The following is a 119,486-nucleotide window of genomic DNA, read 5'->3' on the forward strand; positions in this document are numbered from 1 at the left end:
CATATTCGCGATCCCAACCATATTCTCAAAGCTATCGTTTTCACCGTCTTCAAAATCAATATTTTGATCGCCTCTTCACCAGATCCACCAGTAACACTAAAATTTGATTGCGTTCAGTACTTACTCTGAAGTAAATCGCTGAGCCATTTCAAGAGTTGCTGATGATACTTTCTATTCTTTTGTTTTCTGCCTGCATTACTATGAGTGAAACCATCATTGTGTATCAGACATTACCACCTTGTGGAATAAAGGTTTATTGCACTTAATTCAGTCATCAAAGATTCAATTATTGTTGTGCAGAAAAATATATTTTCACTGTTACACTCCTCGGGTCATTAGCAACCCTATACAATTTTTCTTTACAAAAAATGAATTGGAAAACAGGCATTCTTTTGTAATTTTTATTTTATTGTATTTTTATTCTTGTTATATTGTGTATAATGAATTGATTAAGGAATACTATGAAGGTTGATGTCTAACTTTAAAAAATGAATGATGAGGAGGGTAGTGAATGACGTCCCGGGTCACTAACGACCCAAGGTATGCGTTTAAGGGAGGTACAAAGTCTTAAGTTATAGGACACTGTTTAAACATTTCAGTTGGTTGCAGACAGAAAAACGTGACAGTACACAAGTTTTCTGAAGGATTTTAAAGTCTTTTATTAACATATATAAGCACATAGCATGTCACAAAAGATCTTGTGCTTGTTTCAAAAACAGCATGTGAGAAGCGGACGGGAAAAAAAAGGAAGAGATAGAAAAAAATAATTAAAAAAAGAACTTTCAGGAGTCGCTAAGCCTTGCTTCAGGGGCAAAGAAGAAATTACTGTAGTAGAACAGCAGTAGTAATAGTAATAATAGTAGTGGTGGTAGTAGTAGTAGTAGTCTCCTAGTAGTTTGAGGGAGAAAGAGAATAATAATCACTACTAAGGAGGTTGGAGGGTGAACAGGAATACACGGAAGTCGTTTTAAAAGGGGCTAAGTTACTGTTAAAGATGCGGGTTACTTCCTATTAGGTTTCCTACTGAGAAACCATGTTATCTCTCTCACCAAAGAAATGCAAGAAACCCAATCCAAACGTACGCCACCCCACGTTTTTCATGAGTGGTGAATCAATACATGTTAGTTATTGTAGTACACATGAGAACAAAATTAAAGCTATTTACAGAACAATACTATTGGTTTAGTCTTATTGCTCACCTTACCACTCAAAAAAAAAAAAAAAAAGATTTGTAATGTAAAGCCAAGATGTTGTGATATGGCTTTTCAAAATGACTAAAAGTATGAGGAAGACAGTGGGTGGTGATAACTTGGCAGTTAAGGATGTGGGCTGGTACAACAAAGATTACAGTTTGAGTCAGTGTTGAGTTAGTGAGATAACCTCTCACCATTCTGCCCTTGAGCAAGGCCATGTGTCCCTGCACTAGTCCTTGTGTAAAAGTCAGTTACAAAATCCAAATTTGATTGGGTTGTAATAATTTTAGGTTAAAAAAAATGTCTAGACGTCCATAAGGGTAACATCCCTCTGAACGAAGTCCTGGATAAAGCATTTTTAACAAGCAAAAAAAAAAATTAATAGTATATTTCAATAATGGGGGTTACCAGGGTTTGAAGTGTGTAATTATTAGGAGTTTCCTTCCCTTGGAGCGTAGAGCTAAAAGGTTCCAAATCACATCCACGATAAATTAAGGTCAAGGCCATACTCTACGCAAGTACACAAACACAAATGCTTCGGTTTCATTCGCTAAAATGTGTTAGAAGAATGCAATTCAGCCTTAAGGGGCGCTATAGCCAAGATCAGGATAAATCATCCTCTGTAAGACACTGAATCCTGGTAAGCATGTTTACTTGGATAATAGCAATGTGAAGGGATCCCCTTCTTAAAGGGATAGTTCCCCCAAAAATTCGATCATTTACGACATCTGCATGTCGTAGTTGCATGTATGACTTTATTTCCTCTGTAAAACAAACGCAAAAGATAATATTATTTACGGACACCCTGAAAGGACATGGTGAAGAAAAAAACATATGAGATGGGAGAAAAAATTATTTGGCAATGCTTTTGCGTTCTCTCTCTAATGTTTCCGTTCCCCCGAGAAACTTTGCGTTTTGCGAGCGAACGCAAACATTTTGCAAAGGTTTTGCGAGTGCACGCAAAACCATTGACTTGTTATTTTTCCTCCCATATCATATATTTTGTTTTCACCACCATGTCCCCTAAGCTTAGGGGCTCTGTATATTTTGAAGAATGTTGATGACCAAACAGCTTGTTCCACTGTTTGGACATAAAACACTGAGATTTCTCAAAATATCTTCTTTTATGCTCCACAGAAGAAAAAGTCACACAGATCTGAAGCGACACAAGGTCGAGTTTTTGTCTGAACTATCCTTTTAAGTACTGAGGTCTGTTAACGCCACAGTAAGGCCGCATGCTAACATCTGGGACTGCGAGCTTGCATTGGCGTCGACGCTTGCGTACTTACGTAGAATATCTTTCAGGCCTGAACCTCCCCAATAAAAAGGGACTCTCTTCTCACTTAAACTAGATGTACACGCATACAGTATATGTGCACACACTACCGCATATTTAACTAAAACAATTCCCAAAGGAGTTCACTACAATTGTTATTGCCTAAGTTTCTCAACAAATCAAAGCTCTATTGCAGTTGTTCATAAAAAAAACAAATGTCAGTTTCAGCCATTGTTTATACACATTGTCTCATATGTAGTCAAAATATACATATGCCACCTGGCGCTAAAGTCCTAAAAGGCCGTTACACCGACACGTCATACTCAAAATAATTGGCACAACACAAAATTGTTTCATAATCACATATAAACCCCCTTCATTTTCCGTTTGCTAAATACGACTGACTCAACTGAAGCTAAAATCGAGTTCTGACATGCCTTTGCTTGGACGAGGGGTGAGGGTTCGAGCGTCCCTGACCGATTGAGTCATCAAAGCAAAGACCCCTGTGGGCATAACACTTAAACACATGTGATTCAACTAAGCAACTAGGATTGTGGGGAATTTGATTGAAGCGCTGAGCAGACCTAAGCTCGGCGTTGATTAAGGAGATAGAGACTAAAACGGAATCTAATCTGCTACTACACACACCTGTTAGGCACAGGGATCCATACAACACAGGTGAGCGCTAGAGACGCACTGTGCTATACTCTGCATAGCAAAAAGAAAAAAAAAGAGATCGAAATAAATAATAAACACACTCTCACACACATACACGAACCGAAAGCGCTCATACCCACTGGCATCTTTAACAATAACCCGAGTCCTTTTCTTCTGTGGCTAACATTGTTGTTGTTTTTTTCTCTAAAACATTTTGATGCAAGACTTCAGTAACTGTTGTAAAATCAGTTTTCGTCGAGGCGTCGCCTCGGTCGCTCCTAATCATCATCTTCCATCACGGGGTCTGTATCCCAGCACGTAATGTCGATTTCTGCAGAAGACAATAAGACAAACACCTTACATTAGGATCTTTTTTTTTTTATGGTGGGATGTACCGTAATGACAGATAATTAAGAAATTAGTGTTGCTGTAACACTGTGAACAGCCCCGCACACATGAAAAATTGACAGTTTTTCTCTTTTGGAAAAACGGACCAAAAATATTAATGTCCCCTCATGTACTAAGGGGTGTAGACTAAGGGTGTGTGTGTGTGTATGTATATATATATATATATTTATATATATATGAAGAGTTCAGATGCAAAAGCCTTCTATACAGACACATACACACACACACACACATATATATACACACCGTTATGATGCCATGTCAATGTAATTTTTACATTGTAATTTTTAAACAGTAACTGAAATAAAATATTTTAAAAAACTTGTTTCAGCTACTTTCTCATTTTCATTTACAGTAGTTTAATACTACAATAAATAAAACAAAGTGAAATAAAAAATTTTTTTTATTTTTTTTTAAAAAATAATGAAAAGATATAAAACTTAAAACAATAATAGGGACTCAAGGGATACTAAAATAACACTGATACAAACATTTGTCCAAGAAATATCTTTAAAATGATAACTGTCCTCCCCATTAACTGTAAATACCATTTACATTTGATTATCAATAGAATGTAAATGTGAACTAAAGGTCATTGGCAACTTAAAAAAAAAAAGAACGAGCCCTTCATTATGTCCCACCCAAACTTCCTGTTTCCCATCAAAACAGAAACAAGAATTGCGTTCATCAAACCATTTGATGTGCTTCAATCTGCGGCGATCTCACCTGGTGGTTTGTTATAAAAAACTGGTGTTGGGTTGACTTTTGCAGTGCAGTCTTCTGACTGGGCGAAATCCTCCTCCTGTGATTGGCTGAAGTAGCCTTCACTCGCCTGCATAAATGCAAACATATGATGGCTATATGTAAACATATAAAGCTCCATGCAAGCATAGTGTCCTGAATATGTGTCTTTGGCATTACGATAATGTCAAATATAGAAAGTATATGCTGCCACCTAGTGGTAGTAAAAATAAATATCATGCATAGGTAAATAAAACATTTAGGAGATTGATAGGCTGTTTTAACAGACCTGGGTCCCTTCTTTAAGCAGCGAGTCTCCATTGGTCAGCAGCAGCTGTCCGTCATCCAGGTCCTGGCTGTCGGAGCCGGACGCGTGCTGGAGGGCCTGCTGGTAACTCAGGGTCATCTGGTGGGGTCCCGACACGTCCACCAGGCTGGAGGGCTCGTCTTCGGGGCCGGTGCAGTAGGGGGTGTCGGGCACCTCATCGAAGCTCATGAGCGGCTGCGGGAGAGCAGGGGAGGAGCCGGGGCGATGGGGCTCCGGGGTGTCCTCCATCAGGTCCATGATGTGGGCGGGGGTCTGGGAGGGGGCCGAGGCTGGCGCTGGGCTGCTGTCCCACAGGTCTAGCAGGGTGTCATCTGTGCTGCGGGGCTGGGGGGAAACACTCGGAGAGGTCTTGCTGAAGCCGGATTCCTGCACTGGAGTTTGCTTGGGAGAGTCAAAGGCTTGAGGGAGGGAAAAGGACATTTAGGAAACACTCATGAACATATCGAACTATATTACCACTGTCGCCTCTGGCTTGCTTAGTTGGGGACACTTAATATCTGACTGGACTGACGCTGTAGTATGAGAACCGAATTGAGCTGGACGATGACAATTTTTTACTGCTTTATATAAGAAAAGAACTAATTTAGTAATTGATGATCTTTACAACAGGACTGAATCAACACTGAACTGACTTCAGCTGAACAACAGCCGAAATGCATCGTAACAATCTGTACTGTATTAAGTGCTATATAAATAAAGGTAACTTGACTTTTATGTTCATGTTAAAAACTATTTATTTGGAAAGAACTGCAATAACACTTTCTATGAAACCTACCATGCATTACACCAGGGGGCAAACATTTCAGAGGAAAAAAAAAGAGTGTAAAACATTTACAGAGTTTCAATTTTTACTGTTGCAGTTTGCCTTCTAAAGAAAATGTATTATTTTAATCTACTTTACAGATAATATTGTAATAACGTCTTTTGAAAATCTATTTATGACATTTTAATAATGTCAAATCTGGTTAAAATTCACCGAAAGTTGGTCCTTATATGTATAAATATTTGAGGTATATTTGGGGTTTCTTGGCATCAGAGAGTCGGGTAATCTAATCTAAAAAAAATGTGATAAAGTATTTGAAATCAATCTGTCAATATTGGGTTAAGCCAACAAAAGTCATTTTTAAGGGTCAAATCAGATATTCAGGTAACAACTGCCCATTTGCACCCTTTTACAATATATAAAGGTTTTCATAACCCCACATAATATTTAATTAATCATGCAGTTCTAATATACAATTGCCTATTTACACTTATTTATGGTTATGGTACCTAAAAAAGTAGGTAACGCTTTATTTTAGTGTCCATGTTACATGCAGTTACTATAAATTGTGAACATGCAACTAACCCTAAACTAAACCAAACCAAACCCTAATCCTAACCCTATAGTAAGTACATGTAGTTACTTAATATTACTCAGTACTTAAATGTATAATTACACTGTAACAAAGACACCTTAAAATAAAGTTTTATTTTAGTTTCCTGTTCTTATTATGAGCAGTAAATTGCGCCCCAGTGAAGTGCTTTTCTTGAGCATACTCAGTGCAGTCAGCGTAGACACGCAAGAGCTGAGAAAGTCAGTCAGCTGTGAAGGCAAACACAACCTGGACAAACAAAAGAGCCCCAGGCTGCATCACAGGGGCCGGTCTGAATACGCTAGATAATTTTGTGGGAGCAATAACAGCCTCCCATCTGTCTAACTTCTTCAGCTGATGAGATTCAACATTTTACATCCCAAACAGTCTTTGCTGACTTATTAACTAGTTTTCTAGAGGACATGGTGGGAGATTAGCTTTTGGGATCTAAACTTGTATTATTGAAAATAGAACTGCTGCTTTACTTAGTAAAGGTTGATCATTTTATTTCTGTCTCCAAAAGGCTCAACTTCTGTGGTGTACTGACGCGCCATAAACCCACATGTAAAATACAAGAAAAGGATAAAAAAAGATGATACTAAGGGCCAGATTTACTAAACAGGGTAAATAAGCATTAGTGCAATTCCAAAAAAAAAAGGGAGATGGGAGTGGAAAGTTCTGCATGTGATCTACTGACGAAGTGCACATAAAAAAACACAGAGGCAGCCGGATCATTTTCAAAATGTCAATCTACCAAGAGAAGCGCAAATTAGCGTCTGGTTTAAGACATACTTTTTTGGGGGTGGTAAATAATGGTGCAAATACCAGTAAATTGACTAGCCAAAACTTTAGTAAATCACCTTGCATGATTCATTTAAATACCCATAAATGTTGCGTCTGAAAGGGAAACTCCTGCAAATGCATATGCAATAAGGTCAGCCGCAAAAAAAAAAAAAAAAAAACTGTCCACGGCAAAATTTTAACTGTGTGTCGTTAGTAAATCCTGACAGTAATTTTTTTAAGGCCAAAAGAGGGTTTGCACTGGAGCAACCTGTTAGTAAATCTGGCCCTATATGAATATCAAAAAGAGATCCCTTGTTTTTAAGGCCTTACCAAACTCCTTTCGAAAGAAGTCATCTTTTTCCTCCTGAATGGCGATTTTAGGGATGGGAGTGCATCCAGTGGTCAGGCTGCGCTCGAGGATTCCTTCGGTAGAGTCATCTGAGACATCAAAAAGAAGGTAAATGTTTGATGATCTCAAGCAACGCATGCCAGACAAAATATCAATCACAACACAGATGACACAATTTACAAACAGTCTGAAAGGATTGCTATCAATGCCAAACAACAGCAAGCAGTGTTTTGTCTGTCAAAAAGTGAATCGTCCACAGCGTTCTCATCAAAGACTGCGACATTAAAACACAGACATGCCGCTGTGACCATGAAGACACAACACAGTGTGCAGCACAGAAAATGAGTTCACGAATTTACAAATGCATGTCGTTTTCTGAACATGCACTCAAGAATGATGTTTTATTAAAAAAATGTCTTATACTCAAAACAGCTAAAGCAAGCCGTCAGGTTAAAAAATATTTTTTTTATAAATGACAGGCGGTCAATATAAGACAAGATTTTAAAATTACAATGTAATAATGCAGAACAGATCTAGAATCTATTTGACTTGTTCATGCAGTTTTTAGGAAATATCTAAATAATGATAACAACCCACTGGAAAGAACAATCACAGATGAGTTCTCTTTAAAATCTCAATTCTTTCTCCTGGACAGTAATGATATTTAATCGACAACAAATTATTATTTTTTTTTACAATCTCCCCAGAGAGCAACACAGTGTCGGCCCAGATCCGGCCCACATTTGGTACACTTTGAATCCACATGTACCAGATGTGGCCCAGATCTGGGCCGACACTGTGTTGCTCTCTGGGTCAAATATAGTCTAAGATCTACAGTAAAATATCACAAATTGTGCTCAGGGTTGCAGAGATTTCAAACAGTAATCAAATTTATTCAAGATCAAATGATCAACAATCATCTCATTTATTTCTGTTTTATAAATTTGAGACAAAATTACTTTTGAAAAAACATTCTGAAAAGTCATGTCTCCTGAGCTCTGAAAGAGCAACCTCTGAACTATGAACCCAGCTAACAAAAATATGTTCAAAGAACATAAAAACATAAATAATAATAATCTGTTATGAAAAGTTTAGGAAATCTTCCATTTGCTCATTTTGCAAACATTATGTTACTTTTGAAATGTTCTTTGAACAATCTAAACAAGTATTGGCATTAAAAAATGTTCGATGAACATCCAACTAAATTGTTTCAGGAAAAAAAAAATCCATGAACAACATATAAACAATGGTTTTGTGCAAACGTTTTGAGAACAGTCTTAAAGACCAGATAACTTTGAATGAACATTATATTAATGTTACTAGAAAGAATGCTTGTTCATAACTTAGTCAGAACGTTCTGAGAACATTCCCTGATAGCTGGGAAATGTTTCATGTGGAAGTCACCAATTTGAAATGCAACAAAAACACTGAGAAGCAAATTATGGTGATTAATACGATACAGCTTAGTGAAGATCTCACACGACATATAACAAACACAACTCGTGAAACCACAATGACCATTGTAAAAACTGCTTGCACATGCCAAGTGACACAATTCAAATTCACCCATTTCTGTAAGAGAAATCCACAGTATCACTCTACATAAACTCTAGATATTGGGTCTTAGTACAGACCCAGTGTTTAGTCCTCACGGGCGCCATTTGTCCTCGTGTTGCTATTTAACTTTATACGTGAACACACCACAAGGTCGGCTCCACAACAGTACAGTCACACAAGGTCCACGGAGCGCAAGCCCAAGGGCTCGGAGACCACAATCACATGCGGTGCAGCGTGGCGTACACTCACAGGTCAACAGGACGAAAGGGAGCGCAGGCAGGGCCACCGGTTATCCGTCAGAAAGAGCATGGGAGGAGAGGAAGGGGGACATGAGGGGAGTAACATTGGTGAGATTCAACCAGATCTCCCTAACCAAAAGAATCAGTTTGTCTCAGTCCTCCAAACGTCCATGGCATAGCTTCAAAATAACACATGCTAAATGTTTCCTGTGCAAAATACAAAGTCAAAGGACAACAAGTATAGAACACATATACTGACTATGGATCCAGAGAAGATGGCAATATGGATCAAATAGACGTCTTGAGAAAGAAATGGATCGTGACACTGAGAAGGCCGTAGTGCCGTTAGCTAGTACAGCAGGTTACTTGAGATGGGACATACAGGACGGGAGATGGTTACTTTACAGACTTGAGGACCTGACTGTTGTGGTTCTGTCATCATCAGGACGCAATTATGTTTGTCGCATTTATTAAGCGCAGTTTACCCATCTACTTAATATGAAATGATAACATTTCGCTCTGTTCTGTGTGACTTTGCAAACTTGTTTCGATGAATTACATAATATTAAACAAGACTACATTTAAGGACCTTAAAATTAATCAAATTTATGTAATCGTTTAACCATTATTTATCATGTAATATTTGTTTTGTTAGTCGTTGGATACATAGTATACAAAGCATAGTATAGCCCTATGCTTTGACTGACAATAGAACCATAAAATACACCAAAAATGCGATTGCGAGGGACAGATCCTAATTCAAGCCTTGATTCAGCGATCTTAATCTCCATTCTCAGCAGCGATCATAAAAGTCAAATCCAAGCAGCTCGTTATAAATGATAAATTCCTAAATTGTTGCCTCAAGAAGCTTTCTGACGTTTTATGGCAGTGATATCAAACGCTCACTGGCTCTTGCTGCTTCGTCACAGATCGCGACATGCCCTGTTTCAGGTGATGTGTGTTTGACGGAGTGGATTGGGATAAGATTTTCAGATATAAGCAACTTAAATTCTGCACTGTGCCTCACACAAAACTATTGTATCTCGCCAGAGAGGACTTCGACTGCAACACATCATCATTTGGACTACTTTTGCAGCATCTATCCAAACGTACAAAAATTCACAAAAATACCAACATATTAACGCATTAAGCCTCGATTGGCTCGCTTTGGACCAAAGTGTTCAGCAGGCCAAAAAAACCCTGGCTGTTGGCCCCAAGGAGGCCCAGATGAGGCCCGATCAAGCCTTGGGAGTCCAAATCCGACAAGTGAACCACTAATATTTGATGTAACGGGTAGAGTAATATTTACGTTGTCATCTGCAGTGCAAGTGCGGATCGGGAATCAATAGGCATGGGCGGATTGCGGTTCCGATAGCAAAGACTATTTCAACTCAATTCGGTACCCACTGATTGGCAGCTGATTTCAAATGGTCCCGAGCTTATTTCACGAGTTCACACTTACAAATAAGTCAGATAGAATAAATGGTATGTGTATTTGGCGTGCTATCCGAGGAGAGCGCTCCGAGCTCGGTATTCGGCCCAAACCCAGAGTACTCCCCCCGTATTCCTGACTGTGGAAGGAACAAGCCAAGAGTGTGGAGTTGGGGTGGTGGAGGGATGCTGAAAACTGTCGAGGAATGTAGATGAATCAACTGTGTATATATATAAGCTTTCCTCTCATGCTGATAGGATAGACGTGGTAATTGCGATTGACGAGTTGATTGGATAGATTATTTGAACGTGCTCCTCCCGAACTTTGTTAATAAAACATTAAAATCATGATAAAATAATTTCTGTTCATGCTCGGTAGTTTGAAGACCACCAAAGGTTTCTAATTACAATGCGATTTGCACTATATGGCTCATATTTGGCTATTTGTTCTTTTAATATTAAACCTCTAAGCGTCTGTATAACCTATTGTGTGATGTATGCACATTTGTTCAAAATAGCCTGAATGGGCAGATTTTTCACATGATGTAGGCAAAAAAAAAGTATTGTTGCACGACGGATGCACGTTCTCATCTTTTTTTCTTTTAATTATTACCATGTTGGGCTGCGTGTCAATTTTTCTTAAATGCATCAACTCAAAATGCCTAATGTTGGTTTGACTGCTTGTGTTACATGAGAAAATAAATATTTGTTGTCATTGTATGGAAAAGAGCAGCTTGGACATTCTGCATAATATCTCCATTCGTGTTCCACAGAAGAAACCAAGTCATAAGGGTTTGGAGCATCATGAGGGTGAGTAAATAGTGACAGTATTTAATTTTGGGGCGAACTATTCCTTTAATACTAGCACATACTAACCCTGGAAGACCTAGTGCGTCCCAGTGCAGTGCAGCTACAGTGAATGTGCTTAGTGTTGCTGAGGAAGCCAAAAGAAAAACGGTAATTCAGTAAGAAGAGTGACTACAGGCTAGACTGGTGACTTGGTGATCCTACGCTGATGCAGTGGCCCTCAGCAAGATCTGTCCAGTACCTACCAGGTGGACCTGGCTGCCGCCGCTTATGGGGCGGAGTGCGAGAAGGGGGCGGGCTGCAATCGGATGGACTGTGCTGCTGCCTCAAGAATGGACTGTCCAAGCGGCCTGGTAAACGGGAGACGGGACCATCGTGTGGGACACATGGACACCCACACACACACAAAGACCGACGTACACAGGTGTGACAGAAGAAGACCAAACCGGATAGACATGAGGAAATAAATCCAGGGATAGATTAGAGAGGGGAGGAAATTTGTGTAAAAGTGAAAGATCAGAGAGACAGAGAAGCACGAGTTCAAAACAGAAGTGATGACGGATGTGCACCAGTTGGGTAGAGGGTAAATAAGATCCAGGATCGTCAGAAGGACAGATGGAATGGACGGATGGTTAAAAAGGAAATGTCAACAACCAAAAGGATGGAGTGAGCAGAAAAAAAAAAATTACCAAGAAATAGAGAGAAAAAAAGTAAGGTAGAAGGAGAGAGGTAAGAAAACAGCTGTTAGTGTGATGGTCTCACATCCTTCAACATCAGATGGTAGTGAGGAGTTTGACATTCACTCCAACACTGAAAAGTCTATGATCTTAAATAAACAATGAAATGAGACAATCACCCAGTAAATAATATTGCATTGTTCAGCAGGATCATACAGTCTGTTGGAAAATGGCACTAATAAAGCATTTTGACAGTAAATTAATCTTTGCTTTAGCATCCCTTTTGAAAAAAAAAAAGCCTTAAACAAGGTTAAGGTGGTTTGCTGGTTTAAGATGGTTTCTCTAAAATAGCATTGATTCACTCAGCCTCCAAAAGGCACAATTGAAGCTGATGAAGTTGAAAATAAGTTGTAGTACGAAGCAAAACAACAATTTGGACCAAAAAAGTATTTTCTCAACTAAAAACAACATCAACCAGCAAACTCCATGACTTAGCAAAGCACAATCAACCAATTCATTCCAAACGTGATTGCATAGTGTTAGCATGTGGATTAAGGATAAAAATACATACAACACCGAAATGTTGAGTATTTGTATTGATCAAAATAACCAGCATCTATAATCATGTTCTATAATCATGTTCTATAATCCAAAGACATTCTCACATTTATAACTATGGTTTACAATAACTTGTAGCCAGCCAGCATATATGAAGTTTAGATCCTTCTCTCTTTAACCACTGTTCTCTAAACATATCAATATCTATCTGTCTATATAATTTAACTATATGAATAATCTGTCTATGACCCTCAGAAATCGGTCATGGTGATTCAGAGCAGAGATTTCAGACAGATGGTCTCTCCTGAGTTGTGTTGTTCAATTCTTGTTAAATGACAGATTGAGAGACAAGTGAAGAGCAAGTAGCAGGACAAACAGAGGATCAGTAGCATCTCCTCCTCCTCTTCTCCACCTTTCACTCTGATCTTACCGGTCCTGTGCGTGGTGACTGGTGAGATGTCCACACTGTTGGCTACGGCTCTCTCTCTCTGCTTGAAGTATTCCCGTGGGTTATCAGGCCTCTGGGCAATGATGGCTGCTGCCTCCTGTAAACATATTTAATATTTAATACAAAATGCTATCGGTCAAATGTTTGGAATAATTATGATATTTGTTTTAAATGAAATGTATTCCTGTAATGCAAAGCTGAATTTTCAGCATCATTACTCCAGTCTTTAGTGTCACATGATCCTAATAACATGATTAATAACTGAGCACCAATAATAGGCCTAATTGAGCACCATAAAAGCATATTAGAATGATTTCTGAAGGATCATGTGACACTGAAGACTGGAGTAATGATGCTGAAAAATCAAGAAATCAAAATTCCCTTGAGCTTTTAACATATCATCATACTCATCATTCTATAAGAATATCCTGTAAGTTTCAGAACTGAAAACTTCCTTGTTACTCCAAAAACAGCTTTTATTGTAACCAAGACCAGATAACAACTCGTTGTGGAATGAGCCCATCTATGACAGGTAAAAGACAGACTCTGCAGAAGAAGATCAATGCCTATAATAACATTACCTTCCAAAGGATCCTAATGCTAGGAATGTGGTTATTTATTTTCAACAATGTGAATGTCTCAGTTGAGCATTATTTATTTGTATTTGGTATATTTCACTGTGGATTCTTTGGTAAATCAGTCGTAATTTCGGCGCAGGCTTTGCAAACAGACTTTTACGATATGGACTCGACAGTATTGCCACAACATGTAAGTAACTGTTAATTCTAATGCCTGATCTGTGACCAGTGATTTCTGATATGAAATGATTCATGTAGGTACTTGTCAGATGTTCTTTGTGTCATGATTCCTGTCTTGTGTTCCCCTTGTCTTGTGTGGACTTTTGTTATTTCCTGTTTTGTGCCATGTTTTGTAGTCCTTTGTAGTTTTTCTTGTTTATTAGTCTCCCAGGTGTTTATGATTAACCACACCCCCTTGTTATCTTGTTTAGCTTGTTTGCCTGTGTATTTAAACCTCTGTGCTTCAGTTGTTGGGTGTCGGTCGTTGTTTGCTGTAGCTGTTGTCATGTTTCTGTCCTGAGTTTTGTGTTCCATTGTTTGCCCTGGTTTTCCTTGTTGTTTTATTAAATTTAGTGCTTGCGTATGGATTCTCTCTCCGCTTCATTCCTGCATCATAACAGAACGACCGACCAAATGATGAATCCAGCAGCATTTTTGCCAGTGTCTCTTCCAGCCACCAGAGAGAGGACAATCTTATGAGGGGACCCGGTTGGTCATATTTCGTGGGATCCGTGGAGGCCGCAGTAGAGGAGGTGGTCGAGAGGAGTCCCGACAGCACTCTCCACTCTGGCCCCTCTTCGACCCTGGGTTGGGGATGTCCAGCCCAGGGCCCTATTCGCCGCTGGTCCTGCCCAGCTCAGAGCCCTCTTCGCCGCTGGTCCTGCCCAGCTCAGAGCCCTCTTCGCCGCTGGTCCTGCCCAGCTCAGAGCCCTCTTCGCCGCTGGTCCTGCCCAGCTCAGAGCCCTCTTCGCCGCTGGTCCTGCCCAGCTCAGAGCCCTCTTCGCCGCTGGTCCTGCCCAGCTCAGAGCCCTCTTCGCCGCTGGTCCTGCCCAGCTCAGAGCCCTCTTCGCCGCTGGTCCTGCCCAGCTCAGAGCCCTCTTCGCCGCTGGTCCTGCCCAGCTCAGAGCCCTCTTTGCCGCTGGTCCTGCCCAGCTCAGAGCCCTCTTCGCAGCTGGTCCTGCCCAGCCCAGAGCCCTCTTCGCCGCTGGTCCTGCCCAGCTCAGAGCCCTCTTCGCCACTGGTCCTGCCCAGCTCAGAGCCCTCTTCGCCGCTGGTCCTACCCAGCTCAGAGCCCTCTTCGCCGCTGGTCCTGCCCAGCTCAGAGCCCTCTTCGCCGCTGGTCCTGCCCAGCTCAAAGCCCTCTTCATCGCGGGTCCTGTCCAGTCCTGACCTGCCCTCATCGCAGACCTCGTCCAGCCCTGACCTGCCTTCACCGCCTGTCTCATCCAGCCCTGACACGCCTTCGCCACTGGACTCCTCCTACCCGGCGCCTAAGTCCGTTAACCTCCCCAAGAAAATTTTGGGGGGGGGCAATAAGCCCTCTCCGCCGTGGCCACCCGAAGGGTCCTCTCCGCCGTGGCCACCCGAAGGGTTCTCTCCGCCATGGCCACCCGAAGGGTCCTCACCACCCTGGCCGCCCGAGGGGTCGTCTCCGCCATGGCCACCCGAAGGGTCCTCACCACCCTGGCCGCCCGAGGGGTCGTCTCCGCCCTGGCCGCCCGAGGGGTCGTCTCCGCCCTGGCCGCCCGAGGGTTCGTCTCCGCCTTGGCCGCCCGAAGGGTCTTCTCCGCCGTGGCCGCCCGAGGGGTCTTCTCCGCCGTGGCCGCCCGAGGGGTCTTCTCCGCCGTGGCCGCCCGAGGGGTCTTCTCCGCCGTGGCCGCCCGAAGGGTCTTCTCCGCCGTGGCCGCCCGAAGGGTCTTCTCCGCCGTGGCCGCCCGAAGGGTCTTCTCCGCCGTGGCCGCCCGAAGGGTCTTCTCCGCCGTGGCCGCCCGAAGGGTCTTCTCCGCCGTGGCCGCCCGAAGGGTCTTCTCCGCCGTGGCCGCCCGAAGGGTCTTCTCCGCCGTGGCCGCCCGAAGGGTCGTCTCCGCCGTGGCCGCCCGAAGGGTCGTCTCCGCCCTGGCCGCCCGAAGGGTCGTCTCCGCCCTGGCCGCCCGAAGGGTCGTCTCCGCCCTGGCCGCCCGAAGGGTCGTCTCCGCCCTGGCCGCCCGAAGGGTCGTCTCCGCCCTGGCCGCCCGAAGGGTCGTCTCCGCCCTGGCCGCCCGAAGGGTCGTCTCCGCCCTGGCCGCCCGAAGGGTCGTCTCCTCCCTGGCCACATGAAGGGTCGTCTCCGCCTCGGACGCCTGCACTGCCTGCTCCGCCTTGGCCTCCTGTCCTGCTGCAGTATCCGGGCCCTCTTCCGCTCCACGGGCCTGGCCCTCCATCCCGCCCCCGGGTCCGCCTCCGCTTCACCACCCTCCTGGACTTTTGCTGAGGAGCGTCTGGAATCCGCTCATTAAGTGGGGGGCTATGTCATGATTCCTGTCTTGTGTTCCCCTTGTCTTGTGTGGACTTTTGTTATTTCCTGTTTTGTGCCATGTTTTGTAGTCCTTTGTAGTTTTTCTTGTTTATTAGTCTCCCAGGTGTTTATGATTAACCACACCCCCTTGTTATCTTGTTTAGCTTGTTTGCCTGTGTATTTAAACCTCTGTGCTTCAGTTGTTGGGTGTCGGTCGTTGTTTGCTGTAGCTGTTGTCATGTTTCTGTCCTGAGTTTTGTGTTCCATTGTTTGCCCTGGTTTTCCTTGTTGTTTTATTAAATTTAGTGCTTGCGTATGGATTCTCTCTCCGCTTCATTCCTGCATCATAACACTTTGTCTATGTGTCAGTAAATCAAACCAGTGACTAAACGGTCAACTTCACATTGTTTCTCTTAGTAGGATGAAAATAACCTGTTATTTAAACTGTGATTAAATTATATATAGAAAGCAATCACAATTGCTGGAGCTGTCAATCAAACAGGGTATGTTTTTCAGTGACTGAGTTCTGGACTCTCGCCAAAACTCTTTTATTTACATCGTGTTTGCATTGTTAGTTATGATGAAAGCATTTGTTAGTGTGCAGAAATCGAGTTGCAATGACGAGATCACTGCATTCATGCACTCAACATGTCTGTGATCGGCTACAATGCTCATCACTGTAACCTTTCATGCCACGATCTAAATATAATTTTATACATCTAAATATAATGCTATAATCAACACTTTTCATGATTAGATAACTTTGAGAGCTGTAATAGTAAAAACGTAGTAGAAGTTTTCGAGAGAGTTCCACATGTAATACTAGCCATTTCTTATGCAAAGCTGTCAGCCAATCACAGCAGTGGGCGTTTACACTGAAGTTTCTCAGCAGACACGCCCCTTAAAACAGAGCGTTCAAATCAGAGGCTAAAATCAGGCTAGGAAATGGCATTTTATTTCTAAATTATGACAAGTTTTGATGTAAAAATCATACTAACATTATAAGTGCACCTCAGGAAACATTATAAAATAATAAAACAATGCAGGTCATGACCCCTTTAAAAAAATCTTAATTATACCAAACTTTTGACTGGTAGTGTATTAAATGTAATAATAATAATATGCTGTGCAGGTAAAGTTTTGCATTAGGATTTTTTGGCCCCTTCTTATCATGAAGATCCTATCGACTGCACACACACAGAAACACACTTGTCTTTAAATAGCCTGAGGAATCCCACTGACCCACATGTAAATCCCAGCAGAATATCTGTCATCATAACACATAAAACAAATCTGCCCCACATTTCAGCTGGTTAGGGTCAGCTCTCCTTTTTAATACACTTATCTGAGAAATGAAGTGATGTTAGTGTGGCTCTAACAGCTCCATTTCAACCCACCTCAACCTCTGATTCCTTTTTCTCCAGGTTCGGGTCTTCACAGCTGGGCTCTGTCTGTAAAGAGAATCAGTGCAAGTTTATTTCCAGCAGGGGGCAGCAAAACTTTTTTTTTTTATAACAGTTAAATGTGGGTTCCTCCACATACCGATGTTTGTAACTTATTTACTTTACAAATGACTGCAATAAATCTGAACAGATTTTGTGTAAATACTTCTGAAGCCTGTGTACTGCCCTTGGCCATTCAGCAGTCACATGTGTCCACTTATTACAGGTACAATATTACCGAAGAAACATAGGTCATAGGTCTTACCACCCATAGGTTATCATGCATTCGTTGCATTTTTCAGGTCAGAACATCTTTTAAGACACAAATCCTGGTTTACTGTATGCAAAGCACACGCACTCTTACAATCAAGGGTTGATTCCTTGACCTCTCTTTGGCCTCTTCGTCCTCCAGCATCTTCTTCCTGTGACCGCGCATATAAACACAGATAGCATCATAATAATGTCTGGCTGGGGGTCATGGGTATTGGCGACTGTGGCGTCATTCCTACCTGTGTTCCTCGATCTGCTGCTCCCTCTCGCGGTACCGCTTCTCTCGATCCTCTTGCTCTTTTCTCTCCAGCTCCATCCTCTCTGCTTCAAAGCGCTGCCGTTCCTCCGCAATCTTCCTTCTCTCTTCCTCCTTTCTCAACTCCTCTTCCCGCTTTAAACAGACACACGTCAGAAATATCAGTGAAATGTATTTAAATAAGATAAATAGATCTAAGATAGATAGAACATTGTACAACACATTACTGAACAGTAAATCAATGTTTTGGGCCTCCATTTTTTCCATTGTAATTAGTATATATACAGTATATATATAGAAAGAAGTCTTTCAGTTCTTTACATAAATGTTTCAAATGTTGATGTTCTGATATACTGTGTATATACGTGTATATACAGTATATATATATATATGTAAGGGATAATGTAGAGCTTCGCTTCGCGTCGGGGTCCTGATCAGCCTGAAGGGGTTGTATTCGCTATAACAACCGCCTCGCTCTACATTATCCCGCTTATTACATGGCTACCTACCAAATAAATCAATAATTTGACACAAAATATTGATTTAAAAAGGAGTTTATTGATTTAAAAACGATTGTATTGCTTCCACTAAAGAAAATAGTCTGTTTCGTCTCAGCGGTTAGAATCCTGCGTCCATAGCAATGCTCTGTTTTTCATGGCAACGGTGTGTTATCCTTAGCAGCGGTCTGTTATCAAGAAATAACAGGCCACATTCTACATTAGAATTCAACCAAGCCATGTAATATATATATATATATATATATATATATATATATATATATATATATATATATATATATATATAAAATTACAGTATATTTATATCTGAAATATAATCTGACAGAAGCACTTCCTCATTAATGTTAAAACAAAGAGGCTAGTCAGATGAAGCGTCACATTGTGCTTACACTGGTTACAGTGGTTCACACTGCCATCCTCAGAGTCTCAGATCAAGCATCTTAGCAGCAGAAACACAAAAGTATAACATTTCTACCTTGGCTTGTTCCCAGAACTCCTCTCGATTGATTTTCTTCATCTCGATCTCTGCATTTGTTTTCTGGTAGGTGGTGCCCTGCGGTCAGGAGGAAAGGGGAAGTGTGAGTACTGGCCATTTTAATTGGACAGCCAGCTAAGGACAAAGATGTTGATCCAAGAGAGGCACTATGGGGACAGTTTGTTTCTTCTCCAAACATAAAGTCAGCTAGAGAGCACATTTGTTGGGTTTTCATGTTTTATGGGGATATTCCACAAACTATACTGTATCCATTATTGTATTGTATTCCAAAAAATGTCCCCACAAGACCAAAAAATTCTGGCATTACTACCCTTGTGGAGACTGTTTGAAAGACGTACAAACTGGCTTTGTGATTAGATTATACCAACATCACTTGGTTCTTGAATTTTATTGGTTGAAACGCTATTGGTTAATACCAAATTTTAGGGGATACAATAAAGCATACAAGTTGCATATGTTACATGTTTCTGAAAGAAGTCTCTTATAGTCACCAAACCTGTATTTATTTGATCAAAATACAGTAAAAACTGTGAAATATTAATTAATTTTAAAATGTAATTTATTACTGTGATCAAAGCTGAAATTTCAGCATAATTACTCCAGTCTTCAGTGTCAGATGATCCTTCAGAAATCATTCTAACATGATGACTGCTCAAGTGCCACCAATTAGTGCTTAGTTATTAATAAAAGTTCTTATTTTCAATGTTGAAAACAGTTTTTGCTGCTTAATATTTTTGTGGAAACCATGATAATTTTTATTCAGAATTCTTTGATGAATAGAAAGTTCAATGAACAGCATTTATTTGAAATAGAAAGCTTTTATAGCATTATAAATGTAATTAATTGTATGATCAATTTAATGCATCCCTGCTGAACAAATGAATTAACTTTTTTTTATCTTACATACCCCAAACTTTTGAATGGTAGTGTATCACGTTTTCCACAAACATATGAAACAGCACAACTGTTTTCAACACTGATAATAATAAGAAATGTTTCGTGAGCATCAAATCATCATATTATAATGATTTCTGAAGGATCATGTGACACTGAAAACTGGAGTAATGATGCTGAAAATTCAGCTTTGATCACAGGAATAAATTACATTTAAAATATATTCAAAACTGAATTAAACTGACTTAAAAATTAGATGAATCTTGTATAACTTTAAAAAAAAGTTACTTTGATGAGTTAAAGCAATGTAAAAACATTATTGTAGAACTTATTGATCATATAATTTACAGTGCAGTTCTTTCATATTGTAATAATATGTCACAATATTACTTAATGTCAGTATAAGAGACTTAAATTGTAATTATTACAAACTTTTGACGTAGTGTATACTTGGCAGAGACTGTCATTCAGATAAGTGAGCAAAACAGCAGGAAGGATCTAGGTTATTTTAAAGTCTGTTTCATATGGTACATAAGCAATCATTGTTTCAGTTCCTCTGAATCAACAATGTGGCTCTAAGAGCACTTTCCTCTAAAAACAGCAACAAGGCTGTGCCCTTGTGTCAGACATCTATTAGAGAGCCATTCACAGACAACTTGATTCGACCCCTTTCCAGTGTGCATGCAAACAAAATCACGCACAACGTTCTCTGTGTTCTCCTCGTCTTTCATCCGCAGGCGGCTCAGCACTGGGCTGGCCACTGGAGCCGTCCCATTGGTCAGCCTTTGTCCGATGGCTGAGGGGTCGATGTCGTCTATGGTGCTAGCGTTCACGACGACGTCAACACCCTGAAGAAAGAGAAGAAATTCATCAGTAGCACTGCTGCACACACACACACACACACACACACACACACGTCACCTGGCAACCAGCATCAACCGCGCATTTAAATGACGAGAACTCTTTTAACTGTCACAAGAGAGTCAGACAAAAGAAGAAAGTCTCAAAAGCATCAGGCTGCATTGACCGACTCTACTTGACAGGTTTCCTAAAAACATTTTGTGATTCTACCTTGTCATGTGACTTTGTATGAGACTGTTGTGAGGGAAATGTACAGTCCAGTAGTAAAAGTCTGATCAGTGTTGGTAAGTTTGATTCATTTCTGTGAATCAGTTCAAACTGTCTTTTCAATGGGATTGGTTCAAAAGTCTTTTTTGGTGACTCGTTTGTGCCACCATTAAAAAAAAGGGGTTTTGGAGATTGGAAGTCTGATTAATTTCCGCAAACCAGTAAAAAAAAATGGTAATATTTGTCCATTTAAGAGAATTTTTTATGTTAATGTGGCATTTTCTATTCAAATACACACACACATATATTGAAAATAAGGCTTTAAAATATCCAGATTAAATTTTTCTAGCTAATGCCGTGCCATAATTTCAATTGGTGCAACTGCAACAAAATTTTGGGGTTGGTAAGATTTTTAATGTTTTTGATTTGTAATGTCAAGGCTGTATTTATCTGATCAAAATACACTTGAATCAATAATATTGTGAAATATTATTACAATTTAAAATATTTTTATTTTATTTGAAAACATGGACTTGGAATTCCATTGGAATTGGAATGGACTTTGTTTCAGGAGCCATTACTGTAGTCTTCAGTGTCACACCATCCTTCAGTATGCTGATTTGCTGCTCAAGAAACATTTATTAATATTATCAATTTTGAAAAAAAGTTGTGCTGTTTCAAATGCTGTTGTGAAATTGTGAGTTTCAGCATTCTTCAATAAATAGTATAGTATTTATTTGAAATGTCTTTACTGTCACTTTTGATCAATTTAATGCATCCTTGATAAATAAAAGTATTACCTTCTTTAATTATTTTTTTTTAAATCGTACTAACCCCAAACTTTTGAACAGTGGTGTACATTATTAACGCATCAATAACATAATTAATGAAAGAATTAGTCCAAAGTGAATAACTGCAGTTAATAACATATGAAGGAATAGCTATGAATGAGTATGAATGATTCATTCACATGCAATTAGGCTTTTCATGCAAGACAAAACAAGTCTTCAATGTGCTTGTGCGAGCATCACAGAATATAGAGCTCTTCCTCTAACTAAGCTTTTGTAAGAATATCAAACAAACCAACTATATCTAGTTCGTGTGTATTTCTCTGACATAGAGACATACTGCCATCAATGTTTTCAGTAGCTCAAAAAGAGCAACCGGTGAGTTGACTGGCACTTTAGATCAATTCATTCCTGATAACACCGTCTCTCTTTCAACCCAAAAGCACAATCTCTGCGGCGGCCTTGGTTGTCTCGCTGATGTTTTATCGTAGAGTTTCTCTACCTCAATACCTCTATTCTCTCTCTCTCCCTTTCTCACCCACGCACTCACGTTGAAGAGATTGAGAGGCTTGAAAAGCAGAGCGGCCCCCCATTCAGATGCCTCACACCGGCAGACACCTCCAACACAATAGCCATGAAGAGGAGCGAGTTAGTCATCTAAAAACATCTTCTGCTGCACAATACCAGCAGTTAGGTGCATACACTCAGAAGCACACACACATCCAACAAACCCAACAAGACTCTGTGGCCCACCCACATGACTAGATTTACTCTTATCTGCTGGAGCACAGGACTGAATTACAGCAGAACTAAAGAGGCATGTGGTTAAACAAAGCCATAGAGAAAGCCTAAACAACAACAGAAGTGGTATTGAAAAGCTCTAAAAAACATATTAGTAAAAAATTCATGCATTATGAGTCAATGTTTGAAATGAACACTTCTGATGAACTTCTGAAAACACCAATTATGTTTCAATGTGTGAATCTCACGAAAACATGACCAAGTCTCATTTAACAAAACAAAACTTATTTAAAAGATATTTTATGCATATACTGCAAATAAATGTACTGTTTTCTAATTAAAGTGAAAAAAAGTACAATTTTGTGTTTCTGTGCGTATACTTAAATATAAATATACACCACTATAAAATGGGCGCTCAACTCTTCCTCGATGCCCTCAAGGAGATGTCTTGCTATCCCACAAGTTCCGTGTTACGGGAAGAAGCAGTCTCCTGAGGGATTATGCCCAGTAAGTATTTAACACCTACGGTGTTTCGGGGAACAGCAATCTCCAGTAGGGTTTCAGCCAATCTCCACCCAGCAATGCTGCCGGAGTGTTGTGGACACACGTAACCCTTACGAAAAAGAAGTTTATTCAAGTGTTCTATTAGTATACTCCTTTTAAACTAAAAATAATAAAGTATACTTTCAGTCTACTGTTTATATACTTCTCAGAAATATACTTTATGTACTTCTCAGAAATATACTTCAAATTGCACTTATGTATACTTGACTTATACTGACAGAAACGTCTAAATATTTGGCCTATACTTGTTGATCGAGATATACTTAAAAGTATAATTAAGTATTCTAAGTATTCTTGGCTTGTACTTGTGTTTACTATTTTGATTGAGTAGCTCATTAAATACTTTTTTAAAAACATAATATTACATACCGTCTTATAAACTAACATGTTCAGCTTTATATAGTAACAAACTTTCGGGTGGAATAGCTTATAGAGTAAATAAAATAAGCATGGAAAATAAGTTTATTCAAGTGTTCTATTAGTATACTTCTTTTCAACTAAAAAGAAGAAAGCATACTTTCAGTCTACATTTTATATACTTCTCAAAAATATACTTAATTACACTTAAGTGTACTTGACTTATACTGAGAGAAAAGTCCAAGTATATTTGGCCTATACTTGTACTCAATCTTTTGATCGAGATATACTTAAAATTTTAATTATTCAAAGTATACTTGGCTTGTAGTTGTGTACACTCTTTTGATCGAGTAGCCTATTAAATATACTTTTTTTACATTGTTTTTCATATGCAGTCTTATGAAACTTTGTTTGAAAATATTGATTAAAATGTTGATATAAAACAGATATGTTTCTAATTCTGCGTATCTTAATTTTTGTGTAGGCTAGTTCACTGGTAGTGTACATATTTACTTTAATTAAACTTTTCCCCACCATTGACTGAATTTTCCAGCTATCCATGTTTTCACTGGTATACAGTAGGGGGGGCTATGACACATCTTCTACAGAATCTCTGGATCAAAACACAGGAGAAGAAGAAGCTGAACCATGTGATAGAAGATTGCTCACTCAAATGTAAAATAATGTGATCATCAAACATTAAACAGCTTGTAAATCAAAACGGCTTAATGTTTCCAAATGAAATTAAGCGTAGGCCTAACCCATGAAGAGAAAACGACTGTGAAGCTTTGGGGGTGTCGGACTCGATTTACTCCATCTGTGTTTGATCATCGTTCTGGATCTGATCAAGGCGTAGTCTTTGACAAAAATGTGATTTTCTCAACTATTTTCTCAACATTTTAACAAAATGTTGCCTTTCTTTATGAAACATTCGAGTGTTGATAAAAAAGGATGCATGAAGCTAATAAAATGTTTTTAAAATTAAAGTAGAGTTATAGGTATTTTCAAGTATAAAAAAATAACATTTGAACATAGTAGTATACTGTAGGCCTACTGCAACTGCAAAAATTGTATATAAATAGTAAACTATAAGTATAATGTTAAGTTCACTTAAAGAAAACTTGTAGAATAAAACTACTAAACTAGTAGTTTACTGAGAGTACACTAAAAGAGTAAAAATAATATATAAATGGTAAACTATAAGTATGATGTTAAGTTCACTTAAAGAAAACTACTAGTTTAGTAGTTTTATACTACAAGTTTTCTTTAAGTGAACTTAACATCATACTTATAGTTTACCATTTATATATTATTTTTACTCTTTTAGTGTACTCTCAGTAAACTTGTAGTATAAAACTACTAAACTAGTAGTTTACTGAGAGTACACTAAAAGAGTAAAAATAATATATAAATGGTAAACTATAAGCATGATGTTAAGTTCACTTAAAGAAAACTTGTAGTATAAAACTACTAAACTAGTAGTTTACTGAGAGTACATTAAAAGAAAACTTGTAGTATAAAACTACTAAACTAGTAGTTTACTGAGAGTACATTAAAAGAAAACTTGTAGTATAAAACTACTAAACTAGCAGTTTACTGAGAGTATACTTCAAAGTTGCTACAAGTATTAAAATAGTAAACTACTAGTATACTCATAAGTTCACTTGCAGTACAAATGAGAAACATAATTTTGAACTAGTTGTGCACTTAAAGTGTACTACTGTTACACTTATAGTACACTTAAACATATACTTTTATATACTTCAAGTGGGCCAATTTAGTCCCAAGCGGTATTAAAATAGTACACTTACAAGTTTACTACTAGTACATATTGACATTAGTATACTTACTACATAAAGTATACTTAAAAATATACTTGAACATTACTCAAGTATACTTCATAAAATGAACTTGAAGTATACTTTTTTTTCTTAAGGGAAGGTTGTTACAGCAGTTTGCCCAGACTGTCCCATCAGTCCCATAGTGTCAGGGTTTTCCACTGACAGTCCTGTCTTTGTTCAATGTGTCTTTGTTTGTGTTGTGCTTGAGCACATGGCTCTGTCTTTGTTTGTGTTGGCCATGTGCTCCTCTGTTCCTGCATCCTTGTTACCAATTTCCACGCCGCCTTGTTTGGTTGCTGATGAGTCCTCGTTAGTCTGAGTGTGCTCCCCTGTTCTTTGTCGAAGTGTGCACACCTGTTCCTCATGTTCTCAGCTCCCTTTATAATGTGTTCTCTTTCCCTCTTGTTTTGCCAGTTCGTTGTGTGTGTGCCTTCTTGTGCCACGGTGTACTTCTGTGTGCTGCCTTGTGCATCACTTTTCATTGTTCAAGTTGAAGATAGTGCCTGGATACCTTGTCTTGTGTCTGTTATGTCTCATGTTTGTTCCAGCCATGCAAGCTGAGCTTCTCTAGCTGCTTCCTCTCTCTGTCAAGCAGCAAGACCGTTGCAGTGATTGATCATGCCCTGTGAGTCTATCTACGTGTGCTGTATGATCCTGTCTGGCTCTCGTTGCATCCACTGGCCTTGTGCTGCACATCAACCACAGCACAGCAGCCTGCTCACCTTGGGGCCGGTCTCAGCGGCCACCCTCTCAGCTTGCCTGTCATTGTGCTTCGTTCCCTGCCAACTGTTTGGACTGTTATCACCTCCTCACCCACCATCTCTCGTCTTGTCAATAAAACCCTTGCCATTCTGCGCTTGAATCCTCTCTCATAGATCTGTGACACATAGTTGCAAATTTTGGCTGTACCCTGCCAGTAAGCTGTTCAGGGAGCTGAATGGAGCAATTATCTCTTTTATCCATTATGGCTTTCAGTGGACTGAGGGCAAGTTCCCTCGGAGGTAAGTGTGTCACACCACAGTATTGGGTGCTCACTCTTCCCTCAAGAACCTGTTTCACTAACCAGTGTTTTGGGAAGCAGCCATTTCTAGTGGGATCCCACCTGAACTCTGCTCAGAAATTCTGCCGGAGTGTGACACCCGCCTCCCTCTTCAGAGGGCATCAGGACATTTAAGGTTGTTCATGGGCATCTGAGTACTGAATTGCATTGACTGCATTCACCTTGCTGTGGTCCTGAAAAGTTTATCAGAAGCTCAATTTGAAGCCTTAGAGTCAGCCACAGAGTAGGCTGTGGCTCTTCAATTCAATTACTAAATTATTTCTTTAGAAGAGCAGAAGATCTGCAGGACCTTTTAGAATAACCTCCTCCTGCTTGGATTTTGCACCCCAGACCTGATTACATTCAAAACATGCTTGGTCAGTCCTTGAAGGGGGCTGTCCGTATTCATTGTGAGCATTTCTCCATAAGGCTTACCGCCCCTTCCTGGCTCTCTTCTCGAGGGATGGGAGTCAGGCTTCTGGTTTGGGTTCTGTGCCTGTTGAGGCAGCACGGCGGCTTAGATCATGGGGTTTGCAGGTGGACTTGAAGGAGCTTAAGACAGGTGTCCCTCTTTCTCTTGCTATATCCACTGACTCAGAGGATCCTTTGAGAATCCTGTGAATTCTTCTGATTCTAACGAAGAACCAATGCTGTCCGCATCTGGCCCAGAGGAGTTAGAAATAGTCACGCTTATGCGACTGCACATCTGGTCATACTTCACGCCTTCTTCTTCCTCTGCATGAATCACTGGAGCAAGAAAGGCTACACCTATTCACAATCTTAGGATATACCTCTACCGCTCAGGCCAGTGGCATTTATGCACTTAAATGCTGGTCTACCTAGAGGTCGCAGCAAGGGGGTCTGTGTTCACATAGCAACGCCTTTCGCATTGAATAACCGATGCAATTTCTCTGGCCTAAGAGGCGTGTGGAATGGCTTCGCCTCTAGGTGTCAGAGCTCACTCCACCCGGGTATGTAGCATCTTACAAAGCACTATCCAAAATCCCTAAGAGTGTCCCCTCCCAGAAGGATATGGGCATACCTCGATATTGTGTACCAGATTTTCTTTGTGGCTCTCAGGGGGTGTCTCTACTTATCCTGCCACCCCTGGTGATTCGGGAGGTGGAGGTGTCCGATGGGCCATTTGCCCCATCTTCGCTCACGAGGGAATCTTCCCGTCAGTTACTTCGGGTGGTCCCTCCAGTTCGCTGCTTCAGGGCCTTGAACAGACCGATACTGTCGTAAAAATGATTCCTTTGTCAGACTTTGCGGCAGCTTGGCAACTTTGGCTTTGATGGGCAGGCATCTTTCCTCAGTGGGCTAGCGTCGCTGTTCACATTCCCACTGGGGCAATGACATGACGCAGCATTGAGTTACATTCAAAAGGGAACGTCTCTGATGACGTATGTAACCCGGTTCCCTGAGAAGGGAATGAGACGCTGCGTTGCCACTCTTCGGGCGTGCCTTTGTGGCTTCCTTCAGACAATCAAAATCTGGAGATTCTGTGACACAGGTGCCCTTTTATGGTCATGCTTACATGCTTTGCTATGTAACTTGACATCACATTAGCCAATCAAGATTGGTGTATTTACACATGTGTTTCAGACACCAGTCACGCAGTAACCTGAGACGATTTATTAAATGTAAATTATTTTAATGACAATTTGCCATATTTCCTCACCAATTCTCATTGTTGTGAATTAAGATATTTTATTTTTTAATTTAAACTTCATTATTCTCAATGATGATTCCCATTTGATTCTCATTACTGTAAGTAATGAAGATCATATTGTCTGGACACAATCTGCATATGTAAAGGCAGGGTACGTCAAATGAACTTCAATGAAATGTAAATACCTTGTAAATGTTATAACTTTAATTTAAATATTTTTTTGCATAATGATAATAAGAAATGATGTTTTATTAACAAAGTTCGGGAGGAGCACGTTCAAATTATCAAGTAATCAATCAACTCATCAAACAATTACCATGTCTACCCTATCAGCATGAGAGGAAGCATATATATATTCACTCTGTCAACTCATCTAACTTCCTTGACAGTTTTCAGCATCCCTCCACCACCCCGACTCCTCACTCTTGGCTTGTTCTTTCACAGCCAGTAATACGGGGGGAGTACTCTGGGTTCGGGCCGAATACCGAGCTCGGAGCCCTCTCCTCGGACAGCACGCCAAATACGCATTTATTCTATCTGACTTATTTGTAAGTGTGAACTCGTGAACTAGATTTTGTAAACATTAAGGAAATGGAAATTGAAGGGGAACATTGTTAATCACCAAAATAATGTCACATTATGATCTTTTATTTTTTCATGCAAAATATAATTTCTTATTTCTTTTATTTGATTTTGTGGTGAACTAGACCTGCTTTGTTAGCTTCATCCCAACACTAACAAAGAAAATTATTTTGGATGAATCACATTTCCTTCATTCCAGACAGTTTTCTCAGGAAAGTTAGAAAAGATGAAACCTAACAGCTAACACTCCTCGCATGCTCAGAGGATAGATGATGTCAAAATGAGTGACAATGGGTTCATGTCATTGAAATGGGTCATTACCTAATTTAAAAGGGAAGTAAAAGATGTTTGTTTTACCTTGGGGAGACCCACCTGGAAATACTCGGCTATGGTGGCTACATGGCTGGCACAGGCACACTTCCTGGCATCAGGCACATCTTCACCAACCTGAACACACATTGTCAAGTCTGTGTTTATTCAGAGAATTCAACTGCAGTGTGAATGAAAAAAAATAAAAAAAGTCTAGCACACTTCAGAGCACTGCCAATATATAATTGTCTCAGATTGCTCCCCTAGGTAGTTACAACCTCCCACTGCATTCAGAAAACCAAAAATAATAACATATAATAACATCCTTTAACCTTAAATTGAGGTGAATATTGTGTTCCACTGCAACCATTAGTTGCATTTCCAAGGCGCCAATACTTTTAAAGAGAGACTGTCGCTTTAATAATTCAACTAACAATAGAGATACTTCTCTGATCAGCACCCATTCAAAATAAAGAAGCTCACACAATTTAAAATAATTGCTGCGACATAAAGAGATAAGTACTAAAAATACAAAGTACAAAACATGCTTGTAATTAAACGAACATAAGAAAATAATGAAAGCATTTAAGAGTGTCTTTCATATGAGTTGTGTGCAATATATAGTACTTTTTATGCAGTATTTGTATGCACTTCAAAATACTGGTGCAAACTTCAAATTGAATGATTTACACTATTGGTCAAAAGTTTGGAATAATTATGTTTTTTTTTTTTAAAGTCTCATATGCTTGCCAATGCTGCATTTATTTAAACAAAAAATACAGTAAAACAGTAATATTGTGAAATATTGTTACAATTTTAAATAACCGTTTTCTGTTTTCTAACTAATTCCTGTGATGCAAAGCTTACATCTGTCTGTCTTCAGTGTCACATGATCCTTCAGAAATTATAATGCTCAATTATATTACTGGTGCTCTATTATTAATAATGTTGCTTATTATCACTGTTGAAAACAAGTCTTCATATTTTTGTGGAAACAACGCATCCTACGCATTTTAATGCATCCCAGCTGAATAAAAGTACTAATTTCTTTCTTTCTTTTTTAAAATCTTATTTACCCTAAACTTTTGAATGGTAGGGTATCACATTTTCCACAACAATATTAAGCCGCACAACTGTTTTCAACATTGATAATAATAAGAAATGTTTCTTGAGCAGTAACCTTTGGGTTACAAGTCCAACTCTCTAACCCTTAGGTCACAACTGCCCCCATAAAAGACTTAATGTTTCAAAAACATAAAACAAAAAATCAAATTATTCCAAACTTTGGACCAGTAGTGTAAATCATTTAATTGGAGACCTAAAATAATGACTGGAGGCTTACATTTACTTTATTCTAAACAAGATTATACAGTGATTCATCTATAATTTTTGCCCTCCAACTCGTGTTCAAAAATCAAAATGCCTTCAAGTCACTGTTATACTGGCCTATATCAGGCTGACCGCACAGTATCTTCATCAATCTTCTAATCTAATCTAATCTTAGATCTTTAGCAAAATACAGTAGCAATTTCATAACTACTAATTCAGGATTGTGGGGGCTAAATATATGGATTAGACTTGGGGTCTCGCTCCCACCACCATATCAAAATTATTTCCTGCTTTTGTAAGATAAAAGAATGCATGTATGATTAAAGGGTGGCACTGATGTCGGTTGACTGTGGTTATGTTGACTGCTCTGTCTTTGTCGACCTCTAGAGCTGAAGAGTTCTTGCTAACGGCTTGCAAAATGTCAGTGTCACTGAGCGCAGGTTGTTGCGTCATCTCACCCAGTTGATGAGGACGTAGCGCGGCAGGGCTGCCGTGGGCTCCTTCAGACTGCAGAAACCGTACATGATCCGGGTGTTATCGAAGGTGACTGCGATCTCTGCCAGACCGCCATCTGTCAAACACAACAATCACAGAGTTTAGAAAGAAAAGTCAATTTTTTCCCATCAGTTAGTGGTGTAGCAATTGCAATAATAATAATAATACTTGTATTGTTTTTTATCTTGTTTTTCAGTCAAAATATGGCCCATACTGGCCCGACCACACAGTAATAGAACATGCTAATCTTCTAAATGTTGGATCTTTAGTGAAGTAGTCATTTCTTAACTACTATTTAGGAAATGGGATTGTGGGGGATATGTTTGGGGTCTGGCCACCACCACCATCAGAAAATCATTTTTTGCTTTTGTTAGATAGTTATTTTTCTATAGCAGTTAGTAGTGTACAGTACTAAACTGTGCTTGACTGCAAAAAAAAAAAAATGCAATTAAATAAAAGTCTTGTTTTCCAGAAAAAATATCAAAACAAAAATATCAAGATATAAGACATAAGATATTAAGTTTCTTTTCAGAGAATAAAATGAAGTATCTTCATCTTTTTTTAAGCCTAAACTTTCACAAAAAATTCCATTCGGATAAGAAAATACTTATCAATTCAAAATACTTTAAGACATTCTCTAAATATGTAATAGTCTTAATGTCTTGCAGTTTTGTTTCTGAAATAAATGTAAACGATTTATGTATGTCTCTCTCTCTCTCTCTCTCTCTCTCTCTCTCTCTCTCTCTCTCTCTCTCTCTCTCTCTCTCTCTCTCTATATATATATATATATATATATACACACACTGTATATATTAGTAGATTAGTAGTATTTTTAGTATTTTATGAATATATATAAATATTTTTTAATTTAAAAAAAATATGAACAAAAAAATAAAAACTGTTAAAACAAAATAATTCTTAATAATACAATTCTGTAATATTAGTTGCAAACGTTTCTTATTTAAGTGGCCCATTATGGCAACCATGACTGATCGGGTAGTTACTGCTTCTCATGAGAGGTAATGTGCCAGTAGACAGAAACAAATCTCTGGAGAGGGTTTGGACAGACATGAATACACACATACACACACACACACACACACACACACACACACACACACACACACACACACACACACACACACACACACACACACACACACACACACACACACACACAGTCTGGTGGAAGTTCTTTCCTGTTCCGGAAAAAGTAAATTACACAAAGTAGCAGACACCGCTTACTGCCCACATAAAAACATTTTAATTCCATGTGTTTAATTTCAATGTCCAATTTTCCCCAACTCTGTGTACACTAAACAGATCTAAATATAATACCAATCCTGGTCATTTAAACGGATCATTTGAAATTGCATTTGGATAAATTGGATCCTTTCTGCTTTGAAATCTGATTGGCTGAGTTATATAGATATTATTTTTTTCGTTATATCGTTATACAATATATCTCAAGTTTGGATGGATGGTTTGCATCATTCTCATATTGGCATATTTACAGGCATTTTAACAATGCTTAGATATGATGTTGAAAACTGCAGCAAAATGATGGCTTTAGAAACAAGAAAATCAAACTGTTCACTGTAAATAAACATTGCGGGAAATCTCTTGCAAACAGAATTCCCACAACAAATCGAACTTCTAAATCCTCTGTGCTAATCAACACGGCCCTTAATAATAACCTTCCCTCAGTCACAGACTAAATGATTGTCATCAGAGAGAAATGACAGGTTTCCCTCCTCCAGCTCTGAGGGAAAATACAGACCGTACAGTTTGATGCACCATAATAGTTTGAAAACGCAGTGAGATTTGAGTGACGGTTTCTGACGCCAGTGTTTGGGATCTGTTCTGTTCATAGCTGGCAGGATTACAGTCCATTGGGTTTTAAGATTATTTGGATAAGCTGCAAATCAATAAAGATGTTTGTCCCTGCACAGCTCCAACAGTGTTAATATCACATTTAATGCGTTTGGTTTCCGTGTCACGATATAATCGCAGGGTGGCGTTCACCGGCATAATCATGGTACATCAACAATGCAAATGAATGTCATCAGTCACAGCCGACAGCGTTATCGCTAGTGCATGACTAGATTCTGGTCGGTTATTATTAGATCGTCTATATTTGCACAGGAGGTATGTTGAGATGTAGCCTACCTCCCGATGAAGACAGGATCAAATCATTACTCTCATCTTCATATGTGTATAAGGCCCTGGAGAACAGAGAAAGAAGAGAAAATTCAGTAAATGCCTGTTCAATCAAAGAATTCAGCAACAACAACAACAATACAATGCAAAAATCATAACAGTTATGAAGGAGGTTGAACTAAAATATTGGTTTTATGTAAAGCCCTTATGCATAATGCATTATAAAAGTATTCGGAATGTATATTATAATGCATTATATCTTTTCATAAATAATTGCAACCAAAATGCAAATCTAATGTGCCATGTGTTTTAATGCATTACACTTTCTGCTATTATAAGTATATAGTATGCACATGGGGAACAGGACTATAAAATAAAGTGCTGCCAAACTCATCTCTGAAAGACTGGAATGCGTTCTATCCAGAAGGCCAAAGCAGTGCACTCTGGGACAAGGGTGCTGTTAGCTCCGAGGAGAAAAAGGCATTATCCTCTGTCATCTGAGAGCTGTGTGTGTGTAGGAGGATAAAATATGGAGCACTAGTACTTGTTATGCTTCTAATAAAAGTGCATCTGCTGCTTTTTTCATCCTTTCTCACGCTTACCTGCAAAAGCGAGAAGGATTCTGGTACAAGCGATATCTAGAGATATTAATGAATTGCGTACGCTCAGATAAAATATATCCCGGCATTTGTAACATGCTAAGGCTTTGATGTTTCGTTCTTTAAATAATGGAGATAATCATTAACATACTGTAGTGCACAGCTAATCTCATTCCCCATCACTGCAAAAATAATGAGTGGGAGTTTGGTGCTACGCTAGTAAAGACAACAAAGAGAGGAACAGAAGTTCTACTGCCGTAAGCTACCGCACGAAGCATGGGAAATGGATTAAAATGGCGTGTCTTGCTGTTTAGATGAACTGATGTACAATGCTGTGAATATATTGTCCCAAAGTCTAATAAACACAGAAACTGCAACTTCAGTACAAATGTGTAATTACAAATATGTATTTAAATACATGGCATGCAAGTTTCAATAGAAATTACATTTCACAGTATATTTTAGTTTACCATAAATCCCTCTCTGTACATTTGGCAGTATTCACTTTCACCATATTTCAAAGACAATATTATGAAATTACATGTAAATATATACTTAATTCCTACTCAAGTGTGTTGAAAAAAACTCTTAAATTCGACTTATTGCATTAAATATAATTTAAACTATAATTTAATTAACATACAATTAAAGTGTACAAAAGCATTAGGTTTACAGTAGTTCCCACTTAAAGCGATATTTCACACACACAAAAAAGAAAATTCTGATGAGTTTCTTTCTTCTGTTGAACACAAAAGAAGATATTTTGAAGAATGTTGGTAACCACACGGTTGATGGTAGCCATTTTTTTCCTACTATGGAAGTCAATGGGGTCCAGTTACCAACATTCTCCAAAATATCTTCTTTTGTGTTCAACAGAAGAAAGAAACTCATACAGGTTTGGAACAACATGAGGGTGAGTAAATGATGACAGAATACAGACTACTGTATCCCTTTAAGCATTTTCTTTAAAAGTGTATTATTTTTAGCAAAAAGTACTCATTAAAAGCCATTGTGATATGTTGTGTAAGACAGGGTGTTGCTTTTTGGTTATTCTAAGTGGTTTTTAGTGCATTTCAATTTATCTGCAAGGGTGTTGTGAATGGTTGTCAGGTGGTTGCTCTAATAAAAAAAAGTCTGTGGAACTTTTCTGCCAGTTTTATAATTCGCAAGGCTAAAAACATGTCCAAAGCACAAACAGGCAGATTTAAACAGTGAGGACTTCCCTCACCTGACACTATCCTCCAGCCTTTATCAGCCTTTATACTGACAGGCTTACAAAGAGACCCCTATTATAATGCAAACAATCACATGCAAATATTCTGGAGCGTTGGCAGAGAAAAAGTTTGGCTGCAGCCAAGGGTAAAACTACTCTACAGCTCTTAAATAATAATTATGTTGTCACATGTTTATGGGGGTAGAACAGAGAAGCATGTCAGAGTGGCTGAAGGTCCACGGGGTTGATGTGGATGTGTTTGAAATATGTAGATTTCATCTGACTGTGTGTCATAATGAATGTTGTGTGCAACGGCCATTTAATAATCATCATAAATCTAACATAATCAGCTTTGGTAAATGACATCTACCAGAAATGAGTTCATCTTGTCAAATGAACTAACAGTATCCGTTCTTCGCAGCGTAACGGCTTCTGCCATCATTCATTTGTCAATTACAATTTAACTTGTGCATCAGCATCCGATGCTCTTAACGTTAAGTTTGTCTGAAAATAATGTAATATGTCACTTAATGCAATAAACATGTATTAAAAGCAGTACATGATATGTTGATATCATATTGGTTATTACAGATTTTATAAATGCATTGGTGTTGGTTGATATTGGATATTAAATTGTGCATATGCACGTACCTTATTTTTGCAAATATATAACATTTATTGTAATCTAAAGACCACTTAAAGAGGTAGTTTACTCAAAAATGAAAATTCTGTCATCATTAACTCCCATAAGATTGTTTATTCATCTTTGAAACACAAATGAAGAGATTTTTAATGAAACCTGAGAGATTTCTGTGAAAGTCCATTTCAAACTATTGGTGTTTTTCCACTGCATGGTACAGCTCACTTTTGGGAGGTACGATTAGTACCTAGTACTTTTTTTTTAGTACCAGCTCGGTTGAGGTTCCAAGCGAGTCGTCCGATACTAAAATGTGATGTGTAAACACTGCAGATCACTGATTGGTCATAGAGAATCGTCACTACCAGTGTCATTGGATTTGCAACACGAGACACCAAACCCACTAAATAATCAGCAACAGTCACCGCAGTATCATTTGTTCGCACGACTTTTTTTAAACGACTTGCTATAAATGACCATCTTGTTTGTTTGTGTCGTGTTTACGATGATGTCACGGCACTGGAGGCGGCGCAACTATAACGATAAGTCTATAATCCCACCCACTTTGAAGCGGTACTAAACTGCAGTGGGAAAGCAAACCGAGCCAAAGTGAAGCGAGCCGAGTTGTGCCGAGCCGAGTCGAGTCGTACCACGCCGTGGAAAAGAGTTAAAGTATTCCAAAAATAATCAAGCTATTTAATCCAGAAAGTCTTATGAAGAGACACAATCTCTCAATATTTTCATTTGCGCTTCGAAGGTGAACGACGCCATATGAGTTTGGAACATAAAGGTGAGTAAATAATGACAACATTTTTATTTTTGGGTGAACGAACTATTTAAAGTTTAAAAACACTAATAATTTAATAACACTGCTAAATGAAATCTCCAGCATCTCTCAATTCACTTCTATCATTTAAAATTCTTGGTTTTAGCATTATTATTTTTCATTTATTCAGACAAAATGGGACATATTATGCCCTTTTTACAAAGTCTTGATTTTGTTTTTGGGCTTTACTAGAATAGGTTTTCATGCTTGAATCTTAAAAAAAAAAAAAAACCTTATCAGCCCAAGAGCTGTAGTTCCAACCTCTTAAGTTTGCGATGTTGTTTGTGAATGTTCGTTGGAACTATGGTTTTGGGAAACGACAAATCGATGAACTATGTTGGTAACGACGGAACTTGCGACCATAGTTGGCTAACAATGCTTTAGAGGAACGCACCCCCGTTTTGTTCCGGTCTCTCGAAAGCCCCTCCTTTTGAAAAGCACAATGTGCTCTGATTGGTTGGCAGGACCAGTGTGTTGTGATTGGTCAACTGCTTCAAACATGCTTCGGAAACACGCCCCTTACCATGACAGAGTTCGATCTGGGGTGAAAAACAAAAAAAACAGCATCTCTTGGACATGGCGACAACACACTTCTAATTATTTAAATGAGGAATATTGTGATGTGTTCGTTCGTAACTCAAGACTACGATGGAGGCGTTTCAGGGAGTTCAGAAACTGTGCTTACTGACTTTGTGCTTTGTAACTCTGCAGACCTTTTACATGCTCAAACAGCAAAATCACACACACACACACACACACAAAAAAAAGTACAATAGATCCTCTTTAATATCAGCCATAAGAGGAAAATAGACTTTTAATAGTAGTGCATCCCTACTCAGCAGGCAACTCCATATTTACCCTTTCCGGCGGCTGTAGGTGCTTTCCAGATCATTGCTAGGGGGTTGCTTGGAGGAGACCCTAAGCAGAAGGCTACACTAATAAAAGTGTACTAATGAGTTGAGATTCGCTCATAGGGTGAGTGAATATGGTTCTGCTGAAACTTCAGCTGCAACCCTTAAAGTTTATTTTAGTTTGTGGTTTATCACAGGCGCCCTGGAATACGGAGGAGCCTGATAGACACAATAATGTTGAAGAAGAATAACACTGGCCCCCAGTGCAAGGCCATGCATTATGAGTATCCAGTACAGAAAGAGTTGACAGATTCCAATCCATCGCATGTGATTACTCGGAACCTGCAATTATTATGTTGATTATAGAGGAGCTGAAAATAAGTTCACTGGAAAATATATAGCCTACAGCACCAAAATAGACCTACTTGACTACGCTCTAATTGTTTTCCAACTGAGTGGTCCCACAATTAAACATCTAGGGCAGAATTCTAAAACCTCTCCTTCTCCCGAGTTCCTCTTTCATCACCGGAACATTTCCCCTCAACCAAATATCACCATTCCCGTCAGGGGCCTCAGCCTGAGTCATTAGGTCCCTGGCTCATTCACAGTCTGTCTCACGATCCCCCTGGCTAACATAACGGTAAACACACACACACACACAGAGCTGAAAATTCTACGGTAAAGAGTACAAGATGGAGGAAATATTAGTAAATAAGAAATACCGCAGACATCAGAGAAAATAATACAGGGAGGAGGTGCAGCGTTTGCTGTTGTGCGCTTCTATAAATATTCCATTTAAATCTGACTCGTTTTATTATTCATAACAGACTCTCATGACCTAGAAACGCGGCTCAGAGCGTCAACGAGCCCAGGGAGAAGCTGAGCGCGATTTGCTCAAGCCCCAGAGTGGGGGGCTCCTCTATTGTCTCGCAGGGTGGGAAACATGCGAACAAACTCTCTATAGCCATGCTAATTAAAGCGTTCCCTTAGCGTGAATGAAACGTTGAGGCATTCCTGCCTTAATAACACTACATGACCTCCTGCAGTGCTCATTTCGTTCTGTTTGATTCATTTATTCACATTTCAATGCAAACCATATACAATAACTTGAATACAATATAATTAATAATGTTTTGGGGTGATTCGTTGTTAAAATGCCAAAAGCGGTACCAAAAGTAGTCCAAATGATGATATGTTGCAGTCGCCTCTGTGGGTATATAATAGTTTTGTATGAGGTACAGAGCAGAATTTTTTCTGTAAGTTATTAATCGCTGAAAAATCTTATCCCGATCCATTCCGTGAAGGCGCACAAATCAAACACACATCATCGGAAACACTGAATGTTGCTATCTGTGACGAAGCAGGCGAGAGCCAATGAGAGTTTGATATCACTGCTGAAAAACGTGTTGTAAAGCTTCTTGAGGTGGCCATTTTTAAATATATAATGAGTGCGGGATTTGATGTTTACAGTCGCTGCTGAGAATGGAGATTAAGATCGCTGAATCAAGGCAATTGATTACTTTTGTGAATTTATGTTGCATTATTTTATGGTTCTATTGTCAGTCACAGCATGGAACTATACTGAGAAAACCCCTTTTGTGTCCCACGACAAACAAAATAAAAATATTACATAATAAATGGTTAAACGATTACAGAACTGCTATTCATTTTAAGGCTTTAAAGTCTAGTCTTGTTTAACATTATGCAATCCTTCGAAACAAGTTTGCAGCAGAAGTCAAACAGAACAGGGTGAAATGTTATCATTTCATATTAAGTAGATGAATAAACTGCATTTAATAAATGCGACTGAAAACAATTACATTAATATGACAACTGAATACAATAGAATCAAAATATTAATGCCATGATTTTAATATTCATAAATAAAGATTTGTAAGCAGCTTTTCCAGAGCAGCTGCATGAGCTCTGATAACGACAAACTACTACTACTATATATATATATATATATATATATATAGTAGTTTGTCGTCATCAGAGCTCATGCAGCTGCTCTGGAAACGCTGCTCTCGCGGTACCTTGATGCCATATGTCACAGTGACGTGGCGTCGGCGCTGTCTCAAGTCGGACAAAATTTCGAACCGGCATGCATTGCTTCAAGTCAGACACAGATCAGTTTGCGCAGCGCTGCATGAAGTCAAACAAGCCTAAAGACTAATGACTTAACAAGACACACCTGAGAGCAATGAACAATGAATGAACCAATGAGAACGTGACACATGAGACTATGGAAGCACATGACAGGATCACATAAGACTGTGATTAAACTTCAAAATAAGACATGAAACAAAACACTCTTGAAGTTCACTGACCCTGATGCTACAAAGATGTGAATGGTTTAAGTAAAAGTATTGGCTAGTGACCTTCCTCACTGTTAATTACATAGCAGACATACAGAAAAGGCCAAATTAAAAGGTATGCCAAAGGACGAGAAAAGAATGTGCACGGAATTTGGTCAGTTCCACACAGCTGCAATTAGTTCCATTCTGGCTTTCGGAATTCGTTCTCGACCGTGTCATTATGATTACTCCGCCGCACGCCTAAGCAGGGGCTACTAATCTGATTGTTTCTCCGAGGGTCGCCGTGTCCAATCTGCCCCATACCCATGACTGCGCTCTTTTTTCCAGGAAGCAAAAGCAATCAAACATTTCCGAAATGTTTCCTACAGCCTCATAAACTGATTCCACATGTGTTGCCTCTATGAGAAACAAGACACAGGTAGTTTTCTCTAAAGTGAATGCACATGCACAGTACTGAAAGTCTCTTTCTTGTTGTGCAGAAGAGGAAGTATTGTTGTGACATTGAAAACAAAAGGTCACGGGTTTTGTAGTTCATGTGTTTTGTGTGGGAAAGAATATGTTGATCAGGGAGAGAAATGGCTGTGATAACAGATTTTATTCAATATTATCAGGTGTGCTTTGGGGAGGCACCGAAACTGATATTAAAAGATTGTAGACGAACATGGTTTATTCAATGCCTTGTGTTGACATCTATCAAAGCGGTGTCCAAATAACCAATATAATATAGCATAGTAATAAAGTACATAGATGAAAAATATAGATATACACTTACTATGCAAAAACTTTACCTTTAGCTTATCAATAAGGCACTACCTTATTAGTACCTTAAGCTAATAATATGAACCCTTAAGGTAGTAGTGTGGCGTGTTGGGGAAAGTTACTTTGAAATGTAATGCCTTAATATTGCGTTACTCCCTTAAAAAGTAACTAATGTTAAAAGTACTGTGTTACTTCGTTACTTTTTCTCAATGGAACTTCTTTGATCAATGTAATGAGTCCTTGCTGAATAAAAGTAATAATTTCTTTCTTTCCAAAAAATCTTACATACCCCAAATTTTTTAATGGCAGTGTATATATTTATGTATATCAGTAGTACTCAAAATTAACTGTGAAATAAAATGCACAGGTCATCTTGTATAAAAACAAACACACACACACACACACACACACACACACAAACTTCACCCAGCTATTCTCTTGCGAAGAGATTGCCTTTCTGTAAATAACAAAGCTCAGCAAAACGTCCAGCCACAGAGGAGCTCATGCAATTAAATTCAGTGGATTGCAAATCAACGGTGGGAGGCAGATGCCATCTAAATATAATTGGCCACTACAGCCAGTTCTAAAAAAAAAAAGAAAGGATGCAATCCTGAATCACAGTTTTCAAACCCATTAAGTCAGTAAACTAATAACACTTGGAAATCTGCATTACAGTACAGTGGAGCCCGAAATGTCCTAACGGAAAAGTGTTTTCCAGGTCCAGTAGTAGTGTATAAAATTCAATCCTGCATTCATCCTAATATAGAACATACATTTATTTTCACACAAATTCTGTTTCTGCACCAAAAAATATTGATGCAGTAACAAAATTTGTGTGAAAATAAATGGATTAAAAATCACATAAATTCAAAATAAAAGTACTTAAAAGTTTTTTTTTTTTTTTTTTTATAATACCACATACTTGGTATATGCACAAATATGTCTATCTTTCGGCTGTTTAACTGCAGAAAATGAGACATCCAAAAGAAATAATGGGAGAAACAACATAAATGAGACTTGATGTAACTCTCACAGTCCATGGAAGGACCTGACAGCCTCTATGTGATACACAACAATCTAAGAATGTCCATTAATAGGCCAAATTGAGCGCCATCAGCCCTGTGCATATATATATGCACTACGTTTGATGTACTGAAGAACAGACGTTTTAATTGGAACACAAATGAGAGAAAAAAGGAAAAGCTCATTAAAGGGTAAAAATGACATGCACTTCAAAGAGCAAAGGAGGTGCTAAAGATAAAGAAATGGCCTGAAATAGAACAGTACTTCTCGTTCTCGGCTCACGGTTGATTAAGGCTGATGCTGGATTATAGTCCAGCACTAAATCGTCACCTCTGTCCACCTCTGGGCCAGATCGGAGCAGGTTTCCAACACACAGCCCAGATGTTCATTCAAATAATCTGTGCAGCCTCAGAAAACAGAGCGATTGACAATTGTGATGAAAAAGCTTTGAGAAAATGAAAACCGGTTTCTTAAAATAAACAAAATAAATCAATATACACTCACCTAAAGGATTATTAGGAACACCTGTTCAATTTCTCATTAATGCAATTATCTAATCAACCAATCACATGGCAGTTGCTTCAATGCATTTAGGGGTGTGGTCCTGGTCAAGACAATCTCCTGAACTCCAAACTGAATGTCAGAAAGGGAAAGAAAGGTGATTTAAGCAATTTTGAGCGTGGCATGGTTGTTGGTGCCAGACGGGCAGGTCTGAGTATTTCACAATCTGGTCAGTTACTGGGATTTTCACGCACAACCATTTCTAGGGTTTACAAAGAATGGTGTGAAAAGGGAAAAACATCCAGTATGCGGCAGTCCTGTGGGCGAAAATGCCTTGTTGATGCTAGAGGTCAGAGGAGAATGGGCCGACTGATTCAAGCTGATAGAAGAGCAACTTTGACTGAAATAACCACTCGTTACAACCGAGGTATGCAGCAAAGCATTTGTGAAGCCACAACACGCACAACCTTGAGGCGGATGGGCTACAACAGCAGAAGACCTCACCGGGTACCACTCATCTCCACTACAAATAGGAAAAAGAGGCTACAATTTGCACAAGCTCAACAAAATTGGACAGTTGAAGACTGGAAAAATGTTGCCTGGTCTGATGAGTCTCGATTTCTGTTGAGACATTCAGATGGTAGAGTCAGAATTTGGCGTAAACAGAATGAGAACATGGATCCATCATGCCTTGTTACCACTGTGCAGGCTGGTGGTGGTGGTGTAATGGTGTGGGGGATGTTTTCTTGGCACACTTTAGGCCCCTTAGTGCCAATTGGGCATCATTTAAATGCCACGGCCTACCTGAGCATTGTTTCTGACCATGTCCATCCCTTTATGACCACCATGTACCCATCCTCTGATGGCTACTTCCAGCAGGATAATGCACCATGTCACAAAGCTCGAATCATTTCAAATTAGTTTCTTGAACATGACAATGAGTTCACTGTACTAAAATGGCCCCCACAGTCACCAGATCTCAACCCAATAGAGCATCTTTGGGATGTGGTGGAACGGGAGCTTCGTGCCCTGGATGTGCATCCCACAAATCTCCATCAACTGCAAGATGCTATCCTATCAATATGGGCCAACATTTCTAAAGAATGCTTTCAGCACCTTGTTGAATCAATGCCATGTAGAATTAAGGCAGTTCTGAAGGCGAAAGGGGGTCAAACACAGTATTAGTATGGTGTTCCTAATAATCCTTTAGGTGAGTGTAATTACATTTGAATAAGCAGTATATTATCATATAATAATAATAATATTAAATATTGATACAAGCAGTAATTAATGGGATAAGCACAAAGAAGGCACGATAAGTTATGCTAGCATGGCTGAGCGCATCAGACCAAATCATGAAAACAATCACAAGTAATATGATTTAATGGCAGGGCTTGACATTAACACCCACCAACCCGCACATGCCGGTGGATTTCAGCAGTGCTGTGTAACGCAGTCACTCCTACTTGCCACTTTAGCGGGTTAAATCTATATACATTTTTCAATTGCAGTCTTTTAAAAAGATACACGATACAAGCTGCACTTTCTCGCTCTCTCTTCTCTTCAAATTGACACACAAATTGACACACAAACCCGCCTCCCCTCACTCACTCGTTTCATTTGCTCTGGATGAATATTCTAGGTGTTACATGGCTTGAATTGTGCCGTGGGATTGAGCGTATTGCGCTTAATTTTACTCATTCCTGCAGATTTTGTGCTCACGCCTGAAGTGCATGCACATAAAGCCACCTCTCAGTACTAAATTTAGTTCTTTTTTCGCAGCTTATTGCACTTAAACAGTCAAATACACTGAAAATAATGTAAAAATGTCGAGAATTTTGTCATGTTTTAAGTGAACATAAACAGTTGAGAAAGAAAATGCATGTGTATCAGTATAATGGATCCGTGTGTCAGTTCTTAAAGTGATAGCAGCCTAATATACCTGCTGCCAAATTATGAGATAGTATTAAAAATATCTATATGGCAGTTTTTCCTCTTGGTATCGATGTCAAAATTGGGGCCAGTGAAAATGCTGAGTGGCTAGTAACTTTGGAAAACCACGAGCCACAGTGGCTGGTGAGCAAAAATGTTAATGTAAAGCCCTGGTTATAGGTGGCGTTGTGACCAAATTGATGTGGTGTGGTAAAAGTAAGGTGACATTGACACATGCTAAATTTGGTGTCAATATGCCAAAGATTGCAGCGATACAGCCTCATGGCATCATGCCATCTAATTTGTTGAAAAACAGTTTCATATATCGACATGAAATCAAATCCATAACTTTTTGCCGGCATTGTCTAAAGATCGTCAAATCAAATCGGCTTGAGTCAAAGAATTGACCCTTCGCAGGGAGTTTGATTGACAGGCGATCTGACCAATCATAATCCGCCATTCGCCGAATTCGCCATTTTTGTCCGACAAAGCAGTCAGGAGAGTTAGTAGATTAACGTTGGAGGATTTGAACTTGAAAAACGGTGTGTACTGACATCTTTCCGCGGTTAAAACAACATTCCTTCTTATGTTCATTCAAGTTTATTTGATGCTATAAATTAACTAGAAGGAAGAGACGATCAGTTCACAAGAAGCTTTAACTGAGGCTCCACCGCGATCTGTCAGACACATTAAAGAGCCACAATCGGTATTTATTGTTAAAATTTTGTTAAAAAAATGACCAAATTTGAAAGTTAAGACTTTGTTTCATATCAAAAGTAACATGGTCTGTCCTGTCTGTCAGCGCGTTGTCAGTGTCCTCTCTGCTCCGCGATGTATTTTTCACAGTGTGAGAACATGGTGGGGCGTGAGAGCGGCGTGGCTTATCGGACATAGCAACGGTAACTAAAGGGGGCGGGTTTTTTTGGCGAACGGTCAATTAGAGAACAAATGTTTTGTTCCTAGCCCTTACAGTTCAAAAGTTATTAACATAAACGTGAGTGCAACTTTGAACAGTTGGTGGCGCTAGAGCAAATGATTTAGACTCCAAATTTGCTGTGGTTAATGTTCAGACTGTCCTTTTATCTGTGTGCCAAATTTCATAATTTTCCCACAAGCGGTTATAAGGGCTGCCTGAGACATAGAAGAAGAATAGATTCTGGTCCCCAATCCACAAAATCAGAAAATTCCGTGTAGAGTTTCCTTTTCTGTCTTACACAAGAAATAAAGCCATTTAGATTTCCAACAAGGAGAGTTTAATGGCAGAATTTTTATATTTTTGGATGAACTATTCGTTTTAAGACAATTAAATATGACATGTACTCTTAATAAGGGTTGTGGACTGGAAGAAGAGAAGAATGATAAGGAAAGAAAGGGCTAGAGAAAGCAGCAGATGGACGCATCTGGCAGTGTAAGCCTGCGGGCTGGAGTCGGGGGGGAAGGGTCATGAGTCGAGGGGTCAGAGCGACACGTGGCCGACACACGGACAGATGTCAGCAGGACACAGCATGACGAAGGGATTCCGAACCAAGTCTCAATATAATGTGTGAAGATTGCACATATACTCACACATAGGGTCCTGTTATTCACACTTCTCAAAATAAGAAAATGGAGATTCGTGCCAATGTTTTTTTGGCAGATTTGCTTGTTTTCACTGTAAATAGGATACACATGCTATTTTACTTCACCAGTTAATTCCAGTATACAATCGGAATGCACAATTTACACAATTTGGTATCGGCTAATATTAGACGACTGATATTTTGGACTAATTAAGATGATAAATCATTTTTTTTATATAAATTGCATTTTGTGTTGTATAATGTGCATTGTATTTTGTACATTGTAATGCTAAATGTAAATTGTATAGTTTGTGCATTTCAATTAAATTGTATACTTTTACACATTTTAACCTAAAATATTAATGTTTGATTTATGTCAACTGCCCCTTACATGAATATAAGCATATGTTTGAAATTGAACGTGTGTGTGAGTCTGGAATCTGGAGTGGATTTTACCGTCTGTCATCACTCCCTCTTTTCACAGTTTTCCTCAGACCGTCTTAAAATCCCCAAATCAATAATTTAAGCTTAACCTTGTTCACTGCTAGAAGTGAAAAGCTGCTGACTTATTCATGACAGGAAGCCCCCTCCCTTCACCGCAAAGAAAGGAAAAAGATGGGGAAGGGGAAATGGGGGAGGGGGTTATGAGACGGTGAAAAAAAAGGAAAATCAATAGCAGGATTTGAAATAGAGGTGAACCACTACCGCAGACATCTGCTACCCTGAGCCGAACTGTCCCAGCTGACTGCTGAGAGAGCTTTTCAGAGGGGGACGGCACACATGACAAATTTACATCAATGTGCACACAAACCACACACACTTAAGTAGCAATAATCTTAGTCCACAGCTGATTTTGTGCACACATACATGCAGACACAAAGCAACACATATTGTCGCATTCATGCTCTCTTCTCTACCTTCACTTCAGAACAAGTTCAAGCTTGCCCTCTCCACTCCCAGCAGAGCATCATTAGGACAGCCAGCAGCATCCCTGCCGTTACCATGGCAACGCTGGTCCACGGGCATCTCTCTGCTGGAGGGGTGTGTTCATGCTCTAGTCTGTGCCCACTGCATTAGGATGTTCCACAGAGGTCCACACACACACACACACACACACACCAGTATGCAGTGCATTTGCCAGATAAGACTAGCCAATTCAACACACCAGAAACACCTGTTTTAAACCCATTATGTGTGTGGAACTGGACAGTCGACTTAATTTCATGCAACAGAAAGAATAATTTTAGTTTAAAAATAGTTTTAGTTCCAGGTAACATCACATGACATGACATGACATTAATCATTTTAATAATATAATAACTTTTGCTCTCACATTCGAGTGATTATAATATAATATAATATAATATAATATAATATAATATAATATAATATAATATAATATAATATAATATAATATAATATAATATAATATAATATAATATAATATAATATAATCATTTTAATTGTTGCAGTTTTAAGGCACTTTATTTATTTTATGGCACTTTTTGTAATACTTTTTCTAATGTTTAACTGGTAAAATCACTGCAACGCATGGCCTTGAATATCTTTGTGCTTTAATATATTACATAAGTATAACCACATACAATATTACATTTTATGTTTGGTTGTAATATCAAAGGGAAATAGCAATAATGTTTAGTTTAATGCTCAAATTATTAAATAACTAGCAGGAAGGTTAAACTGCTAATGAAGTTAAATATAAACCTTTGTGCCTTCATTTAACTTTAGAGAGACAAAACGATACCAGCCCAGACAAAACGGTGTCAGTGTGAAAGCATGTAATGTGAAAGCATGGAATGTCCCCAGAAATGACTGTCACTGTTCTAGTGGCTGACACAAGTAGGTCGTTTTCATTTGAGTATGACATTTGTGTGTACGCATGTGCATGTCAATGTCTATTTGTCAGTTTGAGTGCAAGCTGCCGTCTTGAGTTGTCTCGTCACAGCTCGGTCCAGCCAAGCAAAATCCAATCAGAGGCTCATTTACAGCTGTAAAGTACAGTATATGTATTTGACTTTGAAATATAAATGAGACTGCTAAATGAAACATCACTTTATGATTCTAGAAAGCTCTGAGTTTAAGTGCAAAAATACAGTGGTGCCTTTACCCTTACACAGCCATATACAGAATATCAGGATATACAGGCATATCACACTGTTGTCATGGCAACCAAAAATTCCCATAAAATGCATAGGGGAGTATGGTCCCTCTATGCAGCATCTAAAATGGCTGAGCTACCATAATTCACTGCTCTCAAGACTGAAAATTTCTGAGATTTATCTGCTAATGTTCTGGAAATTATGACTGTGACAAAAGAAAAGCCCTAGTAAAAACAATAGCGTTTTCCTCAGCTAATGATCATTCCAGATCTTGATGCGCCGTGGTTTCCTGACAAACCAAGCAAACGTGTTTTAAAAACTGGAGCATATTTGCCACACATATGGAAAAAACATTTTGCACAAGTCCTCATGCGTGGAAAAGCCTCATGCTGACTAAGACAAATATTCCTTCAGGAAAGACGATCACAAAACTTGGTTCATTTTCTGCACGTAATTGCATAAAGATCCTTGTTGCAAAGGAAATGAGTTTCTGGAAAACTGTGCTGAGGGCTGCAGATTTGTTCGCCCTGTTTTGGACATGCTTATTCACACAGCATCTCTGTGAAAAGTGTTTAATCAAGGCCTTCAGACTGCAACTCAAATACTGACAAATATTTTGAATTGTGAACGTGCGTAAACCAACTTACCAGAAGTGTGAGAATGATTTGAAATGTTTGAAACATTAGTCAACATGAAATGACATTCACAAACCATTTTACTTCAATAACCTGACATATTTCCAAGTGAAACAGGATATTCAATGAGAAAAAAATGTGGATCTTCAACCACTGCAATGGAATGTGAGCATGAGCGACCTGAATGATTAACGTACCGTTATAAGATGCTTTCGTGTAATACCATGATCCTTTTTATAACTATTTAGTTAGCAGGTTTTTATTTTATTTTTAAGTGGCTAGTGTCAACTCTACGGCTCAACCTAAGACAGATGGACCCGGGCTCCGTTTCATTATAGGATCCAGTGGCTCCCAAGTAAATGTTTAGGAAAAAAAACCTTTTCTGAAAATTTCTGAAGAGACACGTTCGCTTTATACGTTGAACAGATTGAATTTAGGCTTTTATTCACAAATAAACATTAATCAACTCACACATGAGTTGTGGTAAATGGAAGCTCAAGCATATTCGCTTGGCGTGCGAGAACCAGTGAGGTTCATTCTCGTGTTACGCAGCTGCCATAATCCAAATTCAATCTGTTCAGCATATAAAGTGATCACGTGTCATCAGAATATTTGGACTAAACCGCACAATTCATATGGATTAGTTTTACGATATCTTTATGAACTTATGTACTTGTGTACTGTAGGGTCAAAAATCACTTCGATTTCATCAAAAAGATCTTCATTTGTGTCAAGATGAACGAAAGTCTTACAGGTTTGGAACGACATGAGGGTGAGTAATTACTGACATAATTTTCATTTTTGTAAGGACCACTTCAGTGATGGGGAACATTCTTTGCTCACTCTCTGTGTATAATGTATTCCCAGTTTGAATATGCTACTAAAATAGTGAAGTCTTTATTTTCTAATCTGCAATAATCGACAATAATGTTTTTTTTGCCATAATATTGCTGCCTTACCCTGTAATGAGTTCCTGTTTTTATAATAACATATATATATATATTTTTTAATAATTTATAATCTTTATGTAGGCTATTTACATAATGCAATTGTTGTATGTATATATATATATATATATATATATATATATATATATATATATATATATACACACATGTACACAACATTGGAGCAGCATTAAACAATCTAATTAATAATAAAGACAACAGAGATAACTTTAATAAGGTAATTATACAAATTGGCCTTCCAAAGGCCATGGCAATCAATTCCATAGGGCAAATATTGTCATTTCTTACCCGTGTGCTAGGTAATGGAAAATACAATAAATTGTAGCACAAACACACAAAACCACAAAAGAGTCTAAACACAAGAGCAAAACCTCTTAAAAGTCAATCATTGATTTGTACGAGTATGAATAAACCTCCTCAACATCAAGCATGGCAGTGCATGACATTTTCTTGGGAGAACGATGAGTGAAGGCTTATTCATACGGCATCCTCAAGGTTACTGAAAATCAGATAAATTCAGTAGAAGCCTATTCTCCATAGGGGTTTTTACCACTATGATCAGCCAAGACAAAGTTTTCTCAGGATATCCAGATATCTACAGCGAAAACTCTCGAGCTCTTCCTGGATTAAAATACCTCACATGTTATGTTCCTGTTTCAGGGACATGCCAAAAAATAAATAACTTGAATTGATGAGGCTTTAGAGACTGTCTATGAGGCATATGAATCATATGCACATCTCTGGAAAATCTACGGCCTGTAATCAGGAGCAGCCTGTTTCGAAAGTGCGGTGAAGAAGGAATTTGAGCAACATGACTCTAGATGGTACATTGGCAAACTATCCTAGAGTCAGATCAACCGCTCTACCAGGCCTGAAAAGAACGCAGTGAACTTAATTGGCAAAGAGTTGTTTGTGACGACCAGACGTGAGGGGGGGCATCTGAGTTATGTCGCCCTTCGACCCGCAGCTAGAACATGGTGACATCATTCCCTCGGCTTGGTTAGTCATCGTTCTGTAAAACTAGAGGGGCTGAGAAGGGGTGGCGAATAACCGAAAGTATTTCTTCAGTCTGGGAATGTGTTGGGAGTATGTGGCGGTGTATTAGCATTGGGAGGAGGTCGAGAAGCTGGGAAAATACCCTTATATAGTCATCGGTACAGCAAGACCCAGGAATCCATGAGGAAATGACCATGTGCTGCTGGTGAAAATGCTATTGTATCAATAATTTGGGCAACCTCAGAGGAAATACAAGCCACCTGCAGAGCTATCTGCTTTCATTACCACTTCAGTGCAACATTGAGGAATAATTATACGTAATTGCAGTGATTACACGGGTTCCACAAGGTTTTCCATTTTTGAGTTTCCGAGTAATAGGTTAGATTAGAAGGTAGAAATGGGGACTTGTGCAGATGGGGTGGGAGAAAAGATTTTCCACAATAGGACATGAATAAAAGCAAATCTCAGCCACTCCAGGGGATTCCTATGGAAGCTTGTTTCCGCCACAGAATTAAACATATTCATTTTAATTTACATCTTCATATACATCAGATATAAAGTCGCAATTGCGCGTTATAAAGTCAGAATTGCGAGATATAAACATGCAATTCTGAGAAGAAAAAAAAGTCAGAATTTCAAGTTTATTTCTCACAATTGCACTTTATTATTATTTATTATTGTGATACAATTATATCACGCACTTCTGACTTTATAACTTGCAATTGCGAACATGAATCGTGAGAAAAAAAGTCACAATTACCTTTTTTATTTTTCATTCTGTGGCGGAAACAAGCTTCCATAGATTCCAGTGACTGCGAAGCAATAATGGGTGAGCAATAATGATCAACATATGACACAATGATGATGTGGAACTTACACACCCACATACATATGACAAACATGCTGACATTGAGCCTATACTCAAAAATAAAGATTTGTTATTGGCATCTATAGTTACAAGAAGAACCTTTTACATCCATGGAAACTTTATTTTATTATTATATATATTATAAAATATTATGCAGCCTTAACTGGCTCTATTTATGTTCCTGATCTTACTGTACATGATTCATGCAGTGCATATTATTGCAAAAAAAGTTGTTCTGCCTCTTACATGACTTTTGCTCTCATTGAATATCCTGAAATCCATCACAATACAGAAGTAAAATGTAAAAAATGTCAACTTTAAACACATCCACCCTAGCTCACACATATGCACACAAATAACAGCATACAGAGATGCATTAATGCAGAAACGGGGTCACAGGGTCCTCATGGAGATCAGGTCACATCCCATCCAGCATCAGCGCTGCTCTGACTCAAACTCTGTCAGACATAAATACCCTCTCCAGCACTTAATGCTTACTCAAGCTCTCCAGATTCAGAAATACTACACACATTGTGCACGCATAAACAGTGTATGTTATATTACTCTTTTTAACAGCCAAGATTTTTCAAGCCCGCACACACACAAACATACAGTCACATCTGTTTCATTCAGCTAAGGGATGAGTGATAACTAAAAAAAAAAACTTTATTCTTCAAGAGTTTCTATAATTAGGGAACCCACGCCTCTTCAAAGGGCCTGTTTAATGTAGAACCGGCAGGAAAATTGCATAGATTTGAAATAGAAAGAAACGCTTGAAATCATTCATGTCAAGGGCCTTATGTAGAGTTATCCAAAGTGAAAGATGAAAATCTATTCTTGGAGCAGTGTGGATTAATCTAGCAAAAGAAAAAAAGAAGGATAAAAAACAGAATGTACCATAACCACAAAAGATTTGAAAAAGAAAATGCACTTTAATCTGACTTAAGACATTTGAGAAAGATGTCAGTCGCTTGATGCCAAGCCTAATTGTGAGTCCAGGATAATTTAGGCGTAACTTCCACTGCATCCAATCACAGCTGACAAACTCACATTGTCATTTAAATGAGGCTGCTTGTCTGCATAAAAGAGCATCACCACAATTCATTTAAACAAGTTGTGCTACTGCCACATGGAAGGAAACACAAAGAAAGTGATTAAAGTGCAAGTTAATTCCACCCTTGTGGGTACAGCTGCCTGTTTGTCTGCAGTCATCAAAATGCTCAAGTTAACGTCATTCAAGATCAAGGAGATTCACCAAAATTATTTCTTCTTTCATAAAAGTCTCATATCTGAGGTTGTAGAACCCTTGTGGAAAAAGTACACTTTAGAATACTTTTAAAAAGTGTACTTATTATTGTTTAATACTTAAACTTTAAAGTAATATACTAAGTGCAAACTGAATGTAATTTTATTCTATTTACAATGAAAATTATTATAGTTTAAACTTATAAGGAAAACTTAAAATAAACTTTACATATTTATATGTAACTATACATCATAATTTCAGAAATACTTCTATTGTCTTTTAAATATGGCTAGTGTACTGCTGAATGCAAGCATTTATGGTCAACCACAATATACTTTAATGGCATATCCACTTAAACTTAAATATATATGTAATTATTACACATTTGTAATGATGAAGTTGCTGTTTAGTGCATTTAAAATATATAAACTTGTAACAGCAAATGTACAAATGTAATACCAAATAACACACATTATAATCAAGTATACATGTGCTTCACTATGTTAGTCAGCACATCAAAATAAGTGTACTTCTGTGAAGCATGACAAAATATTCAAATATAATTATTTAAAAAGTGCATTTTTAGTAGCCTAATATAAGTGCAGCACAAAAAGACATGCCACTGTTTATAATATTGTTAATACTTATCAAACAAGCAAGAAAAAAAGAATACTTTAATCATTACATAAAGGCCCTGTTTACACCTGGTATTAAGATGCGTTTTGGTTGTTCTGATCACAAGCAGACGAAGGAGACACGTTCCCGTTTACACCTGGTGTTTTAATCTGGCTCTTTTGTCCACTTTTAACCACTTCTGTCCTGATGTCTTCGAGAGGAGAGTCTATGGGTGGGTAAATTTACAGATCTTTCGATCTAATGGACCAAATAAGCTCATGCAATTTACATATGAACACGATCGAAGGCGACAGCAAATCATTTCCATCGGCTTTCGTTTCTGCTCTGACAGCCGCAAGACCACACCGAACATTGTAAGTGTGTGTTAGAAATCAGGAATGATGAGAGAACATTGTGCTTTGTACAGCCGTTTTTCACCTTCAAATCAAACTTGGGTCTCCATCTGACAAAGTTTAAATCCTGTATGGCTTACGGACTTCCAATAATGTTTACGCATCAGGTCGGTAGCGAAGAGTAGGCGGTCTTTTGTGGCTGTTCGAACACATTCGACGACATGAGCGTTTACACTATCTAATGCGTTTTTGACTACCTCTGGAAGTGGTCGAAAGTGGACAAGCTTAGAGCCCGTTTACACCAGTATTTAGCATCGTCCACTTGTGATCCGACTGACCAAAACACATCTTAATACCAGGTGTAAACAGGGCCAAAGAAGTGCATGCAGTAGCAAATTCATTTTGGTATCGAGTGTCATAAAATTCAGAGTTTTGCTATTGTGATAACGCTACATTTCATGTCCATCGTATGTTTTACCTACTCTCAGTTTAATCTGGCAGTAATTTTCATTTTGCCTCATCACCTCGAGCGATTTCTGAGTTTCTCTCTTCTAAGTGTGTATTCCCTCTGCTTCCTGTTGCTCTGGAGACAGCATGACTGTTCTCCCTTTCAGTGTCAAAACTAAAACTGACCGCTGAAATGTCCAGGATATGTCGCAGCCTTACCAACAGCAGATGGTCAGCTGTAAACAAGATTTAGGGACTGAATCGGCAAACAAAACCAAGCTGACGTGCTTGTCTTCAGGCTGTTGCCAAGAAGGCCGTCACAGAGCTAACCTGAGGCTTCTCATTTGCTTTGGAAAAGGCCGGCTTCACTTTACAATGGCTGGGCAAGGTTTCATATGAAATTATTGTCCAATTCCCTTTGGATAATCAGGTTTCAAGACACTAAAACACGTCCTTCCACGCAAGGCCACAAAATGCAATGTCCTGTTTCCAAGAACTCATAGTCCGTTTTATCCCATTACATGAACTGACACTATGTCTTCACTGCAGTGACGTAAGAGATTTATTAATTTATGAGATTTAATATCTGGGACGTACATCCAACTATATTTTTAGGATTAACAGCAGTTCTGCCAACCTTAGTGAAAAAGAACTACACTTTACTTTTAAAAAGAGTACTTGTAATGGAAATATATATATATTTTTAAATATACTTAATTTTTTTTTAATGAAATGCTCTTATTAGAACTTAAGAGAGTTTTTTTGTTGTTGACATAAGTAGGATTAAGTGCATCTTTATGTGTAAATTAATAATTAATTTTACTGTCTTTGAAATATGGTTAAGCATTTATGGTTAAACTAAAATATACTTTAATGTAGTTACTACTGAAACTTGAATCATGTCATGTATTTAAATCTATTTGTAATTGCACATTTGTAATTATGAAGTTGCAATTTAATACATTTTAAATATATTTAGTTTAAATGTAGTTGAATAACACTACTGTTAAGATTATTGTCAAGTACTTTACATGCATTAGTATGTTAGTCGCATACAATTAGGGTGCATACAATAAGTGTACTTCTTTAAAGCATGACAAAGATTATGAAAACATAATGATTTAAAAGGTATTTTAAAGAAATGGCTCACTTAAAAAAAATTTTTTTTGTAATTTACTCACCCTCAAATTGTTTCAAACCTGTATGTCAGTTGATGGACCCCATTGACTTCCATAGTAAGACAAAAATACTATGGAAATCAATGGGGTCTATCAACTATCTGGTTACTGACATTCTTCAAAATATCTTCTTTTGTATTCAGCAGAAGAAAGAAATTACATACAGGTTTGAAACAACTTGAGAGTGAGTAAATGATGACAGAATTTTCATTTTTAAGTGAACTATTCCTTTAAAGTAAAATTTGACACTACAAAGTGCACTTTTTAAAAGTGTATAAGAATTATAGTCATGAAAGTGTACTCTCTTTAAGTACACTTAATTTCATTATTGTGCACCTATTATGCATTATTATACTTAAATTCAACTAAGCACGCTTATTTTTCACAAGGGCACTATATATATATATATATAAAAAAAAAACCTCTATCATCTCTTTAAAATATTATTCATAAAAATCAACAGCATGCAGTCCTATACAAATTGTGCAAAAAACTGTGCCTGGAAGAGTTACAAACTGTTCCTGTTCCAATCCCCAACAGCAAAACAAAGCCTGGAACAATATGCAAAACACATTTCATACTGTATTACAAACGAGGGAACGGCCAGTTGTCTCTGCATTGGAAGGTTAACTGTAATATTTCCCAAGTGAAATTCTCTAATTTCATGCTCTATCCCACATTTGGTCCGTTTCAGCCGCCCTGGTCTGTGTCATGTGGTCATGATGTCACTGCACAAGCAGGCGGTTCAGTTTTGTGGTTACTGGGGTCATAGTCACTTTCCATGTCACCCATTTTATGCCTGCTAATGATGCTTCGATACTAATGCTAACAGCAGATTAGCATTCCGTTTTGAGTTTTTTTCTCACTTGAGTCACAAGAGACAAGGACACATCTTGCTAATGGTTATTTCTGATTAGGACACTCAAATCTTTTCAGACATGCATTAAAAACCCAGCTGGTCTTTGGGGAGACAGTTAGCTCCTTGAGCTGAAGTGCTTGGCGTGAATAATACGAGTGTTATTTATCTCGAGCAGAAGAATACGAGAGCTGTCTTGCAAGGTCAGTACCCTACAATCGGGCTAGTCACATTAACCTTTTGCTTTTCCTTCAGGCAATAGTTTGCCGGTTTATCTCGGCTAGCTTTCAACAGACAATTGATATCTTAAAGAAAGATTTCAGGCCAGTTCATCCCCAGAATGATAACTATAAAGTGATAACATTCTGTTTATTATAAGCAGTTATGTCATCTGCCACTTTAAATCCTCAAGCTTTTTAAAATCTGTGGATTCTGATTGGCTGTCAATGATTTTAGGGTTCATCAGTAACTTTATAGCAAGTAATTCCAACAATATTGTTACTCTGAGTCATTGTCGTTATAGTTGTTCTGATAGAATTAGACTGATTATTAAAACTTTAGTTATATTTATCAGTATAGTTACCGTCCTTGGTGTGATCCTTTAAAGGGATAGTTCAACAAGGTCATGTTCATTTAAAGGGAAACTCCACCCAAAAATGAAAATTCTCTCATCATTCGCTCACCCTCATACCATCCCAGATGTATGTGACTTACTTTCTTCAGATAAAAAAAAAAAATGGGATGGGACCCTCAAAGATTACACTTCAAAAACCATGCAAAACCAACACGACAGTAATCCTTGCAACCCCACTTGATGAATCAATGTCTTTTGAAGCTAAAAAGTATGATATTTTTAACTTTATAAACAATAAATCGTCGCTTTGTGAAGTGTGATGCAAGAAGTGACGTGGAAGCAGAGAGGACGCCACTCAAAAAAGTAAAAAAAGAACTCAAAAAAGTCTAGAAAGTCACGGAAGTAAATGATGAGAGAATTGTAATTTTTGGGCAGAATATCCCTTTAAAAGCAACGGAACCAAATACTAATATTAATTATGGGCCATTTGCTCAAAGCCTATAACATGTACATGTTTAAAAAGAGTCCACTTAGCTTGATGGCATTAAAAAAAGCAGAATAATTCAACAGCACTCTAGCAGGAAGCTAAATATAGCGTCACATCTGCCTGAAGTCAGAAGATGGAGGCCACTATAATACGCATGACAGATTCTTCGCACCTGGACAACGAAGGCTTCACACCCACATGGGATACTGGTTCCAGTTGTCATCCATGTTGTCATTTAGTGGGTGAAGTCAAGCTACTCTGACGGTTTCCTTATTGAAGTGTAGAACGGTGCCACCTGCTCTCATGCACATGCAATTAGACCCTTCAGTGGGAGGGCAGCGAACCTGTTCACATCAGTGTTGCCAAGCACCAACAGTCACGCAGGTAAAAAAACCTCAGCTGTCTGCAAATAGAGCGCTGCGGTGATGACGTATTAGTGTAGGCAACCCGGAAGTCGGCATCACACTGGTTCCCTAGACAAAAACCCAAAAGGATTCTTCCATTGGCTTTTGAGAATATTGCCGAAAATAAGCTGTGTGACCAACAAATTCTTTTAATTCTTGCACATCTTGTTGTTTATCATGACAATCTTCACTAATGAACACAACTTTTATGAATGTTGAAGCATAAATCCAATCACCAGAAGTAAAAAGTAAAACGTAACTGCAACTGTACTTTTGGTGTACTAAACTGATATACTTAAAGTTTGCTAAATTGGAACAGCTAATTTTGTACTTAATGCATTGTGCAGAAATAGTGCTGAAGTCCAACTAAAGAAATACTTAAAGGGATACTTCACCAATTAGCATTAAGCTTTGTATCAGTAGAAACCCGGTAGTATTTTCGAATGACCGTGCTTCCCTCCCTCATGTCCCCCTGAGACGAGAGATTTCTGTATTGTGTGTCTGGAAAAAAACCTCTGATGACGCAAAAATCATCGGAGGCTTTTTTGGCCAGAGGCTAGAGACTACAGCCAGTAGTAGGAGCTTGTTCCACATGAACCCGCCCATAGGGGGTGGGACCTCAAGATAAATCACTGTCTTTTCAGTTTAAAGTCAACTAGTAGCCTAGTTGTATCATTTCTTCTGATACTGCCCTCTGTAACCGTAGGCGTGGCTTGGGAGTGGCCTCATAGGGCAGCGAAGCAAGTGCATTCTGGGAGTTGTTGTCTTTCATCCACATGAGCCAAAAAAAAATTTTCTGGCTTTTCTCAGTCTAGAAGTCACCAACTTCTAAAATAATTTCACATTTCTACTACATAAATGACCCAATTTAAATACACATTCATCAAGTCGGATTCCATCATATCTTTATGTACAAAATAATAATCTTTTAAATTGTAATCCTTTTAATTTTAATATTTGACATGGTTGTGTGCTGCTGTGCATCCCTGTGTGTTTAATAAGCAGAATGTACGCGCGTTGTGGACCCGCCTATAGGCGCACATTACTAAAGCGCTCTTTAAATAACAAAAAAAATATTGCGCCATTGACTTTAGACCAGTTGGTCAATGGCGCAGTCTATTTCTGTTGCCTCAAAATAGCAACGCGCCAACAATGCGCCAGAACACACCTGGTTTTCAGACCAGAACGCCCATGGGCTAACAAATGGGCGCAAATGCATTTGCTATTTGAACAACGTGACGCAGGACGTGAAAATGGTAACTGCGTCGGGCTGAAACTAGCAAAAAACACTTGCGTCGCGCTTGCCGCTGCATTGCGCCGGGTGTAAGTTAAGGCCCTCAATGTTCAAATAAGGGGAATAAGCATGCATATTTAAATATTGTGCAACCAAACCCCTACAGATGATCCAGAATGCTGTAGCTCGTCTTGTCTTCAACGAGCCCAAGAGGGCCCACGTCACTCCTCTGTTCATCTCTCTGCACTGGCTACCTCTCGCTGCTCGCATCAAGTTCAAGGCATTGACGCTTGCTTACAGATCTATCACAGGCTCAGCTCCCTCCTACTTTCACTCACTCCTACGAGCCTACATCCCTACCAGACGCCTACGATCGGTCAACGAGCGACGTCTCGTGGTTCCATCACAGAAAGCCACAAAATCACTTTCCAGAACATTCTCATTCACAGTTCCATGCTGGTGGAACGCTCTCCCCACCCTCATCCAGAATGCAGAATCCCTGACAACATTCAAAAGACAGCTGAAAACCTATCTATTCCGTGAGCACTTAACCTCATAAAAAAAAAAAAAAAAAAAAAAAAAATTCCTTTCCCTTTGAAACATCACTTATCAGGCTTATGCTACTCTGAATAATGCCTGACCTTCGTATTTTGAGCACTTCTTCAAGAAGTGCTCAAAATACTTGCGTTGTTGTTGTTTTTGCCTCTTCATGTTGACTCGCTTAATTTAGTCCTAATTTGTAAGTCGCTTTGGATAAAAGCGTCTGCTAAATGACTAAATGTAAAATGTAAATGTAAATATCCAATTTCAGCCAATATGTATGGAACAAAATGTGGAACAACGAAGATGAGTAAATAATGACATAATAATCATTTTTGAACGAACTATCCCTTTAAGACAGATAACCAGAACATATGAGGACAAGAGCAACAGGTTTATAATATCTTTAGAATATGCTTGTGAAGAATTGGAGCTGTTGTCCTCTTGTCTTCTCCAGCAGGGCAGTTAATGCATCGGGAGGGAGGTGGCAGCTCACAGAAACGCTGTGTTCTTCTCTTGGAGGTGACTGTAAAAAGCTCCAGGAAGAAGGCGTGAGTGAAAGCCTCTAGAACAAGCCCGGCTCCATATGGCTAGCGAGAGCTCCAAGACAAGCTCTTGCAGAGTGACATTTAGACAAGAAGTGCATGTGAAAGCATGACCACTGAACTTCTGTGCTGGATTCCAAATGCCAGAGTGTCCATTTATTGTGCAGACGCTCAGCCGATGCAAAGAGAGTAAAACTGAAATGTATCAAGTGCAAACAGCCACTGGAACCTGTGGCCAGACTATAATGGCTGGTTGACATTTAAGCATGAAAGGTTAGGGGGTGAAAAAAAAACTTTATAAAATCACAGTTGTATTGCACATGCTCTTGGCTGTTTTAGAAAAGTAAATAATTATTGCGATTTGCTGTAATTTAAACCACATATTTTGTTTTAAAATTAAATAAAAATAAGATCACATAATTTTCATTTTTGATTCAAAGTTCAAACCACTTTAACACCAGCTGGGTGCTAATCATTTCATCTCTATGCACACAATTTTTTTTTTATCAGAATGGCCAAACTGAAGCACTGCCCCTTACACAAACACAATTACAGTGTTTGCTTATTGCTACTCCAGTTCCACTTTAAAAAAAATTGTTCCCAATCACACCACCTGCAGGACTCCACCGCATGACTCATTCGGCATCACACTCTCAGCCGCTTTCCAAAACAATTCACTGGATAATAAACATGGGCAGCCAATCTTTCAGTAATTGTGTGTTACTGTTCATTAATCTAATGTGGACATTGTTTTAAGTTGTTTGGTCTGGTTATTTCAGTGGGCGTATATATGGCATGAAAGAGATACAAATCCCTGTATATCTCATTAAAGTCACCATGAAATCAAAATCAAAATTTCTTATTTTTTATGGAATTGCAGTATTTATTATATAAACATTAATATTGAAAAAGCAAATAATAAAAAAATATCTATTTTATACTGTACATTACAATATTGTGATGCCTAAACTCACTTGTAACATTTAAATAAGATTGATTTTAGTGCTTTATCTTTTTCATTTTTCTAGACAAAATAGAATAAATATACATTTTAATATCAGCCATTTAATATTGTCACGGATGGTTGCAGGAAGGCAGACGAAGATAATGTTTCCAAACACAAAGTTTTAATAATAGTAATTCAAATAACAGGCAAACAGGCAGGAGGAACTTAGAGAAACTTAGTTTTCAGCTAAAAACGTAAAACTTTGTATGCGTTTTGGCCGCTCATTTACACAACAACAGCGTTTTGGGTGCCTGAAAACGGGTTTCAAAGTGCACGTTTTTGAAAACGGTCTCCGTGTAAACAACAAAAACAGGAATCGCTGAAGACGATGACGTCATGCACATGCGTATTACGTGTTCAGTCTATAGTGTTTCATCGCCATCTAATGGCCTGGCAGCAGAATACAGTTCTAGTTATTTTAGTTAACAATAACTACAATTTTAGTTATTTAAGCGGATCCGTGTGAATGGGGATCGTTTTGATAATGGTGTCGTCTAAACGCAGAGAACTCGTGTAAACGCACCCTGAAATACTCAGTGATAATGAGGAGATAATGAACAGGTGTGATGATCTGATGAGTGTCCATTACAAACGATGACTGGAAGGAAACAAAGATAAAGAACACGTGACTGATGAAAACCAACTGAAAGTCCATGAAAACAAACTAACTGAGCAAATATTTATTGGCCATAACATGAAAATAATCTGTAGGCTTAGGCTACTGTGACAAAGTAAGAGTTAAGTGACGAGGAGAGTTCCAATTGAAAATCATTGTTTCAAATCACACAAAAAAAGTTAGAAAAGGCTACTCAAAGATATGCAAATTTAATGAGCTCATACCATCATGAGGGGCCCCTAAAAAGTGCGGGCACCCCACCAGCTCTTTCAAGTACACCAATGCCTGAGTCATACGGATTTATACAAAAACATACAAGCCAGTGACTCTGAAACTGCAAATGGCCTGTGTGGACACACACAATCGTAATATATCGTAATCACTCATATAGCATTGCTTGAAGGCATATTTGTAAAGGAAATGAATGATCGCTGCTTTATGAACAACGAGTTCACTGACAGATTCCATGATAAACCAAATTGATTATAAGTCAAATGCAGTCCACAAGCTTTGCATTACTATGCTGATAATTCGTTTGCTGACAAAAAGTCAGAATCGATCACATAAAGCTCTGTTATTCGCAGCAGAACACTAATCAAATGAGGCGGGTTTACAGTATTATAAAGCATGCAGTGTGTGACATGCAGTCTACAGGACTAACCAGACCATCTGGACCTTTCACCACCAAGAATATTTAACCGCACACACTGTACAATCCAACCACGGCCAGCACTCCACAAGCCTGTCTTCAGCTTCAAGGCTTAATAAACCAAAGCCTTGTCTACACCAAAGCAACGAAATACTGAAAAACAAATCCAGGAGCGCTCTAAATAACCAGGACTGCCCGTTACCATCTAAAGGTTAAGAGACAACAACACCTGGTTGAGGTGTGAAGAGGCAATCATGAGGTGCAATGATGTGCGTTTCCAATATAAACCTGAAAGGAAATTTATCACAGAAATGGACTTTGTAAAAACTGTACTTACAGTCGTGCTCACCCAAGAGTAATAATAAATATACATACAAATAAATAAATATAAAAAAATGTATTTGAAATTCATTGATTTTATGCTAAGTATACTACAAATACATTTACATATTTTATTACTAATAATTAATTACTGTAATTTTAAATTCTGTATAAACTAAAACAATTGTATATGGATTTAACATCAAAATAATTTTAAAATATGTTTTTAATCTAACCTTCTACCTTTAAATACGTTGGTCAGTTCAATCATAATTCATACACTTTTATATTATTTATTTGAAAGAATTAAAAGAGCAGTTTCATGTCTATCTTTGCATTGTTCAACTGGTCAATCTAATCAAACCAGTAATCTAATAACACTGTTGAAGGTGTAATTAGAATTACTTTTTAGAATAACTTACCCAACACTGGTTACCAGTGTGGTTCAGTTCTTTTTTAAAGAATCAAAAACAGCCATGACCAGTGCCTGATTCCAGAAACAAATGACTCTTATAAACTGGTTCTTTTAATGAATTGTTCAAAAATAACTTAATTTAATGAAATCATTCAGAAAAACTGCCCAGTATAATTTACAGCATAGCAATTGAGAGACTATTTCTTTTCATACACTATAGAAAAAGTAAAAAAAAAAGGCCTAAAATTTTTAAGTTCAATCAACTAGGATGTTTAAGTTACTTCAGCTTAAAGCTGCAGTTCGCAGTTTTTCCACTTTGTCGCCATCTCTGTTCGAAATCTGCAATTGCAGTTATTCGCGGAATTGTCAACTTTATGTGGGTTGTGCCTCGGCACGGCACAGCACGGATGAATCCAATGTTTTGAGGAGATTGTGCGGCTGTCAGTCACCGTGCCGGTGTGGATACTGTCATTCGCAATCACAGATTCCACTTTTTGGAAGTATGACCAACATAAGAACTTTCACCGGAAAATGTAATCTGAAGAAGTAAGTAACATCCACTTTTGCTCTGACCAACTAAGGGGAAAAAAGCATTGCAGTAAATCGCGCCGATTAAATCTAACGATCGCTTTATCATATCACGTCAAACCGTGCAAATTATACTTTGTTCTCAAATTGTTAATGTTAACAACATCAGCATTGCGTGACTACATTTAATGCCCTCCCGATATTTGTCCTTGTTTTCGCATGGGCCGGTTGCAGTCTCTTTTTTTCTCCAAGTCCGAAGTCTTTTGCAGTTTACAACGGGTGAATCTCCAGTTGTCACTGGTGATTGTCGTTTGAACCTTTCTGGATCCGCTATCAAATTGATACGTTTATTTATATCAAGTGCTGTGAGAAAAGGCTCTAAATCTCCACCTTCAACATCCTCACACTCATCGCCTACTAGCCGAGACTCTTCTTTGTGTGCACAGATGTGACGTAATGACACAAAGACATGCTCGAATTTCCCCTAGAAATCCACCAGTACCACTGGAATTAAAAACATCATTACAAGCTTACCGTTTTGAATCGAGCTAAGGCAAGCAGAGAGTTTTGAACACTGGCTGGTTATGTACTTGCTCAAAAATGTATTTTTGGATCACTTTTAACTCAAAAAAGCTACGGACTGCAGCTTTAAATTACATCAAACTGAATGTAAATCTAATAAACGTTAGTACGGTTAACTTCAAAATATTTAATTTTGCTTCTCAAGTAAATATATTGTGTTTCAAAAAAGCTTGAATATTTAAACTGGAAAACAACACAAAAATACTGGTCCTAAAAATCCTTTCTGGAGTGTAAATTACGGGATCAATGGCAAGAGTTGAGCTTTCATCAGCCTCTCAAATGTCATTGCATTCGCTGGCCTGCGATCTTTTCACTAGTCGCTCTGAAAGGACCATCTGTGTGGACAGTGCAGCCGTGACTGTCCAGATGTCCACTAGTGAGTGGGCTGATACCACATCAGCAGGGGTCATTTCCACTTCATCAATGAAACACACAAAAGAAACGTCACTGGGAAAGAAAGAGGTGGAACTGGCAGATGCAGCAGTGAGTAAGAGAACAGGAACAACAAAGAATGATCCAGAATAGCCTGATGCTTCAGTCAACCCACTCACCCTTCCACCATCCCGACTCGAACTACATAAATCCAGCTCTGAGCACATCTGTCTACTAACTATATTAACGTTTTACAATCACCTCAGTGAAAAAGGGAACAATACCCACAGGAGGTTTGATTAAGTCACACATCATAAAACTGTTAGATTGGCTGGCTACTACAGCCGTGTTGCTTTGGTGTTGCATGGCCAACAAATTAAGGGCCTCGTAAAATTCGACCGTGAAAATTTCAATGAATGAGTGCTGGAGGTCTGTTTTTTTTTTACTTACAGTTATTGACTGAATCATATCTACCCCCTTGTGACCATGATAATATGATTAAAATTCAGACAGGACCACAAAAAACATGATTCATCTCTATACACAAGACCGTGGGTGGCAGGATAAGGTTTCAGTTTCTCACCAAATTTGGTCCTTCCCTTAGAAGATGTTAGGAAATAGCCAATACAAATCCTATTGGGGTTAGTTTGATGAAAATTCTGTCATTAATTACTCACCCTCATGTCATTCCAAACCCGTAAGACTTTTATTCATCTTTGAAACACAAATGAAGATCATTTTGAAGAAACCTGAGAGCTTTCTGTCCCTCCATTGACAGTCCAACTACCACTTTGACACTTCAAAAAGTTCATGAAGAGATCGTAAAACTAATCCATATGAGTGGTTTAGTCCAAATTTTCAGAAGAGACTTATATGATGAACAAATTTAATTTGGGCTTTTATTTATGAGTGTCAATAAAGTATATTTTAGCTAACTATAAATGCTTGTCAGTACATTCAGCAATACACTAACTATATTTCAAAGACAACAGAAGTAATTATGAAATTACATACTAAATATGTACTCAAGTCCTACTTAAGTGGGTAAACAAAATTCAAAATTCACCGAAATTCAGCTAATAGCATTTAATATAAATTTAAACTATGATAAATTACTTCATTACAATTAACATGCAATCAAGTGACTAAAAACATTGCATTCAGATCGCACTTAAGTATATTTTTTAAAGTATATTGTTTTCACAATAAGTACTCTTTTACTTCACAAGGGATACTGTAGACATACTGTAATATCAACAATTAAAAGCATATTCAGTAAGTTGGTCATCCTGATGTGAACAGTGACAATGAGAACTTTTCAGAGGTTAGCCAATCAAAAAAGAGCTAATTTACCTTGAAAAAGTCTTAAAGGTACAGTGCCAATATAGAAAATTCTGATTGTTTCTGGCGCAAGACATCTTTATAAGATTATAAGCGGTTTTCAAGAAAAAATAAAAAGCTCGAAAGTGAAACTCAAAATGGAGGAAGATCTACTGTATGGTAGACACTGCAATAAATAATACTAGTATATCCACTGGCCCTCTATGGATTTCACCAGCGTCAGCAATTGAAACTGCACAGCTCAAATGGAAAACAAACACAATTTGTACCATCATTTCACACTGAATATTGACTAGCCATCTGTCAGAGGAAGAAAACAACATGTTGAAGCCACAGATGACTTGGCTTGTGGTTACAGCCCATGTGTACTACCCAGCTATTAGGAAAAACAGGATGCAATGCATATGGATTACATTGGTGAAAACAGTCCTTCATCTGAATATATAAGAGATCAGTCTTAGTAAAGAGCCAAGGATGGTCCTTCCTCGGGGAGGAGATGCTAGTATATGAGTCAGCAGACTGCTTCTACTAGGGCTTGACACAGATTTGTTTCTTGGTCACCAGCACACTATAAGCCTAGCAGTGGGAGTTTTGTCCCAAAAATTGCCACCGTGTGCTTCCTAAGGACCTCTTGCTAATTCTGGAAGCATGCAGTGCAGAGCTTTGAAATGGATTAAGAGAGTGTTCTGCTAAGATTAGAGCACTGTAAGAATATATCATCGGGTGCACTAATAAAGTCAGGACTGAAGTTGATGCTAAACCACAGCGTCACTGAGATTTTTGACAACTATAATACATTTTTTGTTACACTGTTCTACCTCTTAAATGGCTGTTAAAGAAATGACAACTAAAATGACAATCCTGTCATCATTTTCTCATCTTCATGTTGTTCCAAACTTGTATGACTTCCTTTACTCTGTGGAACACCACACACAAAATATTGGTTACACTTTATTATATAATAAGGTGTCAGTGTTCAAGTGTAATTATGCATTTAAGTACTGAGTATTAATAATTAATTAACTACATGTACTTACTATAGGGTTAGGATTAGGGTTTGGTTTATGGTTAGTTGCATGTAATTATGCATAATTTATAGTTATTACTACAGTAACTACATGTAACGTGTAACAAGGACATTGTAAAATAAAGTGTTAACAAAATATTTTTTGAACAAACAATGAAAGTCAATGTGTCCCAAAAAGATGTCCCCCCCCCCCCCCCAAATTTTTTTTGAGTTCCACAGAAAAAAGAAAGTCATTAAAGGAGAACTCCGGTCAATTTTAACATTGAGCTCATTTTTTTTTACATTTGGAGTGCTGTCAATACAGAGAACAACGACAAAAATCGGTGTTGCCTACACCGAGTTATTCTATTTTTAAAATTTGCACCCTGTTGACTTCAATGGGGCAAGTACTAAACCTGCTTTTAGCCTCTTAACATCCTTGATGTGTCATTACAAGTGCACAGAAAATGTGAGTGATTCCTTCTGAGTGAACACGAGTGAATCTGACTGCAGTAGATGTGAAAGATATGTATAAAAATGATGTTATTTAAGCCAGCGCAAATACCTGTGTTTACATCCTGTTTTCGGTTGAAGTCCAAAGTAATCGATTGCCGAGTTCACGCGCGTGATCATAGGTAACTAAACCTATGCGGGTGAACTCGGCAATCGACTACTTTGGACTTCAACCGAAAACAGGATGTAAACACAGGTATTTGCGCTACACCGTGTAGGCAACACCGATTTTTGTCGCTGTTCTCTGTATTGACAGCACTCCAAATGTACAAAAAAATGAGCTCAATGTTAAAATTGACCGGAGTTCTCCTTTAAGGTTTGGTGCTCCTTGTGAAAAAAAGGTAAAAAAAAATAGGGTACGTAATAATATAATATAATAAGAGTGAACTGAATATGTTTTCGGACACTTAATTGCATGTTGATTGTAATTAAGTAAATGTGATCAGAAAATTCTTCTGGCAATTGGATTATCATGATGAATCAAATCATGATTTGTTTGTCACAGAGCTTATTTTCAGCAAAAATCCTACTGAAGTACACTACAAGTGCACATTCAATACAATTAAGTGCACTTCTTTTTTCACAGGATATGACATGAGGGGGAGTAAATGATGACAAAACCTCTTTGTTTTTATATGTGAAGTTTCCCTTTTTATATAATATGACATTTTGATCAAACTGTACTTTCATCCCTCACATAACATAGCGTCACATAACATATAGCATCTGAATTGACTATGGTCTGTTGCATTGCTGTTGTCATGTGCTTGCATAACCCTTGGAAAACTCTCTGACCATTAACCACAAGGAAAACAAACATGACATTGAGATACAGCGAGGTTAGGGTGAATTATGCAAGAATATAGCCTGTGACAACTGAAAGTCAGATTAGCAATGACACTGCCTTCGAGTCGAGTGGTGGTAAGGGTAATCTGTGAGTGACATTTCTTCCCGACTCCTGTCCCGAATGACAGGACCATGTATACATGGTATACATAAACAAAAAAAGCATAGCTGTGAGCAAGTGCTGGGCCTGGAAAAGCACAGAAAAAGAGTGAAAATGAAAATAAAAGTGTCATGTGTGAATGAAAACAGAAAGAGAGACAGGCAGGGATGGTGAATAAGAGAGAGAGAAACAGGTGGGAAAACAGGACATACTCTTTGTACATCTGCCAACCAAGACTATTCATCAAGGCTTTGTGGAAAACCCCTTTGCTTACAGTACGTGTGCTGCCCTAAAATTGAATTCAAAATCCTCAGAGCTTCAGATCAAGATAATTTGATAATTTTGAAGATCTTATGATTTGTACTTGATATTGAATTTGATCCTAGAAGGGTGGAACTGTATCATAATACTAGATACACATTAGTGTCTGGTGTTGGCAAGGATTTCTACTGTTATTGTTCAAGGGTTGCTTAGGATTCTTCTAAAAATAACTGATAGTTATTGCAAAGAAGGGAAAATCTTTTTTCCGTTTGATTTGGTTTGAGTCCAGAAGTTTTGGTTTCAATCTCAATCAAAGATGTTGATGCATCACTATGAAATATCCCAATAAAAGCCCCTGTTGAGCACAATCATTAACCCTGGTTTTAGCTCAACTGCAGTACCATGATGTTCATGTGTTTCTGGGGCACTGAAATCTCAGAAATATGTCGCCAGTGCCGTCAGTAGAAGTTGGAGAGATTCACACTCCGTTCTGTCCAACACTGTGCTGTGATCACACGCCAGCGCTGATGCCATTCTTGTGAAACTGCCTCCATCATCAGGGGCAAATCCTGTTATCCACGCAAAACACCCACAGAAGCTTCCAGACCGTTAACAAGGGGAAATGGATCTGGATGGACTTGACAACGAATCTCAGGGTCCGTAGGTCCAAAAACTGGGTTAAAATGAAACATCCTTGCATTTCAGGACTGGATTATTTGTGCGGTTTCTCATCACAAGTAGGATTTGTTATGGGAACCACACATGTGTTTGAGTACGTCAATCAGCAATTTGCTTCGGTTCTTTGTTGGTTTGCTGTGTCTCTAAATGACTTTGACTTCAGATGGGGAAAAAGCATGGACAAAAACACGCAACAAAAATATCACCAAGATTAGATTAAATATGGGATTGCTTGTCGGGCTGTAAGATTCAAGGAGGCCATTAGAACCTGGACAAAACCAGTCAAGAAAAAACGTTTAAAGTACAGGACATGTCCGGGTCAATCCTTGGTTATTTTTATCATTAGGTACACTTTAATCTCGAAGGGTGATCAGAGATTGGATCCTGATTTTAAAAAAAGTGCAGCATCCCTCTTACGTTTTCAATTACAGTCCCAGTCGTTTCATGGCTAAATTTAGCGGGGACAGTTATCTAGACTCCTGTAGCCGCATCAATCACGGATCTTCGCTCTCGGAATGAAGGCAAGATATCCACTGTGGCGTTTTTATTCTTGGACAAGGAAAGGCACCGACATTGGCAGACCTTTTCTTGTTCAAACAATTCCTAAAAAAAACAGCTGGCTTTGGTAAAGGGATTGAAAAACGTGAACAAAAGAATTAGTAATTTATCTATTGAGCTTTATGAAAAGAAACGAGGAAGTCCTGACTTACATAACCTCAAGCTGACTCAATGTGTCACCAAAAGGAAGGTTAGCACTCTAATTTATGAAAAACCTGTCTCATTCTGTTATCCCATTGAAAACTGACACAAAGTACCAATCTATTTTGTGCAGATCTAACTCTGGCTCAGTTTTTGGCTCTGCAGGACAGAGGCTCATCATCAAAAAATGTCCCTCTCAAGAAGAAAGATTTTAAAGCTGTTGATAACCAATATTCAGAAACTTTTGACCTTTTTATGACAAGGAAATGTTAGTTCAGGTTGTAAAATGTCATGTGGTGCGACTCCCCCAAAACTTTTTTCCCAATAAATAATAAAGATGTGTACACTCACATGTATTCATGGTGTAAAGAACCACAAGAAGTTTCTTACACCACACGAAAACATTTCTTGAAAATGATATAAATAAAAATTCAAAACCATATGAAACCAATTTGGTACATACAAACATTTTTGAAGACGTTTCCTTTTACTTATTATGGGCAGAATTAATTGTCAATATTCCTTACTCTTATGCTGAGTCAGAGAATAGTGCAGATTAATTTGATTTAAATGGGCATGGAGCGTCACAAGTATGTACTTGTACAGAAAACCAGCAAGGGTTTGCAAAAGTGAAACCCTGTTATATGCAAACAAAAATATTTCAAATTTGGCTACAACCTTGGAAAAAAAACACATTTGTGTACATTTATGGCTGTGGTCAACATCTGATATGTTCTTGGCCATTTCTAACACAAGTCCAATTGGCATTCTTTGCCACAAACCAATTTGTAACATGACCAAGAAGGGAGACAGGAAACGGCAAACATAGGTGGAATGTACCGAGCTCCTTTCCGACTGATTGATGCCTGCAGGGTATTAAAATTCCACTGCGGCAATCCGGTTGCCCCCACCAGAGCAGAAAAGAGATCCCTTGCCAGGAATGACGTGGCCTGGTGCAGTTTCATCTCCCAGCTAAAGGCCTTTAGTATTGCCACCAAAAGTCAGTGCAAAAGGATCAGCCATTGACTGGACACTGGGTGGGTGATCCGATGGGGTTTAAGTTGTACCCGGTACAAGAGACAGAACAAACAGAGATGAATTAGGCAGGGGAGATTTGGATATACTGTCTGGGTGTAGTCGGTTTTTATATCCGGCCAGAAAGAACAGATCGGAGCGGTGTCTCCATGGCCTGGCATTAAACCGGTACCCATCAATCCCCCCCATGCCCCCTCGGCCCCATCCGTTTAAGCAGTGTGCTTACCTCAGCAAAACGCTAAGGTCTACAATCATTCTTATATCCACACATCATACTCTCTCAGTCTTTCTCCTCCTAAATCTTCCTCTTAGCTTCCTAATCTCTTAGCTTGACATCCATTTTTTCAAACCTCTAAATTTCTCAAATGTAAAATACCTTCATAATCAGCAGGAAGGACAACATCCACAGGAACAGAAACACAAAGACAATAAATCTCCAGCTGCAGAAACACTATTGCTTCTGAGACACTGCTTTAAAGAATCAATTGTGTGTAATTTATTGATGCAGCCTGCACCATAACTGCCGATCTGTTGTCTCACTTAGCTGTAAATAACCGAAGAATACTGGGACTATGATAATGATGACACTAAAACAATATTACTAGCAACTTTCAGCCATATATAGGCTTTTCTATGAGTTTACACTACTGTACAAAAGTTTGGGGTAAGTACTTTTTTTTTTTTTTTTTTTAGAAATTAATACTTTTATTCAGCAGGGAAACATTAAATTGGACAAAAGTAACAGTAAAGACATTTATAATGTTACAAGATTTCTATTTCAAATAAATGCTGTTCTTTTGAACTTTCAATTCATCAAATTGAGCAGCACAACTGTTTTCAAAATTGATAATAATAATAAGACATGTTTCTTGAGAATCAAATCATCATATCCAAATGATTTCTCAAGAATCATATGACACTGAGGACTGGTGTAATGGTGCTGAAAATTTTAGCTTTGCCATCATAGGAATAAATTACATATTATAATGTATTAAACGAGGACACAGTTGTTTAAAATCTTGATAATATTTCACAATTTTACAGTATTTTTGATTCAATAAATGAGCATAAGATACTTCTTTCAAAAACATTACCAAATCTTACCGACCACAACCTTGAAAAGTGTGTATTACGCATATTTAAATGCTATTTATTTGGTCTTCATTTGGAGTAATTAATTATATATATCACACAACGCAATAAACACAACAACTCAATCATACCAATGTTTGGTTTTCTTTTAACATACATGTTCATTGTGTATTTTCAGTGCTATCTCGCGACCATCTACAAATTCCTCACAATCTCAAACTTTCACGACAAATAAACTTTTATTTGAGATTTATTATACTTTATGCAACACTTAGTTCTCGTTCTCAAATCTGATTGGCTGAGAGCCTTTTCCAACCAATATCCATCCAATATTACACTAATATCACACGGAAAGCATTTCACAATTTCTACCGGATCTATACTGCAGCATTTCGTACAAATAAGCTATTTTTAGACAAGAATGCAGTTGTTTAGACCTCAAATATGCGATTTATATAGAAACAGAACCTATTTGACGATTTGTTTAGACGTTTTCAGAGATGTGAGCTCCAGGCCGTCAGCGGCCGCTCAGCACTCATGTACCCGCAGATAACAGCTTCATCTCGGCCAGTCTTTTGGGAATTTGCCACTGGCTCTGATGTAGATAGTAGTTAACAAGGTATAATTCATTTTGAGTATATCAAACGGTACATCTTAGGTCTTATTAATCTATTACTTGTTCAAGAGCAAATCGATTTGGTTAAGGCAAAGTTGAGTTTCAGCTTTATTTTTTTATTTAACCTAAATCCTGTACTAACAAGAGCGCTGCTTTTGTACTTTTGATTGATTGTTTTACTTATGTGCATTTGAATACTCATTCATGCAAATTCATGTCTCTGTGACATTTAACTTCTGATCGGCTCAAGTAGGTTGCAGCTCACTTGATCAATAGCTTCAGCTGAGGCTTTCTGAATGCAATTCAGCATTTGTCCTGCCGCTCTGTGGGTGTGGGGAAATAAATCTGGCCCCAATTCCCTAATCCCCTGTCACAGAATATCTCCTATTCCTCTCAAATTTAAAATCAAAAAGACCAAAACTAGTAGTACAAATCATTTGAGGTACAGCCATGTGGTTAAACGATCCTGGAATTAAAAAAATATATTAAAAACCCTGCCTGATCTGAACCCATTTCATTATATTTTGGGTGTAATGACATAAAAATGGTTCTCACTAGCATCTAAATGTTAATAAGGACTAGGCTAATTCCCCCGGAAGCTCCAAAGAACCTGACCTAAATGGTAAAATTACTCATATGCATTTTGTGTGTTTTTCTTTAAACTGTGTCATTCCTGCATATGTGGGGACTTGTGTAAATCTGTGTCCTTAATTCTCTGGGATTGATACAGATTACAGTGTTGAGGGATTTGGACTTCATTCAATGGCAGGTACAGAGCCAGTCAAAGCCAACAGGTAGCGTGAGTGTCCAAAACCGACCAACTGACTGCCATTGGTCTAAATATACTGATGTACTGATTCCAATGTTATGGTTGTTATCTTGTCCCTGCAGGCTGGGAGCCGGTCTGGCCGCCTGCTTGTTTGAATACCCAGCCGGCCTGCCAAATGTGCCCTTTAGACAAATTGTGCCCTCCCGACATGGTGAGCAAGTCCAAGACCTTGATTTACTGAGTTAAATCATCAAGAGATAGAGACTGGAGCCATATGACTTTGAACAATGTTAATGGCTCCCTTGTGAAAAAGAAGTGTGCATAATTGTATGGAATGTGCACTTGTAGTTTACTTCAAATTATAAAAGTAGATTACAGGGTTTCCCACAGGATTTTGTGAATGTGTGGTGGGGGGGCCTCGGTCCCACCAGGGGGTCATGGGGCATGCCCCCCGGAAGATTTTTTTTTTACATTTTTAAGTTAAATTCATCAATCTGGTGCACTTTGAGAGTTCAAAATGAAGAGTTCCAACCCATATTCAGTGTGCAAATTGAACTGTGTACAGACTTGTACCTGAAATTTAAAGGGGACTTAATCTTCTTTTTAGTTGTCTACATTAGACTACATATCTACATTAGACTACATATTGCTACTACTACTACTACTAATAAAAAACAATAATATAATATTATTCCTATGACAGTAATGACCATATATTGTAAAACAAATGCATTGAAAAATAAATTAAACTTTCATAATTAGTTTTGGCCTAATTTCTATACATCCAAGAGATAAACCCGTGACGGAAACAGCAGTCAAGCTTTTATTTTGGTGGAAAACAAGTTTACAAATGCTTCTCATTACAAATCTAGTGAAATGCTGTAATCATCAACTATGCAAATTTGAAAATAATGCGTAACTGTGTTCCCAAAATGCCTGCTAAACTCAGCACATGAACAGATAGAGTTCACTGCATTCATCCTCTTTGAACTGAGATCGGAAGCTGATCACATGCTGATCGGGTGAGCGAAGAGACCAGAAATGGCGCAAAACACGACATTAAATGACTTTTATTGTTATTATGAGAAATTTAAATATATTTTCCAGCCACGACTGTCTATGAAATGGAAGCACTGAAATCTATTTGTGACGGTCAGTGTTGATATTGTGGAAGGCTGCCACAGATAAATCAATGTATGGGAAACGCTGATTAAACAACTTACAGATAATATGTATATTAACGCTGATTAAAAAACTTACAGATAATATAATCTAAATGAAAAAAGGCCACTTAAGTGTTTTTAAATATATTATACTTTAATGACTGTGTTTCTTAACACACTTGAGTACACTTTTATATACATTTTAAATCATTATAACCTTTTGTCACACTTTAAAGTACACTTATTTTGATGTTAAGTAGTTTGTTATTTAATATATTTTAATTTTACTAAATTGCAACTTCATCATAATGTGTAATTGCAAATATAATAAACACATGACAAAAGTTTCAAAAGAAATGACTATATAACTATATTTTAGTTTATCATAAATGCTTGTCATTACATTCGGCAGAAGGTTTTAACCATATTTCAAAGACAGTAGAAGTAATTATGCAATTGTATATAAAGATGTGCATCCTTACTTAAATGGGTATAATTGCATGTAATTTAATTTAATATAAATTTGAACTATAATACATTTTCATTTAATTGTGCATAACATGCAATTAAGTGTCTGAAAACAACATTCAGTTTGCACTAAAGTATATTCATTTAAAGTATATTATTTCTATAATAAGTACTCTTTTTAAGAATGAGCTAAAGTGTTCTTCTTTTTCAAAAGGGTATCCATGTACCCAAAACTTAAGCTAAGCTAACTGCAAGGAAACAATCAAGCTGAAAATAAAAATCAGCCGTCCAACAGAGGAAGTTTGAATTTTTTTCATATGATAAAATATTTTCTCTTAACTTAATATGCTGAGAAAACTACACATAATGCATTGGTAGGTTGATTTGAACAAAAAGTGTAAACACTGCGGCACTATCAAATCATTGCATCCTGACCAGCCAGACAAAGCAACTTTGGCTGAACCAGTGCTGTAAGCTTTTGAAAGGATCTGTTTGTCTTGAACGTGCTTGGAAAATCTGCATTAAAATAATTATTATTATAGGTCAATTGTTTTCACTTTAGCTGGCTAAAAAAAAAAAAAAAAAAAAAAAAAAAGAAATGTGCAAACAGCCATTTTGAAAGTATTTTGTGTATTTCAAAATTTTGGCTGTGTGACTGTTTTTTAGCACACATTTCTAGTGAAATTTTGGCAACTAAAAAATGTTCGGCCAAAACCGAAACGCAATTTGTCTGAAATAGTTTTGAAGGGCCAAAATCATCGACTAAAACAGTTGGTGGCTGTGCCAGTGTCAATTTCATGCACATAACATGGATAAGCTACAACAGTTGAAAATATCCGTGTTGTGGACGCACAAAAATGAGGCAAAATGTTAAAAAATATCAACCATTAGTTGCAATATCTACATTTTTTTATTTACCTGTGAATCTGACAATTCTGTTCTATCAATTATACTGATTGACTTCATCACTCAGTCTCCTCTCCACCAATAAGCTGGTGTGTGCTGGGCGTTATGGCGCAATATGGCTGCCGTCGCATCATCCATTGGTGGTGGTTGAGGAGATTGAAATGAATTAAATGCTATATAAATGTAACGAATTATAATTCATTAATTAAATGATCCAAATTGAATTACTGAAACTTTATTTCCGGTTTCAGTGTTTCGGCAAAACTGCATCATACACATTTCAACAATTTTCCTGGCTGATATGAAAATTCACAGTTAGTGTGTGCAGACACAAACTATCAATGAGGAAATCTCACTTTAGCAGACTTACAACCATTGGCCACTGTGGTAAGCTGAACTAGCTAGATCCGCTAGTTTTGTCATTCAGAGTACATCTTCCTCTTCCTTAAATCCTCCCAAATCAGCAGACAGGCAAGCAAACTTCTCTTGTTGCAGGATTCAGAATTAATCTTAGCGAATGTTATTGTGGATGAGAGCGAGGCTAAGCACACAGCCAGATGGTCTTCACAGGGGCACTCAGTGCTCACTGCGACGCCAACCTCCACTCGCGACCGCACAAAACTAACTCGACAGTGCACTGAGCTCTTCACATCAACATATCAGACTCCACTTTAAATTAGAAATCTGTGCACGTGTAAATAGCAACATGTCTCATTCACTAACTGTGCATACACATGTATTTTTGTGTGTAAAACGCGAGTACAAATATTTTCACGCAGAAATCATGATTCACCAATCACTTTTAAATTTTAGGCTATAAGACTGAGCCACTGCCAGTGACTTTAGAAACATGAAATGTTTGAAGAAATAATGTTTATTTATAGATTAAGTGACCTTAAGTGATAATGAGTCACCATTGAAGTTTACATAGAGATGATAACGGTATCGTTTTCAAAAACTTGCACTTTGAACTCTATTTAAAAGTTTGCATTCTCAGGCCACCAAAACACCGTTGTCATGTAAATGAACGGCCAAAAGTGTAAGTAAGTGTTGTGTAAGTTAATAACTAATGATTTATTCAACAGAAATGAATCAATCAAAAACTTACTTAAACTGGACAATGAATTGTCCATTACTCTGTTCCATTACTTTCCCATTATCACTGTAAAGCTGCTTTGAAACAATCTGTATTGTAAAAGTGCTATATAAATGAAGGAGATTTGACTTGACCAAATTTGTCTCTCATTTGCACTATGAACGCCATAGGAAACATATTCAAAGATAAAAGGCTCTTCACGATGGCATTCAGATTCAAACCTCACCTCTCCTTCCCTGTCTCAGATAGTTCTGAGCTTTCAACTGACACCCACACTAAGCAAATCATTTCCCATAAATCCCCGAGCCTCATCCACTAGCATAAGCCTAGTCCCTGTCAGAGACATAAATATACATTTTCAAAAAGGATTAGAGCACATTTTTCAGCACATATTTCAACTGTTATCACTGTCGGCTTAAAATAAGATATTCTAGAATAGAATCCAGGGAGGAAAACTGAAAATGTCTCTGAAAATAAAATCAAAGACAATAAATACACTCAAAATAATTGTTCATATCTTCATCGCTGATGATCCGTGACAATTGAGTTTACGATTTCTGAAATAAAGAAATTCATGCTGGTGCTCTACATGGAACATGTTGTGTTTGTTCATTGCAAAGTACTAAAACTCAAATTCAAATTCAGACCACAAAAGTTCCCCCTCAATCGGAATCTAATTTCCAGAAACGTCACAGCCATTTGACATTTTCAGTGAGGAAAGATGATCTTAAAGCTTTAACTGGTGCAGATGGTTATTGAGACTCCCCATTGAGAGTCTGTAGCGAGATAAATGACCTTGAATGAAGAATAACTCTAAAAATAGATCCAATCTCAGTAATGCAATGATGTCCACTTATAGATGCAACAAGTAAACCTATAGAACCAATTTAGTAATGTAGCATGCTTTCTTGACAATTTACAACAACAGTTATTATAAAGCATAAGACAAGTCCTTTAAATTATTTTTTAATGGAAAAACAGTGACGCACAAGGTCTATTTTTATCAGAGAGTGTAATTATGTAGAGTTCAAACACTAATCAACACCTTCAAGAGATTCAGTCAGTAGGTGATCATGCATATCCAGCCAGTCATTATTGCAAAATATGTGAAACAGGGGTATAAAAAATAAATAACTATATGAAAATGAAGTATAGTTCTGACTTAAAATGATAAGTTGGCGTAGAATGATACAAGATTGACATAAAACTAGCATTAGCAGCTATGTATGAAAAGTGATTCCTGACGCAATATTAAATTATACAATAGGGGCCATTATACAAACATATTTTACCTCAGAATTCTTTGATTGACCAATCAGAACAAAGTTTTCCAGAGAGCAACGTAAAAAAGAAAAATGCCCACCTTTGTTCGTGTCAGCGAGGAACTGAGCTGAGTACTTAGCTCAGAGCTAAGTGTGATTTTCAGTGCTATCACTGGAAGAATACTTTCATAGAGTAAAAAAAAAGATTAACTTTTCAATTGACCAAACTTAGGTGACCCAAAAACAGCTAAATCGGCTCTTCAGTTATATAATCTAAGCAAATTGTGCCCATGTCCGTTTGAATGGAGACAATGTTTTTTTTTAATACCACTTTAAAGCACCCTAGACAATCTTATGCTATTTCACTACTCTGCTTCTAAGAAGTGCTGCCAATAAAGCACTTAAATTGTCCTGAATAGAAGGCAGTTTTAAATCTTGCAAGTTAATTCCCAACACTTGTTCATGTTTGACTGTTTAATATGAGAATGGCCTCAAAAATCTGTACATTCACTCAGACCTACTTAGGGAAGTAAACTACTTTGGAAAATTGTTTTAACAGGGCTGAGGGAAATGTTTGAACAATAAGTTACTTATTTCCACCATCCATGTCCTGTCAACTGGTTTAGTTGAATAATTAAAGATTAAACAGAGTGAACTATTACAAATATTCACAGCCATTAGTTACCACTACATTTTGGTCTTCTGTTCACAGCTAAAATTAGACCAACTAACAAAACTAAAATGAATAGACAGACCAATGCCAAAAGACAAAGAGCTTTTTGATGTGGGGAAGTCAGTAGCTGTTACCAGAGGGAAACTGGGAAACTTATTTTAGCAGAAGAGTTTCCTGATGGGAAGTTCCATCAGGTCAGAACCCAGTGTGATCTCGCTATCTGAAAGCTCATTTTTGTCTAATGAAATTTTGGATGAATCTTCAAACAAATCTTTGTTAATGTCACCTCACTATGCAATGAAACAGGTCTGAAAGACTTTTTGGAGCTTGCATATTACGTTGAACCTCTTCGGCAAATGTATCACCAGCAGATATTTAATAGTTTAGTTTATCGGTGCATCCAAAACACATTAGCAGAGCTGTTATCATCCAACTGTGATCTCATGGCTCTGTCTATCGTTCTGTCCAGATGTAAAAGTGCCATGTCATCATAATCATCCTTATCACTGTTACCAGTTTCTCAATGATGTAGTTAATCCAGTGCAAGAAGGAACTGCCAGATGTTCAGCTCCACAAGCAAATCCATCTAATACGAATCGGTCACCTCGTCTTAGGCCTTTCATAAACACTGTCTGAACAAAATTTGGTGATCTGTCCAGGAAAAAAAAAAAAAAGATTTTCCCCTTATGGAAATTTATGGCCTTTAATGTCTTTCAGTGCAGAAGTTAAAACTCCTGAGAAACAATATCTGAGAAAGTTTCATATGACCACATGACATTTTCTTTGTTCCACATTCTTGTGTGCAAGCGAAATATGTCCGTGCATGATTTTAATTTTGCCAAAACAATCATAAGAGTTGCCAAACGTTCTCACCTCTATAGTCACCGCTTGTCGCAGTTCTGACACAACTTGTCGACACCACAAATTAGTAAATCAACAGTTCACCACCATTAAAGAATCATTAGCTGAAAGCACAGTCAAACCACAACCAACGCAGCAAAAGCAAAAAGATTTTTCGGTCTTGTTTCATTTCCAGTAGAGTTTAAATATGGAATCACATTTGCTGAGGTTATGAAAACATTCTCCCACAAAAGAGTTCTCATTCCCTCTCAAAATCTTCTGTTGCAAATAACAGTCTGCAAGTTCTAAATAACTGCAGTAATCAGAGTTGCAGCTAACAAATATTTTGATAATCAATGGATCAGCAATTAATCTACAGTCTCTACTGTATGTATATATATATTGTAAATAAAAAATAAAATATGTAAATGTTATACATTGGGTAAACGTTTTCCCCAAAAATTAATCAATATAATTGATGGGAAAAACTTTTGTGCACCCAATGTATACATATATATGCATGTATGTATATGCATTTACATGTTTTATTTGATAAATGATTATATTGACCAAAAAAAAAAAAAAGAGTTGTTTTCAAAATGAAAAATCAACAAACAAAAAAAGCTGTTCTTACCAGCTATCTATGAAAATCAGAAAATGCTAAACTTTGAACTTTGAGAATGTTGTGGCCTGGATCTTATCAGAGCTGGGATGTGGACATGTTTGCACTCCTGTAATGTCAAGGGTCAAGAGCCAGGCAAGGAGCCGCCTTTGTTATTAATATATGCCACTCACAAGGCGAGTAGAAGGGAAAATACACGGCCATGATCTGAATCAGCTGCCTTTCACAGACAGCCTTGAGTCCATGAAGAGAGAAGCCAAAGTATCATCTACCCACACAGCGCACCACTATGTCTGGAAAGTGATAACACTGCATGTCCTCTCTTCAATTATACTGCAGTCGGACTGCATTTCTTTCAGTATGCATCACAACTGAACTGTTACAGAGTACCGCCACATTTAAGATCAGTTTTAGTTGGAAATACCAATTGGAAATTGTTATCACATTAATGTGCCCACAGCTTTAGACTTACTCGACGCAAAAACCTGATAACAGATGCTTTGAAATATGCATTGTTGCATTCCAAACTTTGTCAGACTGCAATGCATAATGCAAAAATATACTGCATATTCAGCATTGCCACTAGGGGCGCTGTAGTGGTTATTAGCATAAATGTCTTATTTTGCATTTAAACTGCTGTTATGCCAGAAGTTCAATTTGTTTAAGTTAACTGAGTCAAAAATTGACTTAAATAAAGATGTGTGTCACTAATGTTTCGACACATTTCCAGAAATCAGTGTTTTTCCTAGTTTTATTGTAAAATTAAGTTCAATTTAATGTTGTCAGCCTAATTTACATGCTTTTAAGCAAAACAATATAATTTAACATTGAGATAAATGTTCTGATTTTGGAATTAAATAATAGCATCTTCACTGTTCATCTTTAATTCAACAGTGTAGTCATAAGCCGGGTGCACACTGTGCGATTTATTATCGTCCTTTACGATTGTTCTTTGTCAGACTGTACGAACATGATCATCGCTGTAAGCCATGTCACACTGTAAGATCTCAGTTGTCACTGATGTCAGACTGTAGGAGAGTCAAGACGCGTTAAAAATGGACACACGCAAGAAAACTTGTCCAGAGTTTTACACCATCAATCAATGACACGTTCGTAAACAGTGAGCTGCATTATACGCGGGATTGAAATGGTGGCTACAAAGAAATCTCTAACGTAAATTTTGGTCATGGCTTGTCTTGAAAAACGAAGACAATTTGACGGCCGTCGTAGGAGAAGTCACACTGCAGGACTGTGAGTCAAACCTTCTGACACTGCTAGAATTTCGTCTGAGGTAAAATTTGATCGCAATGGTCTAATCGGCTGTCGGTGAACATGTCAAACTAACGATCTAGACTTCAGATTTTAGCCTAGGATCAGAGGAATCTTTTAGGATTTGCAAAATTTGTCTCAGACTGCCAAATCGTGGCCAAAATCGTACAGTGTGCACCCGGCTTTAATTAGTACCTTGCAGTGTTGTTAACTTTTTTAAAGGGTTTGACTAGTTGAACTACCATATTTTTAGTCAAGTTTTACCAAGTTTTTTTATCATCTAAAATGTGTAGTGAATTCAAGTATTTTAGCATACCTTTTGGTTATACGTTATTTGGATGGTCCACTTTAGATATTTTACTAACTACTTTGCAACTACATGTCAACTAACTCTCATTAGAGTATTAGTAGGATCAAGGTTAGGGTTAGGAACCTTTTCATAGTTCCGATGACGGCCCAGATTTGGGCCACATCGGGTACGCATTGAATCCACATGTACCAGATGTGGCCCGGATCTGGGAGACACTATGTTGCTATTTGGGAGAACTAATGGCAGAAGTACTTGTTTTTTGGAGTGTTCACACCACAGGAACTAGGAACAATTTTAGTTCAAGGAACTCCTTTTGGGGGAACTAAATTAGCTCCTACTTCAGAGTAAGGTCTAACCCAGCACAATGTGTATGTTCTATATGAAGTGTACTCTGATTGGCTGAACGCACGCGAAACACCAGCACAAAAACCAGCACAAACACGCAAATTATAGCCTATATATTTATGCCACAAAACTAACTCTACGAACATGGAAAACAGTGATAGACGGACATCTCAACCTTTACGCTAAGGAGAAAATCCAACGCATCTTTGAAGGGACCAAGCGAAGCATGATTATGTATTTCTGCTCAGCTAGCAACACTGGGCATCAACCACGAGGCAAATGCTAATACCTTTGCATATACTGTTTACTTTCTTTGAACAAACTTTCTATCTAATAACATATTAGACAGGACGGTTAAACAGATCGTAAACTAATAAAGACGGAGAATGGGAGCGCTGTGTGCTCAGGCTCTGGCGTTCTAAAATATATTTCCACCGTGCTGTCAAAATAAAGGTCACAACAACAAGCGCGGCTTGCATCGCTTCAGAGTTCCTACTGGCGGTGTGAATGCAACCAGGAAAATGACCCTAGGGGAACATTTAGTTCAACTTATAATCATGTGCAACTTTTTTTCTGGAAAATGCAGTACTTTAAATGTTGAGTAGCTTGTAGCTTGGCAAGCTACAGTTTTAATGTAGCTTCCCCAGCACTGGTTCAGCATGATAGATGACTTGATGACTATGATAGTGACCTGATGCAGAAGGAATGCAGGCATCAGACTGTGGGAATGTGGGAGATAAACTCCCTGCAGGTGAAGTTGAGATCTGGACTTCACACCACACTTTTAGGGAAATGGTAACATTTTACAGAGTCTGGTAGACCATGCGAAATATGAATCTCCAGTCCTCTGTGTGGTTTCCCCGCCATTTCTTGGCAGCCGAATGCAAACAGAAGAGTTGTCTCTGGGGCTCTCACGTGCTTTCTTTGTGCTCAGAAGACCTAAACAAAAACCAAAAAGGTTTTTGAGCTTAGCTGAAAGAGCAGACTTCTTCTGGCTGAAGAGGCAGTGGTTATGTTTTGGTTGTGGCAAATGTTGCTGTTTGTTACATTTGAAAAGATGTACAAGTTGCAGTGCACCAGTTTGACAAAAACAAAGGTTCCAAAATAAAGGTTTCTTCATGAAACCATTGATCCCAATAAAGAACCTTTCTTTTTAAGAGTGTAGCACTTGAGTAGCTTTAACAACAATTGTAGATGCTAATAGTGTATTTCTTTGAGTCATTAATCTAGATCTGTTATGATCATAATATGTATCATGTTTTATGATTATGTTTCCCACCAAATTCAAGTTGGGAATCTTTTCTTTTGCATGCTCTAGTTATATTACTGGAATTATATAAGCTACTGTATAATGGATGTTTGTGAAATTTAAACTGGAGTAACTTGCTTAAAAAGCCGTTGGTAAAATCTGCAAGAACTGTGTTCTTCCTGCATTTTCCTACTGCAGTGTTACACAAGACATCCTGTGCCATGATGCCCCGCAGTGCGATTGGGTCCCCACAAATCTCCAACAGCTCTGAGGTTAAAGGAAACCGTGTATGCAGATCCACTTCTGCTGCAATGGTTCACATGAAATATTGATTGAAACAAACTATTTATCATTTACAAAAGGTTTTCTCAAACAGGGGCTTGTGAGGGAAAATGCAGGAGGTTAGTGAGTTAATGAAAAGCTAAATGTGAAATATCAAAACACGATGAACAAAACAAAGGCTGTGATTTAATTGATGTATACAGTCTGTTGTGCTGCGTTTTTCAGAGTGAAGAGTGGCACTGCGTTCATTTATGTGTGCAGCTTATAATGCAGTGTTTTCAAAGTGACTGAAGTTTGGGAACCCCTGATTTACAAAATCATGGACATATGAAAACTGCAATGACCCAACAGGAGGTAAAGAATGGGATGGGGGATCAACCAAGACCAAAATTGGAAAATTCCTTCCAGAAGCCTAAGAAGCACTATAGACAGCTGATATAATGTGACTGGTGACCAGAAGATACTCCACTAGCTTCACTACCCTTGTCTTGATCCTTCATCATCAGGTCTGAGGATCACATATCCATATGCTTTCTTCAGATCAGCAGCCCGAACATTCTTTGCAACAATTCTTTGATATTTGAGAGCACTCTGATATCCAACTCTCTTCCCCAAATGGCTTGGCGTCACCTATCCTTGACAAACTTCAAAAGCTTTCTTTTCTAAACCCCACGGCACCCAACACATCAAAATCCTTTTAAAATAATTACGACAGCCCTTAGCCTATGAAAAACATCCTGGAACTCGCCCTCCAACCTTACACATGCACTCAGGACAATTTGATTTCCATGTCCGATGCGCCTCAATATGTTCAGAAGCTTTATCTACTCAGTTTTGAAGCCTACCCTGAGGTTCCTTTGGCAATGAATGGTGGTTAGTAAAATGCTGCTGACCCTCTGGGCTTGATCTCATCTTTTAAACACAGAGTTCACTTTGTGTTTAAGGTTTTCCAGACACAAAGGCTCCATAACGTGGTGTTGGTTGTATTGTAATGACACATGGACGAATACCAGGAAGAGGAATGTGAGTTAGCTCAATGATAATGTCAACTATGTGGGTACAGGAAAGAGGAGAGTAGTGTTTGTGTCTGGTATTGTCATGTGGTTTTACGCACGTAGAACAGGAGCATTGTTTGGACCAAGGTTTAAGGGTGAATATAGAGGAAGGCGGCTGTTTACAGAGGCTGAAAGTCTTTGTTCCCCTCAAGTCAATGTCACATAAAGTGGCAACTGTGGGACATCAGTTTATTCATATATAATCATATAATCAAGCAAATTACAGAGTGCCGATGCAGAAAACAAACATCTCAATGAAAATGAGAGAATATGAATCCTTCAGGGAAAAAGTGATTGATTTTATGTCCAGTTTATTTTGTGTGTGCGTGTGTGTGTGTGTGTGTGTGTGTGTGCGTGTACTGCATAGCCAATAATAAAAAAAAAAAAAGATCCTACACTATTATATATATATATATATATATATATATATATATATATATATATATATATATATATATATATATATATAATAGCCAGGCTGTGGGTAGATTTGTATACTAACACTGTTAATTGGCCAAGCAGAGACTCAACTTGCCAATGCTGACTAGCCTATCTCAAAAGCTCAAATATCAGCCAAATCAATGGGCCTGACCAATATATTGGTTTATCCCTACTCATAACACGTCATTCAGTCAGGGTCCAAATTATGCTCTGTACAACGAAAAACATTTTCTCAAAATAATTCAAACCAAACTTTTGGCTGGGGTGCTAAACCAACAACGCATTAGGCTACTAATGATTCAGAACTAACAGTTTCGTTTCAACACAAAGAGATCAGATACACTGTCTTGTACAGGGTCCACAAACACAAAAGCCATACAAAAAAAAAAAAACATATACTCAGTCCAAAAAGCTGAAATAGGCGTAAGTAATTATTATAACAGAGGTAACGTTTCCGTCTGGTACAAAAGATAGAGATGAGAGAGCACAATAAACGGCTGACAGGTTGACAGACAAGCCGTCGCCTCGCCCATCCCTGTCCTGCCATGCCAATGGAAAGGAGCTCCATTATTTCCACTGATATACTTCACTCAGTAGATAAATAATTAGGAAGGCTGCAAATGTTTGGGTTTTGGCATGATTATCTGGTCATGCTTTCTAACTGGCAAATCACAAGCGCTGTAGTGAAGACTCCCTTGAACTGAGCAAACAGTACAAAATCCCTTGCACAACTCTCTGGAGGTCAAAGCATGAACTGCAACCTAGTGTAAAATCCGAGTACAAGCTAAAGATGCCAACAAATTAAAAATGTGTAATTTACACTAAAATGTATCAAAGTATGCACTATTAAAATGCAACTACCCCCTCAAAAAACACCCAAAAAAATTATTAAGGGGTTTAAAATCAATTTATCAAACAAAAGCCCCCAGAAATAGGAAACAAGAGATCCAGGATCCATCCCAGACGCATTAATCCACGCATCCCATTCTGTGCGACCCATCCGCATAGAGTTAGAATGCCAGCTTAATTGTTTTAATTGCAATGCAGTAACCGCGTACTAAAAGAAAGGAGTCTTTTTAAGTCGGGTTTGATTTATCTTACCAGTCGGTTGCCGACGTCTCGTTGATAACGTCCTGGTAGGCTGTTAAGAGGGCCAGTCTGTTCTTGCTGAGATTCACAGCCATGTTTCTGCCACTGCAATCATCCAGCCCAGTGTAGCAGTGATGATGAGGAGCGCGAGAGTCACTGCGGACGGAGCGCGAGAGGAGAGGAGAGGAGGAGGAGGAGAGATGTTGCACGCTGAACAAAGAGACGCTGCTGCTCTGCTCCGACGCGCTGCGCGGTCCTAGTGCGTTCTTGTGTTCATAACAGCAACAATGGAACGCAACGTAGTAAAATAAGCCAAACTGTTTAACTGGTCATTTTAAAAACGCGATGCTCATGGAAGAGACGCAGAACAAAGAGCAAGACGTCATCTGTTGCATGTCTGTGCATAGGCCATTGAAAACAGTGAATATATCATGGAATGTAATCATTCTCATCCTACTATAGGCTTCATACTGTTAAGTGTTCTTAGTGTGTATGGTTGCGCTGAAAATAAACTGCACAAAAATGCTTTATTTTGTTAGATTTAATCATATATGCTGCAAGTTGTACTTTTTATAGGCTAAGAGTGTAAAAAATGCTCTAAAGTGTTCTTCTAAATATAATAATTAACAGGGATAGGCTACAATTTAAATATATGTTTACTACCATTCAAAAGTATGAGGTCGGTAAGATAAAAAAAGTAATACTTTTATTCAGCAAGGACACAGTAAATTGATCAAAAGTGACAGTAAAGACATTAAATACAAAAGAAAGGTAAAATTTTTATATTTCAAATAAATGCTGAATCATGAATCCTGAAAAAATAAAGGCCATCACCGTTTCCACAAAGATATTAAGAGTTGATAATAGTAATAATAACAATAAATGTTTCTTGAGCACCCAATCAGCATATTAGAATGATTTCTGAAGGATCATGTGACACTGAAGAATGGAGTAATGATGCTGAAAATTCACAGGAATAAATTACATTTTAATATATATATATACACTCACCTAAAGGATTATTAGGAACACCATACTAATACTGTGTTTGACCCCCTTTCGCCTTCAGAACTGCCTTAATTCTACGTGGCATTTATTCAACAAGGTGCTGAAAGCATTCTTTAGAAATGTTGGCCCATATTGATAGGATAGCATCTTGCAGTTGATGGAGATTTGTGGGATGCACATCCAGGGCACGAAGCTCCCGTTCCACCACATCCCAAAGATGCTCTATTGGGTTGAGTGTGGGGGCCATTTTAGTACAGTGAACTCATTGTCATGTTCAAGATTTGAGCTTTGTGACATGGTGCATTATCCTGCTGAAAGTAGCCATCAGAGGATGGGTACATGTGGTCATATAAAGGGATGGACATGGTCAGAAACAATGCTCAGGTAGGCCATGGCATTTAAACGATGCCCAATTGGCACTAAGGGGCCTAAAGTGTGCCAAGAAAACATCCCCCACACCATTACACCACCACCACCAGCCTGCACAGTGGTAACAAGGCATGATGAATCCATGTTCTCATTCTGTTTACGCCAAATTCTGACTCTACCATCTGAATGTCTCAACAGAAATCGAGACTCATCAGACCAGGCAACATTTTTCCAGTCTTCAACTGTCCAATTTTGGTGAGCTCATGCAAATTGTAGCCTCTTTTTCCTATTTGTAGTGGAGATGAGTGGTACCCGGTGGGGTCTTCTGCTGTTGTAGCCCATCCGCCTCAAGGTTGTGCGTGTTGTGGCTTCACAAATGCTTTGCTGCATACCTCGGTTGTAACGAGTGGTTATTTCAGTCAAAGTTGCTCTTCTATCAGCTTGAATCAGTCGGCCCATTCTCCTCTGACCTCTAGCATCAACAAGGCATTTTCGCCCACAGGACTGCCGCATACTGGATGTTTTTCCCTTTTCACACCATTCTTTGTAAACCCTAGAAATGGTTGTGCGTTAAAATCCCAGTAACTGAGCAGATTGTGAAATACTCAGACCGGCCCGTCGGGCACCAACAACCATGCCATGCTCAAAATTGCTTAAATCACCTTTCTTTCCCATTCTGACATTCAGTTTGGAGCTCAGGAGATTGTCTTGACCAGGACCACACCCCTAAATGCATTGAAGCAACTGCCATGTGATTGGTTGATTAGATAATTGCATTAATGAGAAATTGAATAGGTGTTCCTTATAATCCTTTAGGTGAGTGTGTGTATATATATATATATATATATATATATATATATATATATATATATATATATATATATATATATATATATAGTGTTAATGTAATATTAAGCAAAACAATTTTTATTTATATAACGCCTTTCCATTGCTCAATGATGCTTAATATAATGCATATGCAATTAAATCAGACAAGCTGTAAAATCTTTATCAAAATAATTTAAAATAAAAAAAAATTTGTGACAAACAGCATCAGAGCAAAGCTCATAAATCATAAAGCTGTACAGTCAGTTTCCTTCTTATTTTTGAGGTCTCTGGGATAAGTCTATTATAGGATTTAAGTATTATATTTCCTTTATGATATGTGGCATTAGATGGGATGGGAAGGAGCTTTCAATTTGTCTATGTGCTGGATGTGGCTGTATCTCAAAACATGCTGTGCCGCCTACCTAGACAGCATTTTCTGGGCTTTTGATCCCAAAATGTTTCCAGATGCTCAAAAACATTGTTTATTTATTTAGTTAGTTGTGATTGAATGTGTTCAACTAGACCAAGTGGACCACACACTTTCAAATGTCAGCTACTTTGTAAGGGCATTTGGCATTGTCCTGTTCTTCTGGGCAGCAACAAAGTCAAACAGGAAAGATAATCTTGTGCATGGTGGGAAAATCTCCATCCCCAAAGAGTAAACAAATGCGCACCTTATCCTATAGGATCCTGTACTTAACAACCTCTAAGAGCTCCAAGGATTCTGTCCAATCCCATATAATGGCACAAGGCCAGGATCTGTCAGTCACACTGGGTCAGTGTGTGTAATGTATTCAACTACGGCACAGATTTCATCCAAGATACACACTTCCAGTAGGGTGCTGCTTTCCTGCTGAAAACAATTGCAGCATATCTAATCCCACGACCCAAAAACACACATTTTCTGTGTCGCACATTGGGAGATGGGTGCGCGCACACACACACACACACACACACACACACACGCATACAGAAATAAGCTATAGTGCTTAGCCCTTCACCCTCCTCACAGCCCAGCCTCCACATTAATGGCCCACACACACACACACATACACACACACACCTTCCACTGCAGTCTCATCCAATCAGGATCTGTGTTTGCCTCAGAGCTTCCCCTCCCCTTGGCTGCCCACTAAATGGGTTACCATTAATTAATTCTTCTCACTCATCTGGTCCTTGGCGTCTCCGACTGCCTACAAAGGTAGCAATTATATTCCGCGGTGATGAGGATTGTTCTTAGGGAAGACATCTGTCCGGCAGAGCCTCGGCAGGCATCCAGAAGGAGGCATTCAGGAATACAACTTTGTGGGCACAATACAAGTCTCTGATTGAACTGCTATTGTGTGTTTAACAGCTCCTGTGATGTTTGCACCAGAGGTGATTTTTCCCCCAAACACATTCTCTTCAACTTGCTATTAATTATCAGTTCCAAATATACCGCAAAGTAGCAATGCTGAAAATTGGTGTTAAAGGTGCCAAGCAACTTTTACATTTTTGGCACTAAAAGAAATCAGTGACACTTTTGGATTTCTAAATTCTGTTAGATGTAAAAATGTTAATTCACTATAAAATGTTAAAAACACCCTACTAAAATCTACTTTAAAGTCAGCATGAAACAAGTTGCGCTAGTCTTTTCTTATTGTGATGCATATCCAAGTGAAACTAATTCTCGAACAAGAAGAAAGGTAGGGCAGGGCTTCATTTTGGGAATCATCGGGAATTGATTGGATGGTTGTGGTCTGCTATTGGTCAATCTCATGTGAGTGACAGCCAGGATGTCCCGCCCTCGTGCCAGTAAACACATCATCAGAGAAAAGAAGAGATGTCGTTGCAAGAGGGAGAGGAAGTCTTTGATTAATCTAGTCTTCATGCACTCTCTTGACAATGGACCTCCTTTGCACAAAAAATGTCACCGAAGTACTGCCAATGTGAACTCTTTGCTAGCAATATATTTACCTGTTAAGCCCAAAGACGACTACAATTGGCATGTTTCCTGGCACTTAGAATCTCTCGGCTCCCTCCAACGATGAAAAGTCCTCTGCTTTCTTATTAGTTTTAGGATGTTTGTCTGTGCAAGCTGTTGGTGATAGATTAGAAATAGTAAACATTTTGCACCCTCCAAATACATGAAAGTTCGTCTATCGCACTCTCAGCTGCTGGCTTCCTATAAATGAACTGTCCAGACTGAGAACGCACCTCAAAAACCTTCTGATCGGCCCAACAAAGAATCTGACTGCGACCGCTTCATACTTACTTGAGGAATATATCTTTTCTATATAGTTTCATTTAGAACTATAAAAAATTAATTTGTGAAAACATTTTTATAATAAAATTGTTCCAATAAATATATTATATATTAATGGATTTCAATAATGTATAACATTTGTGTTTTGCTCACCAATAGGCGCAAGTACAAAGTCCACGGTAAAACACGGTCCATGCAATTGTGTGAATATGTATGAGATGGTGTAACAAAAATTTCATTTTTTCTTTCCATTCATATGTCAAATGATCCAGTGTCACAAGATGAGTGATGAGTGATCAAATGACAGTATGTGAACAGTATGAGAACATGGTTTTAGGAAATTTGATTATACTGACTGACAGTGGACTCCAGTCACCACCACAACACTTTACTCATTCATGCTCTACATAGGCACATACACACACACACACACACACACACGTTAGGTTTTGGGATCTTTGTGGGGACACTCCAAAACAGTTTATTCAAGTGTGCAATTAGTTCTTTTAAACTAAAAAAAGGATACTTTCAGTCTACTTTTTATGTTTTCTATTCTGTGGGGCCATCGGCAGTGTGTGTACACAACCACCTTATCATGAAAAAAATCCACCCACTCCTTTTTTAAATCCCCATTAATCATAAGCAGTGTCTAAAAACAAGCCATCTATGCAATGTGACATCACAATGCACAGGCCCCGCCCACGACTGCTAAGGGCTCTGCCCTATTAGCATAGACTCCCCCTTAGTGAACTGTACACAGTCTGCCATGTTTATCTCCTCACAGAGCATTTAACAGCAGCATTCGAGTAAGAAATGTAAAGCTATAGTTATTCAGTCAAGAGCAGTGAGTTATTTTCTTTTGTTGTTTGAATCATATTAACAGCATATATAGCAGTAGGTACTGTATATTACGCTGATGCCACTTTAATTCACAAATCTAATATACACAAACGATTTATTTACTTGCTGTTTATGTTACAGACATAACCAACTGTTTATGTGAACTGCGTGTATTTAACAGTTTAAGCGCAATAAGACGTGAAAGAGAACTTTGTTTAATTCTAATGGGACACGACGTCTGACAAGCAGCTTTCTGTGCGCGAGCTTCGGATGTGTGCGCTCAGAAAACCATATATCAGAAGTTTAGACTGATATGGCTTTAAAACACATGCATATAATAAACTTTCATGATGATGAAGAACTGCAATGCCACGTGATTGTGACCGCGATACAGATGATAATCAAAACCAAACAGATGTTTTAGTTTTTGGCAGAGTATCTTCTGGAAAGCGGGATGGGAAGCAGCAGCTCATTTGCATTTAAAGATACATGCACGAAAACCGCATCTGTGCATCCAATTTGCATACCATCCGTCCTAAACAGTCTTTGAAAATATAATTAGTTAGCCCCAAATTGTAGTGTGTTGAAATGAGTATTCCAAAGATACCCGGATGGTCTACTATTTCCGGTCAGAATCCGAAGTGCAAATCGATGCACACTCTAACAGCTAACATTACCCACAACCATGTGCACGAGGATTCAACAACTACAAATACGAGTGAAAAGTGTTAAAAAACTACAGACATGGAGCATGTGCGAGTCCGGCGGTTATGAGAGGTTTAGATAAAGGGGTTTGACTGAGTGATTAATTATCAGTATCTAACCTGAAGAAAATGTATTTATTCAATGTTTACCACATTATATTTCATCTGCAGCAGCATTGTGAACTTTTGTAATGATACGTTTGGCCATTAACTTTCAAATGCATCAATATATTCAAATTGCAAACACATGAGCAGAGTCTCTGCATGAAAGACCCACGACTGGCAGATCAACGTGCTATATCCTAAATTACTCTCCGAAATGGAAAGGAAATTAAATTAAATTGAATGTGGAGGATTTTGACTTAGACAAGATGATTGACAGGGTTTAAACTGTGACAGGATGCATGTAACTAAGCGACAGAGCTGTCCGGTAAAGATGACAAAGTAGTATGTCCTAAAGCTTACCTACTCTTTTGCTGCACACTCAAAAGTATGTACTTTTTCTTTCCAAAAAGAGTACATACTTTTAGGGCGTAGTATAAGTAGGCGAATTGGGACGCAGAGCAAGTTTTTCCTTCCACTCAAAAATGCATTTACAACATGGTATAATAAATGATCTGTGGGGTATTTTGAGCTGAAACTTTACAGACACATTCTGGGGACAACTGAGACTTATATTACAGCTTGTGAAAAAGGGGCATAATAGGTCTGCTTTAAAGGAATATTTCAAGTATAAAAATTAAGTGACGAAGTATAGTAACTTTGTCCTCTGCATTTTAATCCATCCAAGTTAGTGCACTCACATTAGGAGCAGTGAGTAGTGAACACACACTGCAAACCGTGGACACACATCCGGAGCAGTGGGCAGCAATTTTGCTGTGGCGCCTGGGGAGCGATTGGGGGTTAGGTGTCTTGCTCAAGGGCATCTCAGTGGTTTCCTGCCGGTGTTGAGAATCTAACCCACGACCTTCGGGTTACCAGTCTGGACTCTTTAACCATTAAGCATAGTATACTTAAAATGCAAATCAAGTCCCACTCTACATCTTTCCTTGTTCGAGAAGCCGCTTACTCTTGATATACGTCACAATAAGGAAGAAAAGACTACCCTCACGTCTTTGTGCATGCAAATACTTTCATGTTTGCCGTTTAGTTTGGATTTCAAATATTTGAAAGTAAGAGTTAGTAATATGTTAGATGGTTGTAAAGGGTTAAACCAGCACAGCAGCTCTATGAAAATACAATCCACATACCAGACATATGAAAGCGAGACCCATGGAGAGCCTTTTAAGTTAAAACAAAGAGCCTGACCAGCGGAAAGACCCGTGGGTTATGTCCAAAAAATTAAAGGAGAGGGGAGGGGAACCATGCAATTTATTCAGTCCTACAACAAAAATCCTCTCATGAAAGACTGCGTCTAGTACTTTGTCTTATCTGAAGTACTTTCTAAATTGACAGTCAAATTTGACTAGTTGGACTGGTCTAGGAATCTATAGCAAATCCCAAACGACAAATCAGCTTTGTAGCAAATGTTGATTAAGCCTGAAAATGTGTTAATCTTTATGTTTGGAAGTTCAATATTGGTAAGAGGTTATTGGATAGCCTTTAAACACGAGATGATATCGCACCCTGGTGGCCACAGGCTGCTGCAACAAAGTTGAGAGTGCCCTACCCTTTCAAAAATTACCATACACTGTGTAGTTAATGCAGTTTGTTACTACCATAAATCCCGCAGTAGACCTTAAATGGGCAAGAAGCCATATTGAATTTTACGCAAATGAAAGCAAGGCTGTGAGGGAGAGATTTACCGTCTTCATGCGCTGTATAAAAGGTACTAGATTACATCCAATTTTCAAAGCTCTATTTGAAGTTTTTTGGAAAGGCGTTTTGTCAGTTGAACAAAGCGAAATGTTTTAACCAAAGTAGGCTACAATCCACTGAACACATTAGCCCTCACTAAATTATTTTTTTTTACATGAATGACCATCTATTTAGCCCCCACTGTCAAATAAATAAAATGACAAAGCTTCTGCCACTTTAAAGATCACAATCATTTATTTTACAATAGCTATAGTTTCTACAGTAAAATAATAAATGATGTGATCTCTTTAAAGTGTAAGAATCTTTCAGCAATTAAAATAACAGCATGCAAGTACATATTTTTTTATTATAAATATTCAGTGTTTAAACATGTCTGCAGTGACAATCTGTCACAGAGTCCATGTTCCATTAGCATAGCATGCAAAATAAGAAAAGAATTTTAATTTTTTTTTAACCTGGTGGTATTACAACAGTTTATAGAACATTAAATAGGGATTAGCGTTCTGTTTGGCTGCCTTTCAAGTACAGAAATTAAATGAAAGAAAAATACAACCAACAGAATAATAAAGAATGATCATACAAATGTGTTTTACACAAGTAATTAATCATTAGCAAACCGAGTGAAAATTATTAAATATAATTTGTCATCTGTAAACCTGTGAAATACATTGCATCAAGAGGTCGGTCTAGGAGGAGTGAAAAGCTAATTAAGTAACCCATTTTCTCACAACAGGCAGTTCTACATCAGTCTCTCTGTAAACACATATCAATGATGTCTGTGGTAAACCATTCGATGGTTTATCAGGAACACAAATAGTAATTAACTACAATATATGACTATATGTTATTAAAATGCATTTTTAAATGATAAAAAAAAAGAAAATTTGCATTGGGACCCAAAATATGCATACCATTTGCACAATACAGTACATTGTTTCTAAAATGAGTAGCTAGGGAAAATAATGATAAGATCCAGCACAGAGGTCATATGGAGCCCATTTCTTAAATAGCAAGGTTCAACAAATACACAAAGAGAAGAGAAAAAAAAGAAAAGAAATAATAATAATAATAATAATAATAATTCACACTGCCTAAGAACAGTAAAGAAGAACATAGATAAAGGTGTAAAACATAAATAATAACAGAGTATGACCTACACCCACAAAATGACACTGCTTTATCATAAAATGAAAGCAAATGACCATTTATAAACAAAGCAATTTATGCCTATTGAAAAAGTACAGTAGCTGACCAAATCTTCTGCAATGATGTCCCAATGTTTTTGATATCTGGATCCAACAGTAACCAGACCCAGATTCTGTGTCCATGTTTCTCTTAAATACCTGTATTTTTTTTTTTTTTTCAAAGAAATCAAATGCTCCATGAGTCATATTAAATGTCCTTTATTGGCTGGCCACTTGATGATCCACTATCTACAGCATATGTTTCAACTTAAAAGCACTAAAATATAGAATAATCAAGTTCAAGGCACCTTATCTTTGGTAAAAAACCCATGGCCACCTGCATCAGTTCAAAGTTTAGTAGTGTTTTAAAAGCAGGTAATTAGCAGATAGCAGTGCATCTGCAGGACTGTCTCTTTGATCATACACAACACAAACGTGTTTGCAGGAAAGGCAGAGCAGAGAGGAGTGATAAAGTATGCAAGAGTTAGTAACGCTCCCATGCCTGCATGCTAACAGCTAGATGGCTTCGAAAGGAGGGAACTAGAGAGTACTTTGAGAGAGGAAACTGCATCCGACTCTTTGAGATCATCAGTAGGTACACGCTGCGAGTAGAGGTCACTGTTTGATTGAGGTTCTAGATTTGGATCCAGAGATGCGCTCTCTGGTTCTTTCTTAACTGTCACTGTGCTTACGCTGGTCTTGTCTTCCCCTTGATTCATGTGATAAATACAAGGTAGAGAGTCTGGGGAAGCACCAATACTGTAGGGATTTTCAAGGGGGACATCCAATTTGGGCACTAAAGAGAAACAAGTGGCTTCGGGAAGAGTCAAAGCCACATTGGTCCTGTCCTGAACTAAAGCTCTGGCCCTGCTAGGAGAGCTAAGATCAGCTGGCTCATCTTGATTCAAAGGCACCAGAAAGGACATGCCATTCCACTTTAGAGATGCTCCGAGATCCTCAGTTTCCAACTTTGGTCTCTTGGTCATAGACTGGACATCCCGACCTTGCAGTTCTGTGAACTCCATGTCTCCAGCAGACCTCTTGGTAATGGCTCTCTTGCTCAGGTTCAGTGGAAGGGATTGATCTTGAGGTGCACTCCCGTTGGGTTGGGAGGTCTTGCCAAGATCCTGAGCCAGAACTTCGGAAAGTCTCTTGGTGAAGGTGTTCATGTGTGTCGAGCCGAGACGGGTGCGCATCAGTTGACGCAACTGTAGGCTACAGCCGATGTCAAGCGGAAGGATCCTAAGAGGGGGCAGGGGAGCTCTGGTCATGGCCAGTCCTCCGTTTTGGGAAGAGGCATCCAAACTACACCCTGAACACTGGTGCTGGAGACTCTCAGGGGTCTCGGGTGTACTGACTTTGGGCTGATGGACCATAATTGTCTGGTGGGGTGTGGAAGAATCTTGAGGAGTTACCTCATGAGCACTCACTCCATTGAGGCCGAGACGGGCTCTAAAGAGGTCCAAAGGACACAGTCCTTTAGTGGGACTGAATCCTTCAAGGGAACCACCTGCCAGCAACTTGCAAGGAATCGACAGAAAAGAGGGAGCTTGAGGTTCTACAGTCTCCGTCTTCACATCTCGTCCCAGTACGGGTTGGTGGAGCACCGTATTAGAGGGTACAAGGGACAGACCTTGGCCATGAGGATGGTTGGTGAGCTTCAGTTCTTGAAAAATAGTCAATGGCTGCACGATTTCCTGATGGGGTCTTTCTGGTTGCTCTGAGGGAGGTTTTGGATGCAAGGGCGGTCTTCCAACTCTGCCTCTGGCCAGAACTTTAGCATTGCGTTTTCCAGGTGGCCTTCCTCTTTTCCGTACAACAACAACAACACCATCTGGCGGTGAGGCCTAAAAAAAGTAGTAAGGCAAAGAAAGGTAATCTTAGTTATGCTCATTTTATTAGTCGGTCTGAAAACAAAGCTTACGAAGTACCGGGATGATACAGCAAGCGTTTTTGAGAATAAAGAAATCACTGGATTTACCAAAATTTGTGACCTCAAACCTTTTGGAGCTTTGTCTGAGGTTGCTGCACAATTATTTAAATAGTTTTTTTTCTACAGTAGTGTGGCACAATGTAAATCAGACAAATGTCACGTATGAACAAAGCATGGTTCTTAAACCATAATCAGATCTAATATGGACTAAACATTATGTTTAGCTCATCTTATTGAGAGATCTAGCATATTCCGAACAAAAAAGGGTCAGCATTTCCCTTTTCTAGTGCTATAGAAAATAAAACCCTCACCTGGTTTGTAACTGCATTCTTTTTTGGGCTGTTTGACACCCCTCTGCCCCGTACAGTCTTTTTGATGGTAGTGGGTGAGAAAGATGTAGCTCTGGGCTTGCCAAGTTCTGGGTTTTCTCCCCTTACATACAGTTCATAAGGGAGCATCAGCCTAGAATTTGATTGAAAGTGGGCATTCAGTTAGATGAGAAAAGCCCTCTGAAGCAGCAGGAATTAATTGTTGCTGTAATAAGAGCTTCACGCTCACCTTTCATAATGCCTCCTTGTGCAGGTGGCAGCGCTGGTGCTGCCTGGGCTTCCACCCAACTCATTGTACACGGTCTTCCACAAACGGTGCGATGTCACCTGCAGGCGATGGGGAGGACAATGGTTCTGACTCACACTACTGAGCTCACCGCTAATGCTTTCATTCCATTATGATGGATTACATCTTACTCAGCAGGGCCAAGTAAGGAAACGACATGACAAACTTACCCTCTCATATCCCCCCAGTCTTTTTACAACTGAATACATGAGGAAAAGGTCAACTGTGGGCAAATAGGAAAACGGATTAGTTAATTAATAAGTTAAGGTGGAAAAAAACTACAGAGAAATTATTCTAGTGAGTGACTGGTGCTCAATTTTTTTCCACATAGCAGTCATGCATACATACTCTTTTTGAAACCCAGGTTGGGAACTTTGCTTATAGGGGAACCCCTCCGCTCCATAAAGATAATTAGCTGATCCAGGAAGAGCTGCTCTTCTGGATGTGGGAGCCAGTTCCCATCCCAATGCATCTCCACACTGCCCATCACATTCTCCTACAGGAAAAAAAAAAAAAAAGTTACAACACATTAGAAGATCTTTCCTACAATGACAAATTAATAGCAACAGATCGAAACATTAAGGCACATACATTCACATTAAATTTTGTGAGCAAATAAAAAGGTACGTTGCCTATCAATAGTGTAGCGATGTATGAATCACAGCTAGTGCAGAAGTCACTCAGACCGAGCAACTTTCTCCTGGTGAACGCGGCAAATCTGCATGTCCAGCTGGATTTCTATTAAGATGTCTGGATTTTGCCCCCGAAAATTCGATCAAAAGTGGTAAATGTGACGGGACCAATCAGTTTTTGGACGTTAAAATCCAATTCAAAGCTTGAGGTTGCTAAGAAATGGCACATATTTCTAAAGAGGCCATTGTAATTTGAGCTTTTAAAATAATTCATACTACCCAGCAAGCAGAGCTGTTTTTTGCAGGCCAGCTAGCTAGCGGGATAGGTGATGTTAGCTAACATTGGCTAAACTCAGGGTTGACAACTCTCACACATTTGGCGTGACACAAGCTTTCAGGCTCGGTCTCACGCTGCCCAAGTAAATCTCACGCCAAATTAAAAGTCAGTGTGCTGCACATACTGTTTGGTGTATGAGTCAAACACATGTATTGACAAGGTATGGGTATTAATTAAACCAATGAAGACCTGCAACCTCTTGATTGGACCAGTTTGTACCAATCACATTTTCCCCACATCATGCTGTAACATCTCCCCACTGTATAAAAGCTGCTGACCCCCACCTGCACGTCAATCACCGAAGATGTTTAGACTGCATTGAGAAACGTAGTATTTGTACACGAAGCAGATTTACACAGTAACTAGGGATGCACCGATATGACATTTTTTGCTGATAACGATAACCAATCTTTATATTTGAAAGCTGATAAATGATATCTTGGCCGATAAATCTAAATCCAAATTATTATATAACTTTTGAGAGTGGATTACAAAGACAAAGGTCTCACCATTAAAAGCCATGTCCCAAGCACACAATTATAATGTTCTCATTATAATTTTATATAGCCTACATGACAGTTAAGTGCAACATTTGCATCGCAAGATAGTGTTTTCCATTTTCGAAGTGATTCCAATCATATTTCAAGCAATTCAAAAACATCATATCGAAAAGTGTCTCAGTTGAAGGAAATAATACATTTATCGGCTTTAATAAATATATCGGCCAATTTTTTTTTTCAGGCCGATAAAGATTACATTAAAAAACTAACATATATCGGCCGATACCGACATGCTGACCAATTTATTGTGCATCCCTAAGGGTAACTAATATTAATAATATTTGTTCTAAGGCAACTAATATTAATTTGAGTTGTTAATTTTAACCTTTAATAATAATAATAATGATAATAATAATAATAATAATAATATCAGCTGACAGGGCTCCCTGTAATAATAATAATAATAATTTGTGACATTTATATAGTGCTTTTCTGGGTACTCAAAGCGCTTTACATAGAAGGGGGAATCTCCTCAACCATCACCAATGTACCTGGATAATGCGACGGCAGCCATATTGCACCAGAATGCCCACCACACACCAGTTTATTGGTGGAGAGGAGACAGTGATGAAGCCAATTGGTTTATGTGGAGATAATTAGGAGGCCATAATGAACAGAGGCCAATGGGCAAATTTGGGCAGTTTAACGTTTCATCCGATCTTTTTGACAGTATAGTGTCCCCATCACTATACTGGGGCGTTAGGACCAACACAGACCCCAGGGTGAGCAGCGCCCCCTACTGGCATCACTAACACCTCTTCCAGCAGAAACCTAGTTTTCCCAGGAGGTCTACTATGAAGTAATATGATGTCATAAAGAATCGCATACGCAGGGTAAGATTTGCGAAAGTGTACATAAGTTTGCAAGCGTAAATTAAATTTGCATGCGCAAGAGAAGATTTGTAAAGGTGTAAATCGCTTTTTAAGTGCAAGAAAAAAATATCTGCAGGCAATGCATGTTTGTTTAAATCATTAGTTAAGAGATTCTTTCCTTGAGAAAAATGAACATGTAGGTACTGTACCTGATATTTATCCAAATGAATAGATATTGAGTCAAGATCAGAATCGTATCGCAAGCTTATGAATTGAATTTGTGAAATTTGTTTTAAGCACTAATAAAAACAGTATTTTTTAACAATAACAATAGTACCAGTTATTGTAACTAAACTTAATGAAATTCTGTTTACTTAGCGAATGTTGACTATACACTTGCATTATTTTTTATTTTTACAACAATACAAACCCCAATAATTCTCAAATTATAATTCTATATTAATAATAAAAATAATATTTATTTAATAAATATATGTATATATTTAAAAATAATAAATAAATAATAATAAAATAATAATTCTCGCTCCAAACTAAACTCAAAAGTTGCCAACCCTGGCTAACTAGCTACTCACCTTACAATATTTAACATTGGATATTAGTATAGAGAGTTAGAAGCATGGAAAACCGCAGTGTTCTCAAATAAAGTGTATTTAATACAGTATTATCAGCCTTGTACATTTTTTATTTTTAATTGTTGTAATGTTGATTAATCTATGATCAGGATTGTTTATTAAATGGCTTTTACAGTAACTCTTTCATAGAATATAAAATAAATGTTTACCCAAGTTCAGCTTTTTTTAAAACCTAAAATTATGATACAATTGGCAAACAGTGTCACAAATGGTGTGAAAGGAAGTCAAGATCTCAAATTTAAAACAAAACAGGAAGCACTCAGTGACATCACAGTATTCTTCACTATTTGTTCAAAATCTTAAAACATCCTGTTTGGCCATCAGATCTGTATTCATAAACAAGTCTATAGAACAAATCGAGTAGCAAACTCCACAGCATACCTTCATTCTTTCCATCCATGACTCTGATAAATTGTTATTGTTTAGCTGATCGGATCCTTGGCCATCCCTGCCCTTTCTTTTACGAGGTCTCCCCTTCAGACTGAGAGAGGAGCATCCTGGGACAGAAACATAAATCATCTTTAGTCAACAGTACTTAACTTTTTTAGCTTTTTGTCATAACATGCAAAATCATTGTACAAAACAAACTGAACAGTCCCATTTGATTCTTTCCTGTAGTGTGTTGTCTGGTTACTATGAAAGATCTCAGTGCCATTAGTACAATGAAATACAACTAATAAAACAGCCATTTGTTTGAGTTAAAATTCAAATACTGTAAGAGAACACAAACTACATATTAGGGGTTTCTACACGAATACCACAAGTGAAATTCCACTTTTCTCAATGTTAATAAAGTACAAACTAATACAATATTTAACACACTCCTTTCTAGTTAAATATTAATGTGAATGAATTACATTTAAAAAAAAGAGCAGGTAGCCTTTATGTATTTCTCAGTTCAGAAAATATTGTATTTGTAGGGTTGTCACAGTACCAATACTAGTCAAATTTCACGTTTTTTTTGCACCAATTTTAGTACCAGAGCAAAAACCATTGTGACTTTTTGTTTAATTTTTTTTTTTTACTTTTTGAAAATTAAAAATATTAAATAGCATTAAAAATTAACCAATTTCATGTATTAAAGATAAGTAAATAATATAATGAAACTAGAGATGCACCGATACTAACTTTTTTAGATTTTATCTGCCAATACCGATAGTTTGATTTTCTTAAGAAAAAAAAAAAAGCTCTCCCAACTAATGCTGTAAACTATACAGGGAACCCTCTCATATGGTACATTACTGTAATATTAGAGGTTAAAATACTATATTCAACTGAAATGCATTTTCAGATATAACAATTACACTAAAATATCAACTGAAATGTTTGTATACAGCTCAGTTGCACATAAGGTAGTTTTCATAAACATGCGTCTTCATGACTAATTTATTCAAACATGTATAATTAACAGTAAATAAGCTCCAGCTCACTTACACATAAGGTAGTTTTCATAAACGTGTCTTCATGACTAATTTATTAAAACATACATGTATAATTAACAGTAATTAAGCGCCTCTCTAGTGTTTTTGTATAGCTCACTAATGAACTGTGAACATTAGCTAACTTTCCTGAGGTTAACAGAACATTAAGTGGCATTGTTCACAAGCCGTTTTATTGACTTCTTTCCAAGGTTGAAACACAAAAGCGATTACTAGAGCGGTAAGTTGCACTGTATCGTTCAACATGCCTTTTGAAGTTCATGTTTTTTTTTCTTTGTTCCATTTCGTTCTATATATGTATTATAGAGGAAGACATGACGTGCTCCGCGCTGTTGCTTTAACTACGCAACAGGGATCTGTAACTTCACAACAGGGATCTGAAACTTCACATTTAAGAGCATCAAAATGCCAATCATTTTTTTATTTCATGATAAAAAGGACATCATATTAAAGCTGAGACTTTTCTAATCAGAAATAAAGCACAAAGCGATTAAAAAACAGTGGACCTGGCAACCCTGGCTTGAACTACGGGTGATTCATAGGGTCAGACAGAGCCTGATTTAACGTTGCGTTCTTTTAAACTGTTAATGCGTTCATTTTCTTTAACAGCTCTAAATTTGGCCGATGGATAAAAGAGTTTATTTATCGGCCGATACCGATTATTGGCCGATTCATTGGTGCTATATGTAGCCTTCAAGTATTGTTCAGTTAAATAAACAGTGCACCAAAAAATGTTTTAATTAAAAGTTAGTAATAAATTTAAAAATGAAGAAACTTTCCAGGTAACAGAACAAGTAGCAGGTCTACTGCACTTAGACTAAAACTTATGCACAGATCTATTTTGACAAACTAGATTTTTTTTTTTTACAATCTTGTCAAACATCCCAATTTCAAATTCCGTCCTGCATTTTATTATGCTTTGCGGTGTGTACTTAGCAGCATGAAAAATGATGAATGGGTTATGTACAGAAAGCGAACAAAGAGCTGTTCCTTATAATCAGTGAAACTGATATCTCTTCAGTTCAGCCACGGCGCAAGCTCACAGACTGCAGTCTATATTGCACAATTAATCTGTTATTTACAGCATCTTTATACTTTGGTGGTTGGAGCTCACACTGTGCAAACTCTGGCGTATTGAGCCATACTGACTAACTTATTCTGTCTAAGCCCATTACATCCATGCACTCAACAAACGTGTCTGTGATTGGCTAAAAAGTTCAATACTGCAAAAGCACATTGTAAATAGAAACCTTTGAGGGTCTTACCAGAGCGCTTACACAAATATGCATGGAAGCGTTTGAAAGCGGCCGCCTATCGGGGGTAACGGATTGACTCGGTGCTTGGTACTACTGGTACTGCAGAAAGGCTGGTGCCGTTATGCTTTTAAAGTTTAAGTAACGACTTTTGACAACCCTAAAACTCACAAATCAGCCTTTTGTTTTACCACCCAATTGATCTAATAGTCATTTTGGTTGTCTTTAATTTAGTTAACTGTCTACATGTTTGACAACTGAATTAGCCTGCCACATCACAGCAACGTTTATGGATAATAGGGCTGGGTTTTGACACAAAATGTTATGATTCGATTAAAGGTATAGCGGAGGATTTTTTACTTCCGGGTGGATCACCTATACTATTGGTCCTCCTAATTGTCAATCATTCTGGTGAATCAATCAAACTTTTCAAAAAGTGGAGAGGGCGGGTCTTATCTAAAATTCGGAAAGATCCTCCGCTATACCTTTAAGATTCACAAGCTTGAGATTCGATTTCATTTCATTCGATCTCGATCTATCGGGGCACGGTTAAAAATGGGTCTGTGACAGACTCTGCTCTGTTTATTTTTACAGGCCAAAATTTCGGTGCATTCCTAATTCTTGGTGTTCATTCAAATGAGAGTTGATTAAAATCGAGAAATCAATATTTTTAACCTTGCCCTGTCACAATCCAGCAAGAGTGTATTACTCACCAAGCTGTGTCAGTATGCTAGCATTGTTGTCTAGAGTAGGGTGGTTGAAGGTATCCCGACAGTAGAGGACTCGTGTGTTTTGGAGGGCCACTTTTATTCCCCCCAGAGCCAGCAGATGGGGGTCCTGCAGACCAGGGCAGCTAGCCTGATCCGGGACGCGGCTTTGAAGGGAACGGAAGCGGCAGTACTGGGGGTAACTGAGGACCTTCACCTTCTGCTGTACTTCTAGAGACTCGTCTGAAAGAGAACGCAAAACACTAGAGTCAGTCCATACATTAGCCTACGTTCAAATAATGATCAGTACCAGAGTCAACAACACCCTCACAACAGCTTTAATGCTCACGTGCAAAAACAAAACAAAAAAAAAACGATATTTAAATAGAAAATATACTCATTCAATATTAGCTACAATCCCTGGGCTCGGCTATATTATCACACTCCAGGGTTCTGTTTGCAAAATATTATGAATAAGGCAGTTTTACATTTTTGTAAGCTGAACCACAATAATCTGAATGATTCACTTTCGGGTCCCCCCTGAAATTAAAAGTAGTTCTCTGTTTTTATTTTAAAAATAGTAAACTTTTAAAATGTCATTTCTATTCTATCACAATCTCACAAAATGCTGCCTACAAGTTCCTATTCACACATTTCACTCTTACTTATACTTAACTATAATGTGACGTGCGTTGAGTTGCCTTTAGGCTGAAAAACAGACACAATGGACAATTTCATAAGCCTTCCTCTTTATTCACTTCCTGACAAAAGCCTAACTCAAACAACACAAGTTTCATAAAAAAATAAGGCAAGATGTACTTTGCGATTTTGCAGTTATTAACCAAAACTAAAACTATTAAAAATTGTTGGTTAATTGAAAGTAAACAAAAATTGAAAGTTTGAAATTGAAAAACTTAAAGGAATAAATGTATACATTTATTTATAAGCTAAATAAAACTAAAACAGAAATAAAGAATTAAGGTGATATTTTGTTTATTCTTGATGAAGAATTGACACGTACATTTTTTGATCGTTTTCTATTATACTGAATGCATATATATATATATATATATATATATATATATATATATATATACATATACATATACATATATGCATTCAGTATAATAGAAAACGATAAAAAAAATGTACGTGTCAATTCTTCATCAAGAATAAACAAAATACATAAAATGAAAAATTCCAGTCAACATTCATGTCTATCTGCCTCTCAACAAATAAGGTAAGACAACTGGGCCTGTTGAATATTAATTACGAGACAACACAATTAATATTCATGAGCCAAGCTGATAAAGGACCCACTTAATATTATGTGTCTAACTACTATATAAGAACATTTAAATTAATAATTTGATGCAATGCACTTAGTGTACATACATGTTTTTACATTGCACTTATATTTTAATAAACACCTGCATGTATTTCCATCTAGAATTACACTGTTGACCCCTTAACCCACCCTTAAACCCACTCATACCACCAAACCTGTCCTAACCTTACCCATATCCCACCTCAATATCAGCAAGTGTTTTGCACTACAACATGAACACATTAGTACATTGTATCGAACTTTCTTTTTTAAAGAAACAAAAATGCAGTTCAGGATTTTTCATTACTCACCGTCACTCTCCGTTTTTCCTTCCTGTGGAGAACTAGCATCTTGTGAGCCATCAGACCCTATCAGAGGCTCGTGAACGTCTGGACTGCTGTGCTTCCACTGTGGCGGTTCCCGACAAGTCCACTTCACCAGATCCTCCACTCTGACTACAATCTTTTTTGATACAGCGAGGACTTCATCCTGCGCAAAGAAATGCAAAGTAAACGTCTACAGGACGAAACAACGCATCTCATACCTTCACATGAGCTTACAGGCAGGATCGGGTTTGGCTTAATGGCCTGAAGTATTTTAACACCTTTAGTGAATGCTAGAGAAGCCTCTCCCTTTTCCCTATGCTATACTAGTTAACAAGAGACGCATAACCTCAGGCAAAAACAACCAACCGCTTTAAAAGAAAAAGAGGGGTAAAAGCCCAGTTGACATTTAGATGCTTATCTATGCGACATTCTCACATTCAATTGTATACAATGAAAACCCTGAAAAGCTTTAGTATTTCTCCTTACTCATTTATTTTGTTACAAAATGGCCTTTTGTTCTAAACACATTATGAAGAAGTAAAACATTACAAGGGACATTGTTTAAAACGCTGTCTAGTTTAGCCATGACTGCTTCTTACAGCAAATGAATGAGTATCTTTCAACTTCAGATGAAAGAATCTGAGAGGAGTCTTGAAAGTTGTGGTCCGCATATGAGTGGATTCTCCTAAATAAGAACTAGTTTATGTTCATTACTAATTCAAAAACTCTTCATTTTATGTTTAGAGTAATAAGAGCCCCTTCAATCATTCTGTTACTAAAAAATTGCTAGTTAATCATTTAACAGCAGTTTTTCAGTTGTATACCACAGAAAGAGGGATTTGATTTTACATTCTCTTTTGTATGTCATTCTCAGGCCACATTCAAGAGACAACACTTAAAGTTACATAAAGCTGTGATGTGTGGATGCACGTTCCTAATAAGTATGATCACATCATTTTGATATGTCTATTAATGTTTTAAATAATTAAGGCACCAATAATATTTTTTACAGAAGCTTTTCTTAAAGTCTTGTAGAGTGCATGTGTTTATTGTCCATCACTGGATTGTAAACTACTTGGCAAAAAAAGCCTTTGGTAACATTTTATAAATCATTCTAATATGCAGATTCGGTGCTCAGTCATAATTATTGGTGCACAATTATTAAAGGTTCTTATTATCAAAGTTGAAAATAATAAAAAAAGCTGAAAACAATTTTTTTTTTTACTTCAGTAAGGACTTACCCTAAAAATTCTATCAAATAAATAACATAAAATTCCACAATTAATTCTTGTATTGAGTATTTAAAGGAAAAAGGTTACATTAGAAACACAAGGTCAATATCATAATCCATAACATTTTAATTATTATATCAGAATGTGATACATTCTGAAATATTCCATGTAAACATGTTTCTGAATAAAAGCGTTTTCTAGCAATGTCATAAAAATACGTATATAAATATAAGAATATATTTGACAGTCAAATAACTTGACACGAGAGACATAAAGCAACTTTGCCTATCAAAAAACAAACAAAAAAAAACACACTTATAAGTCTTGAGTGACCCAGTCGGCACCTAGTGAAGACGACTTGGTCATGTCTTGATTTGAAGTTATGGAATAAATATGAAGTGTGTAAACAATGTATTTACTGCTGCTCTATTTCTTGAATCCTCAACAAATCTTGAGACTGACAGAAATACACATAGGGTTTGAATGTGATCACAGAGTTCTCAATGCAGCCTATCATGCACAAAATAATCTGTTTCTCTTTGCATTTGGTCAGTACATTCCAGCACATTATTAAAAAATATTCTGATTTCATGTTCATTGCTACTTACTCCAAAAAGTAAAAACTGTACTTGAAAAGAAAACAAGATTACTTTCAATAGAATCATTGTAAAGTTGTGATGAAGAGCTGAGCAAGTCTTGCATATGTATTTCCTGGTCTGAGTGTGACTTCCTGCTTAAAAAGGAATAAATAGATACCAAATATATATATATATATATATATATATATATATATATATATGTGTGTGTGTGTGTGTGAGTGAAAGGAGAATGTATGTGTGTGTGAGAGAGCAGAAATGTATGTGAAAGGAGAATGTATGCGAGTGTGCGTATAGAAATGTATGTATGTGAATGAAGAATGTAAGTGTGTGTGAGAGTAGAAATGTATGTATGTATGTAAGGAGAATGTATGAGTGTGACAGTAGAAGAATGAATTTTGGCTTGTACGGCCCCTCATAAATAAATATTGATGTTAAATCCACTGTTGTTTTGAATAGAATTGTTCTATAGTCTATACAGTATTTCCTATGAAATTAAATTACTATGCATGTACAAAACGTTGTGGATATCCACATTCAAACTGATAATACGTAGTAATTAATGTGGCGCTCATGCACACTTCCCCCTTAACCACAGGTTATTTCTGTATCTCACCTCTCCATGCTCCACCGCTCTGCCCTTCGGAGTGTCCTCAGGTAAGAAGTAGAGTCTAGAACTGGCCAGCAGGCGGCGCTGCGTCTGATCTTCCCACAGCAATGTGACCTCCGCTATACACACCGGCTCCTGAGGGCCACAGCGCATGAAGTAGAACTCCCCGAGCTCCCAGACCCGAGTCGCACCCCCGGATTCCTGCTTGCAACCCACTGACTTATAAAAGGCAAAGGAGCCTCGAAGGCAGCTAGGAGCACCTAACCACTGATCAACACAAGAGCGCACAAAAGAAAACAGGTTAGGGAATGAACACACGACTGAATGCACATATGAGAAAAAAAAAAAAAAAAAAAAAAAAAATCCAGTGCAGCTGTGAGAAAACATCTTAAATAACTTCAGTATTAAAGGGATAGTTCAGCCAAAAATGAAAATTGTGTCAAGTCAAATTTCTTTCTTCTGCTGAACACACAAGAAGATATTTTGAAGAATATGGGTAAGCAAACTGTTTATGGACCCCATTGACTTCCACAGTATGGTCCACAGGCAAGTCTTCTTTTGTGTTCTGAAGAAAGAAACTCGTACAGGTTTGGAACGACTTGAGGCTGAGTAAATAATGACCGAATTTTTATTTTTTGGTGAACCGTCTCTTTAATGAGTCAGAGCACAAAATTATAAGTTAGCCTACACAAGATCACAAGCAGTCTGTGGTTAAAAAACAACTCATCAATTCATTCATTTCAGTTGGAATTTGCTCCTGCGCAGATATTTTAAGCAAATAGAAGTGTCGTCGTTGCACAAACACTTCATAACAGTCAGAGCTCTGGTAGGAAACGTATGCATACGGAGCTCAAAAACACACATGCAAACACCCTTCACATGACTCACATGACAGCGTCGCTGTCTTCTCAAATCAGCTGAGCGCTAAGACAAAAATATTCGACGTCTCGACTTCTAGCAGGATTGTTTTTTGCTAAACATCGGAGACAAAAACTCCCCCAAAACATCCTATAGAGTGGGGCAAATTACACATGAACAAATTCACGTAACCCACTCACAATCGTTTGGAAAAGTTTCCATGGTTGAAAACACATTCCAATGTATTAATCTACTTAGGAATGGCCTGATAGCAATGGAAAAACACAAAGATTTTGCTATTATTTGAGTTGCAGAAAGAAAAACATAAAAATCCCACAGAGATGATGCCAAAACGTGGTTTTCGGCTAAAAAATATAAAAACTGTAACTAAAAATGGACAATAAATGTGAATGCTACACTAAATATTTTGTGTTTTTGTTTGTGATATTCAAAGAAATTATATATATATATATATATATATATATATATATATATATATATATATATATATATATATATATATATATATATGAAGATTTGTTCAACATTTGATTTTATGTTCATGATTTTATCTTCAACATAATGAAGATAATTCAGTTGATAACATATTTTTGGTCAAAAGCATGAATGTAGAATAATGTTTAACTATATTCATTTAAATTAATTAATTAATAATTTAAATTACTATTGTTATTGTAATATCTTATTAAAAAAGGTATTGTATTAGCATACTAAAAGAGATTTACAAATAAATAAAACAAATAAAATAGTTAAAGGTATAAGTAATGCAAAAGGCTAATGAGAATTCATTTATCCAAAACAAAATGAATTAATTTGATAATAGATATTTTGATATTAGATCAAATTGACAATAAATGTGGAGGCTATACTGAATATACAGTATGTATATACATATTAAGTTTGATTCATTTATCTTTAACATACTGAAGATAATTTAGTTGATAACATGTTTTTGGTTAAAAGCATGAATGCATTTAAATAGTGTTTAAATGCATTATTTTAATCACATTTAAATGTTTTAATATTATAGTATCAATATTTTTGTTGTTTTATTAACTTACTGAAATGTTATTGTTGTTGTATTAGCATAGTAAAATAGTTTTTAAAATAAATAAAAACAAATAAATAATAAGTTATAATGCAAAAAGGCTAATGGGAATTCATTTATCTGAAACAATCATTTGATAATAGATATTTTACGAGGGTGGTTATGTATGGATGAAAGCCTATATTTTTAACTATGATAAAATCCATAATTTGAAGTAAATATCTTAACTTAAACGATAAAAGTTATCAATGTCAGCACTACAAACTATTTTCAAACATTATTAACAACATAATGACAAATCATAAAGTAATAAGCTCTTTAACTGTAGGCGACCTTTCTGTTTTCGTTGTCATGATTGGTATCGACATGAAAATATGAGTGAAAAATGATAAATAATGTAATATGCACATGAAAATTAATTAATTTATCCATATGCATTTCGTAAATGGACAATTCGCACATACACAGCTTTGTTTGTCATCTGTTTTCCATAGTAATATTGCATTGCCTCTTGAACGTGGCCTGTGCATGACATACTCTCAGTACTTTAACTCAACATGTCAATCACAGGACCCGTTCACGAGGGTCAATCACCCCCGCCCCACCCCCACTGGTAACCCACATTTTCACCGAAAAACCGACCAATCAGAAGCCACAACACTCGGCGTCCACATGTCGAGCGCCTACTGGTAAAAAAAGAGAACTAGTCTTACAGTTAAACCACAATACACGTCTGTGACTGTCAACTTTTCACTTTATATACTCCAACGAGCACTTAAGTGAGTGTTTCATCCCAATCCAAAAAAATAATACATGGAGAGCTTGAGAAAGACTTCGAAAGAATAAACAAAATGACCTTGGAGTTTTTACTGAGCCCAAAAATGTTTACATTTATTAGCATAATGAAAAATGATTCATATCAGAGTTGCTGATCATGAGGATGAAAATTTATTATATTTTATAAACAATCACTTAAAAAAATAAATAAAAAAACAGTGATAAACAACCTCCTCAATCCGGGTGCTCACTGAGGCTAATAATACTGGTATTCACTCAATATGTGAAACAACATATTTCAGCCAACTTCCTACTGCCACATACATAAAAGTCTCATATATCATGACAAAAATGTAGGCTACTGCTGTAGCCTAGCATTTCTAGCCAACACGAATAATCTCTTAATATTAAAAGCACTGAAAGAAAAATAAACGATGTTATTGTTGCTCAATACAACATTTAAAAAAATAATAACATCACGGCTCGTGTAACGATCAAATAACTTAAGTTTGACGGAAAAACTTCGTAATCTCAAATAAAATCAGCAGCTCCACCAAGTTTACCTCTTCCTAGAAGTTTCATTTTAAAATCAGGCTTAATATTCGCGGGATTTCATCGAAAAAATATGTCGACAGATCGTGAATATTAACAATGCAGCTTTCCCTTTAAAATCGTGGGCTCGATTCGTATCGTTTTTAATAAAATAATTAAAACAAATTCTGCTTGGCAAACGTGAAATGTGGGGGTGGGGGGCAAAAGAGGGAGAATCTATGTAGTCAACACGACACACAAAGAAATTAATCATTAACGAAAAAAATCGAAATATCAAACGCACGCGCTCTTGATATAACAATAAATCGTCACACAAAAACCACACAGCGTCGAGGAAATTTCAAATACATTTCGAAACAAATAAAAGTTTCTCGGCGAAATATGAGGCAATATTTTCAAGTCTTCGTTGGCTTATTGGATAGGAATCAATTCGGCATTTTAGCGAACTTCAAATATTACGACGTGTCGCGGGAACAGCGGGTAAAAAAATATAGGATTTTAATTTTTATAAACAAAGCGAATTTCGAGCTCGCGCGCCGAGCACCTTGAGCTGCAACAAAGTAACAGTTTAAAGTTGTAATTCAGTTTACCTGTATCGTACTCTGCTCCATTGCAACTCAACATTCCCTTATCCCTCTCGATGCCCCCTATCAAGTTACACAGCCGGGTACTAACAGCACCGGCACACACATAAACGTAGCCGAAGAAAAGCTTGTGCCTTTTTGTGAAAATAGGGCAGGATCTAGGTGTGGCTTAACTCCATTTGCCAAAAGAACTTTAATATATGTTATGCATAGTACACAAAATTTGCCTGTGGAAACATGCTCGCGGTTTAATTTTAACCCAGTGACTAACAGTGATCACGAAATACAACACAATTTCAACATGGAGCCTTGAAATCAGCATTTCAAGACAAAATCCATATGTAGCCTACAGTACAGAGCATGCGTGCTGTTCTTCAATAAAATAGCCCTTTTTGAATGCATAAAATAAGCAGCGAACCCTCTAAAGATTTGCATTACTAGTCTGACGTGACATATTTAATATTTTGTGTTATTATTTTTTAAATATAATGTTTAAAAATATAATGTCTGGTCTATAATCTATGTATGAAATTTCCCTCTATAAATGTACATTTTCCGATTGTAAACACTGGTCTTGTTGGCCAGTACAGTCGTTTGCTGAAACTATTAGATGAGACTGTTATTAAATGTATAGGTGAATAGATATTAAAATATTTATATAATAAACAATGCAAAATAGTTATATTTTGTTCTCCAGCAGGGGGAGTGTCCACGTGATCCGCGAGACAATGGCTGTGACATTTCATTTTTCCTGCTCTTGCTGACACCAGAAAACTGAAAACATACGACAAAATATCCTCATAATAGTCTTTTTTATTAATAGTATTACAAGTTATTTAACAATTCGATATCAGTTACTGGCCAGCTCTCATTTCTTAAGCGGAGGGCAACAAATACAAACTTTACAATAGTGATTAATGTATTGAGAATTTGATTATTTCCACGTGGTCTTGTGGCAGAACAAATGTTACTATCCCGCATCAGTCCTGAGAGGATATGTGAAAGCAGGAGGTCACATCACACCACCATTATAAACAGCCTCTTGCATTTGTATTTTTATTCTTTCAGGTCATTGTAGAATGTCTGGGTATCTGAAGCAACTCAATATAGTTTTTCTGTTGTTTTCCCCCGTTTAAAAGATTTTAAAATATAGCCTGAAGACATGGAGCCACCATCTTCTGAATTCTGAATGGTCATCCTTTGGTGAATAAATGAATGAATGAATAAGACGCTAGACAAGGCAATAAGTAATATTGTGATTATATAGGATTATAACTGCATAAATATAAGGAATTATTTGTTATTATAATGAACTGATAAAAGATTTCTTGACGAGAAAAAAAAGAAAAAGAAGTGTAGCAATTTTGTAACCTGAAACCTAAAAATGAGGAAAGTTTGAAGGTTAAAATGGATTTTTAAGGAAAAAACAACAGTACTATCATTATATCATTAATAATATCATCATTCTTCTCATTTCATCGACAAGCTTTATATTTTCTAACTCTAAACATATATTAGTGCTGTCAGATCGAGTTTGTTTATATAATATATGTATATAAGTGTATATCATATGTATATATATATATATATATATATATATATATATATATATATATATATACATATATATGTGTGTGTGTGTGTGTGTGTGTGTGTGTGTATATAAATATATATGTGAAGAGTTCAGATGCAAAAGCCTCTAAGTGCCATCTGAAATTTTCTTCTAGAATGATAATTTTTATAAAGCTTTTATATTTAGGTTAAGTGTTTTCACTTAAATGACAGGTAATTTGCATTGCCATTTAAGTGAAATTATTGAACTTAAATATACGAGCCTGATAAAAATGATCATTTTAGAAAAAAAATTCAGATAGCACTTAGACGCTTTTGCATCTGAACTCTTCATATATATATATGCACGTATAATACATAAACACCTTTTAGGTTAGATGTGATTAATTGCGATTAATCGATTTGACAGCACTAATATTTGTGTGTATACAACACACACACACACGTTATATAAACACAAACTTTTATGTTTGTGTTTGTTATGTATATACTGTAACAAAAGTAGCAATACATGTAATGTAGGGCCTATATAATGAATAATTGTATATTGGATTCAAATAATAGTTTTGGAGAAATTATATGCTTTATAAATATACAGTATAATAACATTTTGAAGTAATTATGAATTGTGCCATTAAGCCACAGTCAAGGTTAATTGTTTCTTGTTTCACATTTGGCTCTGAATATACACACTCATGCTCAAAACACAAAGTCATGATATGATCTGCTTACTTCAACAATATTAAAAATTCGCTTCTTTCAGTTTAGTTTGCAACGAAATACCTCTTTAGCGCACACACACACACACACACACACACACACACACACACACACACACACACACACACACACACACACACACACACACACACACACACACACACACACACACACACACACACACACACACACACACACACAGGAAGCATTTTTCCTCACACTGGCTTTAAAAGACCTCATGGAGGCGCTGTTGCCTTTAAAATTTTCTTGTCAGTGTCAAACTCTACAGGTTTCGTCAATCGATTTATCCTTCAGTTTCTCTGAGATATGACAGCTGAGATGTGCTTCAACATTCTCTAAATACGCAGATAAAATAGGTTTGTAAATTAGTTTCATATGATATAGCCAGAAATAAACAGTGGCTTAATATTCAGACTCTTATTCTGTGATGGAAATAAACACTCATGAGCAGATTAGTTCACAGCTCATCATGGTTCCTACTGAGCCATTGTGAAAGTTAACAGATAGCCTACTTTTACATAACAAATTGAATTATCAACAAAAGTCTTATCTGTGTGAGTGACCAGTGAACACATTGTGCCATCTTGCTGTTAAAAGGCTCATTTAAAATCCTGTACTGCTGTAATGAATGTGTATTTCAAATCTTAAAGGTAGGCCTATATTTTAAAAAACAATGTAATTGCACATCAATAAAAGGCCATTTAAGTGTACTTAAAAAGTACACTTTCATTACTTTTTCTTCACTTAAGTACACTTTGCACCTTGCAATAATGTCAAATTTAAATGTTTACTTTAAAGTACATTTTAAATAATTGTTTTCATAATCCTTTGTCATGGTTTAAATAACTACACTCATTTTGATCTGTTTACCGAAGTAACATTTAAAGTACTTTATCATTTTAACTACTGTATTTTTTTTAATTATTATTATTACATTTAAAGTTTATATACTTTGAATGTGCTAAAAGTGGGTCAAAAGCACTAAGTTCAACTAGCCTAATTACATTTAATATAAATTTAAAAAATAATACATTTTCATTTCATAGTAAATAACTTGCAACAGTGTCTCTAAAACATTACATTCTATTCACAATTAAGTTTATTTATTGAAAGTAGCCTATATTATTTTTCAAAATAGTTTTTAAAATGTACTCCAAAGTGTACATCTTTTTCACAAGGCGAGAGAGAGAGAAGCTGAAATGCTAAGTAGCCTAGCATGTATGCTAATAGCTTGTTTTGGTGTATATACTTTTACATTTGGTGATAATAATAATAATGTTTATTTATTTATTTATTTTAATTTTTATTGACCTCTATGATAAACTCATTTACAATCAAAGCTATTAAAGTATTTTGTAAACTGGCTCAACCGATTTGGAGGCGGGGCTACTTGTTTGTCGAACCAATGGCAGGTTCTAAGAATGCTAATCAGGCAGAAGTGGAAAATGCATTATTGAGCTAAATTTATGGAATCTTCGAAGGAAAACAATAGCAATGGGAGTAATACAAGACCACCAGGGTGGGATGTTGAAGTATTTGATCTAATATAGGCGACGAAAATTATATCATACCAAAAACAAACAGAACTCTATAGGCAGCAGCTAGAGAGAGGAAACACTCCACAGGAAGTGTATGAAATGACTAGAACACAAACTGGACAAAGAAACATAGCAATGGTACTTTTTCGAGTTATGGGACGGTCTGCCTGAATATTCTTTTAAAACTGACCTTGACCCGGTGGAAAAGCAAGCTTTCTCAGGAAGTTTGTGGCATCCTGAAATCAGATTTAGCTCAAATGTCAACATACTTATTGCAGGGGTTTTTCCTTTCTTTCTTGGCAGTGAAATCTGAAATATGACACTCCATGTTTTAGTTTGCAATCTTGCAAGAAATACTACTCAGTATTAACAACTCATGAGCTTCCTTGTTTTGCTCAACTTCTCGAGGCTGTGCGAGGCCACAAGGATTCTGGGCTTCTGCCAAATAGTAGCAGAAGTGCTGGGCCGATAATGGAACAAAACTAGACCTGTTTAACTCCTCTGAGTTTCCTCTCACGAGCCCATAAAGTCTTATTGCTGTAAAATAAAATCCTTTAAGCCAGAACTAAAATCTGCTCCAAATTTAACAACACAAAAGCCTTTGTTTCAGCTGTTTTTTCCCCCCAGAATAAAATATGCGTCACAATATCACATTGACCTGAGCATGTTCAAAGAGCGTGTGAAGTGATATGTGTATGATGGAAGTGTGAATCAACTGACAAAAACTTAAAAACTGAAAAAAAGCAAGAGCCTCTGCTGAAACAATACAGCTAAAACCAGCCCAAGCTGCTTGGCTGCTTTTAGAGGGGTTTTGACCAATTTATTTAGTTGGACCAGCTAAAACCAGCAGAACACCAGTTTGGGCAGCTAAAAAAATGGCTAAAACCCATCTAAAACCAGCCGAGACCAGCTAAAACCAGCAGAACACCAGTTTAGCCAGCTAAACAAATGTCTAAACCCCCTCTAAAACCAGCCGCGACCAGCTAAAACCAGCAGAACACCAGTTTAGCCAGCTAAACAAATGGCTAAAACCAGCCGAGACAAGCTAAAACCAGCAGAACACCAGTTTGGGCAGCTAAAAAATGGCTAAAACCAGCCGAGACCAGCTAAAACCAGCAGAACACCAGTTTAGCCAGCTAAACAAATGGCTAAAACCAGCCGAGACAAGCTAAAACCAGCAGAACACCAGTTTGGGCAGCTAAAAAATGGCTAAAACCAGCCGAGACCAGCTAAAACCAGCAGAACACCAGTTTAGCCAGCTAAACAAATGGCTAAAACCAGCCAAGACCAGCTAAAACCAGCAGAACACCAGTTTAGCCAGCTAAAAAAATGGCTTAAATCAGCCGAGACCAGCTAAAACCAGCAGAACACCAGTTTGGGCAGCTAAACAAATGGCCAAAACCCCTCTAAAACCAGCTGAGACCAGCTAAAACCAGCAGAACACCAGTTTGGGCAGCTAAAAAAATGGCTAAAACCAGCCGAGACCAGCTAAAACCAGCAGAACACCAGTTTAGCCAGCTAAACAAATGGCTAAAACCAGCCGAGACAAGCTAAAACCAGCAGAACACCAGTTTAGCCAGCTAAAAAATAGCTAAAACCAGACGAGACCAGCTAAAACCAGCAGAACACCAGTTTAGCCAGCTAAACAAATGGCTAAAACCAGCCGAGACCAGCTAAAACCAGCAGAACACCAGTTTAGCCAGCTAAACAAATGGCTAAAACCAGCCGAGACAAGCTAAAACCAGCAGAACACCAGTTTGGGCAGCTAAAAAATGGCTAAAACCAGCCGAGACCAGCTAAAACCAGCAGAACACCAGTTTAGCCAGCTAAACAAATGGCTAAAACCAGCCAAGACCAGCTAAAACCAGCAGAACACCAGTTTGGGCAGCTAAAAAAATGGCTAAAACCCATCTAAAACCAGCCGAGACCAGCTAAAACCAGCAGAACACCAGTTTAGCCAGCTAAACAAATGTCTAAACCCCCTCTAAAACCAGCCGCGACCAGCTAAAACCAGCAGAACACCAGTTTAGCCAGCTAAACAAATGGCTAAAACCAGCCGAGACAAGCTAAAACCAGCAGAACACCAGTTTGGGCAGCTAAAAAATGGCTAAAACCAGCCGAGACCAGCTAAAACCAGCAGAACACCAGTTTAGCCAGCTAAACAAATGGCTAAAACCAGCCGAGACAAGCTAAAACCAGCAGAACACCAGTTTGGGCAGCTAAAAAATGGCTAAAACCAGCCGAACACCAGTTTAGCCAGCTAAACAAATGGCTAAAACCAGCCAAGACCAGCTAAAACCAGCAGAACACCAGTTTAGCCAGCTAAAAAAATGGCTTAAATCAGCCGAGACCAGCTAAAACCAGCAGAACACCAGTTTGGGCAGCTAAACAAATGGCCAAAACCCCTCTAAAACCAGCTGAGACCAGCTAAAACCAGCAGAACACCAGTTTGGGCAGCTAAAAAAATGGCTAAAACCAGCCGAGACCAGCTAAAACCAGCAGAACACCAGTTTAGCCAGCTAAACAAATGGCTAAAACCAGCCGAGACAAGCTAAAACCAGCAGAACACCAGTTTGGGCAGCTAAAAAATGGCTAAAACCAGCCGAGACCAGCTAAAACCAGCAGAACACCAGTTTAGCCAGCTAAACAAATGGCTAAAACCAGCCGAGACCAGCTAAAACCAGCAGAACACCAGTTTAGCCAGCTAAACAAATGGCTAAAACCAGCCGAGACAAGCTAAAACCAGCAGAACACCAGTTTGGGCAGCTAAAAAATGGCTAAAACCAGCCGAGACCAGCTAAAACCAGCAGAACACCAGTTTAGCCAGCTAAACAAATGGCTAAAACCAGCCAAGACCAGCTAAAACCAGCAGAACACCAGTTTAGCCAGCTAAAAAAATGGCTTAAATCAGCCGAGACCAGCTAAAACCAGCAGAACACCAGTTTGGGCAGCTAAACAAATGGCCAAAACCCCTCTAAAACCAGCTGAGACCAGCTAAAACCAGCAGAACACCAGTTTGGGCAGCTAAAAAAATGGCTAAAACCAGCCGAGACCAGCTATAACCAGCAGAACACCAGTTTAGCCAGCTAAACAAATGGCTAAAACCCCGCTAAAACCAGCAGAACACCAGTTTGGGCAGTTAAAAAAAATGGCTAAAACCAGCCGAGACCAGCTAAAACCAGCAGAACACCAGTTTAGCCAGCTAAACAAATGGCTAAAACCAGCCGAGACCAGCTAAAACCAGCAGAACACCAGTTTAGCCAGCTAAACAAATGGCTAAAACCAGCCGAGACCAGCTAAAACCAGCAGAACACCAGTTTGGGCAGTTAAAAAAAATGGCTAAAACCAGCCGAGACCAGCTAAAACCAGCAGAACACCAGTTTAGCCAGCTAAACAAATGGCTAAAACCAGCCGAGACCAGCTAAAACCAGCAGAACACCAGTTTAGCCAGCTAAACAAATGGCTAAAACCAGCCGAGACCAGCTAAAACCAGCAGAACACCAGTTTAGCCAGCTAAACAAATGGCTAAAACCGCTCTAATACCAGCTGAGACCAGCTAAAACCAGCAGAACACCAGTTTGGGCAGTTAAAAAAAATGGCTAAAACCAGCCGAGACCAGCTAAAACCAGCAGAACACCAGTTTGGGCAGCTAAAAAAATGGCTAAAACCAGCCGAGACCAGCTAAAACCAGCAGAACACCAGTTTGGGCAGCTAAAAAAATGGCTAAAACCAGCCGAGACCAGCTAAAACCAGCAGAACACCAGTTTGGGCAGCTAAAAAAATGGCTAAAACCAGCTGAGACCAGCTAAAACCAGCAGAACACCAGTTTGGGCAGCTAAAAAAATGGCTAAAACCAGCCGAGACCAGCTAAAACCAGCAGAACACCAGTTTAGCCAGCTAAACAAATGGCTAAAACCGCTCTAATACCAGCTGAGACCAGCTAAAACCAGCAGAACACCAGTTTAGCCAGCTAAACAAATGGCTAAAACCAGCCGATACCAGCTAAAACCAGCAGAACACCAGTTTAGCCAGCTAAACAAATGGCTAAAACCAGCCGATACCAGCTAAAACCAGCAGAACACCAGTTTAGCCAGCTAAACAAATGGCTAAAACCAGCCGATACCAGCTAAAACCAGCAGAACACCAGTTTAGCCAGCTAAACAAATGGCTAAAACCAGCCGAGACCAGCTAAAACCAGCAGAACACCAGTTTAGCAAGCTAAACAAATGGCTAAAACCAGCCGAGACCAGCTAAAACCAGCAGAACAC

The 119,486-nt window shown here is 37.9% G+C and overlaps 2 protein-coding genes across 5 annotated transcripts; both read right to left on the minus strand.

Annotated features, from left to right (window-relative positions):
* Positions 1-638: 638 nt before the first annotated feature.
* dbn1 (drebrin 1) lies at positions 639-85,651 on the minus strand. 4 transcript variants are annotated; one of them, XM_081390354.1, is made up of 14 exons: positions 85,512-85,651; positions 32,710-32,765; positions 30,504-30,616; positions 28,765-28,854; positions 20,457-20,603; positions 18,841-18,918; positions 17,831-17,982; positions 17,686-17,743; positions 17,277-17,330; positions 12,790-12,904; positions 7,072-7,179; positions 4,565-5,001; positions 4,261-4,366; positions 639-3,457 (listed from the first exon to the last, which is right to left on the minus strand). In XM_081390354.1, the coding sequence occupies exons 1-14, from the start codon at positions 85,592-85,594 to the stop codon at positions 3,405-3,407; spliced, it is 1,650 nt and encodes a 549-aa protein (XP_081246480.1). In that variant the 5' UTR covers positions 85,595-85,651; the 3' UTR covers positions 639-3,404. The 4 variants fall into 4 exon arrangements, with proteins under 4 accessions (XP_081246480.1, XP_081246482.1, XP_081246481.1 ...); XM_081390356.1 differs by having other exon boundaries at positions 28,780-28,854; positions 85,512-85,633; XM_081390355.1 differs by having other exon boundaries at positions 17,680-17,743; positions 28,780-28,854; positions 85,512-85,633.
* A 7,987-nt stretch (positions 85,652-93,638) lies between these two features.
* LOC308705375 (uncharacterized protein) lies at positions 93,639-111,720 on the minus strand. The gene is made up of 10 exons (XM_081390351.1): positions 111,374-111,720; positions 107,534-107,794; positions 105,075-105,252; positions 103,443-103,679; positions 100,419-100,534; positions 97,392-97,539; positions 97,214-97,266; positions 96,987-97,084; positions 96,740-96,890; positions 93,639-96,342 (listed from the first exon to the last, which is right to left on the minus strand). Exons 1-10 carry the CDS (start codon positions 111,392-111,394, stop codon positions 95,005-95,007), a joined length of 2,601 nt encoding a protein of 866 aa, XP_081246477.1. The 5' UTR covers positions 111,395-111,720; the 3' UTR covers positions 93,639-95,004.
* Positions 111,721-119,486: the final 7,766 nt, after the last annotated feature.

This window comes from Scardinius erythrophthalmus (genome assembly GCF_964197995.2).
Source record: "Scardinius erythrophthalmus genome assembly, chromosome: 17".
NCBI lineage: Eukaryota > Metazoa > Chordata > Actinopteri > Cypriniformes > Leuciscidae > Scardinius > Scardinius erythrophthalmus.

Bases quoted from the DNA above. Each gene is read 5' to 3' on its own strand.
- dbn1 (XM_081390353.1), bottom strand. From the start codon at position 85,594: ATGGCTGTGAATCTCAGCAAGAACAGACTGGCCCTCTTAACAGCCTAC. The intron at 30,617-32,709 runs GTAGGCTACATC...TGTGTTTGACAG, and splicing joins GATCCTGTCTTCATCGGGAG to ATGGCGGTCTGGCAGAGATC. The intron at 12,905-17,276 runs GTGGGTTGAAAT...ATATGTTTACAG, and splicing joins AAAAGGAATCAGAGGTTGAG to GAGGCAGCAGCCATCATTGC.
- LOC308705375 (XM_081390351.1), bottom strand. From the start codon at position 111,394: ATGGAGCAGAGTACGATACAG. The intron at 107,795-111,373 runs GTAAACTGAATT...TGTGTTGATCAG, and splicing joins TGGAGCAGAGTACGATACAG to TGGTTAGGTGCTCCTAGCTG. The intron at 105,253-107,533 runs GTGAGATACAGA...TTCTTTGCGCAG, and splicing joins GAGCGGTGGAGCATGGAGAG to GATGAAGTCCTCGCTGTATC.